Here is a 117,005-nt window from a genome sequence, read left to right on the forward strand (position 1 = left end):
ACAAAAAATACACACACACACACACTTTTAAAAGTGCTTCAAAGGAAAGAACAGGAAGCTGTCGACATTGCAGGTGGCTCCTGAGAGCACTAAAAACTTTTAGACCAAAACTGATCATTACAAATCCAGCCAGCAGTCTTACCATAGATCGAAAAGGCACCCCAGAGCTTCCTCCCTGGGCTATTTCATCTGGTCCGTTTTGCTTTGTCAAGCCTATAAGCCTTCAGCAATTATCTGAGAAGATCTGAATAAAACTCTGGTGGCCCTGGCTTGTTTTAGAAAAACGTAAAGTCATGGAGGAGGCTGCAGCTCTTACAACCCAAGGACTGTGTTTAATACTACTTTTGACACTGCATTATAAGAAAAACAACACATTTTCCCCAACCGTCGACAGCAGTGAGAGCCCTGGAGCAGGGTCATTGCAGGATGTAAGTGAAAACTCAATACTCATGGCATCAGCATACTACAAATGAGTCACAACAGAGAGGAGCGCAGGAGGACACAGAGTCAAAATCACAGACAACGCCACGGGGAAGCACCGTGACTCACCACATCTAAAATACACGATCGAAACCATTTAATTACCGAGTGCTGTTGTGGTCAATACACAATCATAGGAAGAATCAAAAGATGGAAATGTTCACTAACATTACAGAGAGGTGGCTGTCCTCTCTCGTGCTCTTTACTGAGGTGGTGTTGCATTGTGGGATGTGAAGGGGCTTTAGACTTGTATCACAGTATCACTTCAACTTCACATGTGAATGAGGATGTCAGAACGGTTTTCAGCGTCATTCGTGACCAGTCTAAATGAAGAAGTGCTATACATAACACAGCGTGAGATAAAAGACAGTTGATGTCACACAGTCTGGCTTGGCTTTCACCCTACAGTAAAATTACTCTCATATTGCCAGTAATTTCATAAGAAAGTGTAGAAGCGACAGGAAAGATGAATGAACCAATTGGGAATTGGAAAAAGCTAGAGTCAGACTCGGGTCACCTGCACATAATCATTCACTACACAGTTTATGCCAGAGCCTGTATCATCAGGCCATGTGGTCCTACAAACACTCATAAGAATATCTAACCTTGTTTCATCATTTAAATCTGATTATGAATGCCAGTGACGAAATACTAATTTAGCATAAAATGTAGCAAGTGAAGAAAAGACTTGCTTGATAAAGTATTAACTGTTTTCAAAATATTACTGTACAGTGTTTTCATGGTCTCAGAGAGGATCAGTTCGCAGGAAATGCAGTGAACTCCATCTCGGCATCTGTGAGTTAATCTCTGCCACCATTTGGCAATGCAATGTGCTCCAGTTATGCTGTATTTGTACATAATATCCAACATTACATGGACAGACAATTACAGCAGTCACTACATTTGTAATGAAATGTGTTTGTAAACCGGTTAGTTACAGAACCATAAAAGGCTTCCCTGCAGTTTTTTTGTCAAAATAAAAGCTTGAGGGTGTGAATGAAAATCGTGAGAGATTTTTACTACTAGGAAAACACTGCATATATGTATTTATTTTTATTTAACAATGCAATTGTAAGTTAATTTTATTCTATAATAATCATAATAATACTAGTAGTATTATTAATGTATTATCATTATTGTAACATTCTAATATAATATAATCAAGCTACCAAATTTCACACAACAGATTCACTTGCTTAGAAAATATTTTTTATTTTTTATTATGGTCAAAGGTAATTTAACTTCAAATTAACCGTTCAAATTGTATGTCCTTAATTTTGAGGCAGCTTTTCCCTGAAGTATTGAAAAATAGGACAAATTAGTTTACAAATTTCTAGTGACAACACTTGCATTAACCTATAAGACCTACTCATAATACAAAACTAACACAGATATGAAACTGTTGCTGGTTGACATTTTCTTCATTTCTTTTTCATTTCGATTCCATTTGAGGGATAGACGACTCAAACCAATGCTTGAGCAAAAAACAGCACTTAACTATTACAAAGAAAGTATGTCTTCATCCAGGCTTGTGGAATCAGTATGAGTGCTTCTATATTCTTTAGTGCCAGACTATTAGCATACATTAGCAGCTACTGTATCAGCCCACATGCAGGGCAGAAGGAACATGCAGACATAATACACATAATTTCCTGTTCACGCTCGGCTCTGCATGTGAAGAATTTCATCAGGTCATGCCATAACAGACTGACTCCTGCCTTTGATATCTGCTGCCTACAGTACATGTGAAGCACTTATATTTAAAATGGAGGAAATCTTCAAAGTAAAGCGGCTTGCACAGCCATTTGATGTCCTGGCCTCTGTGTGTGATAACACACGGCCTGTCGGTGGACAGAGGGTCACGACAATACAGCAAGGGCAATACAGTAATATAAACGGGATGTACATTTGACTCAAGTGATAATATGTTCATTCTCGGAGATAATATGTATCCTCATATTCTGAAGATACATATAAAGTAGCTTACATCATTCAGGTTTGACTGTACAGTGGTTACAATCAAAGAAGTGTATAATACCCACAGAAATATGTCTGTTAGCATTTTTAAGTTGTAAAACATATAAGTTGTAAAACATATCCTGTTAAACAACACAAGAAATAGGTTTACCAAACAGAAGGAAATGTGACTCAAATCAATCTAATGTACATTACTGATAACAAAAATGAGAAGAAGAAAAATTATTAAATGCAATAATGTGATGCATTACGCAGGGAATGTCCTTTTACGGGGGGGGGGGGGGGTTTATCGGAAATTGTAGACATTATCTACACATAATGCAGTGGTCAATCAGTCACAGCTTTTACCATACATGGTAAGGTAACTTGATGTTAGCCAATTAACAAGTTTTTACTGTGGGATTTTTATAGGTTTTTTTTCTGTAAACACTACTAACAATTTTACACAAATTTTAATGGTCATTACTTGCATTACTATATCTGATCCTCTAAACCAGTGGTTCTCAAACCTCTCCATGAAGTACCCCAGCACTGCACATTTTGTACGTCTCTATCTGACACACCCACTTCAGGTCTTGTCTTCACTAATGAGCTAATGAGTTAAATCAGGTGTGATAATTGAGGGAGACATGCAACATGTGCAGGGCAGGGGGTACTCCAGGACAGGTTTGAAAACCACTGGTTTAAATGATCATCCAAGCTGGAAATGCCATGCGACTAATTACTTACATCATGATTAAGATCAGATTGACGGAATCTTGCAAAAATATATTCACACACAGTGTAACCTCCTTTACTGTAAATGCCAACTCTCCTAAGTAGAAAGTCCAATTAACTTAGGCAAATTGGTTTGTTCAGACAATTCTTTTCAACTAACCAGTAAAAATTCAGGGCCAGAAAGTCATGATACATGATATTTGTTTACATTATATATTTTTTTACTTAAAAAATTGTTTCATCATTAATAGTTAAGAGACGTTTTCAATGTTTTGTCCCATTAGCTGTATTACAGTAAATTATTTAATACAAATTAATACTTAATTAATCGATCCAAATCAGTCCATGTATCAGATACTGCCACATATTGCATAGTCATTCTGATATAAAAATAAATGTCACTTAATAGCTTCAATATAGCGAACTACTTTTTGTTAGAAACCAGCAAGAACACTATAATGCCTGTTTGCTGCAAACATTGACTCTTACTATACATCATCAATGAAAACAAGAAGAGAAAGCACAAAGCAACAGAAAGCAAGCTGGTGCATGGCATGAGTGTGCAAGTTTGTTTATAATGTGCTTGCGTGCGGTTCGAAGCACTGAGAGCCCACGTGTATTGACTGAGGCGGGATAAACAGACCTCAACCCCTGAGGAGAACAGCAGCACTCCAACTGAGTATCACACCAACTATCAACCCTCATCATCTCAGCCCTCAGTGCTGAGAAAAACACATTCTTCACACACAGCTGCGGCCAGCATTTACATCTTTACCCCACTAAACCACTAAAACCACTTCAACCAGTTCGAGAATATCCTAGAGTGACAGCTTTCTTCAAATATTTAGTGCAACAACTAGTCAATTAAATTTCTGATGTATAAAAGTGAATGGCTCTGTCTCACGAAGCATTCCTTGTTGCCGTAGGCATGCTGCTGACACTGAGGCTGCTCAATTTGTAGTCAGCAAATAATGGTTCCAAAGATACTTTGAAAAGGTTTTGTTTGCGTCTTTCATGGCCAAAATGTATTGCGCTGAACTCAGCGAAAAATGTAGACAAAGGATCGAGGGAGCTGCTGATAAAAGCTACATAAACGAGTTGTTTTATGCCAGAATCATTAGCAGGCAACATGTAAACAACAGAACGAGACGAGAGCGTCAGCGAGTCTCATGAGGTTCACATGAGGCCCAGAACGTGCCTGAGTGGCTGTTAAGAAAGTTTCTGCCTGTGAAGATCAGTGCCTTATGAGATTCTGTTTCAGTTATGATGCAGTTTATGTAGACGGTAGCCATCAGCGGTGGGTTTTGAGACAGAGCCATAATGTCTTAAACATCAGAGAAAACCAGTTTCTAAAGTAGAACATGTTGTGAATCCTTGTAGCGTTCTTGACATTCAAAACACTATCAATCAGTCCATTGCTTTACATAACTGAAGATCTAAAGGTCCCTGGTTCGATCCCGGGTTTCGGCAAAAGCTCCCACTCTTTGTGGGGGAGTCGTGTCCTAGTGGTTAGAGAGTTTGACTCCTAACCCTAGGGTTGTGGGTTTGAATCTTTGGCCGGCAATACCATGACTTTGGATGGGTTAAATGCAGAACACGAATTCTGAGTATGGGTCACCATCCTTGGCTGAATGTCACGTCACTTTAACTTTAACATAAGCACAGAATCACAGTTAAGATGAAAACATCTGCATTTATAGAGTGAAAAGTGAAAGATTAGCTTAACAAACTAGTACAATTCTTCACTCCACAGCTCAGCATCCAGAACCACACCATCAGCAAGAATCAATATCATCATTTTCTTTACAACCCTTTGAAACAGCTGAACAACAAGGATAATCTTTAGAGCTAACAACACTGAGCCCATAATGCTTTAGTCCACAACAGCAGAACACATTTTCTCCAGGTCTATAGCGAGCCTTGAAAAATACCTTATAAAAGAAACACCTTACAGACACTCACCGTTTTGAAGTCCTGGTGGCTGCACTCCTGGCCCTGGAAACGGCAGTAGAGCATCATCTCCTTCAGGTCGTGGCCCACTCGCTCAGTGAACTCCCGCATACTGAATGGCTTGGGCCGGTAGTTAGTGAAGTTGGATTTCTCCGTGAGGAAGGCCAGCACGTGGGGCTCGGCCAGGTGCGGCTCAGGGATCTGCAGGTGCACGTCTAGCAGGGCCAACAGTTCCCCGGCGTGGTAGAGGTCATTCTGCGTGAGACGCGTGAAACGGTAGGCGTTCAGATTACAGACGGTGACCGCGGGAAACACTAGGCTGCCAGAAACCACAGCATCCACACTCGTGACGTGGGGGTAGGAGAGGAAGTAAGCCAGCCGTTCGGTGCTCTCCAGGACAAGGAGCACCAGGCTGGCCAGCAAGGCCGCGCTCCAGAGCAGACGGCGTGAAGTGGAGCGGTGAGAGGAGGACGAAGAGTAGGGGAAGATGAAGCGTAAACCGTGCAGGGTGCTTCGATGGGCGAAGGACTGCCAAGACGTGGGGCCTCCCAGGCTCCCCATGCCTCCGCTCTCGGTCTCACGGCTGGCCTCGCTTCCACAGCCCTCCTTCAGGTCCATCACTGACACGCACACACCTGCAGGCAGACACACAGTGATTGGCAGCTTAAGCCCAGGCACCTTCTGGCATCTGATTCTGGCTATATTTCACTTCATTAGAGTTTCACAGACACATCAATAATATAGCACGGAATCCAGAGTCTTTCTTGAAGCTGCGGGTTTGACACAAACATGAAGAGACACTGTGACACTGTAAGGCTTTGTGAAAAAACATAAAACTGAATGTAGACACTAGTGAGAGAGAGAGAGGATTTATATAACATGAACCCTACTGACCAAAGAAGCTGAAACAGTTTTAGACACAGAACTAAGAAAGGAAAGAAGTGAAACTGTAAGAAAAAGAAGGAGAGGAAAGATGGAAGGAAAGAGGGAAAGACAGAGTGGAAGGATGAAATGGATGACAGAGCCTAAGAAGGAAGGACAATGATAGAGAAGAAGAAAGCAAGAAGGAAGATGGGCAGGAAAAAAGCCAGGAAGTAAGGAAGGAAAGAAGGTAGGAAGGAAATAGAAAAGGAAAGAAAGAAGAATGAAGAAAAATAAGACAGAAAGAAGAATAAGAAGGAAAGAAGGAAGGTGGGCAGGAAAGGAAGAAGATGAAAAAAATTGGGTTGAAGGAAGAAAGCAAGCAAACAAAGAAGGAAAAGGTGAAAGATGGGATGAAAGAAGAAAGTAAAAAAGGAAGGAAGCAAGGAGCGGAAGAATAAAAAGGATGGGATGAAGGAAAGAATGAGTAAAGAAATGACAGAAAGAAAGATGAGACAGAAAGGAAAATGAGAGAAGAGAGAAAGGTGAAAATGATATCGTGGAAGGAAGGAAACGAGGAAGGAGAAAGATGGGATGAAGGGAGGAAGAAAAGATAGAAAGAAATGAACACAAAAAGGTTAAAAGAAGAAAGATAAGAACTCAAAGGAAAGAAGGTATGAAGAAATGCTGAAAATACATAAGAAAAAAATTATTTCAGCAGATATACACTAACACATATGCTCAGACAGAGACAAATCAAGGTACACAGACCCCCTGACATCATAGCCAAACTGTCTCCTGTCCAATCAGAGAGAGCGACACACATACACAGAGAGAAAGACATGGTCCATTGAACACTAGTACAGAGCTGCTCCTATAAATAAATATCAGCCTGGACCACACACACACACACACACACACCACTGAGTGAAGAAAGAACAGATCTTGCTCCAGTTAAGCAGGGTGAGAGGGTGGCAATGGAGTGGAAGATGCTGCCCAAGGGTTTCCCTCCGTCTGTCTCTCCACCCACTCCATCATTTCAGCCCCTCCAAATGCCAGGATCCTCTTTCTCTACACCATCTCCTCCTTTTACATCTAGAAATCTCTCTATCTCTAAGTTTCTCCCACTTGTTTAAAATATGCTAAGACAATGCCCACAGAAAAAAAACAGCATATATTTCTGAAACAGTAATGGCAATATAGTATTACTGCTTGAGAGTCATGCCAATAAAGCTATTTACACTCAATGGAAAAATACAATAGTAATAGTAATAGAAAAAATAATAGTAGTACAGAGCTTAAAAAAACTATACCATCCCAAAATAAACACATACACACACGGTCACTGGACATCCAAAGGCGATTCTTAGCACCTCACGTAGCCAAACGACACAACATCCAGCCGTGCATGAGTGTGTGTGTGTGTGTGTGTGTGTGAGAGAGAGAGAGAGAGAGAGAGAGGCGGGTCAGAGAGGGCTGGAGAAGGTGTTGTCGTTGATCCCAAGTCGACGGAGAGTTTAAACGCGAGCTTCTCCTAGTCTCGCGCTTCCCGCGCTAGTCCAACCAAACCATCACGCGCCCGGTGCTTCACGCGACCCGCCGTGTCCACGCGAGCGATAACTCAGCTGGTACAGATGTTAGATACCCGCACACTTTCACATGTAAAAAGCGCAAACTGAGGTAAAGAGAGAGAGAGAGGCTCGTTCGCTCTTGCTCTTCACGAAACGCTGTGCCGTCTTTCCTCTCTCGCGCTCGCTTTTCTCTCCTCTCCTTCCGCGTGCGTTCATACTCCTCTCCTCTCCGCTTAGAGCGTGATGGATGGATACAAGAAGCAGATTGTGGGTAAAAGGAGGAACGTGGAAACTGGAAATAATCAAATACGAGAAAGGGGAGAGGAAGGAAACACAGAGAGTGAGAAAAGAGGGGGAGATGACAGATACTGCATTTGGTGCCCGGCGGGTGACTGACTGCCATCACACTGGAAATGTGTAATGGAAACTGTGTGAGGCATCTTTAAGTTTAATGCTTGCGTGTGCACAACATTCAAGGCACAAACACTTGAGGGAGGGGGGCTGAGAAAAGCAATATGACTGAAAGAGATAGACAAGAAAAAGAGAGATATAAAAAACAGGGATGGAGGAAGAGAGAGAGATGCTACAAGTGTGTCTTGTAATGCAAGCAGACAGGACAAGAGAGAGAGAGAGAGAGAGAGAGAGCACAGAGACTGTGAGATGAAAAATAAGATGACAGCAAGAGCTGAATTTGGAGGAAAGTAAGGATTTGCCAGAAGGGGATAAAAATACAATTTAAATGGATGAGCAGCTGGTGAAAAATTTGATATATAAAAAATATATATGTCATTCCCCCGTCTCCGAGCTCCACTCTAGATCATTCTACAATACTTTTCACATTTATTTCTCCTTCCATCTCTCTTCCTGACAGTCATGTAGTGCGACTTTTCGGAAATGACATCGTCTACATCACGTTTTTCACGGCTCATCTGGCTGGAGATGCCAGACTGCATTAAGAGAGCAGAGCCGGAGGAAGTGGACGGCTACTTGAGCTCTCTTCACCTCTCATAAACCTTCCCACGTCAAGCCAGAACAAGACAGAAAGAAGCTTGTTTTATCTTTCACAACAGACCGTAAATGTCTTTCTCCGTTTCGTTGTCGTTGTTGTTTTCCTGGTTAGGTGAGGTGGAGAAAATGTTCCTCTCTTATTCATTGCCCTTGACACCCATTTCATTCTCCCTCTCCCTCATCAGTCTCTCTCTCACGCACTTTCATTCCCTCATTCCAGTTCCCTGATTTTCTCATCCGTTTCGGCCCAGGGTACGCAGAGGAACAGAGAAGGGGAACGAGCAAAGAGGTAATTTATGAACCTCTGCAAATACATTTACGCAAAGTGGGTGTACGGGACACACACACACACACACAGCTCTGATTCTAAGCGAGGAGAGCGTTTGGCACACAGATCAATAGGCGAGGCTGGAACTTTATACTGGAGCTCTGACAGCATAATGACACGAGCTCAGCTAAAGCTGTTTGGAAGAGTAAAGAGGATATGAGACACAGTCATGACCTGACAGAAAAACACATACTGCCTGAAACATCATGTCCATTCACCCAAATGGATATTAAATGTAACTTTCAAAAACAAATGGTATCTTAAAAAAAAAAGAACTCATACCAACCCCAAACTTTTTTCACTTAAAATATTTGTTTATTTTTACAGATTATACACAAAATACAATTAGATGTAATTTACACCTGTGATGGCATAGCTTAATTTTGTAGCAGGCATTACTACGGTCTTCACTGTCACGTGATCCTTCAGAAATCATTCTGCGCTGCTAAATATTTATGTGGATACATGATTTTGTCAAAACAAATTTATTTCAAGATCTGTGGATGAATAAACAGTTCAAACTGATCGTTTGTAACATTATAAATGTCTTTACTGTCACTTTTGTTCAGTTTAATGTGTCTCTGCTGTGTTGAATTAAAAAAAAAACAGACTTTGAACTGTCTAAAATCCTATCACTCACAAATGTCAGTTCAATCAAGTTGCACCTTCCATTAATAATGTTCACCCTCACATCATTTAAAACTTTAAATTTAAATGTTTTTGCTTGTGGAATAAAATTAAAGCAGCACTTTCCATTCAACAAAAAATGAATGGTAATTAATGACTGTCAAGTTCTTAATTTTGGTTGGATCACTTAAAAATGATTAGATGACAGTCCTTTTTCATACTAAAAAATGTATCAGTAGATTTCCCATCTCATATTTACTGGTAAATCTATTTCCCCCCTTTGTATTAGCTCACCAAGTGACCCTGAACTAGCACCCCTTAAAAATAAAAAAAAGACATAAATAAATAAAATTTAAAAAAAGCAATGACGTTGCCATATGGTCCACAAAGAATGTCCGCACATATACAGTACACTTCACATTGTAACCTTGTGTTGATATTCCTGATTTTTATTTATTTATTTATTGAGATGATGTGGACATGTACTCGTGCTGATTCTGGCACATATTAAAATTCTGTTGGATCTTTTGGATTTTTGCGCCACAAAAACATAAATATATAATTTTTTTCAATGTCTGTCGCAATCGTGTGTTGATTCTCCTCATATTTAATCAGTCAAAAGTTTCTATCTATATTTTATTTAGCTACTCGGTCCATATAAGGGATTTCCTGGAGCATAAGTTCTATTACTCCGATGAGTCTCGCCTGTGGACTTTCTGCACAAAGGCGCCCTCCGGCGTCGAGTATGAATGAAACATAAATAACATGGTTTAGCGCGCCAATAAAGCTCGCATCAACCCATTTAGAGTAAACATAAAAATAAATACTTATTTTTAAAGATATTTAATGTAAAAAATAATAGGGAAAAAAACACACTTTTAGACTAAAAGTTCAGATGGGTATAATTACAATAGAAAGGTGTCAGCAGTTAACAGTTTTAACAATCAAGTAACATTACCTTTTTCAATGCTAGCAAAATAATACAACTGAACTTACTTTCTGTACAGTGGCGAAATCTGCAGGATGATAAAGACGGAGAGGGTGAACAGTTTGTGGTATTGCCCTTTTTACGCTCACTGTTGAAAGATCATTCCTGCAGTGACCAACAAGTCATTTTCTCTGAATGAAAAAAAAAATCAAGCTAACTTTTTTGAAGTGCATGTAGACTGTCTTGTCTTTCTTATCTGACAACATGCTTTCACACCGCGTTAGTAACGGCGTGCGCTTGTTTTACGACAGGATGCTATACCGCCACCTACAATGGCATGCCAACTAGATAGTTACTGCTGGTGGATTATTTATTTCAGTCTTACGTACTATTCATTTTCAAATATAGCAGCAACATAAGGATATTTCTGTTTTTAAATATCACGATTATCGTAAATATGGTTTGTAAGGTGTGTTCTGCTCCATCTAACATTAGCTCTTTTTACACAAAAGTTCCCTGTGTGAACAGCCCCTTAAAATGCAAAGGAGGAACAGTTGCCCTGTTATGTGTTGATGATCAGCAACAGAAAACGAGACACATCCCTTATGAAAAAGGCAATCTGAAATGGAAAAATTGCATTTATTTATTTGGTTGACTAGAACAACCCCTTTTTGGTCTGTTATGGAAATAATATAGGACTGACAAATCTTGTCAGAAAAACAGAAGGTTATTGCTCAGGTATTGCTCTAGAGCGGATGATAATTGTGACCGTTTCTCTGAGTTTGAAGACAGTATTCTTCACAGATACCTGTTATTTTCAAGAAGTGCGAAATAACAGCAAGTTGACAGCAGGCAGGGTCACTCACATCGCTCTTAACCAGTGAACTGCACACCACAAGACCTGAAGGAAAGCAGTGAGAACAGACCTGTCTTGGTCAAATTTAGACCAGCAGATTAAGTAGCTGCACATCAAAGACAGAAATTCACAATTCAGCAGAGGGAAACAGATAAATACATGAATGTTTTTAACAAACTTGGCACTCTCAAAAAGACAAGATGGGTTTAAGGTCTTCTAATCAATGCTGAAGAGCTGGGTGATTGATCCTTCAAGTGTCTCCAACAATCAACGGCTTTTCAAACTGACAGAAGACCCGATACTGATTAAATCTGGCTTCCGTTCAAGTGTCAGTTAATTACTCGGGGCAAATTACTAAGAACTAAAGAAAAGGGATGGAACAGTAGTCACATCTTTATGGACTGGAGCTAAAGAGCTTGTGGAGGCACATTAGCCTCAGTAATGACACGGGTCTAATTATTAGTGCGCGTGTCGCCCCCTAGTGACTGATACACATCCTACATCACACATAAATACTTCAAATGTCTCTCTAGAAGAGATTATTGGGGGGATTCATCTGACAGGAGATAGACGAGCCAAGAGCGCTGAGGATAAGTGAGCAAATCTCTAATTTTATAAAAGAAATGAAATAAGTCGAAGTAATATGCCTATTTATCTCTTTAGTATAGAAATTAAGATGAGTAAAGAGTCCAAATGAAAGGGGACATAGGCCTATTAGAAAAGATGGCTGTAATTTAACATCTGCTGATAATCCCTATCCTCTATCGCTTACATATGCCATTCACAGCTCATCTTGCACCAGTATCTCTGTGGAGGCACCGATATTGCTGACAGCTGTAGGGCTTCCAGACTGTTAATGAGTTAATGAGGCGAATAAGTCAAGGTCCCTGTGCCCCCTCGAGCTGCAGTAATGAGCAAAGTTTAAACATGGATTACTCCTCCTCCGGGCCCTGGATAAAACTCACATTCATTCTCCGAGTAACTACTGATCTGTGACACGCTGACAGATTAGATCAGATCCCGTCTTTGTTCTGAGCTCAATACTAAAGCAGTGTCAAACTCAAGAACAGCTCTATTAAGGGATGAAAATGTAAAAGTTCAAATCAAAAGCAGTTAAAAGTTGCATTCAGCTGTTTAAAGATGACATCGCTTTTCATGAAACATACAAAGCTTCTGGAAGCAGATTAATAAAAGTGCCGCCCAATATTATTGGCAACCTTGGTGAATATGAACAAAGATTGCTGTGGAAATACATTTGCATTGTTTATCATTTTTATCGTTCTTTCAAATTTTTTTACAAAACTCGAACCTATCACTGAAGTAAAAAAAAAAAAAGGAAAGCGAATAAAACCTGTCGAATCACATAGTATTGAAGATTAAGAGATATTGATCTAATGCAACTTTAAAGTGTTTGATTTATTAGAAATATATAATTTTGCCCCCCTTAAGAATTCTGTTTTTATTTTAAAGTTGCAAGATATTTAAAAATGTATCTGGTGCTTCTTTAGTAATTGTATTTTGACAGTTTGTTTGAATACAGTAAAAGTAAAAATGTAAATGTATTCATGACCTATATACAAGCATATGAATATTTACATTTTTTACATATTTAATTACCCATTTTTTAATTGAAAACAGCAACACAATGAATGCAAATCTAATTATTTTACTCAAATGGTCTATAGGTTTTAATGAAGAAAAGGGAAATATGTCGAAAATGTACATCTAAGACATAATTATTAAATTATAATATCAACAATTATAACAAGCATTACAACTAAAAATAACAACATGCCACTTGGGAGTTCTCCCATAATTCTAGAGGAGCAATCTCACTCCAAAGGGTCTATTATTATCTTTTTACTTTGAAATAAAACTACATTTTACTCCACAAATCAAAATATGCACCAACCCCTCATTAACAGATCAGTTAACCTCAAAACTTTTTAGGCTGAGTAAATCTCACAAATGTTAATATTCAAATGATGTAAAATAAAATGTTTTAATTAAAATAGCATAACCATTTATGAAAAGGGTTTAGATTTTGTACCATCTATGGTCAAGAGAAACTTCATATATGTGGCTATAAGACCCCAGCTAATGGATTTTACTCTCCTCTAGCTCAAATAATAAGTTATGCATAGAGGACAGGAGGTTTAATATTTAATCAATTAATTATTCTATATAAGGTACGCCAGGGAAGACTGAATAAGTAATTGCACCTTCATGACTTTATAATCACTCACAGTGAATAAACCTAATCTAGAAATCAATAATACACATACCGTTGAGACTGTGAGACCAAGACAGTAATGAGCAATTCATAAAACATGAAGATTAATCAAAACAGGTAAAAATGTAAATTCAAAGATGGCGGTGAAAGACAAAGAACCATGCAGGGACTTCCAATTATAATCAATGAAATGATCAAATAAATGTCAACCACTCAAGACGTCTTGTGGAAAGACATGGAAAAGCTTTTAAACAGCGTGAACAAACCCCATTATGCCAGCCACTCTGCTAGCACATCAGAAATGACTAATTATGCCATTTGAGTCCTTTAAGGGGGAACCCAGCTGGCAAACTGTAGCCTTAATGGCTGATTTAAATTCACAAGGAAAGCTTGCCAAAAAAAACATCAGATTACTGGGTAATTTCAGCATGAAATTAATATTAATCTGTACAGACATGTTCCTTCAACCCATTTATTACTAGCTACAAAAGCATGTGGCATTTGTCAGCAAGACTCAATAAGTGAACACATCATTTACGGGTCAAATCAGGTATTTATTCTTTCAATTTATGCATGAGACAAGAGACTTGTGTATATTTACAGAGTTCTGCACAAAAACTGAACAAAAGTAGTCTGGGTGGCAGGTGTTGCTTGTTTATTAGTGTGTATGGTCACAGTATGCATTAATATGAGACAGGCTCTACAACTATACTTTGCATTTAAAGTGATCTTGTGATTATTGCAATCCGTCATATGCATCCGCAGGTAACTCCCCGAGCAGCTCATCAAGGTCATCTTAAAAGAAACATTGATATACACCAATTAAAACTTCAATACACACACAAACTCTCTTCAAAAACAAATGCAACACCAAAGCATCTGAAAATTAAAAAGCTACATTTTCTTCCCCATCTAAATACTAACAGATAGTAAAACTTAGCATACCACCCTGTGTGTGAAACACAAACCGTTATTTGCTGAAATTTAATAGAGTCTAGTGAATTGCGTGATAAAAGCCATTAGGATGATTGCATTAATCTTATCTTAAAATCTCACATCGCATGTTCAAGTAAAGTGCAAACGATATAAAAAAAAAAAGTTTGTGATTGAAAAAGAATCCAGCTTAGGGGTGTGCGATAAGAAACATTTATCACAAATCATGATACACTCAATGTTGGCTGATTTCTAAATCACACTCAGCTCATTCCAGGCCTGACAGAGCCTAGGGTCTAAGGTTATAGATACTACAGTAAACCCATGGTCAGGTTTGGATACTGATGTAGATTCAAAAGCGGTCTTATCATTGCTGCTTTGTGTGACCCATCTCGTTTTCTTTCTCTGTGCTTTTTTTTTTTAGTACGTCAAAGCAGTTAAATATGGTTTAAATTAGCTTAAGTATTGAGTCATTTAGGGGTCAGAAAAGAGTTTGTAACAAAATTGTGCCAAATTCTAATGGGTCTGACAAAAGTATTCATTTAGACTTAGCCTGGCGCCCTGCCAAGATTCATTTCAACAACGTGTTTTCTAACCTCATACCTGATGCTTTTAACATGCAGATGATGTGCTTCATGAAATGATAAAACAGTTAGTTCTGGTTCTCTATTTTAAATGGTCGAGTGGCACTTCAGGAGTGCTTCATTATGTCTATGTTTTTGCCGTTGCCGAACAGACTAGATGTAGGAACTAAATGACTAGCTAGTTATTTTTTCAAATTATGCATTATACGATGATGGTAAGGTACCAAAACATGTTGCCGTGTGGTAAACAAAATCCAGAGCAGGTTTTGCTTGGCAGTGGGAATGAAATACATGAATCGATGAGTATTTACAGAACATTTAGGGTTTCAAGGGGTCTCGGTCCACTTCCAAATCAACTCTGGAGCAGGTTGAATAATACGGGCTATGAACAGAAAAGGAACTAAAAAGATCTAAAAAAAAAAAATAATAATTTTATGTGATGTGTGGGAATCCCTGCTGCCAGTTTGCGAAATTATGTCATGAACGCGGACCAATATTTTTGTGATCATATCTATTTGTCTTTTGTTTTGTATCTTTATGTTTGTTGTTAAACATAACCGTGAGAACGCCAAGCGACACTGGACTAACTGTAACATTTTCGTTATTGGACCGGACCAAGGGAACCAAAAGTACACCCTTAGAGAAAGAACAAGAAATCTGTCACTCCACTCACATACTCCGTTCCACACCAGCTTTTGGCCAGTACATCGCTTTGAGACAAAAACAGCACACTTGCTTGTGATATTGCTTAATTGATGATACTCCATCATACACACCTGTGTCCCATGCTGTGTCTCCGGTTGGTCTGGACACTGTAGGCGCTTGACAGAGCTCATTAGAGACAGCTGCAGTGTCTAAACCATCAGGAGGCCGATTTTCACTGAGGAACACATTTTCACTGTCGTCTTCGTCATCGAAGTGGAGCTCCATCAGAGACACCGGGCCCTCTGCAGGCCTTGTGGATTCACTGCGCAATGTAAGCTCCTGCATGTGCATGCAACAACCAGAGTGAAAGGAACACAAAACAAAAAGGAATATTTAAGAGATATTTGGAAAAAGAAAGCATCTCTTGAGGACAGGTATTTCACAAACAAACAAGCAGAATGCTGGAGACCACCATATCGCGCTCATTAAACACCTGGAGAAAGGATTAGAATATGACAACTACAGAAAAGTCTAAAACTGGAAAACAAAAGGTGACTCACCAGTGGAGAGTGGGATGGCTGGGAGTTGTGGAAGACCCCATCAGGTGGGTATATCCTGAGAAGGTTATTGGGTGTGACGTTTAGGTAGTGATTTCGGTGTGATGGTGAAAACACACCCACCTTTAAAAAAAATTAGAATTATGTGGAAACAAAGTAGAGGACGGGAAATCATAGAGAAGAGTGAAGGATCTGGATCTACAAATATCATTAAGGACAATCTTGTTATGCCCACATAAGAACCACAGCTCTGTATGAGCTATCGGAGTAATCTAAAGTGTACATTACGTCCTTTGGTAGTCTATAATTAGGTCTGAAATATAGTTACTTGTTTGAGTAGTAACACAGCTCCGGTCTTGAGCTCTCCCAGTCTTTCCTCTACCAGGCGACGATGAACTGTGCCCTGCATCTCACCTTCACAGGGCCAAAGAAAAAACAGAAAAAGAGAAGAGGTCAAAAGAGACTTCTGAAAATAAGAAAGCAATCAGACCACGAACACCAGCTCAGTCAGTGACCCCCTGATTTCAGTCACTGTGATTGTGTGTGTGTGTGTGTGTGTGTGTGTGAGAGAGAGAGAGAGAGATGGATATGGTAATTTATCACAATGGAGAAACATTTTCTAAATACTTGAGCAACTAAATGCTTAAGGCAATTATTATTTTCCAGTTTATCGCATTAAAAAAAATATTTAACGCAATTAATCCCATCTAACATTAAAGTTTTTAAAAATACAAGATTCATTTCTGAAAAATGTGCGATTAGTAAAAAAAAAACACATACATGCACATACACACATACATGCACACTACGCTTCAAAAGTTTGGGATCAGTAAGATTTAAAAACTTTTTTTTACTGAAGTTACAGAAAAACTGTAATATTGTGAGATCAAATAAATACAATACATTACAGTTATTACAGCATAAAGTGCTCAATAAATGGTTTAAAAAGCACCCCGGCCTCATGAAGTTGGATGAGAGAAAGAATCTGCAATATGGTGGTGACTTTGAAACAGCTTAAATATAGTTTTGTGGTAATGTATATCCCCTAATTATTAGTACCTGTGGGATCTCTGAAGACGGCCTTGGCATCTGCATGTGTGTGTGTGATACTCTTCAAGACAACAGCCATATTAGGGACCTTATTCTTAGCTAGCTGCCTGAGAGCAGCCTGGAGTGAGAAAGCAATAAGTCACAAATAAACACCAAAGAAAAAGAAGAGAATAAGAGAAAAGAAAAAGCATAAGTTGCAGCACAGCCTCAAGGCCATTGGTAATGAATCAAGTGAAAAGCTAATCAGCATTTGTCAGCCTAATGAATATTTAACACACGTGTACCATTAGTAGAGGATCGTTATGACACACTGGGCAAAACACATTAAAATTACATTAATAATCACTTTAAGATGACTGATGACAACAGTGATTATGTTTGTGTTAATCATTTGGGGAGCCGAGATTCTTCATCTGTTCTGATTATAGTCATGGACTTCCACTTTAGGCAGAAATAACACAAATACAGATATTTATAGTACAAATCTGGATAAAACCGAAGAAATCTGCAGACTAACAAAGTTCTATCCCTAACAACATTTTTAGCACAAACACTCAGATAAGCTCATTTGAGATTTCTGAGGAGCTCACCTTGCGGAGAACCATGACAACACTGTAAGAGTGCAGAAAGCAAGAAGGGTTCTTCTCGTCCAATCCCATCTCAGTCTTCATCACTGCCCACGGACCCCTGCTGAACTCCTCTTCCTCACTCATCTGAGAGCTGGAAACCTGCTGTGAAAAATGGACACCTTATCTGATGAATGCAAGTTTGTGAGTATGTGTAAGAGAAAAGTGTACCTGTGAGTGAAAAGTGTGCAAAAGGTGTTTTTAAAAAAAAAAAAAAAAAAAAAAAAAAAAGCAGAAAAGGATTCACAATATTTTGGTACCATATCATATTTTTCATTATCTATCAGTGGAGATTGGATTTTTAATAATGCAACTTTTTCCCATTTTTACATTTAGATTGTGCGTGCCATCATTTAACACTAACCAATTCAATAACACTAAATATAATACTACAAAAAATATTTAAATAAATATCCATCTTATGGCATGATGCATAAAAATGACAGATTTTTTATCATAATTATTCTTTTTTTTTTAGCAGCCACAACTGGCACAAACATTAATACTTTACTTTTAAGTAATGCTTGTTTATATAAATTTGGTTCTCCTGACGCTGGGAATGTATTTTATTTCAGTATATTTATATAGTACTTTTTTATTAGTATTTTGAAAGAGCTTTAAAAATTGTATATATGGTTTTCACTCTGATTTTAGTTTAGGTAATTCTGATATATGCATTTATCATTTTTATTTATTTTTAGCATCAATTTTTTTTTTTTTTTTTTTTTACTTGCAGTTAATATTAATATAAGGGTAGGGTATGCATTTTCGGAAAGGCTAGTGATAGCAAGCTAGCCTTGAAAGCAAGATCCCCACCCTCTCTTTAAATCACTCTGCAAAGCCAGGCCTCCCCTAAAACTCTAGTTATTTCATCTAGATGGCAAGACAACATTTCTAATGCTTGTTTACGTTTAAGTGTTTTTACCATATTAATTATATATTAAGCTTTTTCCCCCCCAACTACAAAAAAAAAAGATTTTTTAGTTCAGCACATTTTACATACATCACTTCTTAGCCGAGCAACAGCTCCATGTGCAGGCGTCTGAGGAACTGCCACAACAATCTCATCAAGACTCTGTGCACTTGCCTACAAGACAACAAACAGAAGTTAAACCATGCAAATGGAAATAAATTTGAAATAATATTCATAAGAAATAAGTCATAGCAGTGGGAAAATTTCCAGATTGCAGGGTACAGAACAATAATATACATCAACAACCGGTTTTAAAGAGAAACAACCTTGCAGCACATTAAATAACAATTCTGAGCAGAAAATATTGCGTGACATTAACGATGATAAGCTAAAATAGTGCTTGGATGACCTGCAGTGGTAGTGCTCCCGCCGGGCCAGGAAAACGACGTGCTTTGGCTGGCATCATGCGGCTCTGTGGTCTCTGAGGTGTCTTGTTGGCTGCAGACACCAGCTGGACCAGGTGATTGGTCAGGACAGGCGTGTTGAGACCACGAGATGTAAATGTGGAAGAGGACTCGGGTGTAGAAGACAAAGAGTGGAAAAGAGACCCTCGGGGCTGCAGTGGGGTCCTCGGTGTCAAAGCGCCCCTCTGGCACTGAGGCGACGCAGCTGGAGGCCTGGGAGTCACAGGTCTGGGGAATCGTGAGGCTGGTGTAGCGGGACCGTGCATGTGATTTGTATTCCGAAAAGGGGTGGATGGATACATGGGGCCTTGGATGGTGGACACAAATGAAGTGTTGACTAAGGGCCGTGTAGCTGACACTGAGGAGGTAGCGCTGAACCTCCCATGAGAGGATACTTCTTGTGCTGATGGCCTCATGCGTTTAGCGGGTGAAATGTTGTCCAGGGGTGCAGCTGGATTATTCTGTGGCTCAGAAACCATCTGAGGAATGCTATCCAGTTCCTCCAGATCCACATCCCAGTCATCAAACTCATCCAGAGGAGGGAGCTCTCTCTGCGGGACTCTAAGGGATGCTGGCGGTGGAGGGTTTACTGGGTTAGAGGAAGGTTGACAGGATGCCACCGGAGCTCTGAGAGAAGAAATGGAGGCAGAGATTGACTGATGGCAAGGCATGGAGAGATCTGGTGGGGCTTTGATAGAGCCACATGCTGGAGTACGAAGAGTCAGAACAGAAGCAGATTCAGATGTATTTTTCCCAGGGCCTGATGGCGAGCTAACAGAGCTTGGCTGTGCATTTGAGGATTCAGATGATGGTGCAACAGAAGGAGCTGTTGAAGATGCATGCTCTGATGGACACGTCCAATCTGCTTCAAGCAAATCCTACCGATGAAAAAGTATGGATTACAAGACAACCAAGCAATTGTTCGTGTTGTCATTGGTACAGTAAATAAACTTTCTAGAAATCAGAACATAACGAATTATAATTTATAGCCTGCCATATTATTTCTAAGCACATTAAGTGTACAGATAACATGCAAGTGGCTTTACTCGACTATACTAAAACGCTAAAACTAAAAGTTAGATTCCACACCTCATCATCAAACTCCTCTCCAACGGTGAACAAGCCCTTCCATTTATTACAAGCCTGTATCAACAAACAATAAATATCATCATTACTAATCAGTTCACATAGTTGTTAGTTAACAAATTAGCTAGCTGTTTGTATGTATCTTACCATGGCTGTCATGTCTGTTCAATTAATAAGAGCAGATATATAACGCTACACGTATCTATCGACTGTTAATGTAAGCAACTATCCATTGAAAGCTGTGTTCTCATTTGATATGCAGACATTAAGAAACACCGAGTAAACATCGCATAATCTCCGATTTTCACAACCTTCGCGCCGCCACGTTCAAATACGTCACTCACGCTACGCAGGTGACGTGTTGCGCTTGACGTGTTGTGTTGCCGCGCGCAGCTCTAGTGACGCAGCGCCATCTGCTGGACTTATTTTTTACTGTCTATGGGACTTCTCCACTTTGGGGTAATAGTAGCATGCCGAGATGAAAGATCGTCTCAATTTAGCCGCGATTATTGGCAAAGGCGAATAAGATATTACTTTAATTTACTTTTTTTCTCTCTCTAATAACACGTAATACGAAGAAAATCGCATCTATTTTCTACCTCACCGAGTTTAAATTGCATCTGCCTTTTATTACAGCAACTGCTGTCGCTAAAGCTTTATGGATTTTATGGCTGTAGAGCAATCATAAAATGTGAGGATATGTATAGATATTTCTAAACATGTAAGCGAGCTTCTCGGTAGTGACAGGTTAAGTATAAAATAAAAACTATTATGTGGCTAGCGAATTATTTATGAAAATTAAAGTCTACAAAACTACAGAAACAACATAACTGAGTTTATAAGCTACATGAACTTATCACACTGAAACATACCAAGTTGAAAAAGTGTTTGAACGTTGAAATAGGTTAACAGAAACAAGTTTGTCATAGTACTAACATTAAGCCACAATTTTTTGACAAACATACGATTACTAAAACTTAATTAGAATGAACTAAAAAAATTGTAAAGCCTATTCAAATATAACTATAGTACAAGATTAAAAGTACTACAATATGTATGTGTATATAAGTTTATAAACACGAGTATATATATATATATATATATATATATCTATCTAGCTATCTATCTATCTATCTGCTGGTCATTTGAATCAGGTGTTAAATGGGGAATCCAAAATATGAAATGTTGAGGGATATATAAGAGCAAGATGCTTATGCAAAGAGACATGCAGACTGAACCAACAGTAAAAACAGATTTAGAGAACAGATTTTTATTTTCCACAATACAGAGATGCCATATTGTTAAAACAGTCCTAGAACTTCTGGAACTGCTTCTTGGCTCCAGCAGCCTTGGTGACCTTCAGGACGTTGAACCTCACGGTCTTGCTGAGGGGTCGGCATTCTCCAACTGTAACGATGTCACCTACGGTCACATCCCTAAACAATCGGAGAGCATTATTAGTGATATTCAAGAAAAATATTGGGTGATCAAAACTTATACAAACTAAACTACATTTAAAGCATTATCTGCTGCATCAGTGAAGCCATAAGGCAGTGTCGTCAGAGTCTAACAGACTTGGAAGACCATCGTGAGAAAAAACATCATTTGCAGCTGACCGTTTATTTAAAGCATGTTAAGCCCACAAAAAGGGTCAACGATATTGTTCAGCCGCTAAAAGAAAGCTGCAATAGACAAACTTTACCTGAAGCATGGAGAGAGGTGGACAGACATGTTCTTATGCCTCTTCTCAAAACGGTTGTACTTGCGGATGTAATGCAAGTAGTCCCGCCTGATGACAATGGTCCTCTGCATCTTCATCTTGGTCACCACACCTGGAAAAAGACAAATAAGTTCACATACACTGTATATCAACAGCCAGCAAACAGAATCTTCAATTTCCAATAATTCCTAAGATACCCCTAAATTAGATAAAGGGGAAGCATCAGTAAAGCCATTAGGCATTATCCTCAAAACCCAAAGGGTTCAGAAGACCATCGTGAGATAAGACATCATCTGCACCCCAGATTACAATACAATTAGTTAAACTACACAGACTTACCAGAGAGAATACGGCCTCTGATGGACACATTTCCAGTGAAGGGGCATTTCTTATCAATGTAAGTGCCAGCAATAGCCTGTGGATGTGAAGCACAAGCAATTTAGGCACTTAAACTCAACTGAGGTTGCACAATGGTATCTTAAATCAACAGCATCAGCAATGCCAAAGGCAGTATCCTCAAAGCTCTCTTGGAGTCTAGGAAGACCATCGTGAGAAAAGACATCCTCTGCGAACTAAAGTTACACTTGTGTGTAATCACAATCTCACCTCTCTGGGGGTTTTGAAGCCCAAGCCGACGTTTCTGTGATAACGTGGGAGCTTCTCTTTGCCACTTCCTTCAACAGCCAGAACCCGCTTCTTGTTCTGGAAGATGGTGGGCTGCTTCTGATAAGCCCTCTCGTTCTGAAACACCACCACAAGCACAGTGTCAGTCATACTCCTCACAAACTAATGCATGTGCTTGAATAACATTCATGTGAAGTTACGGAACAAACTCAGATAAGTAGATCAAGGTTTCCATTAGACATCCTGGACTATTAGTATATCCTCACCTACACCAAACCTGAAGGACTTTGGGAGACAAGTGTTTTCCATATTAAAATGCCAATTCAAAACACTTGAGGGGTTTTATGCTGCATCAGTGATGCCATAAGGCAGTGTCGTCAAAGCCTGATAGACTTGGAAGACCATCGTGAGAAAAAACATCATTTGCAGCATCATTCCCATTGAGACCAGTGTTACAGAGATAAAAACATAAACGGTATATTCAAAGCTTTATCTTTTTTAGAGTCGTACGATTATTCCTTCTGGATGACATCCATGTGCAGTCCATGCCTTGCGAACTAACTCGGCTATTTTACCACTCAATAAGACCAATTAAACACAGCTATTTTTTTTTACACCACAACTTGGAAACAAATAAACAGCTGCAGGTTTAAATAAAATCACTTTCTGCTGGTCGGATAAGGCAAGGCCGCTCGCCTTGCCGTTCATGAACGCTTCCTTCCCGTTAACCGGAGACAGAAAACACATATTCTAGTCTCCAGTGTGATCCATTTCGACATGATTGCATCCATCGTGCTTTCTTTGCTGTCTATCTACTAGAATTTGTGACTTTGAGCTAAAGTTTAACGTGAAATCAAACGCGTTTCCACGACCACGCCGTTCAGACTCGCATACCTGTGCGTCCGCCATCTTCGCCAGCCGAGTCGTAAAGAGGACTACACATGCGCTAGACAGACGGAAGAGCTGTTCCGCGGACGTGACGACACACTGTGGGTGGGGCCGACTGAACAGTTTGGGAGACGGCAAAAACCGGAAGCTAACAATAAATTGAATTTATCAACGTCTACACTTTTTTACCGTCTATGGTCTACACCCCCCCCCCTAAACCCCCCCCCCCCCCCTTCCCTAAACCTACCCCTTTACAATAATGCAAAAATAGTCATTATTATAAAGTTGTACAGTGTGAGAAAAATTACACTATATTGATGTGCGCATGCCCAGTAGAAATTGCTGTATGCCCCTTTACTGTCAATGTGTATGCCATCTAGCCTTGACTTAACCGTTATCCGTGGTTATTTGATTATTTACATTTAAACAACTTTTAAATCGCAGTAACAGCACTGTGTGCGTCGTGCGGTTGGTCATCGTCTAATTTCACTGTTGAGAAGGTATTGAATGCTTAAATCTCTCATATTTATTTACCCATGTTGGGAAGTACATTAACTAGCTACATTTAATTACGTAATATAATTACACAATCTTGTAATTGTAATCAGTCACATTTACTCAGAAAAAATACAGTTACTTATGAAAACGTTAACAATTACAAAGAGGGTTACATTTGAATTTTTCACACACACCCACATATTGATTTATTTGACTTTCATAAATTGCACTGACTGCTCTAAAATATGAGACAGCAATGTTTCAGGAGTTTAGGACACATAATATGACACATGTTTGTTCGATAATTGTTTTATTTTCTATAAAATAAGCAGGTTATTAATATTTGATTAACCTTAGTCAAATCAACAACAACAATAATAATGGAGCAGTTTATTGAACAATTAGACAAAATAAAATAATAATAAATAAAAAGTTTGTATGTGTGTGCGTTTTATTTGTGACAATTGATGCTTGTATGACTCATATAGTGTGATATAAAGGACTCGAAAAGGAAAACACTTCGATTACATTCTGAAGCCCAAACAGAGCAACATATGCTTTTTGTTACAGATACTGTTCTGCTATCTTGCAACATGAGATCTTTATAACATGTCAAGAACGTTTATTCTGATTATTCCCTATTATTTTTTTAAGTGTGCCGCACAGACTCGCGAGCGACTTCCTTCCTGTCCAAGAATTGACGTCACGCAGCGGAAGACTTTTCACTTATTTTCTTGCTAACATGGCAGCGCCGTCGGGTGGAGGCGATACGGGTAAGTGGCGCTTTCATGTTCAAATGATGATTTTCGCCCGTTTCTCCCGAGTCGTAACTCAGATGTCCGACAGAGCATACAGACCGGCGCTTTAATATGTATTAGAATAGTATTTATCATGTGAACTGTGAGTTTTCTCAGTGTCGTTCACTGTCACAACACCGCTGTCTGTCTGAAACATGTCTGTACACATACCGATCACTGGCTGAACGACCAGCGCACAGACCTTCCGATTAACGATAACGACACGAGTTAAACAAACAAAGCACAGTCCCTTGGCTGTATCCAAAAGTGTGCCGTCTACCCAAACAACTCTTTTGGCCGTCACGCGCGTTCCAAAAGAATTCCTGAGCATTTTAGGCGCGTTCCAAACGTTCGATTTGTTCAGAACGCGCCCATGATGCCCAGAAACGCGGTCTCGGCAGGCAGCACTCTATTTTTGAGACAGCCTCTGTGCGCTTGTGTTGGCTGTGCTCACATGCCCCCGATACCGCGATGTTGTTGATTCCCAGAAGAGGTGACATCATCGTTTCAGTGCTGATCTGTTAGGAGGGGGGAGTAAACACTCTTCACAGCTATAGCTGGCCATGTACAGGTCTCGAGATGGGTTGCTGTCGAGTTAAAGGTATGGTTCACAAAAAAGGTCGCCTTTGTTATCACATGTTGTTCCAAACCGGTATCACTGTCTTTGTTCTGTGGGACACTAAAAGGGATGTTAGTCAGTGTAACAGTCTCAGTCACCATTTACTTTCATTGCATCGTCTTGATCATAATGAACTTTAATGATTACCAAAGGCTCTCAGTCTGCCTAACATTGCATACTGCTTTGAAGTTCAAACCTGTAAGCGATGTTAGGCAGAACGGACATGAAGGCCAGAATTGTCATTTTTGGTTTAACTATTCATTTCAAATCCTGCTGCTCTGTTGATATAATAGGCCCTCCATTTTTATTAAGGCTGGGGTGTCTGATCCTGCTCCTGGAGGGTCACTGTCCTGCAGAGTTTAGCTCCGATCCCAGTTACACACACATGAAACAGCTGGAACGTCCATACATGTGTGTTGAGGCACGTTGGAGCTAAACTCTGTAACTCTGCCCTCCAGGACTGAGTTTGGACACCAACTGTATTATGGGGTCAACTTTATATATATATATATATATATATATATATATATATATATATATATATATATATATATATATATATATATATATGAGAGAGAGAGCGAGAGAGAGAGATTTAAATGAAATTAAAAGGGATCATTTTGAAATTTGTACAGCCTTTACAGATCACATCATTTATGTCCCTAAATGCTAAAATTAAAGATTTAGTTCAAGTTAAATTTGTTGAATACTTGAATGAGACTTTGTTTCCAAAATGCTTGCTTTAATTTCTAGGTATCTGTAATGCTCAAAATGCCATCTATGTAGGCAGCTCACTAGTTTTGCGACACAGCCTGTATGTATTGTGTTCATGACACGTGAAGATTCAACGTCTTTTGTTTTATTTGAATATTTAAATACGTGAACTGATACTTAAAATGAGTTATGATGCGTACTTGAGAGATTTAGCTTGTCCGAGTCTCTTGCAGCTCATGCATATTAGTTTCTTTACATCAACGTTACTCATCAGAAAACTGAAACCAAACGTGCACTGAATTAATTATACATGCACCGCTGAGTCATGTCACAAACAGTATGGAACCATTCAGATGCTTATCAGTTCCCTTTTAAGGTCACAATGGTGTTGTTAGACCTGTGTACTGACATTTGTACTTTTTTATGCTGAACATATTTTAAATCCATTTTGTTTACTCTAAGTGTCTTCCCTCCTGGTTTTGCATTGTTTTTAATTATTGATATTATTTCCAATATCTGAAGGCATTGGCAATGAGCAGATTATTGCCTTGGGATCTGCACTTCTCAATAAGTGAGTATCATCTTATCTCTTCTTCACGTTCTCTGTGTTTGTTTTTGTTCATTACCTCAGTCATCTTGTCCCATCTCTCACAGCTTCATCTATGAACGAGTTCGTCGCCATGGAAACAGTGAAGCTGAATTAACCCGAAGTCAACTGAGTGATGTGGATCTGTGCGACCCCAGCCATAAACGTCTTGCGCAGTGTTTGCAGCAGATTGGAGACGAGCTGGATGGAAATGTGCAGCTGCAAAGGTAATGGATTGCGGGAGACATCTCGTCTGTCTCTAAATACAGAGTCTCCTGCTGTGCTCAGAAATGCTCACTGGATGGCAGTGTGCTGCAACTCATCCATACCTCTCCATTGTCGTTTTGATCTAGTATGTTAAATGACTCCACTCTTCAACCAACTCGAGAAGTCTTCCTGAAAGTGGCCCATGAGATCTTCTCTGATGGGAAGTTTAACTGGGGCAGAGTGGTGGCACTTTTCTACTTTGCGTGTCGGCTTGTCATCAAGGTGAAGACCTACATAAGCTCAATCTCATATGGAAATGCATTGTTTTGATGTTTTAAATATTTGTTTTTCTTATTCTTGTACTCCTAGGCTATTATAACCAAGATTCCTGACATCATAAGAACCATCATAAACTGGACTATGACCTACATTCAGGAGCACGTTATTAACTGGATCAGGGAACAGGGTGGATGGGTAAGTCTTGACACAGTGACTTCCTTAAAATCATGTGAAACATCGGGTGTCGATGTGATATTTTAACACAGGCCACAATGACCTTTACTACTGATAACGCGATAAACAAAATGCAAAACACAACATGAACATTTAGCTTTCCGTAATGTGAAGCTGAATATCTCAGCTGTACTTTAGACGTATAATGCCGTTGTTCAAAAGTCATACATTATGAAATCATAAAGCCATACATAGATCCTATGTTTTTAAAGAAATTCATGCTTTTATTCGGCAAGGACACGTTAAATTGATTGAAAGTGACAGTACAGACATTTACAATGTTACGAAAGATTACATTTCAAATAAATGCTTTACATCTTTCTATTTAGCAAAGGATTTGGTTTTATTGTTTGGCTATGCTATTATTGACTAATATGTCAGCAAAAAACTGAAACTTAATTATTTTCTAAATTATTTTTTTTTTAGAGTACCATTAAAAATACATTCATTTTTAAATGACTAATGTATTCACAGTGACATCAATTAGTAATTAATTTTTCTGTACCACAAGACTCATTAAAGGGATAGTACACCCAAAAATGAAAATTGACATTAATTACTCCAAACTCATAAGACCTTTGTTCATCTTCAAAACACAAATTAAGATATTTTTGATGAAATCCAAGAGCTTTCTAACCCTCCTTATTCAGCACGGACCCTTACATGATCAAGGCTGAGAAACCTAGTAAGGAGATTGTTAAAATAATCCGTGTGACATCAGAGGTTCAACTGTAATTTTGCAAAGCTACAAGAATACATAATGATTTTATTCGACAATTCGAATTTGAAACCACACATGAAATCCGACAACAACTGTGTCATAAATGTAGTTTATTTTGTTCAAATAGCGTTTATAGGCTGAAACAGTCAGTGTGCAATCCTAAATAATAAATAAGTACAATCTGAAGAGCACATCTCAGAACGCTGACTGTTCATTCAGAAGGCAGGGCTTCCTTCGATGGAGCCGCCATATTGAGCGTTGCATTCTTCTTCAATCAAAACTACACAAGTGACACATTTTGGGTATTCTATCTATTCTATAGCCCAAATAAGTGCATTCATCCATCATAAAAGTGCTCCACACGGCTCCAGGGGGTTAACTAAGGCCTAAGAAGTAAAGCAAAGCAGTTGTGTAAGAAAAAAAATCTTGCTATTTAAAACTTTATAAAATGTACTCTCTAGCTTCCGCTTACTGTCGTACATGGGTTCACGAAAGAGTGACGTTCCAGTAATGTAGGACTTGTATTGTAAGCTCCAGAGAGAATACGCAACTGTTTCCTGAAAGCAGTTTTGTTTACATGAAAGGAAACCCAGTCTCCTCTTGGGTTATATCGAAATCCTCCAACATTTTTCTTTACAAATCCTTGTTTTATACTTCTAATTCATGCCCGGTGTTTTGTTTTGCTCTTTCTCTGCGCCTCCATGTTCGTCACATCTCACTGGAGATTACGCTATGCCTACGTCATTCGCTGGAACACACGTGAACACATGTATGACAGTTAGCAGAAGCTAGAGATAAGCGTTTATTAAGTTTTAAGTAGAATTATTTTTCAAAAGTACATCTTGGGGTAATTTTCATTTTTGTGCTAACTTTCCCATTAAAGCATTTTGTTTATTTTAGTTTATTTAATTGTATTTTTATTGATACATTTATTTATTTTGTTTTATTAAAAGTAAATATGTGATCAAATTTGCCCTTTATTCTCACACAGGAGGGAATCCGCTCCTATTTCGGAACCCCAACATGGCAGACTATTGGCGTTTTCCTGGCCGGGGTGCTCACCACGGTTGTGGTGATCCGCAAAATGTGAAAAGACTGGCAGGAAGGTGGAGAGCAAGAGAAGAGAGAGTTGAGACAAAGGACAGAGAGTGAAACAGACCAGCAAAAGAGAACAGAAAGGATGAGGGGGAAGAGGAAGGGATTTGGAGTAGAGATGCACAGAAAAAGACAAATAAGAGAGTTGAAAATGGCCTCAACTAATCAAAAGAGAGAGGAGGAGGAAAGAGTGAGAGTCCAGCATGATGCAGATGTCTTGAGCACTCTTGTTACTCCTGAGCTTGTGCTCTTTCTCATCTACAACTTTAAAACTTGATAACATTTGCACTGAAAATCAGAGATTATCGCGTAAGAGTTCGGGGTTAGGCTTGATTTTAGCTATTTATTTTTAGTTTGGGCTTGTGGGTGTCTAGGACATATTTCCTCATTATGTTATTTTTATTTTTCATCCTTGCATGCGATAAATAGTTATGATAGCTTATAAATGGAATTATTATTATTAATATATTATTATTATTATCGTTATGATAAAAGCATAATTGTATCTTGTCTTATTGTCTTTTTTTAGCGCATTGTTATCTGAAAGGGTAGAAATGGGTTCAGACTCTATTCTGCTGATATTTTAATTTCCTGTCTCTTCCTCATCCTCCTCGTCTTTTTTTTTTTTTCCACTGTCTCCTTTAGTTCTTCACGGTAGGGGTTACAAAGTGTCTGTGAAGTTGATTGTACTTGAAGGTTTAGCCTCTTAAGAGTTCATGAAATGTTTGCAACAGCATTTGAGAAGTGCAGTCAACCAATCAGCACTCGTGTTCTGGTTTGTGGGCGTGTCTTCATCAGCAAGCCCCTCCTACGACAGGGATGGACAATACTAGTGACTCTTAAATGAACTGAACTTCTCTGAGCCATGATGAGCGTGTTTTTTACAGAACCAAATATTTTCCTTTTCTAAAAATTCTTTTGGATTCGACAATCCAAAGACTTCAGATGCAGGTGCAGATTCTTTGGCGTAAAGCAGTTCGCTTGGCTTGAGCTGGTGCAAACATTCGGTCTTGCAGGAAATATCATGCCGAATAGTTGAGCTTGTCCTCTCAGCAAGGTCTTCTCAGTACTGTATTTTTAAGATGGTTGGCAAGACCCACAATCCTACATTTAGTTGCAATTGTTCTTTTTTTTATATATATACTTGTTTATCTTTTGGTTGTTTGGGTACAGTTTCATATTCTTTTATTTTATGGTTCTTTCGTTGACAGTGCCTTGGCCTTTTTATATTAGCCACCACTTTTTCATCTTTTTCTACATCTTTGTAAACCGGTATAAAATTGTGCACCCTAAGGCAGTCTGTCTACTGTTTGAGCCCATGAGTTTGTTTTGTAAGCTGTAAAATTAAACAATAAATTGTTTTTATGTATTTCAATATAAATGTGTTGTGTGTTTTGATTTTGGTAGAGAAACCGTTACTCTTTATTAAAATTGTCACATTTTAAAATACCAGTAAAGGATCGAATCTACGAAATGAGCATATAGGAATCATGTAGTAAATTTTAAATAAAGCAATAAGCCCTGAAAAGCTGTAGTTTACAGTGAATTTATAAACCGCTAAGGGGCACTGTAAAACCCCCTTAGCTGTTATAAATTTGCTGTAAACCACGGCTTCACAGGGTTTATTGCTTTTAGAAAATGGTTATTCCATTGAAGTAGTAAGGTTTCATAGAACAGAGACAATAAAGTGTAATTATATGAATTTAAACAGTGTTCTTCCACCAAACAATGTAGTTCCTCAGAAACAGTTGTGGTTCCAGCAAAGTGGTGGCCGAGCAACACACAGAGTAAACAAAGGTGTGTGTTTGTAGAGTAATATACAACAGCTTCAAACACGGCTCAACCAGTCAGAATCAAGGACCAGAACCATCCGTTTTAAAATAAAAACAGTATTCTAACAGTATTAAAGTTTACATGTGTGCTAGACACTTGATACTAGCCGTTTTCCTGTAAAAATGTATCTCATTCTATGGAAAATTAGATCATGAGAAACAAATTCAGCTTTTTGTTCAAACGTCCAATTGTATGTAATGCAGTGTTGTTATTGTTAACTAAACTATGTAAACATTAGATTAAACTTGTTTGTTAAAATTTGTTAAGAAATCTTGCCATGCAAACTAACTAACATAAGTTTAGGTCACTGTTCGATGTTAATTATAGGTTAGTTGTTTAATTTAGATAGTAACTTTTCTTACACAAAAATGTAAATTAAAATAAAGCTAAATAATTTTTTTTAACCAAAAACTAATAAAAATTACAAAAGCACATAAGATTACTAAAAACTTAACTAAACTTAAATTTAAGCTCAAAATAAAAAATAAGAATTTTAAGTAGTAATGAATAGTACTAAAATAACACTAATGTAATGTTTTTTTTTTCAGCTTGATTAATGATTAATGCAATAAGATCATCAGTGCAATATTTACAAACACAACAATACTCAACATCTCAATCACAGACAACTGCAAAAAAAGCATATTTTTATTGAATGAATCTAAAATACAGTTCTTAGAAAGGAGATCAGTGATTATTTCATATGGTACATGGTAAACCATACTGACATTTAAAACTTACTCATATAGGCTCAAGGTTTAAGGCATATACTTGATCTAAATGCTTTTGAATCTTACTATTAATCATGAAATAACTCTTTGAGGGCACACAATGTTCTACAGAACACAGCGCAACAAAAGACATACATCGTTAAAACAACAACCAAATACTGAGAATGTAAATCAATAATATGACAAGGGCTCAAAAGTTTGGCCGACAAGAGGCACAGATGAGATTCATGCATACTAACTGAATGCAAAGGTACTTTGGAACAGAAAGTTCGGCAGGAACAGATGGAGATGGAGAGATCAGTCTCTAGTCTCCAGCATCCCGTCTCTGATCCTCCAGCTCCATGGCAGTTTGCAGTCGGTATGATAGTGGCTGGAGTCAGGGGCCGGGACGCAGCGCAAAAACAGGCTGTTCTCTAGGACCTCTTTGTCATGGGACACCAAGCAACCATCCTCTGTTCGCAGACTGAACACGTTCTCTGAAATCTACACAAGAGGGAAGATTTGAACCTCTACCAAACAAAGAGTAATGCAAATAAAACTATACACACACACAGACACACACATAGTTTACCTGGTCGCTGATTCCTCTTGCAACATGGCCTACTTTCACCCCAGGCATCTCCCGAATGTGAAAGCATCGCCCGTCAAAGTCCCTAATATAAACATCCACACCTAAAGAAACAAAGCACAGATGAGAGCATGGCACAAATAACCATGCTAAATGTCATCTAATAATATCTCCAACACCAACATAACAACAGCATGAGTCAATGAGAGAGATTAATTTCAAATTTAAATAGCACAATGATTTTTTCCAGGATAACGAGAATCAGCAAATTGAACCAATGTTGGTACGGATTGCTAACAGTTTGGTATCATGCCAACTCTTTGGTTATGTAATGATGTAATTAGGAGTTGTTCACACACCGTCAAAGCAGCGGGGCGGGGGGCCGTGTGTGGGGGGCAGCCTGTCCCTGCTGAAGCTCTGGCCATCTTGTTGGCTGTTGTAAGAAAACACGCCTGAGCTAAGGTCATCATAGGAACCGTCTGACCCACGCCCTGAATCCTGGAAGGAGAAAAAACCCTTTGAATTTCAAATAAGTTGTGATTGGTTTAACTGAGATGCTTTACTAGCAAACAACAGGTGAGGGTCGTCAGGAAGTTAAACGTCACTCCTAATATCCCTCTAATGTGTTCACTAGACATGTATCAGGTTATGAGGAATCACAGGCTGCCTCATATTCAGCATTCTGAACTTGATGCTTGGGTTTGTTTACCTTCTTGTCCCAGTATTCTCTGGAGTAAAGGTCGTCGCTGCTGATACACGAGAGCAACTGCTCCTGTTGCTCAGCAGAATGAGGATGGGAAAGACTGCTCACGTAGAAATCTGCAAGGAGAGCTAGACAAGTGTTATAATCTGCAAAGCTACACACTTTCAATGGCTGTAATCACAAGAAAGAATATTGAGGTTCCATCCTCATATTTGTGATGCTAATTTTGGGATATGGGACAGAAAAAATGCTAAATGACACCAAAACGCGAATACATTTTCAAAACGTATACGCTGGATACAGTTTAATTGGTTAAGAATAAATGTGCATAAACTACTATATGAACACATTTACTAAATAAAATACTGTTTTAGAATCTTTTGAATTAATTCAGATCCAAAATATTTATTCTACGCTATCATTCAAAAGTTTGGGGTTGGTAGGATTTATTTTTGAAAGGAGTCTCTTATGCTCACCATGGCTGTATTTTTTTAAAATCAAAAATACGATAAATATTTTTCTGTTTTAATATTCTTTCAAATGTACTGAATTTTCAGCATCATTACTCCTGTCACGTGATCCTTCAGAAAACATTCTAATTTGCGGCAAATATTTCTTATTATTATCCACGTTAAAAAATGTTGTGCTGCTTAATATTTTAACGGAAATTGACACTTCATTGCAGATCTTTTCAGTGTCATTTTGTAACACCTTTGAAAAATATAATTTCTTTCATTTTTAAATCTTACTGACCCCAAACATTTCTACGATAGTGTGTTTAATAAATGAAGTGGCTTCAAATTCCATTTCTGTTATTTTGTGTCCTTTTTCCCAGAAGTGTCAAAGGAAACAATTGTCACTCTTTGTTTCTACGATTTTCTAAATTTGCAACTGAACTGCTATGAATGTGACGTGATCATGTGAGGGCACCCGGCTCACCTTTCCACAGCTCTTTTTCTGGCGCTGTTGCTTCTGGCTCGGTCTTATTGATGATCTGTGGCTCAGGTGAAGTGGTTTGAATGTGGAGCAGTGACTTCGGAGGAGACTGCTCATCGTTTCTCGTCTCCTCTGTCTGTTTCCCCTGTTTTACCTCGTCTGGCTCATCATTACGTTCCTTATCATCCGCTCTCCTCTTCGAATCCGAGCTCATCCACTGCTGCTCAGAGTTCTCAGAGGAAGTGGTGTGGTGGGATGTGGTGGGTGTGGCTGTGTGGGCGGAGTCTGGATTCTCAGGCTTCCCCAGTGGCTTCTGATAGGTTCCTCCTCTTGCGGAGCTGCGAAGTCCCCCCACTGCAAATAAATGTATTTTAATAGTGTAACATTTAATACACAGCCATTGGTATGTGTTTGGTGGTTATTTATGGTTACCTTCTTTAAGTGCTTTAGCAGTTTTAACAAAAAGTTGTTTGGCAGAGGCTCGTGTGTTTGGATCTTTCTGCAGTCCTGATCTTATGACATCTGCTGTATAGGAGCTGCAGTCCGGAGGGATTTCCCTCACTGGAGGAGGCTCTTCTGCTATCTGTTAGCATGCAAACACAAACAACACTTTGTAAGTGTTATGGCAATGCAAATCATATAGGTTTCACAAAACACTAATTAAAATGGAGTGTGACTTTAAAAGTGGGAGGGGCTTATTCAAACTGTTTCCGATCATAGCTAACCTTGAGGTATAGTGGGTGGGAATAGTAGCGGGTCCAAGGATGACAGCCGTTGAGCATGTGCAGAAGCATACAGCAGCTGCTCCAGATGTCTGCTTTCGAAGAGCGCGGCTCACTGAGCACCACCTCAGGTGCCATATGACTTTCTGTGCCTTTCAGACCTAAACACATACAAAACCAGTTGATTCATTTAAATATGTGCCTATGTTCACTTGAAATATATTTGTGGCTAGACTGAAATGTACTTACTCTTACAATAACTAAGCCCCTGTTTGTCCAATCTCTCAGAGTATCCGAAGTCACACAGGAATGCATCTTTCCCATCTTCTGACAGCAAAATATTATCCGCTGAAAACAAAACACAAACATGAGAACGCAGGGGTGAGGTAACATGTAAATAACTTATGTCTGCCTACTCCTGTCCTGTTAATTAAAATCAACAGGAAACAGAAATATGAAGAAATCCACAATGAAATGTACAGTACCATTCAAAAGAAATGAGTTTTACTCCGCAAGGATGCATTAATATGATCTAAACTGACAGTAAAGACATTTATAATGCTACAAAATATTTCTATTTCAAATAAATGCAGTTGTTTTGAACTTTCTATTCATCACAGGATCTTGAAAAAAATGATCATGGTTTCAACAAAACAATATATATAAAGCAGCACAACTGTCTTCAGCATTGATAATGATAACAAATGTTTCTTGAGCACTAAAACAGCATATTAGAATGATTTTGTGACACTGAAAATTCACCATCCCAAGAAGAAATTACAGTTAGTAATAGAAAACAGTTGTTTTAAGTTGTAATAATATTTCACAAGATTACTGTTTTACTGTATTTTTGATCAAATAAATGCAGCGTTGGTCAGCAAAAAAACAATTATTTTTAAATACATAAAAAAAAAAAAAAATCTAAACCCATTTTGAGGTTTTCTGATTTCAGACCATCCTAAAGAGCATCAAAATGATAGTGCTTTTGCTTGAAACTGAACATAATTTGCTTCTATTTCTGTAACCTTTAATACACTGACATAAAATGTGATTAAATTACTTCATTAACTATTGGTTAGATTTTAGAATGGGTGCAGTACCTATATATACAGTGCATATACAGTAGCCTTAAACTATCTATCTGACTAATAGTTAACCCGTGGAACAAGTGCAAGCCATTTCAAAAGCTGTTTTAATGCATCTATTTTCACAATGCAATACCGTTGAGTCATGCACAATTAGACTAGTAATGCGTATTTAGAAAATAAACATGTTTGCCAGCGGGCACATCTCTTCCCATAAGTCTCTGCTCTAGAACTGGCGATTGGACGGTTCCAGGAAAAGTTAAAATTGGAGTGTGTGAGACTTTCGGTTTCAGAATTGCAAACCACAGCTTGTTGACTGAACAAGAAGAAAAAAAAAAAAGTCTAGATTAAATGACTGATAATCAGACTATTTGGACAGCAGATGGCGCTGTAGATGTCAGAGCAGAAAGGTTTGTTTTACTGCTTGCTTGAATTGAACTGTCCTTTATCAATCTGAATGGCTGATAAAGACATAAAGCTGCTCATTTGGTCTCTCGTGTCCATCTGCATTATACACGGTCAGTTGTTCAGTCAGTGTCTAGTTTCTTTCTCTTGAACTCTCAGTCTCTCCCCTCCTCCCCCCCTCATCTGAACCACATGAGTCATGCTGTGGGAAATTCCCAGCCCTGGGTTGATCACAGTGTACTCTGATCTCCTTTCTCTCTCTCTCTCTGTCTCTCTCTCTCTCTCTCTCTCTCTCTCTCTCTCTCCCCACAGGTGCTTGTTTGTCTCACCTGGTCTCCCGGAAAAACAACAAAACACAGCATTAGAATCAACTTAAATTCCTCGACAACCAATCTATAGTTCTTAAAATTGCTATAGCTCAGGAGCTATACAAGATAACTTCAATGTTAGTTTTGTATTTTTTTTTTTATATATTATGAATTAGTTATCAGAATGAATATATATATATACATATATCAGTTTCAGTAACAATGTCATGTGCTTTTGTCATTGTTATTGGATTTTATTTGTTTTATATATAATTCTACTTTTTAGTTTTAATAATTTTATTATTTTGATATTGTGCCATATCTGAATATACATGAGGAAATGTGAGAGGGTCATTTTATTTCACAAAAAAAAAAAGTGTTTTTAATCTCAATTGCTTTTCAGAAGAAACAATTGCGATATTAAGGACATCTGACTTGTGATTTTTCATTTCTCTATGTGGTTTCCAAAGAACTGTGATCCCGAATTAGGAAGTGCAAAAAAAACAAAAACAAATGTCCACTTTCCACATAAATAACGCGGAGACGTTAAATGTCAATATAATGTCATCTTTCCACTAAGTGAAATAGAGACAGTCCGGATTAGTGAAGAGAGGACAGAAAAAGAAAAACACCGCTCTAAACCAATCAAATGGTTCTGTGGCATTTGTATCTATCCAGCCCACATTCTGGACGTACCTTTGATGTCTAGATGAAGGACGCGCTTCTTGTGCAGGTGGTTTAGCGCCCCCAATAGTTGTTGAAAGTAGTGCAGGGACAGATCCTCTGGCAGACGGCCTCGTTCCTCCACCAGCTGTCCTAGAGAACCTGAAGAAAGTGCACAGTCATCAAACATCTCTCCATCTCTCCACAAAACACTTCCTTTGAGTAAAACACCAGATGTGTCAAATAAGGAATGGGAAAAAGATGAAGGAATAATGAGGTTGTTTGTTTGTTCTGAGCACTTACTGGATTTAAGGTCCATGAAGAGGATGATGGAAGGACCTTCACGCACCACTCCGAAGAGTTCAACCACCTGAGGAGACTGCAGGGCACTCCACGAGCCCACCTCCTCACTGCTGAAACTCACCAACGGCACCTGAAAACACACACACACACACACGCGCATCTATGGATCAACAGACAGTGTGACTTACATTTAAATGCCAGCAGTGCCATCTGCCGGAATAATAAGATGGACATAAAAGCAGGGCACAAATACCTTTTTGGTGGCACACATGAAGCCAGTGCCTTTGTCTTTGATGCTGTAGACCTCTCCAAAGGAGCCCTGCTTGAGAAATCTACAGCGTTCATATTCCAGTCCCTCTCTGTACTCATAATTCACTGGTTTTAGCCCCTAAAAAAAAGAGATGCGAAATGCTGCTGTCAAATGATGTTATGGATGTGTACTGGCCAATACCGTTACAATACGCAATATAGTGACAAAAATAAAAAGCTACTGTGTACATGCATTAGCCATTTAGACTATAATTCTAAGGTATATTCTATGTTATACTATGGACTATATTCTAATAATCATGGAAAGCATAAAAAAAGCATAGATTTTTTTTAATCTGGCACTTAAGATCTGGTGATCTGTGTGGGCATGTAACTACACTGCCATTCAAAAGTTTGGGGTCTATAAGATTTATTTTTGTATTTCTAATAGATGTCTCTTATACTCACCAAAGCTGCATTTATTTGATAAAAATATAGAAAAAACAACCAAATTGTGATTATTATGATTTAAAATAACTATTTTCTATTTGAATATATTTTAAAATGTACCGTATTTTACGGACTATAAGTTGCACTTTTTTTCATAGTTTGGCTGGTCTTGCGACTTAAAGTCAGGTGCGACTTATTTATCAAAATTAATTTTACATGAACCAAGAGAACAAATAGAAAACATTACCATCTACAGCCGCGAGAGGGCGCTCTATTCTGCTCAGTGCTCCTCTAGTCTACACTGAAGACACATAGTGCCCTCTCGTGGCTGGAGACGGTAATGTTTTCTCTGGTTCTTGGTTCTAAATAAATGCGATTTATAGTCCAGTGTGACTTAAATGTTTTTTTCCACAGCATGACATATTTTTGGACTGATGCGACTTATACTCAGGTGCAACTTATAGTCCGAAAAATATGGTAATTGTTACCTGTGATGCAAAGTTGAACTTTTTTTTTAGCATCATTACTCCAGTCTTTAGAGTCACATGATCCTTCGGAAATCATTCTAATATGATGATTTGGTGCTTTCCGATTTCTTACTATCATCAATTATTAAAATTCTTTTTTCAAGTCTCTTAAAGAATAAAAAGTTCAAAAGAACAGCATATTTTATGGAAATCTTTAGTAAAATTATAAATATCTTAACTGGCACTTTTGATCAATTAAATGCATCCTTGCCGAATAAAAGTGTATTTTTTATATATATTACTCACCTCAAAAGTTTTGAACTGAATTCTGTTTATTTGTTTATAAAAATAAAATAAAAAAAGTTTCATTTCTTGAAAAAGTAAACCAACTTTATATCACTTAGACGTGCAGTAAATATTCAGCCATCTTTCATGATGTAACTTATAATGCTGTAATGGCTAAATAAACGACTTTGGCTTATTTTAGAGTTTAAGTAAATGGTAAATGCCACAATTTCAATACTAATGAAGTTTTATTACCTAACAGTTCCACAGAAGAACCACTGAAAATGTCGTATTTCAGAGCACATGACAAGCACAGTAAGTGTGAGAAGACGTTTTTTTGTACTGTTCGCTTATTTCTCTTTACAAGGAAACTCCCTAAGCAGAACTAGGCTGGTGAGGTAAACATGAAACCCTGCTGAACACAAGAAAAACAGGAAATCAAGACCGCAAGTCAATTTCTGGCTGTGTGTACACATGCATGCATGTGTGCATGTGTTTCTCACTCTCTCTCTCTCTTCCTCTCTGTATTAGTAAGCCTATGTTGTCTTTATCTGTATTGTCTTTCTAGAGGATTCAGGTTGCGTGTGCCTGTATGACTTACAGGTTGTGCTCTTGTATGTAAATTTGTATCTTTGCGTGCACATCTATGCATCAAGCTCTTTCGGTATGAGTTCACACATGTGTCAATTTCGACATGCTTAAACGTCATATGTTTTAAATGCCATTTCAAATCACCTTTTTGAACAGGATCCCTTCATTCTTGTCTCTCTCCTCTCTGTCGTCCTCATCCCTCTCCCTCTCCTCTCTCAGCAAATCAGTGACAAAGCCATATGCAAAGCAGCGATCTTCGCTTGTAACAAAGTTCCTTAGGGCCGTACAAGCCAGAGGGCATTCAGTCTCACTCCTCAGGGGAGAATTCAGCTCCTCGCTCTCTTGGCTGTAGCCCTGGCAGCAGGAGGGTCTGGGTAAGGAGGTCCGCCGGGACTCCCACTCATAAGAGTTCGAGGGGCCCTCTGTTTCCTGCACAGACACCCTCTCCGTGCTGAGGCCACTGCTGCTGTACGCACTACTGTTGTTGCTGCTGCTGATGCACACTGGATCTCTAACCTGAAACAACAGGACACAAGTTGACTGGACTATTAGAGAGAAAGCCACTTGAAAAGCACTGCATAAAATCAATGATAATTAAAATTCCATTCGGATCTGTAGATGTATCAGTTATATCAAGCGCTTCAGGCCTTTAGGGAGAGCTAAAGACAAGCTTTGTTTGACTCAGTGGTTAGCTAATCACTGAATTCCCTCCGAGGTATTGTAAAAGCACAGCAGAGACCAGAGTCTAGTTTTAAATCGACAGGTAATCTTTACATATATTCGGTTGGAAAACGCAGTGTGCTTCCTATCTACGTAACACATTTAGACACCACCAAAACTACACTGATAAGATACAGAGAAAACCTATAGCTGTATCGCACGCATCCTTCATGTATTACGTAATGCCAGGGTGCACTGCGATGAGATCAGTGAAAATAAGCAAGTAGTAAATAACCGTTTTGATATTTACTACTGAACAGAACTTAAAAATGCACTAATTCAGTCAATATTAGGTTACACTTTGTGCTTATTAGTTTCCAACATGCTACAGTCAGATTCTGCTGACTTTATCTTGTGTGAATTCTAAAAATATTAGTGTCCAGGACATATTCTTAGCTTAGAGATCAACGGTTGTTTAGATGATATTGAGTCAGTATCAAAACTGATTAGAGGTTTAGTCACAATTGACATGAATATAAAGAGGATTTAGATAGTATACATCAAAGCAGCACATTACGTTTTGGAATGACGGCACTGAATATATCTTTTATACACAGTGAGTTAGTTCAGTCTAACCTGAATGAGAGATGAAGAAAGGCACTCGCCGCTGTCCTGTTCTGGCACTCCGGAGACTCCCACAGACTCACTCACTCGGCTGTCCCTCTCGGCCTGTTTTCGCCGCTGTTTCTTATGCCGTTTCTTTTTGGGCCGACTGCGAGGGAAGGCTCCAAGAAACAACTTGGAGGAGATGCTAAAACGTGGAGGAAAATCAATGTCAGAAAAGAAGTTAGTTGCCGTGATATATTAAGTCCTGGTATTAAAACAGAACGTAATGGAACACGCGATTGTATGACAGTCACACAAGCCTTTACCTGCCATTGGGGCAGAACTCCTGTGAATCCTGGGACTCACCTGTAAAAAAAGAGAAACTATTTAACCCAAATGTATATTTGGATAAAACACTGACAAATCAGTGAAATCAAATGAGTTCTTCTGTTTCAGTCTCGGTACTTACACTCTGCCTGTGCAATAATGGATTGTTTCTCGGTCCTCTGTGTCCACTCATGGTCGGCAGTTCCAAGTTCTATGGCCGTCCAGATATTCAACTGATTGGGTTTGTCCCGCTCTCCTCCTTTTCTCTCGGCGCGAGAGCCTGGGCCCAAGCTGGGGCAGTTGAAAGCTTTGATGTCCCTTTGGTCCATGACAGAGAACGGGACAGTGGAGTTCAAAATTCGAGGCATCCTGAAATTCTACGAAACAAAGAAACAGAACAATAAACCAATTCAGTCTTATATTGCTCATTCTAAAGAAGTAACATTGGATGTGTATCCCTAAACCTCTCAGTGCTTAAATACGGTCTATGATTAACTTTTTGCCTCAAGCACACACACACAGCCCGACCGTACGATTTTGTGGGAAAAAGATCCCACACACCTGGCCTTCACTGACTGGTGCTGGTTATGCTGACTGGCAAGGGAGGGTATTTTCTTTCAAATCCAAATTCATTAAATCTTCCATCTAACAGTGATTGGTCACAAAGCTTGAACTTTGTACCTGCTAAAGGCAACTGAGGCCACTGCTCTCAGTGTTTTCAGTCAACACAAAGACTCTATTCTTCACATGAACACTTCCTGCTCCTCAAAGTTGATTCTGTGGAGCAGGAGGAGCCACTAGGGGCGAAACATGAGCCTTCTGCTTATCAAAATGAAGACGGGGGCTGTGTTTTTGACACTGTTTGACGGGATTAAGTTGTACAACCCACGATAAAAGTATGCTTACCAGCCTTGAGAACTCATTTTGGAACTGAAAAAGTCTTAATTTAGAACATTATATCAGAGCATTATCTCTGATGCATTACCAAAGAAAGTTAGCTTGTTATCATAAACCTAACATCAGTGACTACTTCTCGCTATTTCACTCTGGGTATATGTGGGAGGTTTTCTTGGTTGACATTTTCAAATCAAATTCCTCAGAACGTGTGGTTGAAATATTTTCTTCTAGTTCCTCATTGTTTTGAAGCACAGTGATGCATTTGTTAATTGAATGCAGTGTGTATAAGAAATAGCAGTTGCGCCTTGCTTAAGCATTAATTGGTCTGTATTTGACGTCTTTTAGACATATATGATCCCTCAAAGTGTGCCAAAAGGTTGGAATACACTACATGACTTTTGCCGTGATTTCAGCCCCGATTTAGTCTGAAGTAGTTGACGCTAGTCGCCAAAAAGACGCTAGCCCGTCAGCAGATTTGAGTTGACAGCATTCACAGAAAATCACAGTTTATGATAATCTCCGACTCTGATTTCTGTAACTTCAGACTCGATTTTAGAACACATATGGTTTTCATTTGCCACGAATCCAGCAACAAAAAGTTTCTGCATTTAGTTTATTGGGATCAGAACGATTTTAAAGTCTGGTAGTGTGTGATCCTCAGTCGTTTAGTGTACGATGCATAGCGTTTTATAATCTGTTTGGAGTCTTATAGTGTATTTCGGCCTGCATTGTATAGCAACTGCAAAAACACCAGCCGAAATCACTCACAAAACCTTGTGAGCGCCCCACACTGGCATCCGCTCACATTACTTTAGCATTGTCATGGCAGGCCCTAAAAACAGCAACCACATTTACTTCTTTCTAGCTTTAACAACTGCGCAATCATTTACCTTTATAACATTGCATTTATAAAACCAGTCAAAGAGGCAAAATGAAAAACATGAGTACTCTAAAATCTGAACAAGCAAATCTTTTTGCTCCATTCAGCTAGAAAGATCTGCACAGCCTGGAGAAACTCTAATGCAGTTACAGCATGTTGCATCAGTGAGCCTTTATATGACCCCAGTTAATCTGTCCCACACTCTCCCTTTCCCTTTCCCTCTCTCTTACCTCTACACTAAGAGAAAACAGGCCTCCATCTAAAACCAACGTCATCCATGTAGATGCCGCCAAAGGTTTATTGGCTGCAAGGAGTCGAATCCTCCATTTTGATAGCTTATGGAGAAGCCGTTACATCATCCAAATGACTTCAGAGAGCACTCACGGCACTGTGGGAAGATAGAAATCCATCCGACAGCGCTCCATACATGAGCAATGGAAAAATGTTGCAGGAAAGTCACGCAGTCGAGCAAACTGTAGTTCCTCAAACGTTCCTCAGGCTGTGAGCAGTTTCACACGAGACACCCAGCAGAGACTGACATCATGAGACCGCCACTGCTGCTCAATGTCCTTTCCATTACAGATTCAGTGATGATTAGGAAACACGCACCCACTTTAATCAGGCACACGAGCAAAGGCAAGAGAGAGAGAAGAAAACCTACCGCTTTTTAAATGCAGCTTCACATGCATAGAGCAAAACATGAGAGATCTCGTATGATATGATCCGATCTATCACAGCCGGTTCCTTCTCTTTCTCTCTCTCTCCTTTCGTCAGCTACACCTCTGACGATTGATTCCTGCTGGCTCTCTGCCATGTAAACAGCATCTGTGCTCTGATTGGATGGAGCTGATTTACGGGAAATCCATCTCCATTTCCCCTCCCTGGGCTCCCCTCCTCCTCCTCCTTTCTCTTTAACTTCACCTGCAGCCTCTCGTTCTTTAACTGAACTTTCTCTTGTGCAAATAGATCCACCTCAGATCCTTATTTTCCATTTATGTGTGTCTATGTTTTTAGCGTTGATCCTCTTAAAGGGATAGTTCACCAAATTGTTGATTTCATTTACTCACCCTCATGTCATCCTTCATGACTGATGTTTTTTGTAGACCATAAAATATGTTTTGAGAAACCAATGTTCTTTAAAATATCTTATTTCATGTTCCACAGAGAAAGTGAAGTCATATGTTTCAGACTACTGAGGGTGAGTAAATAATGATTTTTTTTTTTTACCTAATTCTTTCTTGCAAGAAGGCGGGCATCGCTCAACAAAATACTGACAGATTTTACTGGTAAGAAGTGGCATTTAAAATGTCCAATTTGTGTTTTGTTTATTGCGTTGAAGACCTCATCAAACTGAGAAAAGTCACATCTTGCTCATCTACTGTAACCTGACAATTCACTGACGTCAAGTTACTTGTCACTGGATTCCCACATCAAAGTCTACATCCTAAATGCTGTCGTAATATCCTACTCAAAGTTCAAAGTATACTTTTGTACATGTAATACTATGAAGTTATCCAAATATAAATATTGCTACTGACAAGACTCTGTAACAAATGTTTGTAATAAAAAACATTGCAGCAATGACTGTCCCTAAATGACTTCTATCTACACACCTTTCTTGTTTTTTCATATATATATATATATATATATATATATATATATATATATATATATATATATATATATATATATATATATATATATATATATATATATATAAACTGGTTTGACTGCTTCACTGAATGGGTTTCAAGTTAGAAATAACTTTGTCAGCTAAAAGGTATGTCAATACAATAAACAAGCTCATTTCATTACATCACTGTTTTCTCTTTGAAGGAACTGGAGCTGAAACATTTTTATGACATTAAATATTACTCATTAAGTTACACTACCATTCAAAAGTCGGTACATTTTTATTATTAAATAAGGAACTAAAAAATTCATCAAGGATACATTAAATTGATCAAAAGAGACTAATCATAATGTTACAAAATATTTAGGTTTCAAATTCTGTTCTTTCAAACGTTCTATTAAATCAAAGAATTCTGAAAAAATAGTGCTACGGTTTTCACAGTTTTCAACATTCATAATAATAAAAAAAACGTCTTGAGCACCAAATCAGTAGATTAGACTGATTTCTGAAGGATCATGAGAAACATGATTTTTTTTTTTTTTCTGTATTTTCGATCAGATAAATGCAGCCATGTTAAGCACAAGAAACTTTTTGCAAAATTTTTCTAGGCACATTTGTCATAGTCAATTAATGTTCAAGCTACTACAGAACCAGAAGTTACGCCACACCCTGCATCTGTCATTTCTACTTAACAGTTCAAGGGAAACGGTGCAGTTTGGCTTATAACGTTAACGGACGTTAACATTTCATCAACGCATCAAAACTCACAGCCTGTAATTATCAACAGATAAAAAAAAAAAATGCAGGTTCTGCATTTTTGTTTAAATGTCAAAAGTTTTTTGCAGAAGTGAGAAACAGAGCTAGCTACAGGCAGATGAGGAAGAAAACGCAATCCAATTGAGCAAACTACAGCAAACAGAAGTGTGGATGTTTTGGACAGCTCAAACAGGAACAATGTGGTACTGAGGCCAGGGACCGGGCCGAGAAGAAAAACACATGCTAAGAGGTATAATGATAGCCTTTTACCACTGAAGTGTGTGACAAAAAACATTGGTTTAGCCTTCGGGAATGTCCACTTCACAATGACTGTGTTTGTGTTTGTAAGACCAGACATTAGGCAATTACGCAGTCTTTATCACTAAGTGGTAAAACAGTGGTTTTCTTGGAAAATGTGACACTTGGGTGTGCGCTATTGTATATGAAGCTCCATCACTTAAAACTACTGCCTTTTTACTTTACACATTCAAAGCGATTGGTTGAAAAGTGCAAACTGGTTGAAGCATGAAAACCAATTTTCCAATTAAACACTACAGGTGAATAGGGTCAAACTGATAAATATCAGCCTACTCTCCCAGTTAATAATAAAAAAACCATCACATTTTTGTATTGGTTTTCTGAAATGTTAGATTTACAAATTCAAATTAAGAAATATCTTAAAAGTGCACTAATTTGCATACATTTCCAAAACAGATGCAGAAAATTGGATAAATACATGTTCAATATTAAAGATTAATTTGGTTGACATATTAGACAAATCACTCCATAAATCAGAAAATACTGTAAAAAGCCAAAAACATTAATATATATATATATATATATATATATATATATATATATATATATATATATATATATATATATATATATATATATTTATTTTATTTTTTTTTTTTTTTTCAAATTTAAAGAATACAATTTCATATAAACCAGGCGAATAATAGATGAACAACCAGATCTGAGACAGGAATAAAACTGTAAAGCTTGGTTTAACTGAAGTGGAGATAACTACCTTGGTGAATAAGGGGGGAAAATAATTTGAAGAAAAATGCCTTTCAAGATAGATTGTAAATTAAAATCTACAGATTCAAGTAAATAAAGGGTAATAAATTAAACACTTGAATGTGCAGTGAATTTTTGATGCTTGTTTTTTTACTAGTCTGAAAGAAGACGACGTGTTATGGAAACAAAATAACCTCAAAATTGACCACTGCATAAAAAACAAAAAGGGTTTTCACACACACACACACACACACACACACACACACTGAGACATTAAGCAGTGACTCACTCACGCCCCCACACATGAACAAGATGCTTCTGGCCTGAGTAAGTCCTGCTAAAGTCTAAACTCAGGGACTGTGGAGGCCTGCATGTTATGGACCTGTTACTCATCCCACTGCAAACCTGTCAGGGGCCCCTCTGCACTTTTGCCACCAAGAGACACACAGTACATAAACGCTGTTGCTATGAAACTATTTCCATTTCATTACATACAGGCTTTCGAGGACAGACACTGAACACGTGATAACAGACTTTGCACTTATGCACTGTATATGAAGGGGGTATGAACTGTCCTACAGTAGATCCGTGCACACTCGAGACAAATTTAAAAGTTGAGCAACTGAATACATGATGGCAATTTTATTAATGCTACATGATGAATATGTAGAGGTACATAACTTTCTTCCTTAACATTTCACATTCGAGAGATCTGTGCAAGAAAATGATCTTTTAGTCATTTATATGAGCAGTCTTTTGAAAGCTCGCGAGTTCTGGCATGGAGAAAAGCATGAAAGCATTTTTAAAAGATGAAAGGCAGAAGCGTTTAACTTCCTCCTCCGCCATTTCGCACAAATTCCGGAGAGAAAATACTCCGAGGCAGAATTGAGTGACTTCAGCTCGTTACCTATCAAAGACAGGCCTTCGTGACGAACACTATAAGGGTAATTCATTAAAGTTAAGGGGACTTACCTTAACTGTTTTTAATAAGACGAGAGAATGTGTCTTGTGTCGGACGTTGTCGAGCTCTTCTGATCGCTTAGAGACAGGAAGACGGAGGATGCGAGTCAAATCCTAGTGCGCTGCCTACATAGACAGCATTTTCGGGCGTCACACACGCGTTCACGCGGCTGTCTAGATAGACAGTTCACTAGGTTTTCAGACACGAACGTGACATCACGGCTGAAGATTCATATTGAAAGTAACGTTTTCTAAATGCCGTTAAAGTTGGCGTTAAATAGATAGATCGACTGTTTATATCAAAACAGTTTTGTTTTGTGAATTCTTATGTATTAAAAGACACATTCTATAGAATAAATATAGGATTTCAATGTAGAACGTTTTAAACTTTCATTTTGTTCACTTATTTGAGATGTTTTTAATGGGAAATGATGAGAAAGTGACATACCCACTGATACCTGTTCAAAAATTTGGGACAATTTCCGTTGATCAAGTTACCTCACAACATTTGAATTGCGGTGAGGAGGCACGTCAGTGGTTTAAAAAATATATATATTTTATTTTTGTATTTAATTATTTTTTAGCTAAATAACATTTATTATTCATCTTCCGTGCATAAATCTACAGTTTTCAGTAGTATAACGCCAATGTTTTGGTCTACAGCCCCATCTACCGGTACACATTGGTTTCACATATAGTATACGCTCACTCAAAAGTTGGACAAAGAAACATCCCATGAGAGGATGAGGAAAAACTTGAAAGTAATATAATTTTGAAACTGGGCCAGTCAGCCAGCCTGGGAATCCTGAGGAAATGTTTTTAACTCATGTCCAACTTGACGTAACTGTTTCCTCTGCCTTGTCCCATCTGAGGTAGAATAAGAAAATGGACTGGATTCTGTAGAATTTGGTCTATGGTCAAGTGACCTAATCTGTGACTGAATTAACTAAATTATATGATGCTTTTATTTTGCTTTACATAGGTTTGGGATGAAACCAAAACCACTTTGTTTGCTTTTAAGCTGTGGGCAGAATCACTTAAAAAGATTTGATTAACTCTGGGCAATGCTGTATGAATGTGGTTTGTTGAGCCAAACCAATCCTGTCTTTTAAAACTGGCGATGCCATGAATTACATGCAAGAAATACTGATTGTGTGATGAGCATTTCTCCAAAGACTATAGAATACCCTTAAACAGACTTTTTTATTTCACACACCTATATTAGTAAGTTTTGTCTAATCTCAATGACTAAATCTATTACAGTTCATACTTTGCATTGAAGGCCTGTGTTATGTATACAAACTTAGTACCTATTGTATATGAATCTCCATCACTTATGAATTTTATATAACCTTTAAAACTACTATATACATTGAAAAACATGGTTGCAAAGTTCAAATTGGTTGAGGCATGAAAACCAATTTACAACTTTATACTTTAGTAGCCGACCTAAGCGCTAAATTTATGTTTGTTTTTAAAATATTAAACAGTACGTTTATTGGTGAAATGTTGCAATTATCATATTACGATACTATTACACTAATGTTGTTGTTGGTGTTTTAGTTTAGTGTACTACTGGAGAATTTATAGTTATATATTTACTTTGACAAGCTTGTGAGCCAACGTGATTTTTATTTTTTTGTTTTTCTGGCACCAGAGGGGGCCCTCACAGTAACTTACAAAAGATATCTGACTCAATGAATGATAAATGCTATATACATAATACAATAAAATAGCAAAACAACCATATCTTATAACAAACTGAATAAAATATGTATAGCCTATTGGCATTGTACAATTATTATTCGGTCATTCATAAACAGAGATTTAAAAGGTTTATATAAAATAGTACTAGCAACTGTAAACCACATCTTAAAAATTTGATAAAAGGGTCCAGAATCTTTTTTTTTTATTTTTTTTGCAATAAATGCTCGGTATTCCTACACTTTACCCTTCATGATATGAAGAACAAACACCAGCGATGGTTCTAATGCTTTATTCCAGAGCCAATGCTTTCGCAGTACGAAGCTCTTAGGTGATTGGACAGCTAGCCCATCAATCAACAGAGGCGCTCTGCCATTGGTCTATCGCTCATCCGCTTACTTTCCTGGGCGTTTCAGTCAACGGAGAAACAAGTCGGAGCGCAGGAGCCGAGGCGAGCAGGAGAGAAAATGGCCGACAGATTCTCTAGATTCAACGAAGAACGTGATTTCCAGGTAAAAAAAAATAAAATAAAAATACTGCAAGAGCTGCACGTGTCCGAAACATATTGGATAACCGTGCGTCTCGGAGAGCAGTGCGTTGTACAATGTGGTATTATTTGTTTGAGGCACTGAGCCTAGCGCTGCCTCTATGACACTACAACAGCGCTATCGTCCCGATTTAGCAGTGACAAGCGTGAGACCAGTGAGCTCTCCGTGTCGCTTTCCTGGTTACCTCATACATTTTTAAACATTTCCAGTGAATATCCAGATGGCCGCTGAAGTTTGAGAAGTGTCGTTATGTGACCCCTTGTGTTTGACGAGATATGTTGTTAATTTGAGAAGGGGTTTTGACGCTAAGAGAATAACTGCAGCTGGCCTGGCACTGAGAGATAAACGCCTCAGTCAAAAGAAGATGAGCAAATATCTCATGTACTAACGGCCACCTGCCTGTAATGTTAATCATTTGAATATCAAATGTTTTTTTCTGCTTGTGAAGCTTCAAAATCCAAATCTGAGTTTTTTTTAATTCAAGCTCTTTTAACTTTGCTAGGACGTTAGCTGTGAAGTCATGTCTTGTGTATGCTCGCGGTTTTGGCTATATGTGAATAATACAGGCATTGTTTGATTTGTTTTTGCTTTGTTTGTTTTTTTTTTTCTGTCTCAGAATGACTCTCGTCGTGCACAATGGCATGTTTGGGCTGTATTTTGCATAGGTGATTTGCAAGTTATGCCAGTAACAAGTTCTGTATTATTGATGCATGGACTCAGAGTGTGATGAGAGAGATCCGTTGTTTGTTGTATTTTGCTGATGTCAGATGAGCGTTGGCATGTCATAAATAAAACAGTTGTTTTATTTTTAAATGGTTTATTGAGTGAGGCATGTAACATTTTCTGTGCATCTCTTGAGAAATGGGGCTGTAGACCTTCTCAGGCAGTGCTCAAGGAATGTTGTTTTTGTCTTTATGAACGGTGTTGTTTGTCTTCTTGAGGGTTTATTAATATAATTATTTATGGTCCTTCTGGGAAGGTTCTCTACTGATTTATCTAAAGGCTGGGATTGTTTTGTCCTTCACTGATGTGTAGGCAGATGGCCCATGTTGTCCAGCTCCCATCTGAAAGAAGGGTTTCCAAAACCACCCAGTTGGGTTGTGCATGGAGCATTGAGAGGAACAAACAGGCTTTTATTAGCGTGCCCACGAACAGTGTGAAGCCCTTAGTTTAGATTAGAGCCAGCGGCCAGCTGAGAGCTTCGCCTTGGCAATTTGTCAGGGGTTGGCGACAGAATTAACAGCATTTGTTTATTCTTTAAACAATCGATAGTAGTGTTTGGAAACTGTGGTTGTGGCTTTTTAAAACTTTTTTTTTTTTTAACCAATTTTTGGTTTTAGCAGCCTTGTTAGACTTGTGTCAGAAGTTTGGAGTTAGTAAGATTTCAGTGCTTGTGTATAGTCAAATTGTAGAAACGCATACATTTTCTGTTTCAAGTAAACTTTTTTATTATTATAAAATCCTAAATCATTAATCAAGCTTTCACCAAAAAATATTAAGCAGCACAACTGTTTTCAACATTTATGATATTAAGAAATATTTTTGAGGAGCAAATGAGAATATAAGAATAATTTCTGAAGGATCATGTGACACTGAAGACTGGAGTAATGGCTAAATTTAAGTTGTAATAGTTTTGCATAGTATTATTGTTTTTACTGTATTTTTGAGCAGCCTTGGTGACCAGAAGAGACTTATTTACCGGTAATGAACTTTACAACATCTTTTGAGCAGTATTTTATATTTTTATAATTTATTTTATATTAAATTAATTTATTTTATTTTAAATTAATTTATTTTATATTTTTTTAATTTTTGTTTTTAATTGTATATTTTATTATATTTTATATTTTCCCTATTCTGATAAATAAAATAAACCTACTGTACACATGCAAGACTTGCATAAGTCAATAGAAATGTTTTACTTTGCATGCACACTGTCTGTTTTATTTTATTTATTTATTTACTCACATTCATTCATTCACTTGGTTTACTGTAGGTTGGCCCTAAATAAATAAAATGCACAACAAATATTAGACGCGGTATTTGGAATTAGACAGGGTTAATTATCGAGATGAAATGAAATGCATCACAGTGCATGTTAGTGAACCACATCATATATAGAAAACTAAAGTCAGAGTTCATTTGGAGCATGGACATCTACAAACCCCTGTTAAAGAACAATGACACGAAGAAGGCATAAGAACTCTTCAGATGTATTTGTTTAAGAAAAAGTAGTTTCTCTTTGCACATTTATATTTCTGACTTTTTTCAGCCGATTGCCAAAATCATATTTTTAGAGTTTTAGCATGTTAAGATGCAGATTTTGATATGTTAAGGAGAATATAACAACTAAGTCCATGAAATCTTGGAAGACTGAAAGTAGATCTTTATACACGTCCTACAGAGGTCACTTTCAGAAATTCATAACTGTGGGCATTGTTCTTGTTCTCCCTTGGGTTTTTCCTTTACGTTTTTTCTTTCTCTCTGTCTTAGGCGAGGCAATGGATTGAGAATTCAAATGCTTTGTGTGATTACCTCCGTAGAATTTTTATCTTTGACAGAAGTGTCTCTTGCTGACTGTGGTCAGCATACCAATTGGTACTCAGGTCCTGATGGAGTGGTCAGTTTTGTATGTTTGTTGCTTCACCTTTGTGCCTTTGGTCTATCTTTATTCATGAGGTACGTTTATATAAATCTTTCGTTTTATGCAACAGACACAGTCTGGCAGTCTCTGACACCGGCTGGTCTTTAGTTGACTGTTGGCTTTTTTCACTTGCAGTGTCTGGCAAACAACCGAATGCACTGCATATTTGTATTTGTGAGCCTGAAGAGGCTAAACAAGTCCACCAGTATTGGTTTGACATGTTTTGCGCAGCTTGTCGGTGAACAACGGCTCTTTGTAGTTAATTCTGCTCCATGTGAAAGCGCGCAGGTGATGGAGATTTACTGCTGATGGTTTTACTGACAAGATGCGCATTAAATATTGCATGCGATTTATCGTGTAGCCCTACAAGACACCATGCAGTTTCATGTGGATTGGTTCAGCGTTGCATTCTGCAGTTTGCTCAAGGTTGTGATGTCTTTAATCGGGTGATGGAGTGGGATTATTTATCTTGGCTGTGGCAGTTTCTCTCTCCATGTTTGGTTGTGTTTTCTAGCTGCAGCGCTGAGGTGTGTGAGGGATCTCAGAGATGGGTTGCAGAACTTGGGTTGTGAGTTCAGCTTAAAGTCTGATGAATCATGCCACGCGGTCTGAGCCACATGTTCTGCTTGGTTGATCCACAACAGACCAGCTGTCAGTCAGATTCCTGCATCGTGCTTCTGTCTTGGCTGCAGTCATACAAGGGTTTTGTGTGAGTGCATGGTTTCTTTCCGCTTCGAGCAAAGCCTCCATGTTGATTTCTTCTTTCTTGATATAGATCGATGTGCCCCATGCCATATTCTCTCTCAGTGGTTGTCCTTTCTGTTCAAACTTCTGCTTGTATGAGGCTCCTGAGGGGTCTGGACTCAACTGTCACTGATCCTGCTGTCGCCGCGCAGATGTCTTTGCTACCAGCAGACGGGATGAGAGTAAAATCGGTGGAGGATGGAAATGCATTTCCCAGAAAGGTCTTCCGCAGGGGGCTTCACAGTCTGTCTCTCATTTCCTTCGGGAATCATTTCCCATAATTAGGCGGTGATCAGTTCTTTTAGTTTCAAATTGAAGAGCAGTATTTTTAGCTGAACTGTTCTTTTAATATTACTATATACATTTTTTTAGTGTTAATTTATCTGCAGTCCAAGTTAGATCAGTCCATGATGTTGTTTATGTATTTATGTCCTCATTGAGACGACAGATGCTGAAATTACTGCAAGCGTCATGCGCTTCAGTCTATGTAGTAAACAAACCATTCATTTATTAACACAGAACATGCAGGATTTTTTGCGGCTTAACATTTACAGATACAGATACCAGTGAAATATCCACTTTTATTGGTCATATTTGACTGCTCGATGCAGCAAATGATCAATAAGAGTTACGTTTTCTAGAGAGCTGTGTTATACATGATTGCTGCCCGCCCTTTTCACATTATCATCAGTTGTAGATGAGCAGTGGGATCATACAGACCTCTCATAATGAGTCTGACCCTGCTCATCAGCTGTTCGGCTGAACGCTAAGCAAGCGCTCCTCGGATGTTTAACTGAGTGTTTTTTGTGTGTCTGTGTGTATGTGAGTGTGGAGTGTATATTCAGTGAACAGGTGCCGTTTCATGTCTAACAGCTTTAAGCAGAGACTGGGGTCAGAGTTTAAACAAAGACCGACTGATTAGATGAGAGGAGGATATAGTAGCCTCATCCTTCATTTGGGGAACACACAGTCTCTAGTTGCAGCACTGCGCTGTGTCAGAGGGCAGGAGCGTGTCAAATCGTGACCCTGCTGAGAGTGTGTTTTGAAAGAGCGCACAGTATTCCCATTGGATGTAAGTCTGAGTTTGCTATTGAATGTTGTTCCACCGAATAAATGTCAAGCGCAACCGCTGTGTTGTTGAGTGAATTTATGACGGTGTTCTTCATAATCTTGTAGTGGCCAGTTCTGGTTTAAGCGGTGTGTTTGTCATTGCCCTGTCATTGACTCGCTGTAGCAGAGGCTCATGCTGGTGTACAAAAACAACTGACTGCCTTAACCAGATTTAGCTGCTGTCAAGTCTTTTGAGCGGTTTCTGTTTGTATTAAATCAATGTCCCATCTACTCATTTGCCATGTTTCCTGTAATTCATGTGCTTTAATATTCATATATTAAGATGAAAAGTTTCAGGTGAGTTCAAAGCTCAGACAATCATTTAGTCCTCTTAAACTCTGACCTCTTCTTACATTAAACTTTGAACTCACACTCAGATCAACAAATGATGAATAGATCCAAGTCTTCAAACCCCCCCCCCCCTTTTTTTTTTGATGCACTCAGATGAACATGACAGTATGTGGAAAAATGATCTGTCCCTGTATCTGTTACATTGCAACTTTAAAGAGCTGTCTTGCACAAAGTGTGCGTTACTTTTAGACTGGTTAGATTATATTGTAATAGACCCAAGCTTTAAAAGGTCCGATGGTTTGGATTTGAGCACTAGCAGATTTAATTCCTACCCAATCTCATTTAACTGCCTGCAGAATTTCTCCTTTCACTATCTCTATTCTGTAGTGAGTGGCAAAAGATAAAAATAACAGGAATAAAGGGGGTAAAGTCTAGATTGACTGACCTATCTTTCATAGAGAAAAAAGATGAGCAGGTGGATCGCATATCACCCCTCCTCCCTTTCAAGGTGACCTCATTTTTTTCCTCATCTGATTAAATTCCTCCTGTCGGGATCCGGTTATTTTGGAGTTAAGCTTTGAGCATGAAGTCAGAAATTGGTTCACAAAAACTGGATGTCTCTGTTCTAGTTGTTAATTTTTGTGAATTTTTTTTTTCTTTTCATTTTTGCTCTGCTGTAATCTGTCATCTTCCCTGTCTCTCTTTCCTCTCAGGGTGGAAATCACTTTGACCAGTATGAGGATGGTCAGCTGGAGTTGGAACAGGCATCTTTGGACAAGCCCATAGAATCGGTAAGGCCCCACACCTCACTTTGTTCTGTTGACTAGAACAGCTGCTTCCTGTGTGTGAGAGTGTGGATGATTGGTCCAGTCAGGGATAGCCACACCACCTCTATGGTCAGCCCCTTCCCTTATTCTAGAGATAGTCAAACCCCTCCTTTTCATTAGATATGTCAGCACTCCCTTTCTGGAGGCCACCGTAGACCCTTCCGTGGTTTCCACCCTGGCCTTCAGTGAACACATCTGGTTTCAGCACCTTTGTGACTGTTTAGTGAAGACACAGGTGAAAGAGATCTGTTGGATTGTACCAATCACTGTGATCAGCTTGCTGTTTATTTTTTATTATTTGATCACAGATGTGAGTGAGTAATGGATGTGCTTGTGTGATGTAAGATGGTATTCCAGAATGAATGTCCTAGTGTTTTATTTGGACACTTGTTTGAAATGTGAAGTGGATGGCACACTGTGGAAAAGGTGAACGATACATACAGACATGAACAGTCATGCGCGTACGATATATAACTCAACACTGGCCAGACTCTTTGACCGACATGTCGATTTTGATCTGTTACCCATGATTGCTTAATTTTATGAGTAACAGCCTTATCCAAGGCCGTTTCAAAGTACACACATGGAGTGTTTGTCCGTGTGTGTGTGTGTGTGTGTGTGTCCATGTGTGTGTGTGAGTAGGTCCCTCTGGCTGTTGACGTGGATGAGCTGGATTCAGCTTCAGTGTAGGAGGATGCTAAGGGCCCTCATGACGGCCACAGTACATCCAGACCACAGCACAGTTAGCCCTCTTTATTTAAAGGTTGAGTTATACAAGTTAATAGAAAAGGAGAGGCTGATTCCAAATGCAACAGGTTGAACAAAGATAGTAAACTATGAATAAACCTAGCAATCTATAATATGTATATTTTTATATGCTACAGTTCAAATGTTGATAGTAAGATTACATTTTTGGATGCATTACATTTGTTTAAAGTGATTTTATTTTTTATTTTTTTCAAATAAGCACTGATATGAATAAACACAAATAAACTGTTAAACTGTTTTTTTACTTTCAGAGAATCAGAGAATCCTGGGGAAAAAAACGGATTCCACAGAAATATTAAACACAACTGTTTACAACATTAATAATTATGGTAAAAGGAATAAGCAGAAAATCGAGCATAAAAGACATGTATGCAAATATGCATAATATCCCTGATATATAATATGATAGAGATTAAAAAGAGAATCCCACAAAGTGATTGAAACTCTAGTTGAGACAAATCTGCTTATGGGTTGCTTCTGTAATCAGCAAAATAGTGTATTAAACAGGCACAGCAAAGCTAGCTGCAAACAGTCATGCTGCAGAAGCCACCAAATAGAGGTTATGCTGTAGGGTTGAGGCTGAGCTGTAACAGGCCCTGTAGTTCACTCTGTCCTCCTGCAAATAGACTCCCCTAAGCATACAAGGCAAAGAAACCAAACCGCCCAACCACCTCTTCAGAAGATGCATCGACTCTCAGAGCTAGACTTTAATAGTAAAGGACAGTCCTCTATGCACACAGACATCCAGTGGTTCAATTAAAGCACCCCGTCAGTGTATTAACTCTGAGTCAGTTGGATTTGTCAGACTCGGAGGCAGACCTCTGTTACGCAGACATGCCACCAATTCAGTTACGCAACTGGTCTGTGTGTCTGCTCCATTTGATTCAAGCGAGACTGACCTGATTTAAATATGATCTCCTCAGTGTGTCATCCACCTCACATAGTGGAGCTAGAGAGAGAGTGTGTGTGTGTGTTTTGATTGAGAGTGTGTGTGTGTGTGTGTGAGCACATTAGTGCCCAGTATCTTCTGTGTTTTGTTTTTTGTGTGTGTGTGTAAGTGTTTGTGTAGGACAGTTTATTTCAGATATTTTGAGTATTGTACACAACTTGGGGTGTTCGACATTTCTCTCCTGCAGCGAATTGGCCCCAATTAGCTAAGCAGCTCTGACCCGGTTTGTATCTGCACGCTCTGCTCTCCTCCTCCTGTCTCTTTAGGGGCTCCTTGTAACGCTTTCTCACTCTCTCTGTCTCTCACCTCTCCTCTCTCTGTCTGTCTCATCATTCTGTCCCTCTCTCTCTGGTGATTCGGTGTACAGTACCCTCTGTCATTATGTGCTGGCATGGTGCTTGTGCAACTGGGACTGCATTTTTTCGCTGACTAGGCATGTAGATAATATCGCAGGCAGCTTCCGTCTCTGTCTCTCCGTTTAGTTCCTCTGGTTCGTTCTGTATTTCAGGGGCTTGCACGCTTGATGCCTCTCCTCCTCTCCATGTTGTCCTTTCTGCTCCAGTTACACTCAGACCCCATGACTAAGGCAAATTTATGTAAATGTGATTAGGTAAATTCTCAAAAATGTCCTGTTTCCTTTTTATTTTCAGTGTTTGTAATACACATGAAAATGCAGTTGACGTCTGTCATGGCTTAAGAGTTTTATGTCCCATATAAAACATCTGCAGTCCTGTCTTTTAAAAACAGGTCATCTGTTTAATGAAAAACACATATTGAAAGGACCTTTTTTCCATGTGTATTTTGTCAGGTCAGCAATTAGGAAAAAATGTCTCATTTGAGCCAGCAATTATTGGAATTTTTTTACACATTAAATTGTATATATTTTGTATATAATTTTTTCTGTGTGTATGTGTTTTATAGTAAATAAAATTATTATTTTTATTGTATTTTTCTTTGTTTAAATTGTGAATACAAATTACAACACGTATATAAAAATGCATTATTTTTATGTAAATTAAAAATACATTCATTTTTTGGCGTAGGATGAGTAAATATTTGAGCAGGACAAGTGCTATGGGCCAAGCAGACTGGCTGAAAAAATCATTTTTGTTAAATGTGACATTGGACATGGTGAAAGTGATCTTAAAATAATATATAGTTAATATCTATATTTCTGTAGCATGTGTTAGCTTTAATTACTAACGTCTTTGAATAATATAATCATGTCCAATAATCCCTTATTTTTTAACACAAGCTGTAGAAGCATTCCCATCAGGATTTCTCAGATCTCACGATCAGATCTGTTCGTATTGTTTGGAGCAGCCACCGTCCCTGAGTGCGAGTCAGAAGGACGGGAGAGAGGGCAGGAGAGGTGGCCTGACTGCCTGCCTGAACCAAATGAGTCCTGCTCCTGCATTATTGTCTATGGAGGGGTGTGGAGAGTAGAGCTGTCACATGCAGTGTTCGTGATGAGCAGACGCTACACCCTGCAGATACCGATGGCTATCACTGTCAATTATTTACACTCTGAGTATAATACACCGTTCATGATGTTTCCTCAATCACACAACAACATATGAGCTTTCATTTATATGCCACCCATTTTCCTGTTCTGGATCTAGAGTGTCAGGGCTATTTTCCACCAAACAGCAGAGGTGTATTTATATCAAACAAGTCCTAGCAGCTGGTCCGTGGATGGTGACAGCCATCGCTGCATATATGTGTATGTGTCTTGTTCAAGCGCTGTGTTTGCCATGCTCTTGTTTTCCCCATGCCCCTTCTCTGCCAATCATTGTGTGTGATCTGTAGGCAGCTAGAGTTCTGTGGTACTCAGGGTCTTCTCTTAATTTCCCATATGCTTTTATCTACTCCCTCATCTTTCTTGCTCTCTCAACACCTTTGTTTGTCTGTTTGCATGTAACCTCAGTAGCATTAGTTTCACTCACACACAGTCCCCTTCATCTTACTATGTATCTCAAAACTCCTCTTCCTTTCTCCCATCCCCTAACCCAAGGAGATGTGCACTGGGCAGTGACCGAGTCAAGAGACAAATATCACACAAATCACACACATCACAAATTGGATTGTTATCGCTCTTGGTACGTAACTCTTGGTATGAGTTCTCTAAGAGGTTTCACTATGACTACTGCAGGAAACTCAGAATCACTACATTGATACAGTAGAAAATATGCGTGTGGTTATTTTCACAATTTGGTTACTGAGTACTTTTAACCTAGATCACTCCCTTAATTGTTCAGAACAACCTTTTGAGCTCAGGTAATCTGTGCTGTGTGAACAGAACCACATTGGATTGTCTTTTAGGCTTCTGGTAACTCACAGCTTTGTTGATATGATCTGTGTGACTTCTGAGGGTTTTAGATCCAGTTGGTGTTGTTCACTGGAGCTGCTCCCATTAGTTTTGTGGTCTGGATGAGACCCAAGCATTGCAGTCTACGCTTAAATATTAAAAGAAAATATAAAAAAATAAATATTTGAAGTCAGCATCCATTAATCAAGATTGAAGGGTTAGGCTTCATCTGCACCTTGACTGGCATCATTTATTTTACATAAGTCTTTCAGGTGTTGTGTAGGTTCCCCTGTTTTATTATTTATTTCAGTCACTGTTGCAATCTTGAGAATAAAAAATGGTCTTTGTTTTTTGTTTATACCAGCAGTATGAACAAAAATAAAACAAAAAGTAAATGAAGTCAATCCCAAATAGTGACTGATGAGACACTGTAATTGTATATCTCACTGCTACAGCAATTTGGTACCTGCATTGTTCGGGACATTCAGTTCACACAGTTAAGCTTTGCAACCACATGCACGCACATTCTCTTAATGAAGCTCTTGGCGATCTTCTGTATGAAAGTTAACCCCAGGAATGTTCTGATGGAAAGGTCAAGGTTTGCCATTTCGAGACCGCACTGACCTGATCCTGTCTGCTTTGTTAAAGCTGTGATGTAACAAATAATGTTTCTAGGACCAAGGTTCCACTCTGTTTCAGGTGAGAATCTTAACAGCCATTAGTGAGGACTATATATTTATAATACACATTTAATTTAGGCTTTCAAAAACTCAGTGTACACATAATCTTGGCTTATGGCATCCAAGTCACCAATATTTTTAATGATTCAGAAAAGATGAATCACTCTTTTTTTGTCCACCAGAGATTTCAGTATGAAGGTGAAAGTAAGGATTATGATGTTTTGGTGTTATTAGAGCAGGGATTGAGTATATAATAGCACTGTGAACTGTCCTTTTAACACTGAAACCCAGGAAACTCATTGGCATCAAAAAGTGTTTTGACACTTAAGCCACACTTAATTGATGGCATTGATTTGTTTAACACAAAATCAGACCAAGTGTCATGCATTAAGGATCATAGCTCACTTTTAAAGCAAATGTTTGTTGGATCTTAAAGCACACAGTGCGATATGTTGCAAATGAGTTTGTTGTTAAAAGTAAATTTTAACCTGGCTCTAGCTTCATTTGTTTTCAGATGTCTCCTGGTTTGATATATTGCTCTCAAAATATCATTCAGATATTCAACTGTGGCTAAAATACAGCACATTTGTGGCCACTGTGAATAAGACAAAGAAGTGAATGTGACATTAAAAAGCCTCTCTGCTGTCTTCCCATTTGGTCCTGAGTAGTTTCCACCTTGTGGCAGTAAGGAAGGGAAGGTGTTAGATTACTCTCTCTCCTTCTCTTCCATGAGCACACTGACACAACACCAGCTGTCATGACCCCACCCCAAAAAAAACCTTGGCTAGCCAATTACCCCACCTTAACTTGGTAACACTTTCCTGCTCTGATCTCTCTGGCGCTTGTTGGTTGTTTCTCTGTTTAAAGGACTGACCTTTTGGCGTCCAGCTGTAGAGCATGAAGGTCAGCAGGAACACAGTCACCTTATAAATAGTTTCATCATCAGCCACAACTGGCTGACTCCTACAGTTGTCAGATTTGACATTTCCATTGGTCACGAGACAGTTCCTAGTGTGGTTGTCACTTTAAGGTGTTTTTATTTCCAATGTATCAGCATAATAGTTTTTAGTCAAATCTAGAGAGCAGATACTGTCTTATTTTCACGTTTTTCATGGACAGAAGCACATTAGATACTAGAAATAGGTGTGTATGTTCACATTTTATTTACAAGGTGACATGTTTTTGTTACACAGCTACTATGAATTTCCCATGCTTAAGTAATGCACAATATAAAATGTCAACTTTACGGTGATCTCATTCTTCTAGACTGAATTTCAGGTCAGTCTTAATGAAGCTGTCACAAATACCTACACATTGGAAATCCACTCGCTGCCCTGCACATCTCTGTCCTGTTTTAATTGAATCCCACCTTCCTCTCCCTCTCTCACTCCCTGCTACTAATATGTTGATAACATCACTCTCTATCACTCTTTTCTTGTGGGAGTGTATCTGTTTGGACAATATAACATTCTTTATGTTGTTTTAATCATTTTATATGAATGAACTGCCAGGTAGTGGATGTGTAGATGTGTGAATTCACTGTGGTAATGTAGTGGATCAAAGAGACCGTGTGATCAGTAGAAAGCTGTAGAGATTGGCCAGTTTCTTCAGTTTGTGTGACGTTTGATTGTTCTTTTGACAGCCCAGGGTTTAAAAGCCAGGTTCGTATGGACATGTTTTCACTCCACTTGCACTGCTGTTGGATTCTTCGGCGTTGTTGCTTTTCATCTGTCCATTTTATTTATCTGTCTGCATTCATCCGTTTGTCTCCACAAAACCCACCCGCCTCCCACGTCTGCTTGACATGCCATTCACGGCCCCGGGCCAAGTTTGACTGATTCTGATTGGCTAATATGAAGGATTAGACTAAACAATGACAGCTCTCTTCATCAATTTCTGTTTCTCTTGATCTAATGGTCTCCTGTTGGGGAAAGAGGAGTTCACCATTGGTATGTAAAGTGCTCCACTCAGCAAGAAGAGGTAATGTGAGGTCAGCTCAACACACACTCTGTTCAGATGCTCCAGCAATCCTCAGTATGATGAAATGCTGTGTGTTGTTAGCAGAGGATGCTGCAGAGCCACTGCATTGCAGGCCTTTTGGGCTGGGCTTACTGCAGGCACATCTTCACTGCTGATAAACCAAAGATCCTGAGATCTTTCGATGCTGCAGCCTGTCGTCTCATCTGTACGCAGTAAGATCATGTATCTTCTGATTAATTCTGTTCTACCATCAGATTTTTACATTGGAGACCCTTGCTGCAATTGGCCTTACGCTGGTTTTGATGTGCGCTCTGTGGCCTCCCCTGCTGACTATAAATACAGAAAAGGGAATGACCGTGATCCCACGGTCTTGTTCCTTTTTTCATCTCTGTAATCTGAACGGAAGAACATGCACAGAAGTGTTTGGATGTCCAGAGGCCCTAAGGGGATTTTGCACAATATGAGCATTAGGGCAGCTCCCCATGCTCCAACCATCTGGAGAAAACGTTTCCACTTTCTATCACCGCACAAATAAATATGTAATAAACTTGAAGATTCAGTTCTGTTTTTATTGTATTTTTGATCAAGTGCAGTCTTAGTGAGCCTAAGAGACTTCTTTTAAAAGCATTAAAATGATCCACCCCAAATTTTGCATGTTAGTGTGTTTATATAAATAGATTCCCATAAAGTGACTTGCATATAAAGTAACATAACTTGCAGAAAGTTCTGTTTTAACATTCAGTGGTGTAATATCATTGTTAGCTCTGTTGTTTAGAGACCTATAAAATTGTGTGCTTGATTATTGGTTTATGTAACGGCTCATTTTCATACCCTTTTGTTTAAGGTAAGATGAACTAAGGAAATGGTCTTTTCAAATTTTCCACGGGTTTTCTCATTTCAATCTAATGTAATTGCAACCCAAATCATAAGCGAGGTTATGGATTCCTCAGGAGCCCTGTTGCAATAACCCCATAAAAAAAATTGAAAAATATGATCAAATCCCAGTAGCAATCTTAACACCAAAGCAAGAGAAAGCAACGGAGGAGCTGTTCGAAGCACTGCTTAAAACAAGATTCATGGTTCTCCAATAACAGACTGTATTTTTATAAAATTAAATTAAAATCTGAAAATTGTCCCAACTGTTGAAGGGCGTGGCAGACAATCGGCAGCGCTAAAGGAAAGTGGGTGTGTCTTGTGGGGGTGATCACATGATACCCATAATGCTCTAACCTAGTTCTTGCTCCGCACTCGCCACTCCTCGCCTCTCACACAACACTCATGGCTGCTCCATCTTATGCTCACCCTCTGTAGGTTGTGACATCTGTTTAGATGGCCTTGTGCATCACCGCTGGATGCTCGTCCTCATCACTAACAACTTCCTGAGCTCTCTGCTGCCCTCTCCCTCACTGTATATGCTTACTACTATACAGACATGACTAACACCGCCGTTTCTTTTTGTTAAAAGTGGTTTAACAAAAAGCTGCATGCTGGTTAATGGTTTTTTGTTTTCACATTTCTTTTTTGTTCATAATGGCCTTTATTTGTGGTGTGTGTGTGTGTAGACAAGTATTTTTTTTTCTCAATGCAAACTTATATATATATATATATAGTTATTTTTCTTTATGCTTGGATCAGATTAAAGCCAATTATTTGTCATGACTTCAAGCTTGAATTTTTTCTTATTCTTGCATTTCATATTTTTTTTATTTCTATAATCTCTGTTTTTCTTGTTTCTTTCTATATCTTTTGTTTTGTTTTTGATGAAGCATCAGTATGTAAATATGACCGCGCACTCACACACATGCAGATCAGGCCTCTCAGTGGTAACCTGAGGCCTCCCTCTCTCTACACTTTTCTTTTTGTCACTCCATAAATCTATCGCTCTACTTCTCTGATTGTCTCGCTCCTTGATCTCCTCCTTTCGCTCTCGTTACAGCTACATACTGTATGTTTTTTGGTGTCTCTGTTGTCATGATGATGAACTCACAAAAAGCTTGTGAAAGTTTTTGGGTTTTATCTGTTTGCAAGCTCTATGTCTCCGCCGTTCCTTCCCCCTTAGTTGTTTGTGTATTAATCTCCCTCCCAGAGACGGTTTATATATGTATTTGTGTCGTAATATGTATATAACCGAACGTCCCTTCCTCCTCCTTTTGAGACTGAAAGTGAATTAGTAGGCTCAGAGGTTGGTAGCATTTACATGTTTTTTTTGTTTTTGTCTTATTTTTTAAGCTCTGTTACCTCTAGTAAGGGCCCCTTTTTATGCTATAGATTAGATGTTAGACTATAGACTTTAGGATGAAGTTGGGTTCAATTAATCCTGCACAGAAACAGATGTGCCTTCTTCTAGTGACTTTTCCTCCTCTTGTTCTTCTTTCTATCTATCTCCCTCTGTTCTTCCTCACTCTCTCTCCCTTTTGCTCCCCATCTAACAAGGAGTTTAAAGGTGTAGCAGATGTTGCTAATGTTGATGACAGTGAGTGAAGATGTTTTGACCGTTGTCTGGCTACCACATGTACTTGTGTGTGACTGAGTGAGTGTATGTGTGCGTGTGTGTGTGTGTGTGTGTGTGTGTGAGGAAAGCGCTTCTTATTATTGGAATATTGTGGTCTTTCTTTCCTCTCTTCCTCACATCAGGATAACATTGGGCACCGGCTCCTTCAGAAACATGGCTGGAAGTTGGGTCAAGGCCTGGGCAAAACCATGCAGGGTAAGCCAGTAACCCTCTCTATGCAACTCAGTCTCTCCCACTCTTTCTCTCTCTATATTTCCACCCAACAGTATCAATGCCGTATGGTTTGATCCGTTGTAAAAAAAAAAAAAAAAAAATATTTTCTGATCTTTCTCTCTCTCTCTCTCTCTCTCTCGCGTTCGCTCTCGCTCTCTCCTATGTTCCAGCACACTCATTTGTATTTCTCATTTGTACTGACATGGATGTGTCTGTGAGGAATGAGTCTGTTTGGACTGTAGTGTTGCTATATACAGTGAATGGGGGAAGACAGGGTGTATGGAGCCAAAAGAGTCTCAATAAAGATAAATGCACACACTACATTCACATATGCACACACATGATTCATAAATACACACACAGGATACACAAATGTGCACAAAATTTACAAATACACACAAAATTTAAAAAGCACAGAAGATTCACAAATGCATAAAAAATTCAGAAATGCACACAAAATTCGGAAATACACACACAATTCAGAAATGCAAACAACATTTACAAATGCACTCAAGATTCACAAATGCACAGAACAAGATTCAGAAATGTATTTCTGATGCACACACACATATATCTTTATTTACAAACTGCTTGTGGTCTGTGAACTTCACTGCATTTGTGTGTGAATTTTGAGACTCCTCAGACTTGGCTCAACACACAAATGCATGGAAAGGGAATCGTTCGCTCAACTTCGCTGGGTGAGGAAAGTGAATCGTTCGCTGTGTGACTCGTGGGGAAAGTGAGTCGTTAGTCGTTCGCTGCGGTTGCGGAAAGTTAGTCTTTCGCTGTGAGAGGAAAGTGACTCTCCGGCTGCGGAAAGTGAGTCTCCTGCTGCGCAAAGTGGGTGTCCGGCTGCGCAAAGTGAGTCGCCGGCTGCGTGAGGTAAGTGAGTCGTTCGCTGCGTGATGAAATGAATCGTTCGCTGAGGAAAGTGAGTCGTTCGCTGATTGAGGAAAGTGAGTTGTTCGCTGAGGAAAGTGAGTCGTTCCCTGATTGGCTTATAAGTAAACAATCCCCCACATGGGGTGCATTCTTGTGATTGGCTCGAACAAGGGAGATATCTGATTGGTTGAAGATTATTTCCTGTTTAAAAAACGGCATTTGTGTGTCGAGCCAAGTCAGAGGAGTCTCAAAATTCACACACAAATGCAGTGAAGTTCACAGACCGCATGCAGTTTGTAAATCAAGATATATGTGTGTGTGCATCAGAAATACATTTCTGAATCTTGTCCTGCGCATTTGTGTATCTTGAGTGCATTTGTAAATGTTGTTTGCATTTCTGAATTGTGTGTGCATTTCTGAATTTTGTGTGCATTTCTGAATTTTGTAAGCATTTGTGAATCTTCTGTGCTTTTTAAATTTTGTGTGTGCATTTGTGAGTTTTGTGCACATATGTGTATCCTGTGTGTGTATTTATGAATTATGTGTGTGCATGTATGAATCCTATGTGTGCATATGTGAATGTAGTGTGTGCTTTTATCTTTATTGAGACTCTTTTGGCTCCCTAAGGGTGAGATGGATAGAGGAAAGAGTAAAATGAAAAAATGGTTTTGTTGAAACTTGACTTTTAGATGCGAAAAAAAGCAGGTCAGTAAAAAGGTAATAAAGCCAAAACTGAGCAAGAATATTGAACAAACCCAACCATGAAACATTCTGAGTGCAAAAGATTCATACCCACCCAAAAGTTAGTTTTTCTGTTTGCAAGGACAAAGATTTGCAAACTCGCAACAGTTTAGTAGGTATAAATAAGATTTTAATTATTGAACATGCCCAAAAACTGCATAAATTGATTGTACTACTGTCAATTATTGAACAGCTTGGAAGAGTTTAAAAATAAATAAGGGATTGATTCAGTAGGAAAAGTTAAATCAGTTTGCATTATCCAGAAGTGTTTCTGCTACTTGATTGCTCAGTTACTCATGAACATCCCTTAAATGGACAGACATGCCTTTATTTTTATGTAGCCCAGGACCAAAGTGAAACCAAAACACAAACCCTCATGAGCTCCTCTCGATCATACCAAATAAAAGCATTCATTAACTTTCTGTTCTTTGGAGTGCCTTTGAGGAAGATCAGCTCTTTCATTTCATGCCCAAAAACTGCATAAATTGATTGTACTACTGTCAATTATTGAACAGCTTGGAAGAGTTTAAAAATAAATAAGGGATTGATTCAGTAGGAAAAGTTAAATCAGTTTGCATTATCCAGAAGTGTTTCTGCTACTTGATTGCTCAGTTACTCATGAACATCCCTTAAATGGACAGACATGCCTTTATTTTTATGTAGCCCAGGACCAAAGTGAAACCAAAACACAAACCCTCATGAGCTCCTCTCGATCATACCAAATAAAAGCATTCATTAACTTTCTGTTCTTTTGGAGTGCCTTTGAGGAAGATCAGCTCTTTCATTTCTTTGTGTCTGTCCTCTCCTAGTTCCCCTTTACTTTCTCCCCTGCACTTGACTTATGGCCTGAAGAATGTCAGAGATGCTGTATTAATGCAGTCTTGTTGTCTGCGTTCAGTGATTGTGTGGTTTGCATGTGTGCGAGAAAGTGGAATAGCATTCATATGAGCCATTCTTCCCTGCAAGAAGATCCCTTGTATCCCGTTGCACAAAGAGCAGAGTTGAGATATACAGAGTTTAAGATTTATTGTTGACTTTTTTTTAAGAAAATTATAACAGTTTGGCACTTGTGAGCGAAAGTCACATTATGTGAGTGAGGAAACACCGTTACTTGGACAAGGATAGAGTAGATGCTTAAATTTCACCCTAGTCGCACAGTAAAGTTAGCTTTATAGACCACTCTGTTTTTGGTCTTTACCTCATGCTGATGCTGTTTATTGGCGAACCGAGGTCTATGTAGAAATTGATCTGTGAGACACACACATACACACAAACACACATATCTTATCGTCCCTCAGGATGCATGTGTGCTGCAGTCACACTGCAAAGCCTGCAGGAAGTAAAGCACACAAAGAGGAATGCTTACATGCCTCATGCTCTTAGTGCATCAGTTTAGTGCAGAATAAAATGTAATGTATTATAGCCTGAAAGGATGTTTAGATATCTGCGCACATTTCAACAGGAAGAGAGATTTGTGATGTTCTAGGTCTTGATCTCTTTCTTTTGTTCTTTCCCTTTATTTTTTCACTACAACTTCAGAGCATGTGGGAGGTTTTGTTTGGTTTGCTCAGAAACATGAAAACACCCTCATGTTTCGGTAAATTGTTCTGCCCACATGTAAATCAGTGGAATCTGTTCTCAACACGAGGTGAAAGAAGGCAACCCAGCTGCCTTTCTGACGTGCTGCCTTGTTGAATTGACCTTTACAAATCGTTTTAGCAGAAGGTTTTGATTCAAAGAGAACTTGCTCTGACAGAAATCAATGATAGGAATATGAATGGCTCTCTCTCTCTCTCTCTCTCTCAGGACTTCTGTTGAAAGGTTTGAGCCAGCTAACTTTTGCAAGGTCATTTGATCCATCAGGCGAGTTTGAGTCTCTCCCTAGAAACTGCTTTTTTATTGCACACATGCACACTCTCTAGACACTGCCCTGCAGCTGTTAAGATAGCTCTGCAGTTTAAGTGCTGAAGTCAGCGTTAGCTCAAGATCTTAATTCAGTACTCCGTGTGCAGAAATGGGAACGGCATCCTGTCTGCTTTTATTATTCCCAGTGAACACTTCCATCAATATCCCATATCAACCACAGTAAGAAAAATAACATTAGCAGGACAATTATTCCTTAAGGATGCATTAAATTGATCAAAAGTGACAATAAAGACATGATGTTGCACGATATTTCTTTGGATCTTTTTGAAGTTTCAAGTTTGAGGTCTTAAAAATGTATCGTCTTCCCCAAAAATGTTAAGCAGCACAGTTGTTTTAAAGATTAAAAGTAAAAAGTAACATTTTGAGCACCAAATCAGCATATTAGAATGATTTCTGAAGCACCTTTGAAGAGTAATGGCTGCTGAAAATTCAGCTTTGACATGACAGGAAGAAATAACATTTTATAATATTTTAGCTCAAGTGGTAGAGCATTGCATAGTTAAAAACTGATAGCCTGAATGCACTGTAAGTCACTTTGGATACACGCTTCTGCTGAATGCATAAATTTACATTTACATTTTTAAATTTAAATTTAATTTAAAATAGAAACCAATTGTCATAATTTATGGTAATACTTCACACTATTGTTTTACTGTGTTTTGTTTAAATAAATACAGCAGAAGTAAGATTCAAAATCATTTACAGACGTGTGACTAGATGGTGTATACTTTTAGAATATTGATTGAAATATATATTAATATTTGCTCAGAAATTGTTTTAAAGGATGTACTTTTTTCAACCTAAGAAACTAGCATTTTTAGCTTTACTGTTTTTGCTGATGTTTAAATCAGAGCCACTTTTAAAATATCTCATTTGTTTCGCCCTCATAGTCAAAAGTCACAGTAGAAAGAGGTTATTTGCCCATTAGGAAGCTTAATGGGCCAATAAAATCATTCTGATGTTTTCCGTATTGCTTTTATTTTATATTGCCAGCACTACTTCACACAGAGACAGCATTTCCCTTAGCAGTGACAGCAGAATGGCCGCTCTCTTTTTGGCCTTTGCTTTAGTAGCTCACACTCCACTCGCAGTGCTGAGAACCCAGAGGAAGCAGCCGTAGCCAGAGGTTGTCATCCCGGCCAAGTCAAGTGTGTGAAAGATTAGGAATGTTTCCATTGCTCACCAGCACCGCCCATCTGTTTTGTAGCTTGGCAAGACACTCAAAAGATCAGAGTTTTGTCCTTTCTTGGTTGTCGTCATCCTGTCATCATACTGTTTGCATTTAAAACACAGAGCAGACAGGGAGTGGCTGAAGGTTATTTGCAGTGGAAGAGATTTTCCAGATCAGATAAAGTGCTAGAGCTTCCAGCGAGCTTGAGGAGGTAGATTACTTCCATCTTGCAGGGCCAGAGTGAGAGCACACCAAATTACACGCAAATCACATTCGTGAAAACTGGAGAAAATGAGGCAGAAGAAAGTGAACAGTGTATATGTTTGACCCAGTCCAGTGTTCAGGTGGGGATCTATTTGAAAACACACTCGCTGTTAGTGCAAAGTGCTCTGCTGCATACATGCACAAACAAACAATGTCTGTTCACCCATTCTGGTGCTCATGCCATGGTGTTTGAACCTTATCCTTTTCCTCTTCTCTCTATCTTTTGGACAGAGCCTTGGTACTGAGTGTGCATTTTCTGAAATGTCTCCCCAATGCTTTGAGTTTCCATTGTATTGACTCTGTTTATTTACTCTTCTTTCTTTTTTTTCTTTTTTTTACTCTTGTTTTTTAGGTAAGGTTTGTAGGACCTCCCCCACTGTATGTTTGTGTGTATGTTTTGAGTAAGTGTGCGTGTGGATGTTTTTCTTGAAATAATACGTAATAACTCTCCCCCTTTTACAGTGTAGCCTAACGGCTTCTCTTAGTTCTTGTCTCTACGCTTACAATCACTAAACGCTCTCTGCTCAAAATACCAGCACTACGATTTGAAACTGGAAAATGGAACCTGTAAACATTTTGTAGAAATTAATTAATTGTCCACTGTTTTTTTTTTTCTTCAGAATTCACCCATGTTAGAATAGTAATTGTAAATATTAGTTTAATGTATGTTTGGCTGCCGATGGGGGTGTTTTGATTGGCTGAGAACAAGAGATGGGGCCCTCTGATTGGCTGAGAATATGATTCTGCCTCTTTCCCATGATTCCCTTGAATGGCTTGCCAGAATGAGCCTCAATCTCTCGCCCATTCTCCCCCTCCTTCCGCCTTCGATCGGTCTATCTGCCTGCGTCCACTTTTGTGAAGTGAATGTACACCTGTGGTACATGTGGGAGTGGAAATTGTATGTGCAGAGTGTGTGTGTGTGTGTGTGTGTGTGTGTCACCAAAACGAGGGGTGGGGGCTCAGGTGTTTTAGCTTGCAGGGAGAAGTCTTCACACCATCCCACCTGCATCCCACTTCTCCTCTTATAAATGTACTGACTTGTGAAAGCCTCACCTGACCTGACCCATCTCCTTCCACCTCTCCTGCAGAGCATGCTGGCTGTAGAGACCCAGTCTTGTGGAGCTGAGTTTTGAGCAACGCAGGATACCACAAAACAGATTGCAACTGATCCTCGATAAATGGCGAGATTAAAACAGCTGTGAAAGCGATCTAGTCCTCGAAGAACGATGCGCTGCTAAAAGCTCTCTCACAGCGTATGCTTCTCATAGCTCATACAGCTGCGTGATGGAGTATGCATACGACGGCCTCTCTGTCTCAAATGCATTCATGCGGGGACTTGGGCGAAAGGGGGGAGGATGGGGACAGAGTGATGGTTGATACATTTCTGTTGAAGGACAGTCAACAAAGAGAGGGGAAAGAGCGGACCGCTTTAGGAATGGTTTTCAGGTTCTCCTCTGAGGGAAGTCTGAAATTAGAAAGTATGTCCTCCTTGTGGAGGAATTCGAAAGCCTGAAATTATAGTACCAGAAATGAGCGGTCAAGAGGAGGAGAGAAGGAGTGTCAGGGATGGTGAGAGGGTATCCCTGTAATCACCCAAGTCCATTGGTAGGGGTTACACCGAAGCCCCTGTCCCCAAACCCTTTACCCCTTACCCCTGAACCCTCTCTTTGTGCCTCAATCTTCCTGCTTAACCAATTGGTGTTTCTTTTTTGCAGCATTATGATCCTGGCCATGTTGTGCTGATGGTAAACTTAGTGGTAAATGTTATTTTTAACCCGATTGAATTGGTTCTTTAATTTTGATTTGATTTATGCTTTCATTTTTTTTTTTTTGTACTCCCCCCATTTCTTGTTTTGATATGACTCTCATCATCAGAGCACCAGTGCTTAATAGGCTTAAACTGTCTCTACCTCTCTTTGTATTAGTCTTCATTCTGCTGCCCGTCTCTTAGTGTTCAATATGCACTCTTCTAGAACACTCTCATTCTGTTTGTTTTCAGTTTTTTAGGGGAACACTTAGATCCACTTCCCCCTTTTTTTGTTGTATTGCACCCTTTTCGTCGTCCAGTCTCGTTATGTCTTTTCCACTGGAATGCATAATGCTAGTCTTGACCTCACATTGTTCCCAAAGATTGTTGGGAAGGGAAAGGATTGAGATCGTTGACTTGGGGGCCTGATTTTGGGATTCCCACCTACATTTTTAGGCAACATTCTTAAACAACCCTCTCAGATGATCAATATGATGCAAGACATTCCATGTTTCCAATTGTATATGGTAGGATGTTACAATACACTATAACCAGATGCCTCAGTATTGTTTAGTTATTATCTAAGTCATATGAGGCTTATTTGTGACACACAGTTTCTCTGTTTTGTTATGAAACTCTCTTGTGCACCCTGGTGGTAGGATGAATCCCTTAGCGCACTTTCTTGCAAGCTCTGGTGGGGGCTGGAATCCCATCAGGCCCTTATCGTTTTCACACACTCCTTTATCACTTCATTACAGGAACAACTATACCACTGGGCTGAAACTCAAGTTTGCCGCAAATTAGACCATATTAAGCTTCAAAATTGTAATGCGTCTTTTTCTGCTCAAGGGCTATGAATTAATGCTTTAGCTATCATGACTCTAAACACTGTTTTCTCAAAATGCATTACTGATGATTAATTCCTTTTAATTTAAAGAAATGTGAAAGGCGTACAGATTTTGTTTTTTGTTTTTTTAGTAGTTCAACAGGGTGAGTGTAAAGACAGTGATACTTGCTTATGTTTCTCAGAAGTTTACGTTTTTAAGTCTTGTAAAGTTAAAGATAAATGTTTATTTATCATTGTATTGAGAAAACAATGATTAAATGCTGTAGGAATTTACTGATAGAAAAACTATGGCCAATATTGATGGACAATACTTATTTTCATATTATTGCAATTGAATTTTTAATTAATTTTGTTTGTAATCTTTTAGGATTCACGCAACTATAATGTACAGCGACATATCACACCCCTTTTCTCTCTCTCTCTTACTTCACTTCCCATCTCCTCTTCACGGACCTATCATAAAGAAAAAAAGAAAAAATTATAATGTACATGGGTAATGCATGTATTATCTATAATAAAATTGTACAATATTATTAAAAACTAACATCCTTGTATATCTATCTGATCGGAAAAAGAAAGAACTAATATCAACTTTTTTGTTTGTGTTTATGTAAAGTATCTAGCCCTTCATTGCGGTAAGTTACTCCTACTACTATTATTCAGACGTTTTTCTTGTCTTTTGTCATTAGATCAGCCCAATGGTATGAACTGATCCTGCTCTTAACTTGAACGCCCCCCCCCCCATAAATAAATAAATAATTTGTCAATAAAAGAGGAAGACTGACAGAAAAAAAAAAACTGAAATCCAAACGATTGATTGGAGTCTGATTCACTGTGACCGTGGTGCTAGCCTGTGCAGCCGCAAATTAGTATGACTTCTGTTCTTGTGCCTTTCTCTCCTTTATTTGAGACCCCCACCCTTTCCTGTCTCTGTGTCTGTATGTTTGCCACCCCCACCCCATCCCCACACTCTCCCAGGTAAGTACATCCTTTCCCCAGCCCTGCACTGTCATCATGGCAACCTCTGGCCTTTGACGTCACTCTGCTGCTGTAGCTCAGTGCTTGTGTCCTTATTTTCTCTGTTCTCTGTCTTTCTCTCCCTCCCTGTGTCTCTTTCTTTCTTTCACTCTGCTTCGTTTGGCTGGTTATGAGTGGATTAAGCAATTATGTGTCAATCTTCAGTGTAGTTTTGATTGTCCTTTTTTTTCCCCCTTTTGTTTCATTCTGATTTGTTCATTTTTCTGATGTTACTTTTCCTCTGATCTAGGTCTTTTCACAGCTTGTGTATATAAAACATGACGGGCAAGTAAAACAATGTACTATTTCAGGATATCATATGGGTCACAAACCTTCATTTGCATCCAGGTGTGGCCGGCAGTCAGGTAGGAAAATCAGAAGATGAAAAGCTCAGAGAAGGTTCAAACCTAGAAAAGCCTCAATGGGTGTAAAGAGGAGAGTAATAAGGAAGGCACACTGTGGATCAGGCAGTCAGTGTCGTTGCAGTGCTGTGAAAAGATGCAGTAAATGCTGATATCTTCCCCCTCTTTTAAGTACTCCTTCCAGCATCCCAAATGCCTGCCTCCCTGTCATCTGAGTAAAGAACATGAGTTAGACAGAGCACAATGCGGGACATGGCTCAAAAAAGAGGGATGAGATAACAGAAAAAAGTGAGGAAGTAAGAAAAGACAGAAGAAGACCTGCTCAAGCAGGCCACTGTAAGGACACTGTGGCAAATTCAATAAAACTTCGGCCCAACCTTCCCCTCCTTGTTTTCTGTTCTGTGCTTCTTTTAACAGAAGTTTCTTTCAGGGCATGCAGTTTATTACAAAATAAATTGGCAGTAAACTCAAATGGTACACCATTACAACTAGGCTTAGTTGCAGTAACGTCGTAGCACCTGGAATAGCTTTTTAGAGAAGAGCTGCACATGAAGCTGTGAGAATGGCTAGAGTTTGGTTCACTGTAGCTTTCTGGTCTCTTGCACTTGAAGGCAGTCTCTCTAACCCAGCACCCTGTGCTCTAAGCAGGCTGTCCCGCCCCAAGTTTTCTCTTGTATCTGAGTAAAAGTCTAACCTCTGTCCCTCTCTGTCTCTGCCTCTCCCCCCAACATCATAGGACGAACTGACCCTGTGCCCATCATCCTCAAATATGACGTCATGGGAATGGGGCGCATGGAAATGGAGGTGAAAAGATTTGTTTGGGCTTTTTTTTTTTTGCGGAATGTTAATATTAATGTATGCATCTCTAACCTTTGTGCGTATGTGGGGTGCCCACAGCTTGGATTATGCAGAAGATGCCACAGAGAAGCGGCGGGTGCTGGAAGTGGAAAAAGAAGACACAGAGGAACAGCGTCAAAAATACAAGGTGAGATTCTAAGACAGCAACATTGTTCATTGCACTTTTCTGTCATTGTTAAATGGCACATTTGAACCAAATTTATTTGTGTTGGTATATAAATGTGTCTTAGCAGTGTGTGGACAAAACCAACCTACAATGATAAAAAAAATCAATCACTCCTTTTTTTTCCAAAATTTTTATCACCCCCCCCCCCCCCCCAACGACACACATACAACCGATGATGGACTATATTGTATTAGCATATCTCCGCCCTCGGTCAGTGGTCACTGTCACATTTTCTCTGCACTCGAGCAGCTGTAGAAACAACAATGTGCCGTAAGCAGGAGTTTTGAAGCTAGATGTAAAAGTTAACACAACGCCAGTTTCTCACCACAGGCATGAGCCACTGCTGTTGTGACGTTGTACAAATGCTTCCAGTGTGAATACTCTTACGAGTCTGCAATTGCAGTGACGATTCTTCATTTTCTCCTGACATCAGAGCCACTGAGGATGCATTAGTTTTGTTTTTGATGGTAACATGTCACAAAATGCACAAAAAACACAAGAGAGGGTGGGGTGAGCAGAGCTCATTATCATTTAAAGAGACATGCACCGAAATGTCCCCTTTAATTATTTTATGGTCAAACCTGTGGACATAAATTTCTCTTTACTTCCAGTCCTCCCCGATTCCCTCTTTTGTCATAAAGTAGCCATGAGTCGTATCTAGTTAAAATTCTATGAATGTTTGAGATTGATTTTGTCACATTGATTTGCTTGGACAGATACAAAGCTTCCCTTTTTCTATTGCAGCTCAACCACAAACAAACATACTAAAATGTCATTGAGGATAATCGTGTTTAACTTTAGAGAAGTGTGTCTCTCTCTAAAGCAGTGTAGTGTTTGATTGAAACGTTCTTAAAAACTTAATGTCTTTTGACAAAATATTTTACGTATTTAGTACATAACTCAAGTTTATTTACATTTTTCAATGCCAAAAATTGCCTATGTAAGTCCATATTCCAAGCCCATTTAACCTCAGTCCATTAATATTTCATATGTTTTTCTGTGTTTTGCAGGATTATGCGGAGAAAGAGAAAGCCATAGCTAAAGCTTTAGAGGACCTGAGGGCCAATTTCTACTGTGAACTGTGTGATAAGCAATACCAGAAACATCAGGAGTTTGACAATCACATCAACTCCTACGATCATGCACACAAGCAGGTGTGAGAGATTTGCATCTGCGTGACTCTACTTAATAACACTGAATAATTTTCTTCACATTCAAAGATTAATCAGACTTTTATTATTATCAATTAGACCCTACATCTCATAACAAATTCATATTCCTCTCTGTTTAATCCTACAGAGATTGAAGGAGCTGAAGCAGAGAGAGTTTGCCCGGAATGTGTCTTCTCGCTCCAGGAAGGATGGCAAAAAACAGGAAAAGATGTTGCGGCGGCTTCTTGAACTGGCCGAACAGAGGAAACAGCAAGACCTGTAAGTAAAATAGAGCAGAAATTCTAATGTTTTTTTTTTTTAAGGAAGTGTTGCCAGTTGTAACACAAGTTATCATTCTTTATTTTGCAGTGTCCCTGGTAGTGGCCCTATGTTTAAAACTACCACAGTGGCAGTAGATGGAGAAAAGGGGGAAGACTCCATGGATGGAGTGCCTATGACAGTGGACACCAACACAGAGGCTAATGAAGATAAGGGAATCTGTAGCGTTAGCGGTCAAGGCTCCCCTAGAACAGGCCCTGCCATCAGCTTTGGTTTTAACAAAGCTAGTTCTTCTCCAATACCTTCTGGAGGCTCACAGGCTCCCAAATTGAGTGTCTCCTTCTCTTTTGCTAAGAAAGCCCCAGTCAAACTTGAGACGGCTGCCGCTGTGTTTGCAGACCATGGTGAGGAGACAGTGGAAGGAGAAGAAGGTCAGGAAGAGGGAGGAGAAAAGACTGGAGGAGAGGATGTAGGTGTGGAATTCACCACTGATATCCCTCAAGTAGCAGGAGCAGAAGGAGAAGGTGGAAGTGGTGGGGGTGAGGAAGAGCAGTCACAACCAGATGATGGAGGTACCCTGGCCTCGACTTTAAACAAACTGAAGATGATGATGAAAAAGGAGGAAGGTTACTCCGGACAGGAACCACAGTATTATCATTATGTACCACCTGCACATTGTCGGGTCAAGCCGCATTTCCAGTTTTTGCTTTTCATGAAGGCTTCAGACCAATGTGATAGCAAGGAGGAGGAGGAAGATGGAGCAAAAGATGAAAAGGCAGCAGCAGGTAATGACGGAGAGCAAAAACATATCAAAATCAGCAGCTGCACATCTGAAAAACACACTGAGAATGAACCTACACAGTCACAAAACACAAATCCCACATCAGCTACAGTGAAGACAGAGGAAGAATCTGGTACCACACCTGCAGGGCAAGGTGATACAGCAGTGGCGGATATCTCATCCCAACAAGCCGATACCAAGCAAGTTATGTCTGAGCCTACAGACACGGGTCCCCGCATGCCAACTGGCCCTTTCTTTCCTGTGCTAAGTAAGGACGAAAGCACCACGTTGCAGTGGCCTTCTGAATTGTTGGAGTTTACTAAGGCTCAGCCATCCCTCTCCTACAGTTGTAATCCTCTTTACTTTGACTTCAAACAGTCAAGAAACAAAGGAAACTGGGCAAGCAAAAACCTCAAACCTGCCAAGCCAGTTAGCACTGAAGGACGAGAGGGGTCTAAGCCTGAAAACACAGACAGTACTCCTGCAAATAGTGGAGAGGTCTGCACTGCTACAACGATTGCTGGGTCCAGTACAGTTCAAAAAGAACAATCATCCCTGAAAGAAGGGGATGCTGAGAGTGAGAACAGCAAGCAGAAATTACAAAGTAATGAAGATGTGTCTGCAGGGTCTAAGAAAAAAAGAAGAAGAAGAAACACAAGAAGTCAAGCAAGCGTTCCAAACGTAAAGAAAAAGCAGGAGTGGAGGGGGAGTTAGAAAATGAGATTCCAGGGGAGAAAACTAAAAAGAAGAAAAAACACAAAAGAAAGAAAAGCAAAAATAAACCACGTAGCACTGATGAAATTGAAGCAGAGGGAGGTGACGGTAAGGAAATAGAGAAAGAAAAGGATGACAAAGATGTAGTAGCCCCTGCTCAGTCATCAGGAGTAAGCACATCCCACGAAGGAGGAAAGAGGAAACGTTCCCACAAAATTGCTCAGTGCTCTAGAGTTGAGGAAAGCAGTGCAGGGAAGCCTAGCTCTGCAGAGGAACACAATGGTACCAAACGTCTTAAACCAGACACCAACACACCTGCTGCCTCCTGCTCTGCTTCAGCCCAAAAGAGCATAAGTGGAGGTCGACCTCCAAGTAGTGACAGCGAGGAGGATGGTGGATCATCCTCTCAACGTTCTCGACAAGCTCACCGTCGCTCCACGCCACCACGTGAGCAGCGAAGACACCGCAGTGATGATTCTGGACGATCAGGACGTTCACATAGTAGGTCGTCTCGTCGAGGAGACCACAACCATAGACGCCACAGAGGTCAAAAGTCACGCAGTCGATCCTACTCCAGTAGCTCTGAACGTTCCTCAGCAGGGAGCAGTGCTTACAGTCGCCGTAGCCATAGCTATTCAGACAGTTACAGTGACTACAGTGATGAAGGACGTCGCCGCAGATCAAGAAGACCTTCCTCTGACTCAGACTATGAAAGGCGTGATAGTGGGCGATCTCACAGGCGACGTTACACCCCATCTTCTTCAGAGGAGGACTCCCGTTCACGTTCACGCTCACACAGCCGCAGGAAGCATCATCGGCGGAGACACCAACGGAGCAGTAGTCGCAGCTCCAGCCGTAGTAGTAGGAGTAGCAGCGCTCGTTCTTACAGACATAGCAGCTACAGTCGCAGTCGTAGCTCTGCTAGTCGTTCATCTAGCTCCACCAAGGGCTCTCCACAACGGCACAGTCACAGCCGGCGATCTGACAGCTCGTCACGGCGACGGGATTTCAACCGGTCGCGAATCTACCGCTCCCAGTCTCCAAGGTCATCTTCCCGCACACAAACCCGAAATAGCAACTCTTCATCGGCACAAGGGACAAGAGGTGGTGGAGCTTCCTCAAAGGAGGGAGGAGGGGCTGCAGAACATCGAAATTCATTCACAGCTCGACAACTCTTGGAGAAAATCCAGTCTAAAAAAGGAGGGGATGAATCTGGTACTGGCACCAAGACTGGCCTCAAGATCAAGGACCCTCCACAGGGATACTTCGGGCCCAAGCTCCCCCCTGCCATTGGAAACAAAAGTATGTTGCCCCTTTTTGGCAAGCTTCAAGCAGGAAAGAAGCCACCGTTATTTCCTTTTACACGTTCAATCGAGGGCGAAAAGTCAGAGCAAGGGAAAAATTCAGATAGTAATGAAGTTATCCTGGTGGAACCCATTCGTGAGTTTCCCCCACCTCCCCCTCCACCTCAGCCACCAGTTCAACAACAGCAACAACAACAACAAAAGCAGCAGTTGGAGGAGGCTGTATCAAATGCTTCTGTGACCGAGGAGACCAGACATCCGACCTTGGACCCTCCAGCCCTTCATGAGTCTCAACCACAATATGAGCAGGATCCAGCAATTATGATGTCTCAATACCAAGGTGAACCCGGACAAGACCCCAACAATCCCATGTTGGATGGACATTTAATGGGGCCTGAAATGGGTCCACAGCCTACTATGCACGCCTACCCTGGTTACCCTCCCAACATGGAAGATGGTGAAATGGGCATGGAACCTGAAGAAGATGGTCTTGCACCTTTAGAAAGTCAACCAATCACCTTTACCCCAGAGGAAATGGAGAAATACAGCAAGTTGCAGCAAGCAGCTCAACAGCACATTCAACAGCAACTGTTAGCCAAGCAGGTGAAGACCTTCCCTTCAGCTGCAGCTGCTGCTGCAGCAGCTAACTTGGCAGCAGCTGCCAACCTTGCCCCTGCACCACCGCCCCCACAAGCTGCACTGCAGCCTATCCACATTCAACAACCCACAGTTTCTGCAGCTTCTGCTACCTCTCTTACTTCAGTCCAGCATGCCATCCTGCAGCATCACGCTGCTGCTATGGGCATCCATCCCCATAACCCACATCATCCCCATCCTGCCCATGCCCAGCTAGCCCAGGTTCACCACATACCTCAACATCATCTGACCCCTATCTCCTTGTCACCATTGGGCCATTCCTTGAGTCATTCACTGGGTCACTCTTTAGGACACACCGGCTTGATTCCAGCCCACCACACTGCCTTCCTTTCAGGCCAACCTATACATATTATACCAGCCTCTGCACTCCATCACACCCCTCTCGCTCTACACCACATCCCACATGCTGCTCTCTACCCAACTCTCTTCGCCCCTCGGCCAGCAACTGCTGCGGCGGCAGCTGCCCTGCAGCTACACCCACTACTTCACCCTATCTTCTCAGGGCAGGACCTTCAGCACCCTCCAAACCATGGCTCCTGAAAATTAGTCTTCTCTCAAAAAGAGGGCCTGGCCCAGCAGTGTGAATAGCTAAAAAGTTCTAGCTAATGATTGGCACGATCTGGCAACACACTGTCCTCTGTGTGCCCTGCTACCTTAGGATGACCTCAACTGGGCTGTTTAGGAGTACATTTAAAATGAGGACAGAATACGATCTTGGCTGTCATTTTAGATTGTAATGGCCTGAACCAGAAGCCAGGTTGGCAGGTTGACGTGTGTATGGGTGCATTCAATGTGTGTGTGTGTGTGTGTTGTGTGTATGTGTATATATATATATATATATATATATATATATATATATATATATATATATATATATATATATTCACACAAGGAATACGAGTTGCAAAAGTTGGTTAATAGTACAAGATTTGGATCTTACAACTAGGAAATCACTGGCATATTGTTTTGTTTTCAATGGTATGTCATCAATTTTTGTTAAATTGTCTGTTTATATATATATATATTATATATATATATATATATATATATATATATATATATATATATATCTCCACATGCTCACTGGCTGAAGCCATAATCAAGATCTTTGTTGTAAGCATTTAGCGTGGTTTGCTACAATTGATATGGGTGGTGTTGAGGGTCATTTTTGGAGACTTGTTTTCTGTGTACTAGGCATTCATGAAAGTTGCAGAATTTATTAACTCATTGTATGAATATGCAAAGATACACTTCAGCCTGCTATTCAAAAGCAGGGTGTGATAAACTGATGATTGATTTGCTGAAATATTGTTATATTTAATCATTTTCAGCTCAGAAATGATCAGAAACCGTTGTACCATACTCTGATCAAAGGGTGTCACAAAACATCAACAAGATGATTCAAATAAAAGCCATACTCAGCACTCAACTGTGTTAAGCTATTTTTGCTGGTTGGTTGTAAATCTGTATAAAATGTCAGAAAACCGTGAATAGAAGAGACATCATACACAATGATGTCAAAAGTTTTATAACGAAACTGCATAACAGGTTACACTTTGGGATGCAAAGGTTCCTACCCCGTTATTGAAATTGTGAAATCTTGCACTGACAAATGTACATTTTGAGATGCTGTTTTTGCATCTTGTAACAAACTGTATGATTGTAGTATTCTGCAATAATGGTATTTTCTATTTGATTTTAAATTATTTTTCTTTCTTTTTTTTTTGTTGTCTTTTTGGAAAATGTTTTCTTTCTGTACAATTAATTAAATGTAAATAAAGTTAATGTTGTGAAACTATGTAAAATAAAGGTTTGTAACACCCGTTTAAAAATGCTAATAAAAATAATGAAATGAAAAATGGGTGGAAAAGCTTATGTAAACATGATCCGGGCTGGTACTACTAAGGTCAGGAGTGTCTTTGGAACGTGGAGGGACCGCAGAATGTGGCAAAACTTTTGTTGACATGAATTGTACTGTAGATGGCAGCAATGACATTTAGCTTCTTTTTTTTTATCCTCCTTGATGCATCAGCAAATTAAAACTTTGACTTATAATACTGGTGTTCAGGAGTGATTCATTTATGTGTGTGTGTGTGTGTGTGTGTATATATATATATATATATATATATATATATATATATATAATAAAATTTGTCTTAGTATGAAAATGTTCCTGCAGCAAATCACACTTTATGGTTGCATTGTACAGCTGCATGATCTTCTGTTAGGCTTTCAGGTTAACTTGCACTAACATTCCAAAAAAGCCATCATTTGAACATCAGCACCACAAGATATTTGCAATAAAACCAGGTAGCTATAGAAATACAGACCAAATCAAATTTCACTCTTTAATGACGGGCCATTTATTTTGCGAACCACCATGACCTGTCCCTCACTGCTTAGGAAGTGGTGAACCCCAGGAAGTGCAAACCCAGCTGCAAGCCATCAGAAAGGGACATGCCATCTGTGAGACATCTGTGCCAGAATTTGGTTTCATTGGACAAATAAAATAAGCTCTGGTAGACGTAGTAAGAACCTGATAAAGTAACATACAAAAATAGTGTGGTTTGCCAGTCAAATGACAATAAAAGCAGCCTATGCGTATCCTGATCCTGACACACTAAGAAGGTTGTGTTGACCGAGTCTTTGTGTGCAGGTACTGATTTTTACATTTTTAACAATAAAAACCATTTCAAATGTTGAACCAGGCAAACTTGAACTATTTCTGTACACACAATGTTTGAAAACAACACAGAGCACCTTTTAGAAATGACTTAACTGTGGAACGAGATCGTCCAGCACTTATTTTATAATGAAATCTATTCTTTTAAACCATGTAAAGAAACTTGAACTTGTAATAGTTATCTTTATTGTATGTGTATTTGTCTAAGTGTCATATTTAGGCTTTGGCAAGGTTGGTTAATTTTTCACCCAATTTTACAGCAGTCTTGACTGTTAACACTAGATTGCACTGTTGGAGGGGAATCAGTTGCCTTGGCTATTAAGGATAATTTGTTATTGCAACATTTTTACAATATTCTATGTTATGTATCAAGAGCTTTCAAATACCTCTCCGTACAGATTAATGAGGGGAGTTTTTAAGACCTTAAAATCAGTGTTTGGTCAATAGTAAGTTTTTATAGCTGCATAAATAAGTCTTGCTACATTGACTACAGGGAAAAAAGAGGTGCATGAGATACTCTTTTTGTTAACTTTCAATAATAGTATTTTATCCTCTTGGTCAACACTTCATTCATGACTGGCAAGACAGAATAATGTTTGACTTTTGCAGTAGGATATTGTTGAGGATTATGCTGCTGGGGTATTGAGCATGTATGAATGTGCGCATACAGCGTCAAGATCCATGCAGCAGATGTCCAATAAGACGTCTCATTTCCTGTTTGCTGGAGGCTGTGGCTCCTGCCTAGATCCAGGCATACACACTCACACTTTAATGATATGAAACGAGTGTAGAGTTTAACATTTCAGGGCAGCTGGATGCTACTTGAGTTTATTGCACAGAAATTTGTATTTACAGGTTAGAAGCATTATAAACAATACAGTACAAACTGAGCACTGAGTAACCAAATATTTAAGTTTTTTTTTTGTCCAGAAGGTGGCAATGAAGAGCAAGATAACAGACCGATTCTTTAACCATTATGCATTTTAAATCTAAATGTCTATAATAATTATTTGCTCTAATACTTCAATAATACAGACGAGAAATAAAGGTTTTAGTTCAGTCTAGACTCTAAAATAAAGAGCAGTAAGACAAATTTGCTGCTTATTTCTGAATTAGCTGAGAGGAAAGTTCTGAAAGGATTCAATGTCTTTAAAAACACATTTAAAGAAGAAAGACTTCGAGACATAACAGGTTTGTGATGTTGAAGAGTGGCAGTCATCCTGCAAAGAGGCAGTTCTGTGATTTTCTTTCAGCACACCTGTGCATTTTTCATAGATGTGATGCATGTGGCATGAAAACCGGAATGAAGCACTGACGCCATCGAGCAGCAGGGTCGGCTCAAGCTGGGAGAGTTCAGCTCAGGTATTTCACCACCAGGAACATGACAAAGCAAGTAGCCAGCATTCCAGCCATCATGATGAACTTGTCCTGCGATGCTCGCTTCTCAATGAAACGCATGACCGTGTTCGACAAACCCAACATGTTTGCCACATCCAGCATCTTTTTATGGGTACCCTAAAAAAAACAAAAAAAACAAAGTTAACAAATCTCGAATTCCAAAAAAAAAAAAAATCAGTTTTCGAATAATATTTTTGTCTCATTGAAAACAGTGAGCAACAGATAAACTTTCATTCACTTAGTAAAATATCTGAGGTACACATCAATCCCCATTTCCCCAAAAGCGCAGACAGAGACGGCTTCTCACGCTCTGTGATAATCAGAGGAGCGTCAGGAAGAGCACACGCTCCTCCCTGGAAACACACGGTCAGTGTCTGTGTGTGCATGCATGACCTCAAACCAGTGGCGTCACTGTTAGCTACACTGACGTTTCCCTGAACTCAAACGGTGGAAATAAAACAAACATTTGATGAAAAAAAAATGTGAAATGTTGCCTCGGCGATCAATTGAAAAAATAAGTTGAGATACTAAGATTACTCAAATTAAAACAGAAATAAAAGAAGATAAATGATGTAAAATAATTTAATAAATGACAAAAGCAAAATCAGAGATGCTATAAGAAAAACTAAAATATCAAATGAAGCCTAAATCAAAATATTAATAACTATTATAATAGTATTTAAATCAACCTAAAATAATGCTGACTTCACACTCCAACACCTACAGTTAAAATAAACCAGATTCAGTTAATTATTGTGTTCATTATTCCTGGCTATCATTAAACGGTGTTATATCAGCCATCACCAATCAGTGGAGCAGTATTTGACATTTTTAGAAACACCCTGATAAGAGAATGGAAAACTTTCCCGTCCTGGTCTAGAGTTGAATCCGCCCTGTGTTGTGTGCGTCTCACACACACCTTAAGCGTGCTCCTCTGGTCTCTCAGGCCGTTAAGGATGCTGGAGCCGGAGCCCAGCAGGTCGTCCATTCCTCTGTGAGCGTTTTGCAGACTGCTATTAAACTGTAGGGTTTCATCAATAGGGATGGAGGTGTCTGCATCCTACACAAAAAAAGCACACAGCACTGTCAGAAATCAAAATGTGTTCTTTGTAGTGTGATATACGTTTATAGACTGATGAGTGATGGAGAAAGAGTGTGTGTGGTCTACTGACGTTTGTTGTGAAGCTTCGGCTCAAGAGCTCCTCTCTTTCTCTCTCCTGAGCCTCGCGAGCGTAACGGCGGTGCTGGAAGTTCCTCAGGGCGGTCTGGAGATGCTGCACATCATACTTCAACTGATCAACACGCCTGTAAAAAGAAAAACACAGTGAGTGTCTTTCAGACCACACAGCAGCCCGCAGGTCTTGTTTGGTGATGCAACAGTTGTAGACTACCTGCTCGTTTATACAGAAGGAAGTTTCACACGCAACAACAGCCAAAAATGAAGTTGGAATAAAACTTTTTGCATTTTATTTACTCCACTCAAGGCTCAACAATACAAAGGCTCTGGGCTAATGCAAAATCATTTCAGGTCAGTTATTAGAACCACAGCCTGAAATAATTGCAAATCATAAAACTATTTATCAATAAAAATAAAAAACACTATAATAAATAAATAAATGTATATATGTATATATATATATATTTTTTTTTTTTGCATTCATTTATTAATGGAAAATGTAAATCTTTTATTAAATATTTATTTTTTAACAATTATTTAAATATCACATTGCTAAAAAAAATATTAACAATAAAACGTTTTTTTTTTTAATTGTTACAATTATCATATATAATATTTTAATTATGATCACATAATCACAATTATCTTTTTATATATATATATATATATATATATATATATATATATATATATAAGCATTTGGTGATGGCTAGGGGTCACAGGCTTGATACAGTTCTTGCAAGCAAAGGATTTGCAACTAAATATTTACAACTAAAATCTTATTCACTTTAATCTTGTTTAAGTCAATCTGTTCCAATACTTTTGCTAACATGAGCAATGGGTGGGTTCAAAAATCTTCTAAGTTGTGTATCAGATCCAAATTTAGATATCTGGAAATAAAACGTTGATCTCTTGTCTTATAGAGCCTGTTCACACCCGGTCATTTCATGCATTTTCGTTGATCAGACATATATCTGATTTGTTAAAACGTTTCCATTTACACTTTTACACCTGATCTTTTCGCAATCAGATAGGTGTCCAATCAGAAAAGACGCATGAAGTGACCAGGTGTAAACAGGCCCATAGTCATCTTTTGATGTCGAACCCAAAAATTTTCAATCTAAGGCAAAAAAAAAAAAAAAGAAACTGGCCTCAATTCCAAATATATTATGCAATTAATCATTATAATAATTCTAATAATGATAGCATTGCTAAAAGTCTAATTGTTTTTTTTTTATTAAAAATAGTTTCAGTTATTATATATACACATGCTATTATTTAAAAATTACTATTATTTATATAATTAAAAAAACTATCATATTGCTATTTCTTGTATAAAATTATATAAAATATTTTTTAAATATGACTGGGCCAGCAGACAAACTCCGTATTGAACACTAAATACATAAAACCATGTAGGGTGTTGGAACAGAAATAAATGACAAACTAGAACTAGAATTCATATTGTTAAACTTGTGTGAAAAGCTTCTGTATAGTGTGTTAGAGATCATCCACACACACTGTCATAAAGACGTCTGTTCTTTACGATATCCGTTGCTTCTTGAGTGAGTGAGTGAGTGTAACAGGTGTGCTGGCCTCAGGTGTGTTTGTGCAGTGCTTTAGCCAGGCTTTGCCACACACGGCAGGAATGTTGCTGATGACGTGACTGCAGACGGAATGTTTTCACTGGATCCCACTGCCACGGGGCGCATACAACACAAACACTCCTCACCTTCATCACCTCACATCACGTCACATCATTCTTCATTTGGCAGAGGCTTTCTCATTCAAAACAACTTACATTATGTATTTACTACGAGGACAGAGCAACTCATTTGATGGTAGAGCCGACTGCTGAAGCTCATGAATCCCCTGATCTTTGAACCTACAACTTTTAGGTAGCCATCTATCCACCAATACTATAGTACAGCTTCCACATACTCTGGTTAATGATTACAGATCAAATTGGATCCCAATTTAATCTTCTGACAGGAAGGATATTTTGCTTCAGTTGCCTATCCTCCTAAAAAACAACCTCGGATCAAGACAAGGACTGGACATTTGCATGATTCAATAAGGCACTAGTGGATATTTCTACTGCTGTACTCACAGTTTGGCGTTTTGCCGGCGGTTTGGTGGCTCTTTACTGGCCAGTATCTCCAGTCGCTCCAGCTGATTAAAGATCTGGTCAATTCTTGCTTGAAGTTCATTTTCAAGTACTGCGGGAAGACACAAGAATCAGAAACAAGTACACAAATAAGAATCATATATCAAGTACAAAACAAAATACTTCAACTGAAACGCAAGTGTGGGGTCTGTAAGATTTATTCATGGTTTTGAAAGCAATCTCTTATGCTCATCGAGGCTGCATTTTACTATTGCCATTTATTACAGCATTTTAAAATGATTTTTTTTTTTTAAAGATTTTAAAATCGAATTTACTCATGTGATCCAGTGTCACATGATCCTTCAGAAATCATTATATTATGATGACTAGCAGCTCTGCATCGTATCAGTCATGCTTTCATCAGTTTAAGCATACTTGCTGAATAAAAGTATTAATTTCTTATATATGTAATATTTTAATTGCTACAAGTGAATTTAGGCATCACAGCATTACACAGTACAAAAACATAGATATGCAAAAGCTTATTAAACTCTTTTAAATATTAAATGAGTGTTAGATGGCCATAAAAGTAATCTTAATGTGAAAGTAAGAGAAATAGACGAAGACATTTATTTAATTATAATACATGCATGCACTAAGCTGCAGAAAGTATCAGGCAGAGAGAGAATCAAGCATTGACAAGCAGATCCGCTGATTGGGAATGAGTGGCGCTTCCTTGGAGAGATCCGCTGACTGGTGGGAAAGTTTTATCACACATGCAGTCTGCCCTGACCCCCACCCTCTGAGACAATGCAATCTCACAGTTGCTCTCACACAGACAAACCTATGCATGCGTTATGCATCCTTCCCGCCTATGACAGCTCTTATGATGTCACCAGTATTGGTAGGAGACGGTTATCTTATTCAGACTCACCAAAGAGCCACAACACCAGCTCAAACACACACTCTCACACACCGCAGCACTCCATGAGTCTCTATGCCCCCACCCCATCACTCCTCCCTGTCCTTCCTGTCGTGGCACCAGCCTGGCTCTCTGTATAAGCTCCAACTCTCCAGAACAATCAGCTGCTCAGTGGCACCACGATGACGCTGCCTGGCGCCAGTTTATACTCTAACCAGTTTATATGTGGTTTGATAACTGGATTATCCAATCACCAATGGAAAATATCAGGGGTCTACAGGTTTTGGCGATATGATCCCTGAAATCACAGGTCGTGGACAACTTGTAGTGGATGTCAGTATACATGTGTAAATAAAGCCTAAGCCAGCTGCTAACTGATCTCTGATGGGTTTCCCAAAAGCACTGTAGGCCCTAAACAGATAAACCATGGACTCAGATGGTCTCTATATACTACTTTACAGTTTACAAATAGGTTAACAATTCTTTTGAGAAATGCTGGTGTGACGTCCTGCACTTTCTTAGTGCTTTAATGAGTTTCAAAATAATAAAGATGTAAATGTATATAGCAATTAAATATCAACAAACAGCTGGAAATAGGATAATCTTGTAATTACATTAATTAATACTATAGGTTAATAGAAATGGTTGGTTGTATTTAAGTTTCTTGACATATGAGCTTCACAGACTACTTAATGGCAGATCCAAATTCAACAAAAACTTATTTTTTTTATGATTCAACTTTTTATATATACACATAAGTCCATAAAATATTCTAAAATGTACTGTGAAAGTGTTTCTGGGTCCATCTTACAAAATAAGTCCCTCAAAGTTTGTCCAAATAAACAATATTGTCTCATGTCATTAGAAATTGGGCAGACCAAAAACATATGTTTCACAATCAATGTAGTGCTAAAATATTGACCCTTCATTAAATACCCATTTATATTTTTTTCTTATATTTTTATTGTTTACTTTTATTTCATTCTTTCATAGCTATATTTATGTATATATTCATCTGTGTTGTATTCTTTAATAATTGCACTGTCCATTGAATCTTGAATCTCAATTAAGGGCCTGAAACAGACAAGCTCAAGCAGGGACTACTGATATGGAATAACTGCTTTTGGATAATGCTCATATTCATAAACCACACTGCCCAGCTCTAATTTTCATTTTGTTTTGGAGTATGTGTCCTATTTGAATCCTCTCGTCTCTGTGGGATTGAGGATCTTTATTCTTCTCACACACACACACACACACACACACACACACACAGACACACTTACAATGGACTGACTGTCGGTCTGTTGTCTCCAGTCTTCCCATGTGAGACTGAACCTCCTGGATTTGTCTAAAGTTAAAGACATGGATAAGTGAGAAAAGGGAGGGGATTAAATGCACATTGGAAGTCATTATTCAAAGAATACATTTTAGACACATCAGGGCCCTGTGGATGTCAGACAGATAATAGCATTATACAAGCTGTGCCTTACCTTACTTACACTATAACCACACGTTTAATTAATTAAAACAGCTGACAGACCGCAATGAAAGCATAATATCAACGAAACTCATCACTAAGACTCATAAACAGAAAGTATAAAGAGGAATCTATAATATCATCAGATGCTGCCAGACGAAAGCAGCTTATATTCTATTTCCAAACAACATATTTCAAAGAGCCTTTTATGTGTAATATGGTATACACCGAACTTATGGAAACGGTCAGACTTTGATATCGGAGCATTAAACAGCTCTGTTTACTGGTAAGATAAGCTAAATGATCAGCAGTGTGAACAAACTCACTTATTGGTCTGATGGTAAAGCGTCTCCATCTTCAGTGACGGTTTAAGGACGCCACTAAAAACAAGGTAAAAAGTATTTAAAGGAAAGTTATGCAATGTTTTATTTCCTCCGTTTCGTTTAGTTTCACATATCGCTGACAAGCATACACGTCAACAGGAAAAAGGACCTCTTTTAGGCGCCCTCTCCGCCTGACTAGAAACACACACACACCGCTGGAAGACAGAACAGCGCCAGCAGTGGCGGATGCTAGTCAACATTAACTTTTTTAGTTAGTAAGACAAAAATTAAACACATTCAGAACTACAATAATAGGCTATAAATGAAAGAAAACACACAACCAAGGAGGCAGAGTAAAGATTTGCATATACAGGCAACAGAGTCCTAATGGCTTTCTTATTATTAGAATAAAGAATAGTCTTGAAAAAATAAATCGAAAATGTAATTAATAATAGCCTACAATATTAGGTCTATTTATTTGTGGTGACATTAGTAAAAACGGGTGATAGTCATTAATCCTAATGTAGTCTATAAGGAATAGTCCTACATCTATGACTGGGAATTAATTTTGACAAAAAGATTTTACTTTACTTCTACAGTTCTCTATAAAGGCACAATGAGACTAAATGCCACATGGGGCAAGAAGCCTTTATGCTAAAATCTTAAAACTAATATGCTACAGCTACATCATCAGATTAATTTGTAAATTAAACATGAACTAAAATTTTAACTATAAGAAGCACAATATTAACTAATAACAGAATAATAATAACGTTGTTAAAAACTAGCTAGATGTTAAAACAACAACTACATTTTATTCCTGTGTAAAAACGAATTATAAGATTAACATTTTGTAAGGAAGATCTGAATGTTTAGATTAGAATGTGAACAGCAATTAGCAGCCAGCTTTAATCTTAAATAATGTGAATTAAGGAGTTTATTTTTCCCATAAGATCTCAACATTCAGAAATCTGTTCCATAAAGCCCTTTAAATGACATCTATTATTGTAAACCTTAATCCCATTCATAATTTATGTGAAACATGAATCAAGAAGCAATTGTAGTTTTATGAACGCAAATATCATTATTCTTATAGTATGGTTACAGCTTGAGGCCTGGGGGAAGGTGTGTCAACTTTCATCCCTTGATGGAGCGTCAGTGACAGGAAAAACATAATGACAAAACTTCTTGGGGCAAGATTTTGTCAACTCCTTTCGCTCGTCCCGGCTTTGTCTAATTATGGTGGTTTCCTCAGCCTTGTATCGGAACACACCAGTCTGATCTGGTGCCTCCCATGCCCGGAGACACAGACACAAGAATAATCATATTAAAATTTCCAAAAAGGGAGACAGACAGACGAGGTGGTTGTTTGTTGACCTGTTCGTCACAGTTTGAAGAGAATGAGTTGATGAAAGTGACATTGATTTAGTAAGATTGGAGTTCTTTTTTGTTGTTGTTGCCCTGTGGTTAAACCTCAACAATGTCATCAGTGAATTCTCCAGAGACTGGTCTGTGTGTATGTAAGTATGTGTAAATAATAAGACATGGTGGTTTCATAAAAAATAGCACAGCTGATTTATTCATGCTTACACCCTTTTTTATAAACTATGTTGTAATTAAATAAGGTGTTTTTATGAAAATGTCCACCTGACATTCTTAAAAACTCAAGTACTTAAACCTATAAGTTTTTAAAGGGGTCATTTACTGCCTTTGTTATTTTTTTTATTGTGTAGGCCTACTGTTCTCTGAGGTCCACTTATAACATTATAATTTTTTATTTATTTCATAATTTAGAAGTAATAAGCTATTTTCTGTCTTGTTTTGACTTCCTTGTCAGAACGCTCTGTTTGAATAGACGTGGCAGATTGTAGACTCAGAAGTAAACCACCACTGCTGTGATTGGCTAACAGGTGTGTGTGTGTTTGACAGCTAACATCCTTCACAGAGGGACGCTGCAGTGATTTAGGCTAAGAACTCATAAATACAGTGCATATCAAATTGTCTTGTTTGTAAACGAATCTGCTGTAAAATGAAGGGAACAAAGGACCAAGTCTTACTGATGCAGTCTGGTATTTCATTAAAAGTAAAGTTCATCAGATAATGTTTATCGCTTGGTTTCTGCATAGACCAGTATTTTCCACTCTCGTAATTTACACAGCATGCAGGAATCAGTGGGCAGAGCTAAACAAGCAGCGATGTAGAAGCAGGTGTTGATCTTCTTTTACGGAGGCGTTGCTTATCCACACTTTTACATCATAGAGTAGAACATTCCACAATCTGTCGTTTTGGTATAGCTTCAATATAACAAGAAGGGTTTGAGTTCTGAAACATACAGAATGTTTTATAGCACAGTGGCCTCTTATATATCAAAAGATCAATGGAATTTAGATTTCTCAGGTCATGACCCCTTTAAACAGATTACTTTTATTTACACACTGGCAATACGATTGACATACTTGAAAAAGAAGGGTGAAGAAGAAGGGTGGAAATAAATAAATTAACAGGATGTGTTAGAGAATCAGCTTATATCAGAGTGACAGTTTGATTAGGGTGACCATATGTGCCGGTCATACGGGACACTTCCCAGCCAGGATTTTCAATATTGCCTAAAATATCCAGGTTTTGGCTATTTGCAATGTGCAGGTTGATCGTTGTGTAACATTCATGAGAGCTATAAAGAGCAGAGCAGACGGCTCCTTATGCTTTCGAATCGCTTTCACGTGTTTGTTCATTTGGTTGACTTGAAGCATTTTTTGAGGATTTGTGCACAGCGAAGCTTCAAGTCAATCTCAAAAATTTGCATCGCTTTGATCGTTCCCTCTAGATCTCACCTTCTCACACGCAGCCCCACGATTGGTCGATTATGTACAATACCTGCATGTTATTGGTCAAACTGCTCTGGATGTTTTAGGCATTATTAAAATCCTGGCTGGGACGTGTCCCGTATGAACGCCGCATATGTTCACCCTAATGTTTGATTCAATTTAGAATATCGGTTTGTAATTAAAACATTTTTGTGTGCAATATGTAAAACAAATGCTGGTATGTTGGTATGTTTTGGTTTTTGTTTTATATATGTTTAATTTTTTTATTTATTTAGTTACATAAATTCAATAAAAAAAAATTGGTTACTTCCTACTTCATAAAAAGTCGTAATTATAAGTGGTAAACTGGATTTTTTTAAAGCCTTTTAGTTTTAAAATTGAGGCAATGTGTCAGTGATTTATTTTATTTTTTAAAACTAACCAAATAACACTGTGCAATTCTAATAAATGTATAAATGTAATTTAAAGCAAATTGAGTAAAAAAATTAAAAGCAAAACCCCACCTTCTTTATTCATCATCATTTTGCATTTTATGGAGAAAGGGTGATTGCTTGCTCCTAACGTGATTCCATCTTCAAAAATTGTGGATTTAATATCTTTTCCATTACATCTAGTCATTCTTCTCTCTCTTTGAGGTCTACTGTGGTCAGGTGTGTGTAATTATATGTGTGTGAGTGCGTGATCAGGGCGGCTACCTGTTTTGACTGGTGTTGATGTTTACCCCCCACCCCAAACCATTAGTGTGGCGGGTGAGACAGACAGGCCGAATGGTGGTTGAAGTCTGTCTCTCCGGGCTACCTTCCTGAAACAGTGCCCCCTTTTTAACTCTCATCTCCCCTCTATCCAGCTCGCCCCCAGCACTATCTCTCTTCATGCTCCTTCTTGCTCTTCACACACTCCATCCTTACTGTCATAACACCTCCTGAGGCCAAGAGGGATATTCAGGGAAAGAGAGAGGGAGGGAGACTTTCACAGGAACAAGCAGACAGGAGTCATGAGACATGAAGGTGGGGAGAAACACTGGAGAAAGGGATGATTATTCTAGAAAGAGGAAGTAGATAGAGAGCAATGAGGCCAGTTGATGTTTTCGATCATATTTTCTGAGGTTACACACGTCAAAGCAATTTGTCCTCCGGTGACAAAACATCATTCAACCTTTTGCCATCACACACACACACACACACACACACACACACACACATAGGCACAAACTCACGCAGCTGTGAACCAGAGGCAGGGGGTTCTGTCAGGTACTGATGATTTGCTGATTTGCCCCTGATGACCTGTTTTTCATAAAAATGTATAGAAATGTTGTTAAAAGTGGGTTAAGTGTTATTTTTTCAGTCTTATTTTAGCACCATAGTAACAACTCTGTTGTTCTGTGGAGATATATACAGTGAGAGGTGTTCTTGTGTGTTTTTCACGCATAAAGAGAAAATAATATGTTATTAAGACACTTAAGTTTAATGTTTGGTGGAAAGAGCAGTCGGCGTCTTTTATCTTGACAGCCGGTGAAGGTGGCAATCTGTAATGTCATGATGAAGATGATTACAAATGGTGCTGAAATGGCTACAGGGGTAGAAATGTTTGGATGCCAGATGTCTGTTTTCTCATTCATTATTGTTTTCTCAGCTTTCTTTATTTTGAGGAGAAGAGCAAAACAATTGTGTTTCAGCTAATGAGAGGTTACTGAGAACTAATAAAAACCTGTAAGGCTTTGTGTTTTTGCCTCTGTTTTTAGAAATGGATCTCTGAACCCTAGGCAAACAAATAAAGATTTAGGCCTAGATTTAAGATTGATGTTTTTTTTAATTGCATATTACATTTATATCCATTTGGATTAAAGTTTTACTACACTTCACTAAACTTAATGTCATACACACTTGTCAGACATAAACAGGCTACTGGAAATTAAACGTAAAAAAAACATCTAAGCTTTCTGTAATAGTACAAATAATCTGAATGTATCAAGCCATATTTTAATAATGAATTAACCGAATGAAGGTATTTGTTTTAACTATGAACAGATTAATACTGATTCTAATATTTTAATTTTAATAAATGCATTATGAAAATATTTTTTAAATAATATCAAGTAGATATGCAAGTAGTTCATTCATAAACTATGCCATAGTATTTATTTATTCATTTATTTTTATAATTTATTATTATGATTTTATTTCTTTTTAATGTAAGTTTTAAAGTAAAAATGTGTAATTTAAATGGATGGACATTTTGTAATTCAAACACATTATCTTAAATGTATTCATTTTTTATTTATTTTTTTGCACAACTTCGCCTCCCCCTCAACCTTTTACTGGAATCATCTCTCACACTCTGTCTGGGTGTGTATCTTGAATATCTTGAGCTTGAAGAACTTGCAGCTGTGTGTAGTGAATACACACACACACACACACACACACACACACACCCCTCCAGCATACTAAAGATTGACATCAACCATTCCCTCTGTCTCTATATTATAAACATAAACAATAACACAGATCTATGATGATACTCACATAGCTTGCTGACAACTTTACAGTATATGAAGAATTACAAGTTAAAAAGGTCACTGTCAAAGATATGAACTCTTGTTGTGTGTTTCATTACATTTTTGTCTTCTTTCCTGGTTTAGGCTCCTGTTTGCCCATATTTGGTTGTGTTCCTGTTGTCATTAGTACATTAGCTCATTAGGCAATTATCAGTTAACCCTCAGCACTTGTATGCCCCTCATTTACTGCCTTATTTAAAATATCTTGTTTCAGTTGGTTCAGATGGTTCAGATGGTGACCAACCAATACAAGTACATTTAATTAAATTTAATACAACTTTTTTGCTTTCTGTCATGTTATAATCTTAAATGCAAAGTCTGGTTACTTTTAGTTTCAAGTGCTGTTTATACACAACATGTTTTTGCATTCCACTGCATCACTTTTCCATTGTTTTTCTATGTAAACATGAGCTGGACATGCTTGACTGTTGTTCTAGTGTATTTTACAGTGTCTCACACACAACACAGGACTTTGAAAAACGTTTTAAAAAAAAATGCATCTACTGACCTTGTTTTTTTTTTGTTGTTGTTTTTTATCCCTACCCTGTTTCATGTTTTGATAAGTGTTGTAAATCCCTCTTTGAATTTTCATAATCATCAAATAAACAAAAACTGACAATGCTTCATATCTTTGTTCATGTAATAAAATTATCAGTGTGCAGATGGCTGAATGTCTATGGAGAGGGTGCAGATGGAGAGTGCAGGCTTGGGAAAGACCAAGCGCACACACCGAGCTCTATTCTTATGAGATGTTTAGATGAACACATGTCGTTTGTGTGTGTATGAAACTTTGGATGTTGATGTGAACAAGAGAGGAGTGAAGGCTGCTCCTGCCTCCTATCTGTGGTTATCTTCAGCGCACTTGTTGATCAGTCTGGGAAACTCTTGTTTTATCTGCTAAATGAGGTCAGGTCCAAGACTGGATCTGATCGCACAGGTACTGAATATGATGTTCTGTGATTTTTAGTTAAATCTTTGGTAGTACAGGGTATTGCAGTGCTCTTGAAACAGTGTAGTGTATGATATGTGTGGAATGAATGTTATCCTGGGTGGCTTTGGGTTTTAACCCAACAGGTGTTTCTTTAACAATATGCCAAGGCTCATGGGAAATCCTCCTTCACAGTTTTCCCAGCCCTCAGCCACCCAGTCAGGATAGTGAGGAGACAAAACTCTGTTAAGTGTGTGTGTTTGTGTGTGATGCAAGGCCGAACAAGGATAGGTTGAGAAAGGTGTCTTTTTTTCATCAAAACTTTTGTCTTAATGGTCTTTGTAGAAAATTTCACATACAACTTCTTGTGTGAAGTATTCATGTGTGAGAAAGAGAGAGTCTGCATCTGTAATGTAATGATGAGTAACGATATTTAGATATTTAGATTAAAGGTATAGTTCACCCAAAAATGAAAATCCTGTCATTAATTATTCACCTTCATGTTGTTCTAAACCCATAAGACCTTCATTCATCTTTGCAACACAAATGAAGATATTTTTGATGAAAGCCGAAAGCTTTCTGACTCTCCATAGACAGCAATGTAACTGAAATGTTCAAGGCCCAGAAACGTAGTAAGGAAATAATTAAAACTGTCCATTTGACATTGATGGTTGAACCGTAATTTAATAAGGCTACAATAAAACTTTTTGTGCACAAAGAAAACTAAAAAAGTAAAAAAAAGTAAAAAATAATTACTTTATTCAAAAATTCTGTGTCAGTTTTGCATGCTCATGACTGTACAATGACGTGTGTACATTCTTCTACTAGCAATCGTACTGCAGCACATCCGGGTTCTAGAGTACGTAGTCAACCAGAATGCCTATAGAGCATCACAGTCCAGCCCACAGCTGGTGCCGGAAGTAAAAATTCAATGCAATTTCTGGCTATTACCGCCACACTTACCATCGCGGTTATGCCTTAGCGGCAAATCTAAAACAGATGTGAAACTCGTTCGTGAATTCACCACCAGGTGGCGCATAGGGACAGTTAACACCAAAGCAACGTGATGTTTTTACTTGTGCATGAAGATAAAATATAATGAAATAAATAACTAGATTAATAATAACAATAATAATATAGCATTATGACATTAAATCTGAACTAATTATTCTAAATTTCTTTGATCCAATTTGCGATTGTGACACACCGATATGCTTTTACAGTCATAAATGCATTCACAATTAATTTGAAACATATTTCCAAAATAAAACCAATTAGAACTTTATCAAAAAGTTGTAACGTCTCTAGGACAGACATAAGTCAAAATTATCACTATGGTAAAGATGTAACAAAATGTATAGATGTATAGAAAAAGTTTTTTGCCATGCATTGTTCATAGAGCCAAACTGTCTCTGATAGAGCTCCTTAATTGTAGTGGTGCCTCAGGTGTTTGCAGTGTGTATACAGTATATGTATGCGGTCAGCAGCGAGAGCGCATAAATATAACACGAAAGCACATTATAATAATACACGAGTGCGAATCTCTGTCACAAAACCAGACGTGCTTGCTCGGAGACAGGCTGCTCTGCGCGGAGAGAGTGTGCGCACTTAAAACGTGTCTCCTCTCACTTAAACTGCGTCCTGTGCACTCATAATTCTCTCTATGCTCATGTGTAAGATATTAATAAGATATTTTTTCTAGCCTTTTACCGTATGCAGTGTGAACGCTCTGATCCGTTAACATGGGCTCGGAAAAAAGGCGCATCACAGACAGTGTGTGAACCTGGAGCTAGGCAATAGGCATATGCCCAGTCTGTTCTGTTCTCGCGATTGGCGCAATGCATTCTGATTGGATCATCAAAAAGCATACTACGGTAGGTCAGAAAATCGTGCTATAAAGCGATTTAGAAATCGCGCACGCTCAAATCGTGATTTTATGACGATTTCTTTTAATCGCACAGCCCTAGAATGAACTGGAAATGAACAGAAAATAATTGGCGGCCCACCTGCAATACCACCACAGGTTGAAAACCACTGGTCTAAAGTATTAATGCTTTGTTTAAAAAAAAAAACATATTATTTTCACTTAATTTTATTTTTACCTTTATTCCACACCGCTCTGTCCCTTCTCTGAGAAACACTCTGTTAATTTCCTGCTTTTATGAAGCCCCTCCCTCATAAATAGGTGATGGGCTCTGATTGGTTAGCTCGTTAGTCAGTGTGCTGTAATTGGCTAAACCGCCTATAGCACGTGTCTAAAAGTCCCGCCCATCACCACAGCGGCATGTGCACCAGTTGTATTGTAAACAATGGCATTGTTAATAAAAAAAATAAAAAATAAAAAAAAAAGGGCATTGTTAATATCACTTATCAGTTTGAGCCTGATTGAGAAGCAGAGGATATTATTGAAGAAGATGAAGTGCAGAAAACCTTTTAATGTTAGGCCTATATTTTTTGTTTGTTGTTCTCTCATACTTTTAGATATGCTATTATCTGTAAATGCCATTGCTTATATTAGCTTTTAATATATGGTTTTATCCTGATTAAAGCTTTAATACAGTACGGCAGCTGCATGCGTGTCCATGTATAACACTTCTTATAACTATGTGAAAATAAGTGTATAATTGGAACAGTTCATTGTTGGACTTCAGATGAATGTTAGAGAGAGAGAGAGAGAGAGAGAGAGAGAGAGAGAGAGAGAGAAGAGAGAGTGCAGAGTGTGTGCAGAGAAGAGTGACTTGAGGAACAGTATTAAGAACCCCTGAACATTGATTTTGAATCCATTAGAATCATTAGAAGACATAATCATGATTCATATATGAACAGATTTTTTACATGCAACTCTAGTTTTCTCTTCCTCTTCTCTATAGCAGTGCAGCATGGCATCGCCCCCTTTGCTGCCTTTTACCAGTTTATCTGGGTTTGTTATGTCAGAAAACCAGGAAGTAACTTGTTGTAGTCCCTACCAGCCATTTTTGTAGGCAGTAATCTGCCAGAATTTTAAAAGACTTTAAGCTTCATAACTTGGCATTTATTGTTATGCTCAATCAGCAACATTACACATTAAAGTTAAAAAAGTGAAACCACAATTAACCACCCCTTTAAATGACTCACTCATTAAGGCAGTCATTTGTCGCCACCTACTGCCGTGACTATGTAATAGAAAGAGTCGGATCTCATCCATTATTAGAACACACAAACGAAAGGTCTGTCTGAAACGTGTAAACTATGACAAGCAACAAACTGGTATTTATCCCTCATACAAAATCTGAAAAAAGCCTTTTTGAAATACAATAACTGTTGTATTGTAAATACTGGATATTAGATTCAATTTTTAACTTAAAACAGACACAATACCCATAATTATAGACAGCTGGACGAATGAAGGAATAAAGAATGCAAAAAGTACAGAGAGATGAAGGGATGAAGGGATGGATGGAGGTATGGAGATATGCACTCAGCTTGTCATAGCTCCAGGCAGTGTGGCTTTGTGATGTGGGCTGAGCAATAACATTACTCATTTCACATTCCAAATTCTTACCCTGTGCCATTGTCCACCTCTCTCTCTCTCTTATTCCATCTTCTCTCTCACTCACTCACAGAAACAGACAATACATTTGCAGACAATACCTTTTTATTAAATTTCTCCTTATCATTTCAAATGAAATTACTCCACTGTTCTTCTGCAAAGTATTCACGTGGTCTTTTATGGTTCATAGCAGAACATAAGGCAACAAATTCATAGGAATATGTTTTTGCCTAAGGCTAAATAACTAAGCATAAGTTTGTTCCAATAGGTAACCCATAAACCAGTAATCAATGTAAAACTATGTAAGCCATTATGGATAAAGGACATTTGCTAAGCAGCAGAAAATAATATTTTTTGAAAATGTACACTATACACAAAAATAAACATTCTCTATTTGCATATATGGTTCCATAAAGCACCTTTAACATCAATTAGAAACTTAACATTCTTCTTTATAGTGATTTTTTTTTATTTAGATTCAAGTTTTAGGTTAACATTTTCTTTACACTTAGAATAGAATGCTTCTTTTAAGAACTGTTCACTGAAAGATTTTTTGGGAAACCTGAAAGTGGTTCTGCTATAACTTTTTAGAACCATTATTTTTAAGACTGTGCCAGTTCAACCGAAGGAAGTAAAAAGGATGTCTGTTAAGAATGGGATAGTTCACCCCAAAATGAAAATTCCCAAACATGTATGACTCTTCTTTCCAAAATCACACACACACAAATCGTTTACATATCACTTTCTTTGGCTGGTTTGCAGTATTTCATCTTGTCATGAGCCTGAAAATGAGATTTAAAGATTTAATTTACTTGTAATTTATCAAAGAGCTAACTGGTATTTCTATGCTATGTGCGTCTGTTTTCTATCCAGAATGAAGATGGCAGATAAAGCGTCCTGTCCCCAGAAGGTAACAGACCTACCTGATTGACCTCGCTGCCTAAACAAAACAGTATTACATTACACACACATTATGATTACAGTAAAACATAGTCGAATAGTCCATATTTAAATATCCACAACACAAACACACTTGCATATGCAAATGAAAAGAGGATAAGGATGAAAATTCACACATTAAAGCCACTCATTGAGGAACACACACACTGTCTCCCCCGTTGCAGCCTCTCTCTAGGGGATGTGTGCGTGAGAAGAAGGCTGTGGATGCTGGGCTTTGGGGAAATGAAGGCTTTAGGATTCATTATTAAACTAGTGCTGTATCATCCCTCACAGACCCCCTGCGGTTTACCACAGCAGCATATTCATCTGCTGTCCTGTCCAACATCAAACAGTAACTTATTTACAAAGTAGCCATTTCTCTGCTGCACATTTTTCATTTCTTCATCCATACACTCGCTCACTCACTCATTCTTCATTCCTCCCTTGTCTGAACTCTACCTTTCTCTCCTTGACATGCCCCAAGGGTTAGAAATTCCTTTGTTGAAGCATGCGTGGATCTGTGTGTGTGCTTAAATGTATAGTCAACTAGGCTTAAGACGACAGTTTTTTAGACTTTTTTGGTTTTGTCTCAAATCAGCTTTGATTTAAAAAGCCGCCACATGACGTGGCTGTTGTCTTGTAAACATGAAATCTCTGGGCCATTTCACCTCCAACCTTATTCCTGGTTGTTTCTTTAATAAAGGTAAGTACTTATAAACAGTCATTAGACGAGGTCTGGGTTGACGATCTGGGCAGACAGTGAAAGGACAGATCTGTTTGATGGAGAACGACTATTATTCTCATTATGTCTAAACAGAGAATGGGAGAGTCTTATTGGGGCTATTACCTTTAGACACATCAAACACAGCAATGCACGCATGCTTTCATGTTCAGATAATAAAGTGCTGTGTACAGGCACATGAGTTCTGTGATGGGTCAGCTTATGGATGTCACCAGGGCCAAACAGTATCTGGAGACTCTTTTCTGTGATTTTTTTTTTTGGTCTGTGGAATGGATTTAAATATGGTAAAATCTGGTATTTAGATCTGAAAGCACTCTTTGAAGAAGCTGAAAAAAGGATCCAATTTAATAAACTAACAGAATATTTAATAAATTAACTCACAGTACAAGGGGCTCTTTATGAATAATGGTTGTTTAAATTCTATTGAAATATTTGGAAATTTTGCAAAGATCTGCAGTCAAGCTGCTGTTTTGAAGAAGTACAGGTGCATCTCAATAAATTAGAATGTCATGGAAAAGTTCATTTATTTCAGTAATTCAACTCAAATTGTGAAACTTGTGCATTAAATAAATTCAGTGCACACGGACTGAAGTAGTTTAAGTCTTTGGTTCTTTTAATTGTGAAGATTTTGTCTCACATTTAACAAAAACCCAATGAATGTTTGAGGCTTACCCTCCTTGTGAAGGGTGTCAATGATTGTCTTCTGGACAACTGTCAGATCAGCAGTCTTCACCATGATTGTGTAGCCTAGTGAAGCAAACTGAGAGAATATTTTGAAGGTTGAGGAATTCTTCGCAGGTGTTTTGAGTTGATTAGCTGATTGGCATGTCACCATATTCTGATTTTGTGGGTTTTTGTTAAATGTGAGCCAAAATCATCACATTTAAAAGAACCAAAGACTTAAACTACTTCAGTCTGTGTGCATTGAATTTATTTAATACACGAGTTTCACAATTTGAGATGAATTACTGAAATAAATGAACTTTTCCACGAAATTCTAATTTATTGAGATGCACCTGTAAATAGCTGCACTATACAAACACAAAAAAGTAAACTATAGACTTTAGTCAGGGTAGTGCCATATTAAATTTTTGCAACTTTCGGGTAAACAAAAAGTGAATAAAAGTTTTACATATTGTGAACTGTGAAAACAAAACGCAATCTGGAGGAAAGTGTGTGCCGTTAGACTGTAAGCCTCATTTTCTTTTAAATTCTTGTTAAATTAAATATGATGCATGACTAAAGTCTATACTGAAGAAAACTAACACAGATATGTTTTTATAATTAAAATACATAAAAATCATTTATCAACATTAATCAAAAACTTAAACAGGAACTAGAATTGGTGAATCTTTTTGTTTCATTTGGTTAAATTAAATGAACTGAGGGATAGAGGATCATTGAGGTGAGCCTGTTGGATTATTCTCCCGGCTTACAGACATTTACAACAGCCTTTCATAAATTAACTTTGTTACTGGAAAGCTACACAATTATGAATGTACCTGAACTATAAGTAACTCACTTGCCTCATGCCAGACTCCCGGTGTCCATTACTTAGGTATTGTGCATGCGAATGTGTGTGTGTGTGTGTGGCAGGGGCACATCATGTGCAAGCCCAACTATTTGTATATGTTTTGGGTGAGTGAAATTAGAATGAGGCTCAAGTTGAGAGTAGTGACAGGAAAATACTGCAGGTCAGGATCCATCAGCTCCATGATTAGCTGTGATTTAACTAGAGAGCAGGTGTTTGCGTGCAGAGCTCTGGACAGGTGTGCAACCACAAACACAGAAAGAGAGAGAGAGACAGAGAGACAGAAAGGAAGTGAACATTTTTTACATTTCATTTCAAGAGGTCAATCTGTTGACAAATGCCAGACACCATTTTTACAAATGTAGTATTTTATTTGAATATGATAAATTGGTTCTTAAATAAGGAAATAGTTCACAAAAGTTTTTAAAAAGAAATGTATAGTAAATGCATCTGTATTTCAGGCTAAAACCTTTAAAAGAAGCATTGTCTTAAATATCTAGTAAGAAAAAACATCTTAGTATTTAATTTCCCCCATAGACCGGGTGAGGTAGTAGAAAAAAATCCCCGGCATGAAATCACAAAGTGAAACATTACACTGTTAAAGCTATGACAACACAAACAAACACATAGACTCCATAACCCACAGGTTGACAGAGGGTTCATTACGGATATCTGTGCTATAAATGTTACCATTTCATCAGATGCAGCAGAGAAACACGCTCACATCCACACACATACACTCAGATGTAGGAAACAATCTCATTTGGATTTTCACAGCCACTGTTGGGGTTTCAGATATTTGCATGTGCTGACTCAGTGTGAGAACTCTCTTTCTTCAGTAAAGTCTCTTTCATAGAAACTGAATCGATTCCAGGACAAAGCTTTCATATCATGCATATGAACTTCAAATGAGTCTGAGTGAAACCCTCTTGAAGCAAACGTTTTAGACATTACAAATGCTTCAGCTGAATGGCATGTCACTGAATGCTTGGACTTTCTTTCACTTGATTGATGTGGCCAATTTTACTGCAGTTTTCTGCTTTCCCAGAATCACCATGCACACACACACACACACACACACGCACACACAGAAATAGGCACGTACACGCTCACATTCTCATACTTTAAATTTGAGTTTCAGTTGTTAAGTGAATAAATGCATGTTATGTTTATTTTAACAGAAAATATTTATGAGTAATACTTTGTGTCTGAGTTAAAATGTGCCTTTATGTGCAGTGCACCTACACAACTAATTTTCAACAATTCCACTCGCATTTGGTCAAAACAAAACAAAAACAGCTAAGAACTGTAAAACAAACAAACAAACAAAAATTGAGCTTAAAAACAGCCAAATTAATACAATATAAAAAAATAAAGCTAAAATTAACAAAACATTACATAACAAAAAATATTAAATATCCCTGTAACAAAGGCCTCCATTGGGAATCCAGCACACCTACTTTCAACTCTTTCTGCTTTCAGCAAATTCTGAAGAAAAAGCGCTGTTATTTGCTCTGATTGGTAATGGGCTAATGGGGGACTGGAATGGGCTTTATCAAAGGCTTCATACACATGAAAGGGCTTATAGAATTTATAGACCAGAGAGCCTTGCTCACTAGGAAAGGAGATGTTTTCCTTTGTTCTGGATGGTACATACTCACTCTCATTGCCCTTGATGTGAAACCGTAGAATAAAGACTACATACTCAGAAGCCCAGATGTGTGCACACAGTATATGCAGCTGTAGGGAGAGGTGATGTTCGGGTCATGCTCTAATGACACACTTTGTTCTGTCTGATCCCTAATGCTTTTGCCAAACTTCTACACAGTCAAAGCTGGAAATCATGCAGCAATATGACAAATATAAATAAAAGGGTGTAGATTTGTGAATGCAGTCTGGAATACACCAGTAAGTGTACTTGAAGCGGGTGCGGCAGGTGGTCAGTTTTATCGAATTGCAATAAATACATTCCTATCTATTACCAGATACAGCAATTTAGTGGCCATTCAATATCTAAAGCAAAATATTTCTGATTACATAACTTTCTTTAACATTCATTAGAAGAGTCTATAAAAGTAGACAGTGTCCCAGTAGATTTCCAGTTTATCAGCATTACCACCCCCACCCTCCCAATTTGTAATATATCTTTGTTAAGCATTATAACTGTGAATACCATAACAGACATAAGTACTTTCTTCACTACATATAAAAGACTATCATAATATTCACAAATAAATGCATTCATAAGTGCCTCATTCTCTCAGCATATTTTGAAGCCATATGTCGACTCTCAGAGCAATAGAGAGATATACAGTCCAAGCAGTCAGAAATATAATTGAGCAGACCGCCGTCTCACTTCCTCACTATCAGTTTGAGTATAACTACACGGATCTAGGCAGATCTCTAGTCCATTGCCATCAGTGTGTGATCAACACAGACCACTCAACAGGCAACCTCCCAGTGAAGTTGGTTTATTTCTGCAGAAGAAAAAAGTGGTCTGGTTCAATTCAAATCTCCACTAAACAAGGAATCATATGAAACGTCCCATTTAGCTTCCTTGACAGCAGAAAAGCTCATTTCAATCTAGTCAAGCATCTCACAAATGCCCTGGGACCCATGGCCAGGTTTGCCCACACTTGTGGCATGAGTTAACGGGTCTGTGTAATCTTTAATGAAGAGAGGGTATACATTTTTTGCTTGCTGTCCATGTTAAAGGGTTTGAGCTGAAGAACAAAAGTAAGATTTCCTCTAAGGTTGAGCTGGGGTGGTGGAGGAACTGTCAAAGGCACTTATAAATGCTTGTTCAGGCACTGATTGGTCGTATTAAATGACCACGTTCCTCCTGAACGTTTGTTCAGAACTCCATGTGGGAGCCCAGAGTTTAAGAAAGTGAAACACAACTAAAGCAGGTAAGACTGGCAGATCTTTTTCCTTATCACAACCTCAAAACCTCTCACAATTCTACTAGTTGTCTAGCCCACACATTAACAATCCTCAGCCTTCTTCAATTTCCACATTGTCTTCTCGGTCTCCTTCTGTGCTATCAGTGTTTCTTGCAGGTGTAGACCTCTTCCTCTTGGAGGCAGGTTTGACACTCGACGTGACAGCACCAGCGGACCTGGCAGTGGCAGGAGAGGGTGGTGAGGTGGAGGGCCGTGTTGTAGCCCCGTCCACAGCACAGGCTGCTGCAGCTGGTGTCCTTTGAACACGTTCTGCCAGCCGTCCCGGGGGAGTAGCGCGATGGCCTGCAAAAGCTGGGCGACTCCTCCAGAAATACCAGCTCGGTGGGCCGCAGACGGGGACCTGTGTTGCTGTGGCGCCGTGGGCTGGCCAGCTCAGTCTCTCCAGTGGCAGAGTTGGTAACACTATGCACTCGAATGGCCGTGTCATAGCGATACTTCAGCAGATGGCCTGTGTCTTGAAACGGGGAGAGCTGCTTCCAGCATGTTCTCACAGCACAAGAACCGGAGACACCGTGACACTTACAAGTAGTCTTAAGACCACTCTTCACCGCCTGAGAGAAAAATTAAAAGACAGAGGTGAAGACATGAACGCAGCACGCCAAATACAACACTATGATCCTGTGAAAATGAAACAAAAAATTCAATATAGGCTGCTGAAGTTTGGTCTCACTTATTGGATTGGCTTTGACCTTTTCACATGGATATTTGGTACTGAAGAAGATTTTAAAGAGAAACAATTTTTGTAAAGCTATTCACACTTCAGCGATTTTTTGAGTTTTGTCTGGTGATGAAATGTGCCAGCCCATAAGATATATGTTTGGTAAAACTTTATTTCAAAGGGGTCATATGATGTGGCTAAAAATAACATTATTTTGTGTATTTGGTGTAGTGAAATGTGTTTATGTGGTTTAAGGTAAAAAAAAAAACATTATTTTCCACATAATGTACATTATTGTTTCTCCTCTATGCCCTGCCTTCTGAAATGCGTTGATTTTTACAAGAATCTTTGTTCTGAAAAGCGAGGTGTGCTCTGATTGGCCAGCTATCCAGTGCTTTGTGATTGGCCGAATGTTTTAAGCGTCTGACGGAAATGTTATGCCCCTCAGAATATACTGTTATGGCGTGTCCTGGTCAGAACACTGGCATGACAAGACAAAAACAATGAAACCCATTACAAAAGAGGCAGTTGCATCCAGTGGGAACATAATTACTGATTATAATGACTTATACTGTCTTTTTACGCATTGCGTTGCATATCGCGCTACGTAAACATAAAACCATGTCTGCATTTGTGATCTGAGAAATGACAAACAACAAGCTCTAATCTACACTGCTCAAAACTCGCATATGAATCATAGCAAATCCTTTACATATGTAAATCTAGCAGCAGCTCGAGAGAGGAACGGCCCATGGCTTGAGTGAGCAGCAGCCAGCGGCTAGAGCGAGGAACAGCTGGTGGATTTGACAAAGTGGATGTTGTGCTCTTTTTGAAGCCCAAGCAAAGTAGTTTCACTTTCACAATGAAACACACAGCTTCTCCACGAAATGGCACTGACAGCAACAGAGAGAATAAAAGGTTCGCCTTGTTTCTTTGCATGAGCATTTGTGTGGCGTTTTGCAGATCTTCCCACATAGTGACGTAGACATGTGGAGGCGTGTTAGAACGAGCCATTTTAGGAGGGCGTGGACGAGTCTTAACTTTTATAAAGTATATCTCTTTGGATTTGAGACTTTAGTCCGTGCAACTTTACAGATCTTGTTAATGCACCAAAAGCTTGTAACACTCCAAAGAGAAAGGAAAAATTTAAATCGCATCATATAACCCATTTAAGGTGTCCTTGTCAAGCATGTTACATGTTACATTCATAAGAAGAATAAATTACCGTATTTTCCGGACTATAAGTCGCACTTTTTTTCATAGTTTGGCTGGTCCTGCGACTTTTAGTCGGGTGCGACTTATTTATCAAAATTAATTTGATATGAACCGAGAGAAATGAACCAAGAGAAAACATTACCATCTACAGCCGAGAGAGGGCGCTTTATGCTGCTCAGTGCTCCTGTAGCCTACACTGAACAGCATTTATTGGTGGCTATACACGGTAATGTTTTCTCTTGTTGCTTGGTTCTAAATAAATGTGACTTAATAGTCCAGTGCGACTTATATATGTTTTTATCCTCATCATGACGTATTTTGGGACTGATGCGACTTATGCGACTTATAGTCTGAAAAATACGGTATGCATAATTGCATGCAAGTAACCATAAGCCAAACCCCAACCATATAGCACATGTAGTTAATTAATATTACTCAATACTTAAATGTATAATTACACTGCAACAAGGACACCTAAAAAAAAGTGTAGCCTAAGCTTTTAGTCATATGTCCAAATCCCAAGCCTGATAATTACTTTGAATCAAATTTGAGTTAACTCGATATTACCGCAGTAATCATGAGTGGATTCACCTTTGGTGTGAACAGGCCTTTCGTTGGGTATTTCTCTTAATTTATTTCATATTGCATTGGTGTAAATGGGCCCTATTAGACCTAGGGTGACTAGGGGACCTCAGCAAACTTTCAAGGGGGCCTCAAGATGACTAAAAAGTAGTAAAAGTAAAAGTTTTAAAAGTAGAATTTCTAGACCCAAATAGTCACATAAATGAAAATCTTGAAGCTCCATTGGCTTTGAATGTGCAAATGAATAACACTTGATTTAAGCTATTGACAGTTTTGTTGTAGTTGGAAATACGAAGCTGCTAGTAGCTACGTGATTAACGTTAGCTCTCATTAGGCACGCTACCTTGGCTGTTAACTGATTTTAAGTTTCAAATATTCGCAGGCTAGGACTAAACAATATAACTATTATACAATATCTGTTTGTAATTGTGTCTGACAGGCCTGTACACATCAGAAACAATGAAAAACAAAAGGTCCCTGGAGCGACTTCTGTATCAGGAATCCGTTTGTTTTCCCCCAAAAAGGGGCGTTAACCTTCGATGACGCCAAAGTAGCGTTGGTCTATATATATATATATATATATATATATATATATATATATATATATATATATATATATATATATATATATATATATATTGTCACGGGAGGAGCACAAGACAGACACAGTGGGCGTGGCGTCAGGCCTCGGAGAGGCTTTTATTAACAGAAATCATAAAACAAAGGGAATAAAAGTGGCCAAAGGGGGAAAGTGTCCAAAATAACAGGGAATCTGGTGTCCTCGTCGTGCTGCGGGATTTGTGTAGGTCGGGCAGTGTTCATCAAGGAAGGGTCCAGGCAAGGGGCGGAGTCCGGCAGCCGCACGCGCTCCCCTCCTTGGTCCGGGGCGCGAGGGGCGGCGGCTTCTCCTAGCGGCCGCGTCTCTCTCGTTGGCCGCGGCGCTGGTAGGGGGATGGACGGCCCGGCATCCTGGCCCGTCGGCCGTGTACACGGGTGCAGTTCCCATCCGGATCGCGGGTCCGGCAGCTCACGTCTTGGTGGCGCGGGAGTCCCTCAACGCACCCTTCCTGGACCCACGAGGACACCAGTGTGCATGCACGGGGAAGAGACCGGTCTCCTGAGGAGAGGCGCGTTGGGCTTTTAAACAGCGGTGGGGATGAGGCTCCATTCACATCAGGTGTGCCCCATCACACGCCGCCAGCCCTGACTCGTCCAGCGCCCCTCCTCTCACACACCCACTCCAGTCGGGAGCCTGGTGAAGGGCGGCGATTTAGGACGGGGTGCCGGTGACAATCAGGGAGGAGGCAGCTGACTCGTCACATTCCCCCTCCCAAGCGACATCCCCGTCCCCAGGGCGCCACCCACACGGGAGTGCCCGCATTCTCCACCAGTGTCACGGGAGGAGCACAAGACAGACACAGTGGGCGTGGCGTCAGGCCTCGGAGAGGCTTTTATTAACAGAAATCATAAAACAAAGGGAATAAAAGTGGCCAAAGGGGGAAAGTGTCCAAAATAACAGGGAATCTGGTGTCCTCGTCGTGCTGCGGGATTTGTGTAGGTCGGGCAGTGTTCATCAAGGAAGGGTCCAGGCAAGGGGCGGAGTCCGGCGGCCGCACGCGCTCCCCTCCTTGGTCCGGGGCGCGAGGGGCGGCGGCTTCTCCTAGCGGCCGCGTCTCTCTCGTTGGCCGCGGCGCTGGTAGGGGGATGGACGGCCCGGCATCCTGGCCCGTCGGCCGTGTATACGGGTGCGGTTCCCATCCGGATCGCGGGTCCGGCAGCTCACGTCTTGGTGGCGCGGGAGTCCCTCAACGCACCCTTCCTGGACCCACGAGGACACCAGTGTGCATGCACGGGGAAGAGACCGGTCTCCTGAGGAGAGGCGCGTTGGGCTTTTAAACAGCGGCGGGGATGAGGCTCCATTCACATCAGGTGTGCCCCATCACACGCCGCCAGCCCTGACTCGTCCAGCGCCCCTCCTCTCACACACCCACTCCAGTCGGGAGCCTGGTGAAGGGCGGCGATTTAGGACGGGGTGCCGGTGACAATCAGGGAGGAGGCAGCTGACTCGTCACAATATATATTTATGTTTTATCAGTTAGATATTGTGAGTAAGCGTATTTTCCTTCTTCTCAACTCTTAACCAAAAATCATGACCAACTGAAAAAGTAATGGGACCTTCAAGTTACATTGTGGACAGCTGGCAGGCTTAGAGTCCAAAAAGTTGGAAACCACTGGGCTAGAGAGGACTATTTTACATGATTGGGAAGTCACATTAATATATTGTTATTGATTATCTACCCAAAAGTGGGGAGGGAAGTGAACATACAATTTGTAAATGTGGAACAGCATGTTTTCCAAAATTATAAGTTGTTTGAGTAATTCCGCTGATACTCTAGGACTCCATAGCCTTGAGCTAAAAACATTGGGTTGACTTGGTGTAGATGGATGCAGGGGGAATGCCTGAGCTGGTGGTCTTTCCACTCTGACCTGCACCTCTTGAAGACCACCATCCCTGATCTATGCTCAGATCAGCACATCTTTGTTTTTTTGCTCTCTCGCCCTCCGTTTTCAATTTCAATGTATTGGTACTCTAAATTAAAATCACATCATTTATTGGTTGACTGTTGATCTATGTCTCCTATTCATCCTCCTCTCTTCATTTCACATCAACTGCGGAAGTAGCTGCAGAGCAAATCAGTCTATCAAAAATGGGCCCAAGGGGAGATGGGGAGGTCAAATGGTCGATGGGGGTGTTCCACCCTACACAGGTATGAGCTCCCACCCCAGGGCCACATGAGCAATACAGAGAAAAAGCAAGGAAACGAAGAGAATCTGAAAGGGGAAGGGAAAACAAGACCTCAGCCACCTTTGCTTGTTTTTGTTAACCGCCATCTGTGGCCTGAGGTGTCAACTGTGGGAAACAACAAAACCGGAGACTGATAAGATAAGATCCGAGTTTGTCCAGCAGTTCTTTTCTTACTCTTTCTGTGAACCTCGTAAAGCCTCCCCCTTTTTCGTTCCCTCTGTCTTTCCCCGAGGCTGGCCGTCTCCTGGTAACAGTACTGTTTTGAGGGATGTTATGAGGATTTATGAAAGTCTAGGAGAGCGGTGGCGACGGCGGCAGCAGTAAGACTGGTAAAGCGGGAGGCATAGGTGGAAAAAATGCTAGTATATTACAGAGGCCTCTGCATAATCGCCCTCATGGGAGACCTCTAATTTTGAAGAGGGCCTCCACAGCAAGCGCTGTCATGCCTGGACCAGTGGAAGGAACACCTGGCTCTAGAGAGCTGGCCAATACCTGCTCACCTACCTGCCTCACCCCATTCTCTGAACTCTCCTTTGGGCAACAATGAACTAGAAGACTGCACCCCATCAACCAAGAGAGGACGCTATAGTGTCTGTGAGAGAGTTAACCCTTACAGATCTTCTCTAAATGACCTTTGGAGGGTAATGGATCATGTAGACTACACCCTTAAAAATAAACGTTTTATAAAGGATTCCATGAAGAATCAACGGAACCCTTCAAGTTCTACTAAAGGTTCTTTATATTATTATATTATAGTTTACATGTTCTGCAAATTAAGATAAAAACTGGTTCACTGGGGAACTACTTTACGAAAACCCCTTTTGAAAACTTTACTCTTAAAAGCGTGCATTATATTATTTTTTTAAATAGGCATAGGCTTGTTCATATTTTTTGTCTTACCCGGATGCCGACGTTAATGTTGTGAGCGTCGATTTGGGCACGCAGGTCCTTGCTGACCCGTTTTTGCCCCAAGAATTTCTTGAGAAACTTAGTGCTGTATTTGAGGTTGTCCCCGCATACGCCCCACTGCCAGGCCTCGCGGTGCTGCAGACCAGGAGAATCGTCGCAGGTGCAGCGCTCCATGCGCCCCGAGCTGCACGCTTTGGCCAGCGCGTGAGACAACGCTGCTGATGACACCGCGAGCAGGAAGGCCGTCTCTTTAAAACCTGATGAAGTAATGCATTCATAAATGAGCACTGAGCAACTGTTTTAAATGTGTACAGCTCTTTTTAGACTTTAAAAAGTCGTGCACAGAAATAAAATCAGCCTATTAGTGCTTTTGAGAAATGTTTTAAATAGCGTGCATTGAAATAATGACTCCAGGCATATCATTACTAACGTAATAAAAGATTTGATGTACTAATTGGTAACCTCATAAGGGGGCATAAGGAGTTCACATTACAAGCTAAATACTGAGCACTTTGCAGGAATTAACTAATAGGCCTATAGGCTAATAAAACAATCATCTCTGATTGCAAGTAACGCAAATCTAATGTTCTTTTGATAACTGATAACAAAGTGGATATGATATGTCCACAATAAAATAAATACAGTAAATCTTTGTTTGTAGCTATGCCTTATTTTTCTTTTGAAAAACATTTATATTACTATATTTATTATTTCAAAATCTACTTTAAACGAAAAGCCACCCTTATCATGCCTGTATGGAAACCCTAACATGAACTATACAACTTTTCCAATAAAGTATTAAGTGCAGTATTGTCACGATCCTTAAGCACAGTCCCTGCTCGCAGCCTCCTCGTAGCCTATTATTGTTTGCTTAAATCAGAGCTGAGGCAAGGCGTGTATTTTGATCCAATTAATTATTATTTTGACTAAGTTTTCTGTCAGATGAAAGCGCGCGACCACGCCGCCCTTTTCCTCTGAGAACTGGGCGCTTTTCCGCGAGATAAAAATACTTCATCTGGCCCCGCGAGGCCTCACCGCACAGGGATTCCGCGCTTCCCAAGTCCCTAATTACCAGCGGACTGACCTACGCATGGCTTTCACATTCACATCCTGCACATTACGCACATGTTCGTTTGGAAGCAGCCACCACATGCAGGTCTCTGCATAGTTGTTAATGCTAAAACATTCCCTTTCTGACAATATAAATAAGTAGTACTGACTAATTTAAGGCTACCAAACAGCAAATTGTACAATTGTGTTTTGTGGGTTTTAAACTCACAAGATTCGGTCATTTCTTTTTGTTCCATGTTAATATTAAACAATTGCTTCAACAATGAAAACGCTTTTTTAAATTTTTACTATGTGATATTCCTAACGGAACAAACTTTTTTATTTAATTTTAATTAATTATAAATTAATTGTTTTGTCTTCCTTCTCCATTTGGGCTGTCATCAACATTCCAGTTAAACAAAGGCCAGTAGCCTATCTATCTATCTATCTATCTATCTATCTATCTATCTATCTATCTATCTATCTATCTATCTATCTATCTATCTATCTATCTATCTATCTATCTATCTATCTATCTTTAGATGGACATACCATTTTATTTAGAAAAAAAACCCCCATCATATTCAAATTATGAACAATTCCATAAACGAATGACCTTGATCGCAAGGCTAAAATGGCTGAACTGTGAACCTTATCATATTCCAACATATTGTAAAACATTTCACAAAACATTTGTACATTTAGCTTGATGTTAATAACACTTAATATTTGTTTTTAATTTCTCACAGAAATGTGCTTTTAAACACAAGTTTTCAGAATGGAACACAAATATTGTGGGAATAAGGGTGACATATATTTTACCTCGTTTTAAAAGGCTTCCACGGCCATCCATACTGCAGTTCCAGCGCTCGTTGCGGAACTGATAGCGGCACTCCAGGAGGCTGAGGCGGACAGATTCCCTCAGAGTCTCCGCCAGCCCCGGTTCTCGCCGGCACAAGCGCTTTTGCCGGCGCGTCAAAGTCATCTGCTCGCATTGCTTCAGGTGCGCTTTACCGTTCGGAGACTCGTTGGCAAAAGGACCGGGCAGAAAGACCAGTGGCTCGCGACCTGTAAGGCTACCAATAACACGCACACTACAGTCAATAAAACCATTCATTTATTTTTCAGCAGGGGGTTAATTTTGATTTGTTCACAATCACCACATATTTAAAAGACACTAAAAATAGACCTTCAAGACCCTTTTGAACATCACACAGAGTGTAAGACGTTTTCATCATAATGTTATAAAACATCTTTGGTTTAACTTGTTACAATTATTTATCTCACCCCAATTTCCAATAGGTTTCCAGAGTTTAAACTTTGTCACTAAGGTTAATGTAGGCTATTTGAAAACTTAAGACAACAAATTAACTTTTTTTTTCTAGAATGCCCGACTGATGGCACATCTGCTTTGAATATATGTTTAAATACCTAATTTGAATAGTCTTGTTTGAATAAATAATGCAGAAAACTACACGTGCTCTTTCCCCAGTCACCCAGTAGACGTCTGAGCGCCCTTGGATTTACTGTGGCGCTTAACAAATTTAAGTAAGCACTCTTAAATAAAAACCAATTGCAGAGTGTTTTTACGCTCATGATTCTTATTATAAACACAAGTGGAGCAACGTCCTATGAGCATAAGCCAGAAAGATCTTAATTATCAGGTAGTGCGAGGGCAAGGACGCTGTGCCAAACCATCGGAAGACATCTGGATCCATACACTGCGCTGCGCTCAACGCCAATAATCGACCAGCAGCACACCATTGACATATTTTAGACACATCAATGTTTTAAAAACATTAACAACTAGAAAAAAAACAACAACTTTAAATTACATCTAACAGCGTTACTTGTAGCTACTTTTTAAGAGCAGACAAAAAGTCTTCCTTATTTAAATAATTCATTTGAGATATCTTTAAAATGCCACATTCAGGATATAATGATATGACTTAGCCTTATTTGATTATTTGTAACAGACAACCTGCAATGTAGCTTTTAAACCTGATTGTTAAACATACAACCAATAAGAAGATATGCGTAATTGCGCATGGGACATCCAACATCACCAAATATCTCCACCTGTTGCCGCATCTTAAAATGATTCGATTCCATGTGAAATGCAACAATAATGCAGTCAGAGGCTATTTCCATGAGTTCAGAAAAGATAGAGGATAGAAAAGTCTCTGCTGACCCGAAATAGGCTGCTGCGTGGGAAAGAAGGATGCAGAGGGCAAAAAGTCGCAGCGGACAGGCAGTCCTCGAAAGCCCGGTGCACATGATGACGGGTCGACGCTGCTCTTCATTGCGCTATCTGTCCGTGTTGAAATCCCAGCTGTGCTGGACAGCTCAACTTCTTAAAGGGGCAGAAACTCATTCTAGCCCTTGGGGAGGCGCGGTCCCGAGAGGGGTGAGGCACGCCAGACTTACTGGATCATCAGTCACTCCGCCCATTGCCAGGGAAACGATATTTCCCTACATATTAGCAGGTGCGTTTACCTGCTGGAGGATTCACATTTATTTAGGGCTGAGTTAGATAACGTTCCTTTTCATTATAATCAGACATGGATTTAAAAAAAAAAATAACCAACACTTGCTATAAATACTATTCTTCTTATTATTTTTTTCTTTTCTGAGTTCAGTATAAGGATAATGAGTGTCTGTTTACTCTTGTTTAATTTTAACACCTTGTTTACAAACTGTGGCTCCATTCTCATTTCCTCCGCATCATTAACACACTGGCGTCTTTGATGCGGTTGTCATCACTAGGCACGAGATATAATGAGCTAATCATGACTGATCTTTCATCTCAGTTCCTCTCGCCTCCATCAGTCACTGACCAACCGGACTCCACATTTCCCTTATGATGTCACCTTCTTTGTTTAAGACACCCACCTTTATGACGGAGGTGTGCCAGGTGCACTTCCTGCTTGTGGTGACCAATCCAAACAATACAAATGAGACATAGGCCTGTGTGGGAAATGTGAAAAATATGGGTGAATATAATGTTTAAGAGGACACACAATCATTAGTGTTGGATTCACTGATCTATATGTGGTTGGATTCTTGATTAGAGATCCATTTGTTTAGTTTCAAATTGTTTTCAGGTCTTTGAAATGATCATCAGATAACACATAAGCTGATACTAAATTTAAGAGTGTTAGGTATGCCACTATTTATTCAAATAAGTTTATCTTGTTGACTGTAATATCTTGGATACAAGACTCTTGTTCTGTGCAACTGTTGTTAGATGAAAAGTTGTTAGATTAACTTGCATCTCAGGACTATAACACCTTATAACATAACAAATAGAATCTTTCCAACAATTGGTCCATTTATGTGTCTTAGATATTTTAAGGTCTGAATTGGAAAAAGCCTGTTTGGTCATATTTCTCTATCATTGCTGTTGGTACAGCTTGAAAGAAGCTTCAGCCTAAAAATAGAATTAGCTTTATTAATTGAATGGCATACTCTCAAGGTACCCAACTTTTATGTTAACAGTAGCCTACTTTCATATCATCACTGCTTACCCGGATGGGTAACCTGTCCCACACTGACATAAACTTTTGAATGTGCCATCCAGGTACAATCTTGAATGAGCTGCCAGCAGTTGTAGCTTTGTGGTTTCAGTGGATTTGCAAATGCTTGGTTTGTCTTAACTGTAGCACCCTCTGCTGACTGTGCTATACTCTGTCTCAATTCTGCAGCATTAATGCAGTAAAACTCAGTGGATCAAGAAGAATGTATTACACCCTCTGGTGGACTGTTTTTATGTTTTGATTAAATATTCATGACCAGTCGATCATCAACATTTAAGAAATAGATGACAAATAAATAAATAAGGTAATACAAAGACAAGTATGTTTAAATATTAGTGTTATTTTAGTAGGCCTATCACTGAGATACTTTTATAGGATCTATAAATGTAATTATTTGAAATGTATATTTTGCATTTTAATTCTGGTGTGTGATTTGTCATTTTTATCATTATTTCATTCACTTGTTTATGATAATTTCTTTAAATATGTCTAAATATTTTTCATAGATGTTTATTGTCCTTACTACTAGTTGAAATAAAATAAGCTCAAGTTTTTCTCTATTTTATTTCACTAAACGTTTATTTGA

At 39.0% G+C, this 117,005-nt stretch overlaps 7 protein-coding genes, 4 non-coding genes and 1 pseudogene across 16 annotated transcripts; 2 read left to right on the forward strand and 10 right to left on the reverse strand.

Annotated features, from left to right (window-relative positions):
• Positions 1 to 5,136: 5,136 nt before the first annotated feature.
• On the reverse strand, positions 5,137 to 8,190 carry LOC113097165 (acid-sensing ion channel 2 pseudogene; annotated as a pseudogene).
• Positions 8,191 to 14,077: 5,887 nt separating this feature from the next.
• On the reverse strand, positions 14,078 to 20,827 carry LOC113097167 (uncharacterized protein C17orf53 homolog). Of its 2 annotated transcripts, none has more exons than XM_026262373.1 (10): positions 20,542 to 20,827; positions 20,398 to 20,451; positions 19,254 to 20,186; positions 18,935 to 19,018; positions 17,896 to 18,033; positions 17,315 to 17,423; positions 16,584 to 16,669; positions 16,259 to 16,378; positions 15,830 to 16,037; positions 14,078 to 14,331 (listed from the first exon to the last, which is right to left on the reverse strand). In XM_026262373.1, the coding sequence occupies exons 1-10, from the start codon at positions 20,551 to 20,553 to the stop codon at positions 14,273 to 14,275; spliced, it is 1,803 nt and encodes a 600-aa protein (XP_026118158.1). In that variant the 5' UTR covers positions 20,554 to 20,827; the 3' UTR covers positions 14,078 to 14,272. The 2 variants fall into 2 exon arrangements, with proteins under 2 accessions (XP_026118158.1, XP_026118157.1); XM_026262372.1 differs by having other exon boundaries at positions 17,896 to 18,036; positions 20,542 to 20,825.
• Positions 20,828 to 21,647: 820 nt separating this feature from the next.
• On the reverse strand, positions 21,648 to 23,789 carry LOC113097168 (40S ribosomal protein S11). The gene is made up of 5 exons (XM_026262374.1): positions 23,633 to 23,789; positions 22,721 to 22,855; positions 22,454 to 22,529; positions 22,097 to 22,226; positions 21,648 to 21,830 (listed from the first exon to the last, which is right to left on the reverse strand). The coding sequence occupies exons 1-5, from the start codon at positions 23,645 to 23,647 to the stop codon at positions 21,707 to 21,709; spliced, it is 480 nt and encodes a 159-aa protein (XP_026118159.1). The 5' UTR covers positions 23,648 to 23,789; the 3' UTR covers positions 21,648 to 21,706.
• On the reverse strand, positions 21,920 to 22,004 carry LOC113097187 (small nucleolar RNA SNORD35). The gene has a single exon (XR_003288790.1). It is a non-coding gene; the product is annotated as a small nucleolar RNA SNORD35 (small nucleolar RNA).
• LOC113097188 (small nucleolar RNA SNORD35) lies at positions 22,328 to 22,412 on the reverse strand. Its single transcript, XR_003288791.1, has one exon. It is a non-coding gene; the product is annotated as a small nucleolar RNA SNORD35 (small nucleolar RNA).
• On the reverse strand, positions 22,598 to 22,684 carry LOC113097189 (small nucleolar RNA SNORD35). Its single transcript, XR_003288792.1, has one exon. It is a non-coding gene; the product is annotated as a small nucleolar RNA SNORD35 (small nucleolar RNA).
• On the reverse strand, positions 23,082 to 23,166 carry LOC113097186 (small nucleolar RNA SNORD35). The gene has a single exon (XR_003288789.1). It is a non-coding gene; the product is annotated as a small nucleolar RNA SNORD35 (small nucleolar RNA).
• A 219-nt stretch (positions 23,790 to 24,008) lies between the features above and the next one.
• LOC113097183 (apoptosis regulator BAX) lies at positions 24,009 to 30,751 on the forward strand. 2 transcript variants are annotated; one of them, XM_026262398.1, is made up of 7 exons: positions 24,009 to 24,126; positions 24,779 to 24,897; positions 26,777 to 26,825; positions 26,909 to 27,067; positions 27,194 to 27,329; positions 27,417 to 27,521; positions 29,273 to 30,751. In XM_026262398.1, the coding sequence occupies exons 2-7, from the start codon at positions 24,867 to 24,869 to the stop codon at positions 29,369 to 29,371; spliced, it is 579 nt and encodes a 192-aa protein (XP_026118183.1). In that variant the 5' UTR covers positions 24,009 to 24,126; positions 24,779 to 24,866; the 3' UTR covers positions 29,372 to 30,751. The 2 variants fall into 2 exon arrangements, with proteins under 2 accessions (XP_026118183.1, XP_026118184.1); XM_026262399.1 differs by lacking the exons at positions 24,009 to 24,126; positions 24,779 to 24,897 and adding an exon at positions 24,931 to 25,522.
• A 1,089-nt stretch (positions 30,752 to 31,840) lies between these two features.
• Positions 31,841 to 47,581, reverse strand: LOC113097181 (mitogen-activated protein kinase kinase kinase 14-like). 4 transcript variants are annotated; one of them, XM_026262396.1, is made up of 16 exons: positions 47,430 to 47,581; positions 41,411 to 41,645; positions 41,268 to 41,307; positions 40,972 to 41,146; positions 39,820 to 40,191; positions 37,887 to 38,021; positions 37,634 to 37,763; positions 37,364 to 37,492; positions 35,119 to 35,217; positions 34,873 to 35,030; positions 34,580 to 34,730; positions 34,151 to 34,501; positions 33,218 to 33,339; positions 32,868 to 33,006; positions 32,512 to 32,612; positions 31,841 to 32,423 (listed from the first exon to the last, which is right to left on the reverse strand). In XM_026262396.1, exons 2-16 carry the CDS (start codon positions 41,634 to 41,636, stop codon positions 32,238 to 32,240), a joined length of 2,514 nt encoding a protein of 837 aa, XP_026118181.1. In that variant the 5' UTR covers positions 41,637 to 41,645; positions 47,430 to 47,581; the 3' UTR covers positions 31,841 to 32,237. The 4 variants fall into 4 exon arrangements, with proteins under 4 accessions (XP_026118181.1, XP_026118182.1, XP_026118180.1 ...); XM_026262397.1 differs by lacking the exon at positions 47,430 to 47,581 and adding an exon at positions 43,707 to 44,166; XM_026262395.1 differs by lacking the exon at positions 47,430 to 47,581 and adding an exon at positions 43,276 to 43,694 and having other exon boundaries at positions 33,218 to 33,327.
• Positions 47,582 to 49,505: 1,924 nt separating this feature from the next.
• On the forward strand, positions 49,506 to 80,102 carry LOC113097178 (G patch domain-containing protein 8-like). Its single transcript, XM_026262385.1, is given in 9 exon segments — positions 49,506 to 49,633; positions 55,172 to 55,249; positions 64,605 to 64,677; positions 74,389 to 74,456; positions 74,551 to 74,637; positions 75,687 to 75,830; positions 75,976 to 76,106; positions 76,197 to 77,520; positions 77,523 to 80,102. Coding segments are annotated over 9 exon segments (4,530 nt in total). The 5' UTR covers positions 49,506 to 49,588.
• A 2,931-nt stretch (positions 80,103 to 83,033) lies between these two features.
• Positions 83,034 to 89,854, reverse strand: gosr2 (golgi SNAP receptor complex member 2). The gene is made up of 6 exons (XM_026262371.1): positions 89,656 to 89,854; positions 89,136 to 89,200; positions 86,931 to 87,039; positions 84,816 to 84,948; positions 84,563 to 84,703; positions 83,034 to 83,760 (listed from the first exon to the last, which is right to left on the reverse strand). The coding sequence occupies exons 1-6, from the start codon at positions 89,682 to 89,684 to the stop codon at positions 83,599 to 83,601; spliced, it is 639 nt and encodes a 212-aa protein (XP_026118156.1). The 5' UTR covers positions 89,685 to 89,854; the 3' UTR covers positions 83,034 to 83,598.
• A 13,241-nt stretch (positions 89,855 to 103,095) lies between these two features.
• Positions 103,096 to 115,313, reverse strand: LOC113097180 (protein Wnt-9b-like). The gene is made up of 4 exons (XM_026262393.1): positions 115,075 to 115,313; positions 113,706 to 113,959; positions 111,825 to 112,090; positions 103,096 to 106,214 (listed from the first exon to the last, which is right to left on the reverse strand). The coding sequence occupies exons 1-4, from the start codon at positions 115,158 to 115,160 to the stop codon at positions 105,744 to 105,746; spliced, it is 1,077 nt and encodes a 358-aa protein (XP_026118178.1). The 5' UTR covers positions 115,161 to 115,313; the 3' UTR covers positions 103,096 to 105,743.
• Between the last annotated feature and the right edge of the window lie 1,692 nt (positions 115,314 to 117,005).

This window comes from Carassius auratus, unplaced genomic scaffold (genome assembly GCF_003368295.1).
Source record: "Carassius auratus strain Wakin unplaced genomic scaffold, ASM336829v1 scaf_tig00216128, whole genome shotgun sequence".
Classification (NCBI taxonomy): Eukaryota; Metazoa; Chordata; class Actinopteri; order Cypriniformes; family Cyprinidae; genus Carassius; species Carassius auratus.

What these genes read in the sequence shown, in the direction of transcription:
- gosr2 (XM_026262371.1), bottom strand. Translation starts at nt 89,684, where the DNA reads ATGGAGACGCTTTACCATCAGACCAATAA. An exon ending in AGACCGACAGTCAGTCCATT is followed by an intron (nt 87,040 to 89,135) that starts GTAAGTGTGTCT and finishes GTCTTCCCGCAG; the next exon opens with TACTTGAAAATGAACTTCAA. An exon ending in ACCAGAGGAGCACGCTTAAG is followed by an intron (nt 83,761 to 84,562) that starts GTGTGTGTGAGA and finishes TGTTTTTTTTAG; the next exon opens with GGTACCCATAAAAAGATGCT.
- LOC113097167 (XM_026262372.1), bottom strand. An exon ending in CGGGAGCACTACCACTGCAG is followed by an intron (nt 19,019 to 19,253) that starts GTCATCCAAGCA and finishes GTTGTCTTGTAG; the next exon opens with GCAAGTGCACAGAGTCTTGA. An exon ending in CTGTGTTACTACTCAAACAA is followed by an intron (nt 16,379 to 16,583) that starts GTAACTATATTT and finishes TTTTTTTTAAAG; the next exon opens with GTGGGTGTGTTTTCACCATC.
- LOC113097183 (XM_026262398.1), top strand. Translation starts at nt 24,867, where the DNA reads ATGGCAGCGCCGTCGGGTGGAGGCGATACGG. An exon ending in GTCGGGTGGAGGCGATACGG is followed by an intron (nt 24,898 to 26,776) that starts GTAAGTGGCGCT and finishes CAATATCTGAAG; the next exon opens with GCATTGGCAATGAGCAGATT. An exon ending in GGATCTGCACTTCTCAATAA is followed by an intron (nt 26,826 to 26,908) that starts GTGAGTATCATC and finishes CATCTCTCACAG; the next exon opens with CTTCATCTATGAACGAGTTC.
- LOC113097181 (XM_026262394.1), bottom strand. Translation starts at nt 43,320, where the DNA reads ATGACGTTGGTTTTAGATGGAGGCCTGTTTTCTCTTAGTGTAGAG. An exon ending in TCATGTGTGCCACCAAAAAG is followed by an intron (nt 37,764 to 37,886) that starts GTATTTGTGCCC and finishes GTGTGTTTTCAG; the next exon opens with GTGCCGTTGGTGAGTTTCAG. An exon ending in CCTTCATCTAGACATCAAAG is followed by an intron (nt 35,218 to 37,363) that starts GTACGTCCAGAA and finishes TTTTGTTTTCAG; the next exon opens with CGGATAATATTTTGCTGTCA.
- LOC113097168 (XM_026262374.1), bottom strand. An exon ending in GCTTCAAAACCCCCAGAGAG is followed by an intron (nt 22,530 to 22,720) that starts GTGAGATTGTGA and finishes TCACATCCACAG; the next exon opens with GCTATTGCTGGCACTTACAT. An exon ending in CAGAGGCCGTATTCTCTCTG is followed by an intron (nt 22,227 to 22,453) that starts GTAAGTCTGTGT and finishes GTCTTTTTCCAG; the next exon opens with GTGTGGTGACCAAGATGAAG.
- LOC113097180 (XM_026262393.1), bottom strand. Translation starts at nt 115,160, where the DNA reads ATGTGCACCGGGCTTTCGAGGACTGCCTGTCCGCTGCGACTTTTTGCC. An exon ending in TGGAAGCCTTTTAAAACGAG is followed by an intron (nt 112,091 to 113,705) that starts GTAAAATATATG and finishes TTACTTCATCAG; the next exon opens with GTTTTAAAGAGACGGCCTTC. An exon ending in ACATTAACGTCGGCATCCGG is followed by an intron (nt 106,215 to 111,824) that starts GTAAGACAAAAA and finishes TTTTTCTCTCAG; the next exon opens with GCGGTGAAGAGTGGTCTTAA.